Below are 112,899 nucleotides of genomic sequence, written 5' to 3' on the forward strand. Positions count from 1 at the left end.
TCCTGGAGACCCAGGATTGAATCCCATATCAGGCTCCCGGTGCATGGAGCCTGCTTCTCCCTCCGCCTGTGTCTCTGCCTCTCTCTCTCTCTCTGTGACTATCATAAATAAATAAAAATTAAAAAAAAAATCATATGCTGTTCAACGAATTAGAGAACCCAGATGACATGGACAAATTCTAGAGTAAGACAACCTACTAAAATTTACTCAAGAAGAAGTATAAAATCTGAACAGATCTATAACAAGAGATAGAATTAATACTTGTTTAAAAGTCTAGTATGGATGTGAGAATTTCAGAAGCACAGAGATGAACAGGGTACTCGGGCCACCTGAAAGCACACGGGTAGGATAATAGTAAGGCAGTCAGCTTTGCCCTGGGATCAATTAAATTCCTTTACCTACTCAAGGGTCTAGATCCAAGAAGTGATAACCTACCTGCCTGCTCCCTATTCATGCTCCTTGGAGCAAAGCCTGGGGAAGAACCGCCGCAGGCCCAGCATTCGGGAACGGGAGGAAGGGCCTGACCTGCCAATCCTGCCGGTCGGCCACAGGTGAATGTGACTGTCGGGAGGCACCAGCCAGGTGGGGCGGACCCTCCATCCGTCCCCCCGCAGACCGCCCAGGACACGGCCCCAGGGGCGACAGGACCTCGGCGGGAAACCTGAACGCGCGAACCCAGACCCCCGTGAGGGGCCGACCCCCAGGAACGCCCCGTGCCCCGCCCCGCCCGGACGCACCCCCTGCCCCTGCCCCCTTAGCCCACAGGGACTCCCTTTGGGCGCGACTTCCTCGGCTTCACTCCTTGCGGGGCCGCGGAACCTCCCGGAGAGCCCGTCCATTAGGGCGGGGGGTGGGGGTGACTGGGTGGCGGGCACTGGGGGGGACACTTGACGGGATGAGCACTGGGTGTTAATGTTGGCAAATTGAACACCAATAAAAAATAAATTTATTATTAAAAAAAAAAAAAGCCTGCCTCGACCGCTTTCGCCTGGCCTATTTCATTTCACTACCAACTGGATTAAACCTGACACCGACCACCCAGAAAGGGCCACCAGCCACTGTAGAAAATCAACGCACTACAGGTAACACGTGTAAGCGAGCACAGCACCACCTCAGGCAGACAGACAGACATATATGTGACAATTATGAGAGTTCCGGGGATGGAATGTCTGTACACCATTCACATTTTCAGTACCTGGATTCCTGTATTGTGTGAATAATGAAACAGAGGTAACAAATAGTGTAATTTACATGTATTTTCTGTAAAAACTGGTGGGTTTATATCCACAGGAGGTGAGTGTACCAGTTCAAATTGGTATTTCCTAAATAAATAAGGGGTCCCTCCATGAAACATCAGTATGAGCCCTCAGTGAGGAAGAAAAATGGACACATTTAGGCAATTAGTCCATTGATTATTAAGGTAAATACCAAATACTGCATCTAAAAGGGTGGGGGGAAAAATAAAATAAATAAAATAAAAGGGTGGGGGAGGGATAACTGTTAGAAATGGAGGAGGTGGGGAGAGGAGGGAGGGAAAGAAGAGGGGAAGAGGTGAAGGCAGGGAGGAGGAGAGGTGGAGAAGGGGAGATGGAGACAAAGGGCCGAACAGAGGGCCAGGAAGATGGCAGGGGAAGCTTAGGGGAGGGGGCAGTGAAGCAGAGTCTAATATTGAGCAAGTTCCATGAAGACATCCAGGCCCATCTGAAACATTAGACCACATTTGCATCCTAATAAAAAGCTGTCCCCTTCCCCCCAATAAAGGATGTTTTAGGAAATGTATACGATTCTAGGCTTCCTATGTCGCTGAACGCTCGATGTATTTAAGAGCTCTCCCGACAGAAAGCACCAGTCTGCCTGACTGACCAAGGGGCGGGTGACAGCAGTCCCAGGCCAGCCCCACTCCCCCCATGGATTCCGACCACGTGCACATTCCCAGGTCCCAGCTGATGAGCAAAAGGTCTTCAATGGCAGAGGGGAAGAAGCCAGAGGAAGGCCTCTACTTTCTCCCCTCAGAACTGGCCCTGGTCCCCACACTGTTCTCCTGAGCTCCCCTCCTTTGCTGGGACAAACACCCAGCAGTGTGCAGAGGCTGGTTCCTCCCAGGAAAGGCCAAATACCTTGCATTTCTTTGTACAGTTAAAGCCTGGAAACATCTCTGCCCCTTTGTCCATGTTTCAGGATCAAAGAGAAGGGGAGCAATGAGCAGAGAAAGGACATTTTACCTGTCTTTGTCCTGTGTAAAGGAAACCTTCTAATGTCATTTACCTTCAAGGCCCCCAAGCCAGGACTCCTGAAACTGGGCCCCTGGCTGCTTCTTGGTTACTGGGTCCCATCAGCCACAGGAGAAGCCACTTTCAGACTGGAGTGTCTGGGCCCCCAGTGTCCTCACTGCGTGGAACTCAGAATGCAGTGACTTCTAAATATATCATCACATAGAACAAAGCTTCTGGAACACTGAACACAGCTGACTCATGGGTCACCTGGAACCAACCATAGTGAACACCATTTAAGTTAAAATAGTCTAGGTTACAGATAGCTCGAAGGGTCTCAGTTTGCCGAAGTCCTTAATGTTTTCTACCGAATATCCTCATGTCATTTTTGGCAACTCAGTTGAACAGTTTTTGGGTTTTTTTGTTTGTTTGTTTTTAATTATTTCTTATTTATTCATGTGCAACAGAGAGACAGAGAGAGGTAGAGACACAGGCAGAGGGAGAAGCAGGCTCCATGCAGAGACCCCAATGTGGGACTCGATCCCGGGTCTCCAGGATCATGCCCTGGGCTGCAGGCAGTGCCAAACTGCTGCGCCACCGGGGCTGCCCAGTTGAACAGTTTTTGGAGAAAAAGCTTATCAAAGTATTGATCTCACTTGATCAGGGCAGCTTTTTATTCCTATTATAGTAGCACACTGTCAGGATTTCCTGTTCTCCATTAGTTATTTATCGTGTAGCACCCCTAAGTCCTCAAGAAAACGATTTCAAAAAACTTAAATATGGCACATTGTGTTGCACGTGTGTGCTATAAACATGTATTATTCTGGAAAGTGAATGAACATGTGAATAAGGAGAAGCACAGAAATGCAGAACGTAACTATTACCATATTAAAATTGTGCCGATCACTAAGGAAGCCAGGAATTCCAAGAGTCATTCCTCGGACATAAACAGATCCGAGGCTTAGCATAAATATTTTTGGAACATTAATAATGTTGTTAGTGTTTTCCTTTCTCCATTTCTAGTAAATCTGACACATAAAGATCTCCCTCTTCCAGCTGCCAAAACCCACTTAGGTGACACTTGGTGGCGTGTCTGTTCCACTGTGTCTATATTGGCCCAGACTCAGACTTCCCCTCTAGGGCTTGGAGAAGCCAGTGACTCCAAGGACACCAGAGAACTAAGTTCTAAGACAGTTAAGGAATGAAGACTTTCATTTCTCGTGTATCTGTCTTCTTTTCTTCTCCATAGCTTGTCCCTGGCTCTGTTTGATCAGGGTTGGGCATGCCCACATCCTGTACAGGTGCCACCTGGTATGTGCAGGAAGCTGTGCACCTGCCCTTTGGCCTGAGCGTGAGTCGCCGCTGGCTGAGCCTGGCACACAGGGAAGACCAGAGTGGAGCCCGAGAGTGGAGCCCATCCCCCTGACAAGTGGGAATAAACAAGTGACTCACTCTAAGCAGTCACCGTAGGGGTCACCTTCGCGAAGGCCACTCTGGCAGCTCTGATGGAAGAGCGTTGAGGAGCATAATGCCAGGGCTGGGGATCTGGAGGAGGGCAGTCTCATCAAACCTGCAAGAGATGACCTTGGCTAAGCCAGTGGTTGTAGGAGGAGGGAAGGAAGCCAAGAACAGTGTAGGAGAACCAATCTGCAAGGCTTGGTGACTGGATGTGCATGAGGGTAAGGGGAGCTGGGGTCAACGGCCAGGGAGGCCCCTGGGGGCCCTCGGGTGCTCCCAGCTGATACGGGGGTAAGCAACAGGGCAAGGCCTCAGAGCCAGAGCCTACTGTTACTGAACAGGCCCTCAGCTCTCCAAGGGATAGAAATTGAGAAGAGGGAACGTCTGGCTGGCTAGGTTGGAAGACAAGCAGCTCTTGATCTGTGGGTTGTGAGTTCTGGTCCCACCCTGGGCAGAGAGACTACTTCAAAATAAAACCTTAAAAAAAAAAAAGGGTGCCTGGGGGGCTCAGTGGAGCCCGGGACTCTTGATCTCAAGGTTGTGAGTTTGAGCCTGGTGTTGGGCATGAAGCCTACTTAAAAATTAAAAAACGAAGGGAGGGAGGGAGGGAGGGAGGAAGGAAGGAAGGAAGGAAGGAAGGAAAGAAGAAAGGGAAGAAGGGAGGGAGGGAGGGAAGGAGGAAGGAAGGAAGGAAGGAAGGAAGGAAGGAAGGAAGGAAGGGAAGAAGAAAGGGAGGAAGGGAAGGAGGAAGGGAGGGAGGGAGGGAGGGAGGGAGGGAGGAAGGAAGGAAGGAAGGAAGGAAGGAAGGAAGGAAGGAAAGAAGAAAGGGAGGAAGGGAGGGAGGAAGGAAGGGAGGGAGGGAGGGAGGGAGGAAGGGAAGAAGGGAGGGAGGGAGGGAGGGAGGGAGGGAGGGAGGGAGGGAAGGAAGGAAAGAAGAAAGGGAGGAAGGGAGGGAGGAAGGAAGGGAGGGAGGGAGGGAGGGAGGGAGGAAGGAAGGGAGGAAGGAAGGGAGGGAGGGAGGGAGGGAGGAAGGAAGGGAGGAAGGAAGGAAGGAAGGAAGGGAAGAAGAAAGGGAGGAAGGGAGGGAGGAAGGAAGGGAGGGAGGGAGGGAGGGAGGGAGGAAGGGAGGAAGGAAGGAAGGAAGGAAGGAAGGAAGGAAGGGAAGAAGAAAGGGAGGAAGGGAGGGAGGAAGGAAGGGAGGGAGGGAGGGAGGGAGGGAGGGAGGAAGGAAGGAAGGAAGGAAGGAAGGAAGGAAGGAAGGAAGGAAACAAACAGGAGTTTTAGGCTAGGCTTTATTGGAGTTTATGCTCCGGCTCCAGGGAGGCAGCATAGAGGAAAGACTGTGGAGGGCATGGAGAGTTTCTTAAAGAAACTTAGATGGGAAAAGTGTGAGGTTTAAGAATGTAGAGGTGGGGTTTTCTTGGCTCTTGTGTACTTAGAGATTAAGCTTTCCGAAAGTTGCCTGTCTCATTAGCATGTTAAATCTCCACCGCTGGGCATGACTTTTAGCATTTAAATAAAGGAAATGTAACTTCAGGGTACTCCTAGTGGTCACCTGCAAGGGAGGTCTACCCTGGTGCAGACTGGTTTGATCCACATCTCACTTGTTTTTTGCAGGGTCTCTCTCCTTTAAGTTGACCTCTTGTTTTGTACATTTCTGTAAGATATATTGCTCAAGAAACACAGATTCATGAATTTTCTCTTAGGGAGTGTTCACTTTACGGTATAGTCACATGCCTTTAAGGTTCGGGGAGGGGCCCTGAGTCCTGTCCCTATTTTGTCTCAACCCCAGGAACACAGCATAGCAAGGTGAGCCTTACTGTAAGGTGATTTCTCTCCAGAATTTACCAAGGGCTCTAAATAGTTTGGTTTAACTTAACTGCCAAAAAAAAAAAAAAAAAAAAAAACCCTGAAAATGTAGTTTTATGGGTTTCCCCAAAATAAGTGCATCCCACTGATTTAGATTCAGTACATACACTTGACCCAAGGGGGTGAAGTCAGGCGGCATGTCTGGAATTGTGCTTCTGTGGCAGCGCCCCTATGCCGTGCCTCTAAGCTTCCTCCCTGGCTGAGGTCACAGGCTTGCTTGCACAATGCAGTTGCCACCTGGGGAGGGTAAGGTGAAACAAAGCACTAACAAAACCATACAATTCCATGGTGCTGTTTGCTCCACTCTGTAGGGAGTGGAGAAACCTGGGGATGTGGGGTTGGACATGCTGCTTTCCAACCAGTCTTCCAAACAGCACAAGTGTGCCTTAATCCAAAAGCCACCGTGCCTACTGCACTCTGCAGCTAAATGTGAAGTCTTCGTGCTTTCTTACTGCAGAACTTTGGAGAATGACATTTAAGAAGCTTGGAAAGGGGCTTGAGGAAAGGGGCTTTTCTGAAAAGAAATTTCAGCTCACATTAGGCCTCAGAGAGAGGCTTTCCATCTTGTGGTACCCTTGACAAAGACTTATTAGAGAAGATGTGGGGATTTGAGGGAGGAGAGACATGGTCAAAGCCACGGGTGATACCAGAAGTCTGAAGGGGAAAAAGGGAGCCTGAACCTGGCTGCGAGTTTATTTTGGGCTTCCTTCTCCAGGAGAGCCTCCAGATCCACTGGGCAGAGGACAACATGCATGCCTTAAATTCTCTGTGTGCTACATTCACTGTCTCGCCACATGTCATGGCAAATCCAACTGAATGGGAGTCACACTTCACACTTTCTGTCCCCAAAGGGCAGGCACATACTAATTGTTCACCGAATACATTTTGATTGGATGAGTTCAATTTCCCCGTAAAGTTGCATCTTGATTTTAAGGAATTTAAGAAAGCAGAAGAAGCAGGTGAAATAAGATTCCTCCTTTAACAAAAGGCATTTCACAAAGTATGTTGAGTAAAACCAGAATATCATTTTTATAAGGAGATAGGTTTCAATATATTATTGAACAAAAATATTTGTGTAAAATAGTCTATGTGTAGAGTGACATTTAGAAAACTATCTCTGGGGGTGCCTGGGTGGCTGAGTCAGTGGCTCAGTCGGTTAAGCATTGGATTCTTGATTTCGTCTCAGGTCATGGTCTCAGGGTCCTAGGATTGAGCCCTGACAGCTGGCTCTGTCCTCAGCAGGGAGTCTGTTTAAGAATCTCCCTCTCCCTCTGCCCCTCTTCCCATCCCACCTCCAACTCAGGGCACTCTCCCTCAAATAAATAAATGCATCTTAAAAAAAAAAAACCTATCTCTGGATGGTGATATTTCAGCAATTCTTCTTTATTTAAGTTTTTCTGTGTTGTTTTAATTTTTTACAACAAGCACAATTGTGTAATGGTTTACACAATTATTTTGATAAAAGAAATAGTAAATTGCTTAGACTATCAACATTTGATAAGGCTTAAATATCTACCATAACTATAAATGTGGCCAAGAGGCAAAATATACTACATTCCTGTCTTAGAACAACACATAAACCCACAAAACCAAGACATTGTTTGGAATTTAAAATAGTTATTTCAAAAATTTTAAGCTAAAAAACAGACATTTTTAAGCTATAAAAGAGTCAATACCCAAATATTTCATAGTCTGCTGATACACATACTTTTATCTACAAACTTATAGCAAAACTACCAGATTAAAAAAAATAAGAAGAAGAAATGTGTTTTTCAAACTTACAGCCAAGACACTCCTGCCACAAAGCCAAACTATAGTTTGGCTAGAAAACTTTTTGCCCATACCAAAAAAGCCAAGCAATGTATTACATCGACAACTATTTTTGAGGACCCACCACGTGCCAGAAACTAGAATTAGGCACACGATGCAGCGCCCACACATGTTCAGTGTCCCAGGGAGATGGGCACACGGCCAGGCAAGTTTAACATGGCCTGGTCACTTTTGCCAGAGGAGAACCAGAGGCAGCTGTGGCAGGCAGTGGAGGAGCAGGAGCGGCAGCCACAGGTACGCAGGCCCAGAGCTGAGAAAGCATGCCCAGGTAATGTTTTCAGGCTCAGGTATATAGTCTCAGGAGCAGCAAGGAGAGGCTGGAGTGATGGCTGCAGCCGCTAATCCAGGAGTCACCTGCCAACTGGAGGAGTGCATTTGGATTTCTCACAAGGACAACTGTGGGCTACATGGAGAAAGGCAGGACACAAGGCAGAACCGGAGGAAGGAGGATCTGAGAGGCCCCAAAGGAGTGGATGGGGACCCATGCAATGTGCCGGGTCAGGAACCCGGAGCCCGGCATCCTAGTGTTGGGGGTGGAGTGACCCTGGGGGACAGCGATAGAGAGTCACACAAAAGTTTCTGAAAGCCCACTACACCCAAGCTAAAGGCTAGAAAAGAGAACAAGATGTAAAGAGTAAAATTGAGAAATTCACTGACTTGTACACTAACTCATTCCAAGGGGAAAGTGTATAGTGATGATCCATGCGTAGACGAGTAAGCTGTAGAACACAGTGACTCTCGAATGACACAATCCTGACCATTGCAGGACTTCTAGCCTGAGAAATAACCTGAGCAGTGCAAATCGTCCCCGCTGGATCCAAAGCAGATGGGGATTTCTGTGTGGCCTGAAGCCTGGATGCAAGCTGCTGGTCTCACCCACAGGGAGTGAACACCATCACTGATTGAGGGTATTTGCAACAGGAATTGTTACCTGGTGGGAAGCAGAAGGAATTCAGGGTCTCCAGACCAGAAGGCAGGAGGGGGGCCAAGTGGATACATGCCACCTGCAGCTCCTTCCCCACCACGACACTTGAGAGCAGCAGTAAGAACTGCTGCCTCCTGGCAGAATCTGCTTTCCACGTGAGGACTTTAGGTCTTCAGAATGAGCTCAACACACTGCCTCCTTCAGCAGGAAAGCTTTCCGCAGTGTCAGCAAGGTGAAACCATGTCCTTGTGACTTAGGGGTTCCCCATTCAGAATCATGATTTATCTTTTTGGCCCAGAATGAAGTTCATTTACAGAAAACATTGCACAGACCTTTGGAAGAGCATGGTGTAGTTTCTACTGCTGCATAGCCTACTACAATAACAGTCACTGCTTACAACAACCCACATTTACTATCTCAGAGTTTCCATGGGTCAGGAGCCTGGGCACAGCTTAGCGGAGACCTCTGCTCATGGTCTCACCAGGCTGAAGTCAAGATGTCACCTGCGGCTGTGATCTCATTTGCCGTTCAGGATTCTTTTCCAAGCTCACTGATTGTTGGCAGAATTCAGGTCCTGGCAGTGGTACAACTGAAGCTTCAGCTTCTAGAGGCTGCACACCAATCCTCTCACAACATGGTAGTTTGCTGCTTCAAGACCAACAGAAGAGAATCTCTGCTGTTTCAAATTTCTGACCTCTATGTGCTCTTTTAAAGGGTCCCCCTGATTAGGCCAGGCCCACCCAGAATGATCTCCCTTTTAAGGAACCTAAAGTTAACTGATTATGGACCTTAATTACATCACAGTCTTCCCACTTTTGCCACATGACATAATCTAATCATAGGACTGTCATCCCTTCATATTCACAGGCTGTCCTGTAAGGGGCTACATAAGAATGTGATTCACTGGCAGTTACCCTGAGAACTCTGCCTTCCACACCTGGTCAGTTTGAAGGAAAAGAAGGAACATAATCCTGAAATATCAAAGGAAAACCAAACAATAAATTCAAGCAGTGTGTTAGGGCTCTCCAGAGAGACAGAGCCAATAGTAGAGGGTGGAAGGGAGAGAAGTTTATTGTAAGAAATAGGCTCAAGACATTAAGAAAGCTGACAATCCTCATGACATGCCATCCGCAAGCTGCAGGTCCAGGAAAGCCAGTGACATAGTTCTAGTTTGAGTCCAAAGGTCTAAGAACCAGGAGCACCAACGCTGTAAGTCCCAGTCCAAGGGAAGGAGAAGACTAATGTCCTAGCTCCATAGTCAGGCAGACAGTGAATTCTCCCTTCCTCCATCTTTTTGTTCTATCTGGCCTACAAAAGATTGGGTGATGCCCACCACATTCGGGAGGACCATCTGCTTCACTCAGTGCACCAACTCAAATGTTAGTCTCATCCGGAAACACCCTCACAGACAGACCCAGAGGTAATATTTAATCAGCTATCTGGGCACTCTACAATCCAGTTGACCCATGAAATTAATCATCACGAGCAGCTTTCCCAAAGTCGGGTGTGGTGGCTAGGGGTGGGTGCAGAGGAAGCTGAGATGGGGAATATAGGAAACCATGTGTGAAGCTACCTTTCTCTGTGCACATTGATGGAGTCTTGGCCAATCTCAGATTCCGCCTGGCTCACTCTACCCCCATGTATGAAGTATGAAAGTGAGTGCCTGGGACAGACAGGGGCACATAGGGGATGGGGTGGGACTTGGAAGGAGAACCTGGGGTTGCTTGTCTTGGTGAGAAGTGGACTGTCCTGGGCTGGCAGTCTGAGATGGGAGAGCACCTGAGAGCTCAGTGGGCATCTGTGATTTTTTTTTTCTGATTACCACCTAAAGATAACACTGATTGTGGAAAGGTGGAAAGAGAAGAGGGGTTTCAGGTTAAGTTAAATTACATTTCTTTAACGTGAGGAACCAGATCCAGATGTATTTGTGGTATAAATGCTTAAAAATAGCTAATAAGTGTTGATATCTAACTCTTTTTTTAAAAAGATTTATTTATTTGAGAGAGAGAGCACAAGCGGGAGGGGCAGAGAGAAAGGGAGAGAGAACCTCAAGCAGACTCTATGCTGATGCAGAGCCCACCCTGGGGCTCAATCTCACAATCCTAAGATCACAACCCTGAGACAACCCAAGCTGCAACCAATGGTCAGACACTTAACCAACTGTGCCACCCAGGCACCCCAATATCTAACTATTAATACTTTGTTGATGCATACTTTTAATTTTTTAAAAAAAATTTTATTTATTAATTTGAGAGAAAGAGAGCATGCATAAGCAAGGGGGAGGGGTGGAGGGAGAGGGAGAAGCAGACTCCTCACTGAGCAGGAAGCCCTATGCAGAGCTCCATCCCAGAACCTTGGGATCATGACCTGAGCTGAAGGTAGACACTTAACTGACTGAGCCACCCACGTGCCCAATACATACTTTTTAAACATTTTCATATTTATCTACATCATAACCTTCTCCAGGTAGCCAGCTATGAAAAAGGAAAGTGTTTTCTGAAGCTTACTGATAACTACCATGGAACACTGCAAATCCTTATTTTCTAGACAATCTACTAATTGACTCATCAATTCATTCTATTTATTTACTCTCAGAAGCAGCCAACTTCCTAAATGGCCCCCTCCTGGTCCTTACCTCCTGGTTATTCAGGTCTTTGTGTGGTTGCCTCACACTGAATGGAGCTGACCACAGTAAAATGCAGTGAAACTGATGGTGGGTAATCCCAATCGTAGGTGATAAAACACAAGTGCCTTCTGCCATGTTCTCTCTTAGATTGCTCCCTTGAGGGGAAGGGGGCCACCATGTTGTGAGGCCACTCAGGCAGCCCATAGAGAGGCCCCCACCAGGAAGAACGGAGTCCTCCTCACAAAACCAGCAGCATGTGAACAAACCATCTGGAAGCAGATCCTCTGGGCCCAGTCAAGCTTTTGGATGACTGAGGCCCTGACCAGCTTCTTTAGGGCAAACTTCATGAAAGATCCCAAATCAGAACCACCCAGCTCAGCTGCTTCTGAATTCTTAAACCACAAAAACTGCCATGGTAAGGTTTTATTACTGTTAAGCGACTCAGTTTTGGAGTAATTAGTTATGCAGCAATAAAAACCTAATATACTTAAATGTTCACCAAGCAACTCTTCTTTGCTGGGTCCTGGGTCAAGAGAAAGAAATAGCAGATGGTGGGGCACCTGGATGGCTCAGTTAGTTAAGTGTCTGCCTTCAGCTCAGGTCATGATCTCAGGGTCCCACATCCCTGTTCAGCAGGGAGTCTGCTTCTCTTTCTCCCTCTGCCCTCCTCCTGCTCATGTGCACTCTCTCTCTCTCTCATAAATAAATAAAAAAATAAATAAATAAATAAATAAATAAATAAATAAATAAATAAATAAATAAAATCTTTAAAAAAGGAAAAAGAAATAGCAGATGGCAACTTTCCTGCAAGGGCAATGTCTCAGAAGTGGAGGGTCTGGGATAAGCTGTGGGCACCTGGTGGAAATGTCAGTGAGAGCAGGGAGTGGAGAGTCTAGACTTTTGAGTGAACAGGGCTGCTGAGGTAAGATGGTGGTATTAAACTAGTTTGGAGCAAGCCCTCTCTACACCCAATAAAATTATGAACGAGTAAGCAAAAACACAAAAACTACTCACACTATTCAAATTTTAGAGCAAGGAGTGCTCAGAGACAGAAGTTTCTAGAAGTTACATGTCTCATAACTCCGTGAGGCTAACATCTCAGCAGCCTAAGGGAGAGTGTGAAAGGCCAAATTCTAAAAATCTCTAATACTTCCCCAAATTTGAACAACCAAGGAACAGAGTATACTTGCCAAAGGAAAAGGCGTGAATGTCCCTCTAACAGCAATCTGTTCCTAACAACAACTTGGTCAGAAGAGAAAAGAATCAACCAGATTTCACCAGTTTCTTTTTCCATGCTTGGAGAAAGTACAAAAGGGAATTCCAGGAGGAACAAGAAAATATATGAAAAGCCGGGGATAAGAATGTGAGTCAAGCCTAATAGTGGATATTTTACAGAAAATTGTACTTGAGAACGTCCCTCTCTGTTGCAAAATCAGAGAGGGTTTGGGAACTACTCCCAAGGATCACCTCTTTCCCTTCTCTGTTTGATGGGGGAAAGGAAGTTTCTACTGAGCGATGTAGGACTAAGTAGAGGAGGGGGTTGGGGTAGAAAAGAATAAAGTATTTCGTGTTGAGAGTTTGGGTCAGAAGTAGGATTTCTGAGGTCCCAAATGCATTGGAAGGATTCTTAATCTAAAAATTGAGCCATTTACTACTACCCAGCTGGAAACGTGGGGACCTCAGATCAGGGGCCTGGAAACTGCCACTATATATAAATTACAATAAATAAGAAGAATTGAATTCAAATCTGCTAAGTTTTAGAACTCAAGGTGATTTGTGAATGAGCCGACCTCTGTCTATTTCCAGGCCCCCTCATTTAAAGTAACCCTCCCCACTCCCCTATCCTGGGAGGGGTCCTGGTGGTGGGTTAGGGGTCTGATAGTGAAGCAGACATGAATTTTAGGTCACTCTCATCCTTCTCAGAGGACATGTTTGGAGACCAGTGGGCCAGAATGGGGAGAAATAGGTTCAGCTATGCAGAAAGAACAACGAAGTTCTCTTCAACCCTCACTACTTTGGCATTTGCAGGGGGTGAGGCTCTTCCTACTGTGAGCAGCTCCACTTTCACAAATATTGAAATAATGGTGGCCAAACAAGAGGATATAAAAACAAAAAAGATGATGAAAATTTTATGACCCCAAAACCCATGGAAGTAGCTGAAAAAAATGTAGCCTTATACAGAAAGGAAACAAATGGTACATGTGTATATTACAAACTTTATTCAAGCAGGGGTAGGAAAAAGAACCAATAGTCAATGACATTGTAACAGAGGCTGTGATGGTCCTTTTTCATGTGTCAACCTGCCTAAGCTCCAGTCCTCAGTTATTCACACACTAAGCTAGGTGCTGCTGGGGTGGCATTTTGTATCGTGATTAAAGTTCTTAGCTGACTTGAAGGGAGAGCATTCTAGCAGGTCGGGGTGAGCCTGATTCAATCAGTTGAAAGCCCTAATGTAGAGAGAGTTCTGCAGTTGGGCAGCACCTTTGGCCAGCCATGCCTAACACCTTCCCTGAGATGTGGGGCTTCTCGAGCCAGCCTCAGAACCACCTATACTGTCCCTTGCAGTGGGTCTCTTGATACACATCTCCTACTAGTTCTGCTTCTCCCTCTGAGCCCTGACTGATACAGAGGCCTAAGATTTATGCCTCAAAATCAAGAGGCCCTGAGTTGTACTGAAAGCCTTCTACCAAATCTGCACAAAATATTTCATACCTGTTTTATAAAGCATTCCAAAAATACTTGGAAAAAAAACCATAGAAGTTTCTAACACCGTGAGTCTAGCATTTCTCTGGTTCCAAAACAAATATCAAAAATAAATAGAGGTCCATTTCATATAATAAAAAGGCATAATAACCCTAAGCAGATTGTAAGCAAATAAAATCTGGGAGTGGAATTCAGGAAGAATGTGTTATATTTATCCCAGCGATGAAGGCTTGATTCAAAAACAAACACTATCAATGTAACTCACTCGTGGGAAAAATTAATTTAATGGATACCAAAAATCATTACCATACAGTTTTCATTCCATTGGAATTCATAGTAAGTTAGGAATCGATGGAAACTATATTTGGCTACTAGAAAAGTTATATATGTGGCCGTCATCATATTTCTATTCAGTACTGCTGCTCTAGACTCTAGAAAATACTCTGATCCTAGAGAATATAATTCATTTCTCCCAAATCAATAAGAAAAATATAAGGTACTCAACTGGCCAGTATACACGTGGGAATTCATTCACCTGGATGGTCAGAGGGAATGGTATACTCCATACCACTGGAGCCTTGTGGGAATGTGAGACAAAGCCACAAAGTGAGGATGGCTCCTCCAAGAGTTGCCACTGAGCCTCAGGAGGAGTCTGCAGGGAATCTAGATGCAGACAAGTAGCTGTGGCCTGAGCCACCAACCACTGGATGCTCAACTGATTGTCACTCAGTGGGGGGCCCAGGCAGTGGCACAATCACCGGTCCTGAGCTGAGCCTGCGGGGGGTGGGGGGGGTGGGCTCTGAAGTCACTGAAGTCAGCTGCCCTCCCTGGCCCCCCAGTGCTGGTGGATGTGGGCAGCTCCCACCAGACCTCCTCCTTCTGGCAGCCAGGGTCAGGAAGCTGTGCTTCTCCAGGGTACACACATGGCCCTCAGGGCTGACTACCTGGAGTAGGGCATGCAGGCAGCAGACAGGGCAACAGATCCAGCCATTAGCAACGTCAGGATCTGCCTCAGAAAGCTGTCTGGCCTGGAGTCCCAGCTTTCCTGGGGCAGCTGTCTACCAGTGATTGAGCACAGGGGGATGCTGGGCAGTGCTCCCCTCCAGCACCCTGCCCTGGAGCTGGCTGTGGCTTCATGCGGGCTGCATCTGGGTTGACTTCTCCCGCTGTGCCACCCCCTTCTTCCTTCCACAAGGAAGGACCCCATAAACATGGGTCCTCTTCTATTGCCCATCCCCAGATGTCTCAGCCTGCTTCTGGAGAGCCCAGCCTGGGGACAAGCTCCATGATGAGGGACACTAGCTTCACCCGTGACCATATGGAGGGAGGAGGGAGATGGGGCCTACAGGTTCCACTTTGTCCTTGCTCATCCCACTCAGCACCCACCTTTTTTTCCACTATGGTCCTTCCAAGTTACAGCGGCTCCAGGCCCCCAACCAGCATCACTTACTTCTACAACTGCATGTAGTTGGTTCCTTTCATTACCCCTTACTTGTTATCACTATGGTAGTTCTGCTCCTGTTTCAAGCCCTGATACAGGGTCCTGAGAAGAAAAATAAAGCTTCAAAAAGGACAAGAAATAAGATGACTTTTGAAATCAGGAGGGCCTTGCCTAGAACACGTGTTTAACTTTACTTTTCCGCAAAACACGTTCTTCAGTGTTTATATAATGCTTTACATAACCCCATAGGATTTCATCGGAGAGTTCCTGGATTTGAACCTATGTTTTTGCCTCTTAAGTCATTTGTTCACTCCATAAATGAGGTGTGATTGAAACTCAAAGGTGGGCTTTAGTGAAAGGCAAGAGCCCTGGCAGGAGATGTCAGGTGTACACCTTGCCCTTGGGTACAAGGGCAGGACCCTTCCCCAGGCAGTGTGGAAACCCAAGGACAGTGGAGATGTGCTTCCTACACTCAGTGTCTGAAAGTTACCTGAGAGTTCCAAGAGGATAGTTTCTGGAACCTGTGGGTCCATGGGGCCTTCCCTGATCCCTGAGCTCTGGGCAAAGTGGTCTTGAACTCCATTCCTCCCTCTTGAGCGTCGATTCCAGAGCCTGCAGGGGGTGAGCCACAGCAGCATTGGGCTCTACTCCACCTCCCTAGTGTGATGGCTGCAGCTTCACTTCCATCTTTGAAATCTGGAACCTTGTATAGTCACTTCTGTAGCCAGCCCTAAATCAAACCATGAAGGCAGAGGAGTCTGGGGAAGGTCATTTTGTACTGGCTGAGCTGATGCAGTACAAACCACCCCTGACACCAAACCACCTGGTCCCATCCCATTTTTCTCAGGACACTGGTTACCTTGTAGCTGCCCCACAACACAGATGGCCAAGTATGACAGGGGACAGCCAGTGCCACACAACCCCACATGGGGGCCTCGCTTCCAGTGACTCTGCGCCTGTCCTCTCACAGACAGTCACCCACTCGGGGAAGGAAGGGCAGGTAGTGATGACAGCAGTCACTCAATGAAGCCTGTTATTTATTGTGCTGAATTCATCATTCTAAATTAATAAATATTCTATCAACATACTTTAACAGAATCTATTTAGGGACTCCACGATCACAACATTATCACCCGAGGACTGAAATAACACTCTGAAAAAAGAAGTCAAAATTACACATTCCTGCAGATGGCGAAATCAAAGCTTGTTTGTCAACCAAAGAACAAACCACAACAGTAGGAATATTGATGAACTCAACATCAGAGACAACATTTTTAAAATAAACTTAATCTTTAGGTACTAATTTGGAACCACCTACGAGATACATTAAGGAAAAGAACAAGATGCAACACATCGGATGAGTGTGTGGTTTGCTAGTACTTGTCTTAAAGAGGGTAAAGAATATATCCGTTATCTATGTTTGTATTTTATGTATACCCTATATGTACAGATGCATATATTATATACATGTGCTTATATAATCCTATACTATTTCTGGAAAGACACAGATGACACTGGTATCGTTGGTGCCTCTGAGGAGGGGATGTGGGTGGCTGTGGGACAAGGATGGCAGAGTTTTTACTACATAACATTTCATACTTTTTAGCTTTGAGCCATGTGCAATTATTGTCTACTGAAAAATTTATTTTTCAAAAATTTTTAAAGATTTACTTATTTATTTGAGAGAGAGAGAGTGCACACGCTCGCACGAGTGCAGGGAGAGAGGCAGAGGAGAGGGAGAATATTTTAAGTAGACTCTACACTGAGTGTGGAGCTTGACACAGGGCTCAATCTCCGGATCCTAAGATCACAACCTGACCCCAAACCAAGAGTCAGCAGCTTAACTGACTGTGCCACCCAGGCACCCCCTGAAAAATAAAAGAAAATTCTAAAATAAGCAGCAACAAACCCTTAAAAAAACAAATAAACATTAAATTCGTTACTATCCACAGTATACTGGGAAATGCATACATGGTGGCATACAGTGTCATATTGAAAAAATATATATATGAGTTCCTCTCAACCTTAATTATCAAACTGCAAATACACATCTCAGAAAGAAAGAAAGAACAGCCAGAACTGGATGGTTTCTTGCAATTAGGTCCTGTGCAGGCCCTTGGGTCTAAGAATAGTCCAGGCCGAGCTTAGCAGCAAAGAGCGAGGTGATGACATCATCTCCCATTTTCAAAGCCAGGTCATACGCCGTCTGGCCATTCGTGTTCTTCTTTTGGATGCTTGCATTGCATCTGCCAAGGTAACGGGCATGAATAGAAGACTCAGGCACTTGAACCTGATGGCCTGGTTCCTCCATGACACAGAGGCCATTCTGGGAGCCTCCTGGCCCCACCTTCCTAAACCTGTCCCCAAGAGACCTTCCCCCATGACCCCACTCTCACGGGTGGCTCTGCCCTGAGACCCTTAGAGGGGCTCTGTGATTTCAACACATTCAATTGCCAACATTGGCTTCCACTGCATCAAAGTCCTACAACCAAGTGTGTTGGTGGGAGGGCAACATTTTCATTGTGCTTTTAAAACCATTCAGTGCTGGGGACCTACGGTGGCATGGTGGCCTCCATTCACAGGGTTAGTTGTTCAGGAACTAGGGCCTTCTGTAATCATCACAGGTTGGCTAGGGGACCACTGTGGCCTCAGAAGTCTCCCCCAACCGTCAGGAACATACCTCAGTAAAGCAGTGACGCACTCCCTTCCTGCTAGGCCAAGCAGAGCTGCTTCATGAAGAGCTGTATTCTGGAGCCTGTTTGGGGAGGGGGGCGGAAATCATCCTGCTAAAGCTTTTGTAATATAGGATGCTATGGGCACACGGACAAAGTCACACCAGTGACATCAACCCTTCCTTGTCTTTTGTCTTTCCTTTCTCCCTGGTGGCACAACTGTTTGTCATTTCACTCCTCAAGTTCCTTGGGTCTCTATTAGGCATTTGCCATTGGAACGTATATGTATTCACGGGGTTACCACATCTCCTGAGTAGATGTATAGTCTTCCTTCATAACTTCCTCTAAACTGAGAGCAGAGCACACATTCTATTTATGAGGTGGGGAGAGGCTAGATTTTTCTGTGTAACCACAGTTCAGTTGGGGAAGTAACAAATTGTGACTGCCAACTCTAATTTTGTACGCTGCCCCTCAAACAACATGACTCTAACATGGCAAGGGCACTAGATGGGACACCCTCTTCTGCTTCGGAGCAGAGGTGATACCTATGAATCTGTTCTTCTGAGTAGCTTGGTATTCTATTACCAGACCTTCTAGAATGTGTTTTGCACAGCAGATACATTGTGGTGTTCTGCAAATTTGTATTTTAAAGAAATTCTACTATGAATGAACAAACTACTTAAATCTAAGTATCATGTTGGATGAAGGTACATCTGCTTTTTGTGAATCGTGGAGTACCTACTAGAATTAATCTCCACAGTTGAACCCTAAGAAGCAGACTGATAGTTACATTCACCCCTCCTGGCTACTGGGACAGAACTAAGAGAAAAAATGTTTGAAATTGCTAATGAAGGAGAGTAGCTGTTGTCCAAAAGCAAACGGCACTTCTCTTTGCCCTTCTCCTAGTAAGACTTTGAATCTATGTTTCTGAAATCTGTTGATAAGAGGAATCAGTTTTGGTGGAGGATGTGTACTTCTCCTTAGCCATCCCTTTGTGTTGAATATGAGTGTATTCTGGTAGGAAAGATGCAAACAGGGATCCCTGGGTGGCGCAGCGGTTTAGCGCCTGCCTCTGGCCCAGGGTGCGATCCTGGAGACCCGGGATCGAATCCCACATCAGGCTCCCGGTGCATGGAGCCTGCTTCTCCCTCTGCCTGTGTCTCTGCCTCTCTCTCTCTCTCTCTGTGACTATAATACATAAATAAATTAAAATTAAAAAAAAAAAAAAGAAAGATGCAAACAATGGAAACAGGAACACTAGGGTGGGGCTTTCTGCTACCTGCCAAGCTACTGGGAAGTTTCCTTCTATAGAGTTTCCTTGTGTAGAAGTTTTGTGTATAGAGACCACCTAGGCTGCTTCTCTCCACTAATCAAACAAGCTAGGGTGGGGGGACACTTTTTAAATCCTTATTTGCTAAGGATCAATTCACTGAACCTCTTTTGTAGGAAAGCCAGATCTCTGGATGGCTTGTGCCTCAACAGCTATAAGATGGATGGAGCCCTGAGGTCATATTCCTAGATCTATAGAGGTCCAGCCGGGGGTAGAGGCCAGGCTGACCAGGTCTAAACACTGTGAACTAACAAATATAAAGCAGATTTAGCAGAGTTGGCTCTTGGTGGAAAAATCTGCTTTCTTCTATTGGCATAAACTAAAATGGAAGAAGAGATCTCTATGCTCTATTTTGAGGGAGGGCTTCTGGTCTAGCTTTCCTCCCTCCCCCTCCATGTGAGCTAAATTTTGCTAACTATGCTAATGCAGTGGGAGTGACATCGGGCTATTACACACCATTCAGACAGATGGTACAACCACTGAATTAGACTTAGTAAAGATGGATTGAGATCACATGTGGATAAATGTCAATTTATAGAATGGTAAAGAAGAATGGAAACTGAGGAACACCAAGGAAAAACAGGTAATCTGTTCCATGTCCAGAGTAGTTTCGTCCTTTCAGCTGGACTTTTCATAAGGCTAGGACACAACATACATAAGATTTTGATGTGAGTCAAAATCTGCTCAAGAGATTTTGTATCAGCCACACACATTATACATAAAGTGCTTCAAGAAAAGCTTGTCTGAATCGTACAAATATAAAGTATACCTTAATGCAAAACAAGGTGGTGTTATCTTCATGAATAATGATAACCCAAGTGTAGGATAAATGGAGAAGCTCACAATGTGAACCCTAAGAAAAGGTGAGCAAGTAAATTCCAGCCACCAGATATGTACACCAAATGTACCAAACATTCTGCTATAAAATAAAACTAAAAAAGGGATTGTGACTACCTGATACGCTGTCCTGTTGGGCAGAAACATAAAAGTGCACATAGAAAAATTAACAGGGATATATTTTGGATAAAAACACTAGCAGACATTTTGAGACAGAGGAAAATAGAAGCAAAGCTCTTTAACTTTGGCCCCGTGTGCCAGCTTGACGTACTCAGCAGTGGGATCTCTAACAGGCCTCAATCTGGTCTCAGTAATAGGTCAGGGGTAGCAGTGTCAGATGGCCCTGCTGCAGCACCGCCAGAGAACTTCCAGTTTGGCAACTTGGTTGGCCCCATATAAGCGGTTAACAAGTGGAGCCTGTTCTCAAGGAACTCCCCACCCCACATTTCCAAAGTAATTTGCAAAAAAACAATAGAACTACAAAGCTGGGAGAGGTAGAGAGGCAGGACAGCCCCAACACTAGGGAAGTGACAGAAGCATGGAGGGGACCTGGATCTGTCCATCCTGCTTCACAGCTGGGGAAACCAAGGCACCAGATCGTGTAGGGAACTCAGATGTGCAGGGTCATCCCCAGTGTGTGAGCATCCAGAGACAATTGGTAAGGTTTTCTTTCTGCAGTAACTTTATGGGTACATTTCCACAGGGAATACACTGGGCCCACTCCTCTCTTAGTGATCTCAACAGTTCAGACCATGATGAAAATGTTACTTACCATCCCAAGGGCGAAGTAGGACCTGCCTGGCCCGCAACAGTGTAAACTCCTGAGTTAACAAAATGTATCATCATTTATAAGTGCTACAATAAACTTGGCAATTCAATAGTCCATTTAAAAGTTTGTTTAGGGCACCTGGGTAGCTCAGTGGTTGGGCATCTGCCTTCAGCTCAGGAAGTGATCCCGGGGTCCTGGGATCCAGTCTTACATCAGGCTCCCCACAGGGAGCCTGCTTCTCCCTCTGCCTATGTCTTTGCCGCTCTCTGTGTCTTGCCCAAATGGGGAAAGTAGAGGCAGTTAAGTCTCTTATTAAGGTCAAAATGGGTTAAAATGGCTCCTGAGTGGTTCAAATTGAGGGGGGCATGTGCGTGGATTGACTCTGCTCCAGCAGAGCCCCACAGTGGCCACTGGCTGCTGGCCGCTGGCCGTGACACCACACCTGGGTTCTCCTTCCACTGGATCTTACTTACAGGCCCCACTGCTGCTCGGTGTCTGCTCCTCTCTGCACGAGAACTGGAATCACTTCATGGTGCTTATTCACAACAGCCACGATTATAACGGGTCGCTCTTCGCCATCCCTGCAGTTAGGATCTGCTCCCTGCAGCATAAGAAGGACGAACTTGCCACGAAACCCTGCTCTCAGCAGCATCCAACTGCCATCCTACGATGCATAACAAACATGCCTGGCAGAACTAAAGTGCTTTCAGTCACAAGAGAAGAGAATCAGGACACCCAAGATCTAACCGGTAACAGACCGAGCCGCAAGCCACTCCTGCTCCCCTTATCAGGAGGGGTAGGCACCCAGAGCCTGACTACTTTAGGAAACAGGAAGGTCACACAGAGTCACACACCAGGGATTCTGTCCACCTTTATGCACATTATTTGGGCTCATATGACTTTTTCCTTTGCTATAAAAACTGGCAACCAATAACCATTAATGTCAAGTTCTTAACTGGCCATTAACTCCACTTCCAGGCAGTTTTAAATGAAATGGCACCGTGGTTATCACAATACGGAGCAAGACTCCCATCTGAAAGAGACAGAGGTGCACCAAGAGGCTGAAATCCTCAGAGAGACTTGTTTTTGGAGTTGCACTGACCTCATCCAGCAGCTGTTCAATCACAGAGACTCTCCCTTCCCCTGTGGGTCCGACTTCCTTCAGCAGGAGCCTGTTTTCAGGCTGCAGGATTATACAACAAGGTCAATTCCATCACCACAAAATATTACTGTGCCCCCTGCCTGGACTCAACACTCCAGGCAAATATTTCCTCTCCGAGGTTGAGTTCTGAGCCCCAGGGACAGGTAACTGTGAGCTTGTGCATGTGTGCATGTGCATGGTTTTCAAAAGCCATCAGCACTAATAAACCCAGCTAATGTAAATCTTGCTGGTCTCTCAAACCTTGTCTTGGGTAAGGATACTACACTGACATGGTTTATATTTATTAAGACAGGGATGCAATGAGAAACCTCACCACCCCAGAAACCCCACACTAGTTTTATTACTATTTATTACTATATATAGTCATAAATATATGTATATATTTATATATATGAATATATGCTTTTCCTAAAAGCAACCAGGTGAATCCTAAAATTTATTCTGCACACTTTATGAAGTGTTCAGAATCAGTCAAAGTATAACTGTTCAGAAAATGTGCTCACCTGAATGAAGCATGAGTAAATTGGTAGTCAACTTTTGTCTGGGGGAAAAAAGCTCTCACCTATCATCAGAAATCTGAATAATTTATTATATGCTCTATTTTCAAAATGTGATGAAATTCCCCTTTATATATAATCTTTCTTTATGCATAAAGGATTGTAAATTCTTGTTGCTGCAAGGCTGAAGAGGCCATCTGGAAGGCAGGAGACACTACTTTTAGTATGCTTCTGCCACTGGACCTGAGGGTGACTTGGGGTAATCCCAGGACTCCCATTTTCCTGTCTGCAAAGTAAAAATAATATATCTACCTCCTCCTGGCTCTCTGGAGAGCCATTAGGATGAGGACATAGGTCAAGGCCTGTGAGACTTCCAAAAAAAGATCCTGGATTCAGGCCATGTCCCTTCTGCCCCCTACTCTAGAGTGATTAGCTTGGAACAAGGTACTCTAATAGTGAATCCTCAGGGAGTCTTAGGGGGCACACTTGTTCTTAATTCCACTCCATATGGAGAACTATACCAGAAGGCACTTGAATGTCAACCTCAAGAGGTCTGAGATCTTTATAGCTTTTGTTCATGATTTATTTTCATTACCAAGAACTGTGCTTGGTATATGTGTGCTCCAAATAACCACTGAATGAGTGAACCACTGAATGAGTGAACCACTGAATGCTGTTATTATTCGTCTGATATTTATCCTTTAAATACAAATGAGAAAATAAAAGCACACAGCAATGGGAGATTTGAGTCACATACAGAATAAGTGGGTGGAGTCTCCAAAACTGTTAAAGTTTATGCAACTGTATACTTCTCTTATACTCATTGACAATACTTTGGAGAAGGCCAAGAGTACAAGGAATCATAAGCAATATAGGCTAATGTAATTCTAAGGTCTCCTTCCCAAAGTAATTGGTGTTTATGACATGCAAAGCATATGGTTGGGAAAAAAACAAGATGAGGTAATAAATGACCCATCTTTGGAGAAATCTTGATACAAACTGGGTGCCAGTGTGCGCACCTCCAGGGGTGCACTGCGGGTCTGGCTTTACTGAAGGTGGAGGAGAGAACCCACATGTACCCATCTCCACCTCAGAGGAGATCTAGGCTTTGGGCTTGTTGCTAAGAACATCTGTCCTTCCTACTGCAGCTGAAGAGAACCAACTGAAAGGCAAGGTGGGGGCTGAACAAGCATACCCACTGTCTCTTTCTCCAAAGGTCCAGTTAAAAATGTTCGTGGTCTATATTTTTGAAAAACAAAACTCTTAACAGCTGTGGGAAACTCTGGAAGGATGCCAGCAGTGAATCGGGAATTGTGAAGAATTCCAAAGACTGAAAGTAGCTGGAATCTGACTGAAAGGGAAAACAAAGCAAAGAAAAACCAGCCAAAGATGCCAGAGATAGAAGTATGTTCCCTCCAGGGAGCCCTGCAGCTCAGTTAATCCACATGGAAGGCTGGTGTTGGACACAGGCTGGATTCATGAGCATTCTATGAAAGGGCTTTGTTGTTAAGTGGTGTCCTCCTCTCCCTCCTGTGCTCTCTGCTTAAACCCTGATAACTCTTTTCCAGAGTTCATGATTTGCCTAACAAAGTCTTCTACTGGGGAGAACTGGGTGCAAGAAGGGCAGAGCCCAGACCTCTGTGACAGACACAGGGAAAGAGAGTAAGGAAGACAGCTCCATCCAGGAATGAAACACCCTAGAGCTCTTCACAGCACAATCACCACCTCCAGAGGAAAGGCAACTAAGAGAACCCCAAGGCTTTCTCCTGTCCTCTGCCCAAAAACCCTCCAAGGAGGTCTGCCACACAGATTCCCATCCACCCCCTCAGAAAGCTGAAGCCTGAACACCCATGGCAGGCACTGGTGCTACTCAAACTAGCCCTTCACTTGTCAACATGACCTGGCAACCAAGGATCATCACATACTTGAGACCAACCAAAAACATGACAGAAAAAGATGGACAGACAGAACTGACCTCAGAAGAAACAGAGGTGATTTGGGAAACTAACAAGAACTTTAAAATAATTCTAATTCATAATCTTGACATATTTTAAAGGATTCCATAAAATAAAAATATACTTATAAAAAAGGAACAGAAAATGAAAAAGTATTCTTCCATTTAAAAAATCTCAAAGTAGGGCCACCTGGCTGGCTCAGTCAGGAGAGCATGCAGCTCTTGATCTCAGGGTTGTGAGTTCAAGCACCATGTTGGGTGTGGAGCCTACTTTAAAAAAAGTAGAATAGAATAGAATAAAATAAAGTAAAATAAAATAAAAAATCTCAAAGTAAAACATTAAACAGACAAGCCTAAAAAGGACAAAGGAGTATACATACTGTGAGCTGCTCCTTTTCTTGAAATTTTTTGGTCTTGAAATTCTTTGTCCTCTTGACTTTTTCAATGGTATCTGAGGTGCTCTGGCTGTAGTCACTTACTGAAATGATAGAGTCAAGGACTAAGACGATGCCCCCCTACCACTCCCCACATATAAAGAACTATCTTACTAGCATGCCCCTCAAGAGGTCAGAAGAATAGAATGGCTTTAAAAGAAGTGTCTATGGGATCAAATCTCACAAGGACTCCCAGAGCCACTTATCTCAGTCCAGGCAGGGCCAGAGGATGAGTGGGAAGGCGGGGAATATAAGGGGACTATAGTTTTTAGGCCCAAAAGAACACTCCCCACAACTTCTCTTCCCAAGGTGTGTGAAAGAATTAAAAAATCTCACTCCTATCTTCAGAGATGCCAGAAGAGTAAAATGACTGGAACATTAAAGTAAGATGCGTGGTTGGGCTGGCAAATTTCAAGCAACTGCCTGCCATCCTTGCCAGGTCAGTGTGTTTCTGGTCTATCATCTTAAAATTACTGTGAGAGTATAACTCACCCAAGCTGGACCTGCTGCCAAATGGCCCATCACCATCCTCGGTGACACCGCTCAGAAAGTGGTTGCTGAAATCCACCGGCTTGCTGAGGTAAAGGTTCTGGGCAAAAAAAGTGTAAGCAGCATGAATGATGAAGCATCTGCGTCCCCACAGAAGAAATACTCTCTCTGATAACCTGTTCCTCTCTTCATTAAGGGCTGCTCTATTTACACAGTCAAGCCCAAACCCAGACATCCTTCCCGACACCTACCTCCCCTCACTGTGATGTTCTGTGTGTTATGCCTCTTAAGTGGCTCCTCGGTCTGGCTCCTCCTTTCTGTCATTATAGCCACAGCCCCCCTCCAGACACCAGACTGACTCCATTCCCAACCGGTTCCTGCCAGCCTACCTTCCAGTTGGCTGCTCCAGTCATCTTTCTACAATTTATAAGTAATAGCATTCTCCTCCTGCTTAAAACCCTCCATATCTTGGAATTAGGGTGGCAAGATGGAGAAGCTCAGGCTACTGAGTTTGAATCCTGGTTGTATCACTCATTAGCTTAGCGACCCTGGAAGAAGGTGGCTAAATTTCTCTGTACCTCAGTTTCTTCACCTGTAAAGTGGACATAGTAGACCTGAAAGGGATGTTGTGAAAGTGAAACGAGGTAAAATGGAGGCCTATACAATTAGGATAGGTGATCCACAGTCCAGACCTGGAATTCTTTATCCACCTGGACTGATCCCACAGTGTGACATCCTGCCGCCACCCTCACATGGCTGCCTCTCTTGCCGCAGGGAATCACCTACTGCTGCCTAACACTAGAACACACAGGCTGAGAAAAAATACAATAAACCTGGGGATTATTACTCTACTTCTATCTGATAGATAGCATGTTGGAGATGCTCTCAGTGCCCACCCCGTTCCCCTAACTGATTAGCAACACCTCCCAGCTTCTGGGTTGGCTGCTAACACCTCACAGCTGGCCAACTGCCTCCACAGATGGGTGCCATCTTGCTCTAGAGGTTACGTCCCTCCTTTTCTTGCCTCAACTGAGACAACCTGGTGGTGTGATGCACCTTCAGGGCTCCTCATGGATCAGGCTAAAGCTAGACCTTATGTACGACCACTCAGCCCCTCCCCCTGCCTTGTCTCATGTGCCTTACTCCCCTTCTCCTCAAGCACTTCCCTGACCCACATTCTGCCTAGCCACACAACCAAAAACATGGCCTTTAATGCTTTACCTGACTTCAAAACACTTTCACGTGTGTCAGTGTACCTCAGTTTCCCAGCCTCTGAGTTAGGCAGTGCTCGTGTGTCTGTCCTAATTTTAAAGACACTGCTAGCCCCCTGCTGGGCACACAGCTGGGGCCTGAAAAATGGTAGTCCCCATGCTTTTCCTTGCCTTCTGTACCCATCTTCTCAACCACTCATTCTTTTATATATTCTGCCTTCTTGTCCAATGAAACTAAAGCTACTGGTATGAATCAATTAATGTTGTCACACACTACAGGCACTGTAGCAAAGTTCCAGTCATCATAGAAGAGGGTAGATTGAGGGAGACAGAACCACAAAGTTTGGTTTATTTCTTATAGGCAAATAGGTGAAAATACACACAGGAAAGGATTTTTGTCAGTCTTTCACCTATACTCAGACTTCAGTGAGCATAAATAAGCCTGAGAACCAGTGGACCCACAGAGTAGGTAGTAGTTCCTGTTCTTATTACACCTTTATGTGCCTGAAACCTGGCTTCTCTGAGCTTTAGTGCAGTTATTCTTTTTCTGATATTGCTGGCCTTTAGTCAAGTTTTATAACATTTGGAATTTATGCCTTCTTGGGACTACACACAGAAGCACTTTGATATAGTATAAGCTACAATTTACTAGTTCAGTCAATTTTTAAATGAACAGCTGCTAAAGGTTTTACTCACCTTGTTTGATACTTGAATATAATTCAGCCGGATGCTAACTTCATAGCCATCTTCGTGGACAGTAGCAGAGATAAGCTTTTAAAAAAGTATTAGAGAGAATTCACAAACACGCACATGGGACTTAATGTCCTGAGCAACAGCCAAGAAATCTTGAGGTGTTAATCTTGAGGTGTTAAACTGCAAAATTAATCAAATATTTAATGAACTCAAAAGAAGGCAAGAAAAAAGAAACAAAGGAACAAAAACTAAGTGAAACAGAGTACGAACAGCAAAATAGTAGACACAAATTCAGCCAACTCTATAATTCCATTAATTGAAAATGAATTAAATTAACATTCCCATCAAAGAGTAGAGACTGCCAAACTGGGTAAGAAAGACCCAAATTAATACTCTAAAGAGACACACTTTGGGATCCCTGGGTGGCGCAGCGGTTTGGCGCCTGCCTTTGGCCCAGGGCGCGATCCTGGAGACCCGGGATCGAGTCCCGTGTCGGACTCCCTGCATGGAGCCTGCTTCTCCCTCTGCCTGTGTCTCTGCCTCTCTCTCTTTCTCTGTATGACTATCATAAAAAAAAAAAAAAAAAAAAAAAAAAGAGAGAGAGAGACACACTTTAAGTTTAATCAAGCCATCTGGCTGGATGTCATCACCCAGGTGTCCTGAGGGGCCAAAACAAGGCCAAGTATCACAGTTGAGCAGCTTTCTTTGTAAGTATCAAGAGGAAATTTCTATCAAACAGAGGTCAGCAAATACTTTAAGGATCAGATAGTAAATATCTTAGTTTTTTGGGATTTTTATGGTCATTGCCATTGTAGCACGAAAGCAGTTATGGACAAGAAGTAAATCTAATAAAACTTGATTTACAAAACTGGGTGGCAGGCCTGATTTGCCCCACATGCCATAGTTTGCAGATGCCTGGATTAGGGCAAAGAATGAATAAACCACCAAAATAGATTATCAAAGGAAACTGAGCAATACTTGACAATGAAATAGCTTCAGTGTTGGCCTATTTGGTGGCAGAGGATCAAACGGTGATTTTCAAAGTTTCCTTCTAGTGTCATGACATATGGAAGAGGTCCTCTCACAGAGCTCTTTATAATGACTTGTAATGCTAGAAAAAGAGCATGGAACCCAGGGGCTGACAGACCCGCTTCAAATTGTAAATCCCCCGAGACTCATCAGTGCAGTCCTGGGCAGGTCACCAAACTTCTCTGAGCCAGTTTCCCTGGGTGCCAAATAAGGCTTGTTCTGATTATCTACTGCAGCATAAAAAAACCACCCTAAACTTAGCAGCACTAAACAACAACCATTTTATCAAGTTCATGGTTTCCAACAGGGCATAGCAGGGATAAACTATCTTTGATCCACGTGTCTGACACCTTACCTGGGAAAACTCAAATGGCTACAGCTAGCTGCATGATTGGAAGCTGGAATGACCTGGACTTCCATTACTCATCTGCCTGGCTCCTGAGCCAGGATGACTCAAGGACTGGGTTCAGCTAATGGCTGCAGAGGGGTGCTCATACCTGGGCCATTCCATGGGGCTTAGGCTTCTCATGGCAGGGGGGCTGGGCTCCAAGAAGGAGCTTTGGAGGGGAGCCTGCCAAATAAGAGAGGAAGCAGTGCAGTCTCACAGGACCACACCTGGGGAGTCCCGTAGCCCAACTGCCTGCCACAAGCCCATTCACATTTGAGGTGAGAAGACAGTGACTCTACTCTTTGAAAGGGAAGACTACCAAAGAATTTGTGGCCATTAAAAAAACAAAAACAAAAACAAAAAAACGCTGCAAAGGTAATATTCCTACCTTGTAGGTTTGTTATGAGCACTTGAGATGGATGAACACAATGCATATAGTGAGGGCATCGTGAAATGGCAACTCTTATGATTACTATTGCTGCTAATATAGACTGGATTGACATTTGGCTAGGCTGAATTCTTCTGGTTTTTTTTTTTTTTTTTTTTTTTTTTTTTTAGCTCTGAGCACCAGAATCTCCATAGAATGGGGCCTCTAAAAGCATGTAATGTTCACAATTTACTATCTTAGGCCAGGTACCCAGAAGCAGACTCTGAGACAAGGTTCATGTGCAGGTGATTTGTTAAGGCTGCTTGCAGGGGAGGACAGTAAGCAAGGCGGAAAGCAGGACAGGAAAGGGAAAAGAGCCAAGTAAAGTGCAGTTTCAGATGAATTCAGTGGAGGGGAACTATAGCCTGATCTCATGGGACTCTCTGGTGTGGAAATTCCATCCAGAGCTCACCCACCTTTCCCATTCTGGGTTCTGCAATCAAGGCCCGGAATTCAGGGTTGTTCTGAGCATAAGACCTGAGGTGGGCAGAGATATGATCCAACTGTTTTCTCCAGTATCCTAAAGAAAAAGAGAAACCCATCCTCATGGATAAGTCTTCTGAAGCCAAGAGAGAAAAATGCCCATGTGCAACATGCATTCTCAGAGAGGTTATTTTCCTTTGCCAAACTTTGTGATAATTTTTACTTACTGAAACTCAACTATGTACCAGAATAAGTTCCATTTTGGTTCCCAGGGTTTTTTTTTCCCACACATAATTAACCAGAGAATATTACAGAATCTCAAAATAACATATTTTGATGGCCACACTTGGGGTCTTTTTCTTTTATTCTTTTAAAATTAACCATATTGAGAGGTGCCTGGGTGGCTCAGTCAATTAAATGTCTTCCTTCAGCCTAGGTCATGATCTCAGAGTCCTGGGATCAAGCCCTTAGGGCTCCCTGCTCAACAGGGAGTCTACTTCTCCCTCTCCCTCTGCTTCTCCTCCACCACTCATGCTATTGCCATCTCTTCCTCTCTCTCTCAGATAATAAATAAAATCTTTTAACAAATAAAATTAACCATATTGAGATATAACTTTTAAGTGTACAGATTGAGTTTCAGCAAGTGTATATACCCTGATTAATATGAAGGACACTTCTATCACTCCAGAAAACTCCCTTGTGCCCCTCCGCAGTCTGCACAGGGCTTGAAACACATTTGAATTCATTCATTGCTACCAGTTAACACTTGGGAGATTTTGCATAACTCTGGATTTCTGGTCTCTCATGTGCAAGAGATAAACATATAGGAAATGTCTAGAGCAGGCAAATCCATAAAAACAGAAAGTAGATTCGCAGTTGCCAGGCATCTGGGAGAGGAGATGTGGGGAGTGATTGCAAAAGGAATACTGGGTCTACTTTTGGGGTAATGGAAAATGTTCTGGATGTAGAGTCATGATGCTTCTGTACTGCTCCTAATATACTAAATATCACTGAATTGTACACTTTAAAATGGCTAAAATGGTGAATTTTGTTATGTGAATTTAGAATGGTAAACAACAACAAAAAAAAGATAATGGCAGATAGCTATAATGACACAGACTAACAACATTTCTACTGTAAGAGTAGCAATCCATACATGCTATTTGATGTACGGACTAGACAATGGAGCTATAAGTCAAAACATCAGAGTCCTGGGGCACCTGGGTGGCTCAGCTGGTTAAGCAGCCAACTCTTGCTTTCGGCTCAGGTCATGATCTCAGGGTCCTGGAACGGAGCCCCACGTCAGACTCTATGTTCAGTGGGGAGTCTCTCTTTCAAGTGGGGAGCTTGGAATTCTCCCTCTTTCTCTCTCTGCCCCTCCCCACTCTCTGAAATAAATAAAATCTTTAAAAATTTTTTATTTTTATTTTTAAAGATTTTATTTATTTATTCGTGAGAGACACCCAGAGAGAGGTGGAGAGATAGAGGGAGAAGCAGGCTCCCTGCGGGGAGCCCAATGTGAGACTTGATCCCAGGACCCTGGGATCATTCCCTGAGAGATGCTCAACCCCTGAGCCACCCAGGTGCCCCTAAAATTTTTTTAAAAATAAAAACATCAGAATAGTAAAAGTTTAAGAGCTATATAATACAAATGAAAAATTACCTAAAGAAAAACAGTGGAATTTACTTCTTCTGTATAGAAATAAATCTGAAGGAAGAAAAAATGCAATTTTCTTTCAAAGAAAGAGGGAGATACCCCCTGACAAGAATGTATACCTTTTCCCTCACCTCTTCCTGGGCTGACGGCTGTGAGGAGAGGTTTATGGTCACTCATTTTCTCCTGCCTCTGCTTCTGAGAAGCCATTTCCAGTTCCTTTTTGGCTAGCAGAGTGCCAGATGGGTAGAACAGTCCAGTAGTCTGTGTGCTCACATTCTTCCAAGTCCCAGCATTAGGTCTGGATAAAGGAACCCTTGGGGACTGCGAGGCAGATTGGGGCTATAAGCAAGGCAGAAAACATAAAATACTGGAATATAATTTAATTAATTCTTCATATTACTTATAGAAAGGAATTCTATCAGAAGTAAAAATATCCCCAAGAAACTGCACTTTGAATTAAAAAGAGGTTTTCAGCCCTTGCCTCACCTTCCTTGCTTCTGTCTCTCCCAGCAACTCCCAGTCTGATCCATAAAGCCAGCCTCATCTGCTCAGACATTTACTATCTCAAATTCAGCTAATCAACTGAACTGATATTCTCTGTCTTGCTGCCTGAGGCCTGAAAGATATCTAACCTCTCACTTCTACAATCCAACGGAGCATAGACTTTACTGTTCATCCACATGCAACCACTGGTCACCAATATTTTCTCTGAGATGCTTCTGCGCCTGGATGTGGGAACTTGAGAGGACCATCATGTAAGGTTACATAGGTTGTACACTGCACAACATCACTGCTTCTAAAGGAATACCATTCACATGGTGGGTATTACATATTTGCAAATTCATTAGGACAATTTTTCTGGTAGATGAAAGAAAATGTCTTTCTTACAAAATTAGTATATTATGATCAATTTCCAAAAATCTCAGTCAAGTGTCTTGAGGAAAGAACCCTCTGTCTCATTTGCACAAAGGTTCTACATGGGCTATTGCAGTCTCAGGATCCATAAATCTCAGTCTGGGTTAAGAAGGGCTATAAGCCCCCTAAAAATGAATGCACAGCTGCTGAGTACATGTGCATCCTCTTTAATAACTATCAATCTTCAGGATCCCTGGGTGGCACAGTGGTTTGGCGCCTGCCTTTGGCCCAGGGAGCGATCCTGGAGACCCGGAATCAAATCCCACATCGGGCTCCCGGTGCATGGAGCCTGCTTCTCCCTCTGCCTATGTCTCTGCCTCTCTCTCTCTTTCTCTGTGACTATCATTAAAAAAAAAAAAAAAAAATCAATCTTCAAATTCTTCTAATGAACAACTAAAAAAGAAACCTGAAAAGGTTTTATGTAGCTTAGAGAAATTTATAAAAGGTTAATACCAAGCTGGTTAGAGATTAAGTCCTTCTGAAAATAACCCTTTAAGATTTTCCTTAAACTGTGCGCTGTTCTTATAAATGGCAAAAACAATTTATTATGCCTGATACAAGTTTTCTAAAATATAAAAGATCAGGAGCAAAGTTCCTGGTAAGCCACATATGAAATTCACGAGAAGTATGTTTGTATCATGTATTTTAAATCCAATTCTCTGGCAGCCCTGGTGGCGCAGTGGTTTGGCGCCGCCTGCAGCCCAGGGTGTGATCCTGGGGACCCTGGATCAAGTCCCAAGTCAGGTTCTCTGTATGATGCCTGCTTCTCCCTCTGCCTGTGTCTCTGCCTCTCTCTCTGTCTCTCATGAATGAATAAATAAAATCTTTAAAAAATAAAAAATAAAAAAATAAATCCAATTCTCCCTCGTGACATTATATTGATTTACATTATTTATATTATTAGTCTTGCAAATGCAATTAGACCTCGGTCTACTACAGATCAATCTTTGGATTCTGAAGAAATCACTCAAGTGTTTAAAACCTAAATTGATCGAATTTATGTACACATCTCGTCGAGAATCCAAGTGAAAGGTCTATGTGTTTTGGCTCTTTCCCCAGGTTTGATCCACAAGGCAGAGTAAACAAATTCAGGGTTTTAAGGTCTTTCCCTGGCACCAGTGCTTACTACAGTGCAGGCCTCACCTCAGCAAAAGGGCCAAGTTCTCCAGCAGCTAGATCCAGGCTATTGTCCAGGCTAAGTCTTCCCAAGGACTTTACATAAATACCACAGGAACCACAGAATCGGGCAGATGGGTGATTGCTGGCCCCACATTTAGGGCAAACAGAATAGCAAGCAGAAATGCCCAGCTAGAGGACAGAAAATATTTTTACACTTTCATAAATATTAGAGTCCTAATTTTCCCACGTAAATTATTCTCATACCATACGATCACCAGCCACCAAAATAACATACGCCTATACCCCTGACTCTGCAAGTCTACCTTCTAGAACTTATTCTACATATGGACAAGTACACAAAGAGGTATATTTAAGACCATTCCCTGCAGGATTGTGGTCTTAGAGAAAATAACTGGAAACAACCTAAATGTCCAGCAATAGGGGATGGCCCAAATGTATCATAGTACATACAGACGGTGGTATATTATGGAGCACTAAGAATGAGGTTATTAACGAGGTACGGTTCTAGGTGAAAAGAACAGGATCAGCGTTTGTATGAAATTACTAGTTTACTTATTAACACACTGAATGGCTCAAAGAGCACTTACACGCTAGGTAACAGTAACTGCTTCTGGGGTAGGCTCTGTGAGCCTGGGATGAGAAGGGAGTTTAACACTTCACATGAAAACTGTTGTATTATTTACATGCAACGATCAAATAAATGACTTTCAGTGTTTCATTGAAAAGGTAAGGGGTGCCTGGGCAGCTCAGATGGTTAAGCATCTGGTTCTTTGTTTCAGCTCAGATCATAATCTTAGGGTCCTGGGATCGAACCCCATGTTGGGCTCCACGCTCAGTAGGGAGTCTGCTTGAGGATTCCCTCTCCCTCTGCCCCTCTCCCGACTCTCATGTTTTCTCTCTCTCTCTCACTAAAATAAATAAAACTTTTTTTAAAAAGCAAGTAGATGATCCATAAAAGAAGAACTGTCAAGAGTCAACAAGTGCTTGAAAAACTTTAACCTCAAAGAAATGCAAAGCAAAATAGCAATGAGCGCCTTCCTAATTTAAGAGAATTGTCTCTGTCTCCAGATTCTTAGGTAAATAGGTGCTAATATTCAAACCCCAAGAAGTGATTTCTGCAAGGTGGGGGAAGAGGAGGAGCCTGGCTCTCTCTAGGGTAGTGGTGAGACCTCAGTACCAAAAAGCTCAGATTTAAAATACCCACCGTGGCTCCACACGAGTCACAGAAGTAAGCCTCCCGGCGATTCCTATGACCATACTTGGAGCAGGAAATGGTCTCCCCTTTCTGAATGGGAGAAGAAGGGGCTTCATCTTCACTGTGCGTGGGCTGATGAACACAATGGCATTTATCAATAGGCAGATCAATACTATATTCTGCAATTCCCCTCTGAGTCCAGGGGGAAAAAGCCCCAAATCAATGCAAGCCCTGGAAATAAGGAATTTTTGCCCCCAAATAGTAGTAAAACTATGATGAGCTTCACCAACTAATAAATTAATATAAAGAAGAGACATTCAGCAAGTCGATGCCTCACACATCTTGATATTCCTCAGTATCTTTAATACCAAAGGTAGCAATCCTTTCATTGATTTACCACAACGATATTTATAAAAGAAAGAATGTAAGCAGACCTAAGTTCTACCTAAGGTGTCACAATTGAGGTTTATCTTCTTTCCTTTAGGGCTCTGGTTTCCACCTGGAAATGTGAATTTTTATTTTCCATCCCTGACATGTGAAAAGAATTTTATTTTGGGGAGAGAGAGAGAATTGTGTCATGAGAATTTCTGAAACTTTGTTAGGTAGGCCTGGATTAGAATCTGCTCCTGCTACTTACTGCCTAGGAAGAGACTTTCTCATCAGATAAAGGAAGATTAGAGTATTCATCACTGCTATGTGATCACCTATTATGTGTAGACACATAGTGCCGAGCACTGCTCCTCTAACCTCACATCAAACCAAAGGACAGATCTGTGAGATGGGCACCATCACCACCTGTGTTTTACAGAGGTTGGAAACTGAGGCATGGAGAAGGTGAGATCCAACATTTGACCTCAGGCCATCTGATTCTAAAGCCTGCCCTTTATCCATGCAACCTCTTCAATACAAGAGCCTATACAGGTCTGTAGGTGGGGTTCAGATGCTTCAGGGCAATTAAGTATGGAGGGATGCTTAGCATAGGGGCAGGCTCCATAGACCAGCTTCCCTTCTTTCTCTTACTTTCCACCAGATCCCGATTTCTTTAAGAGAAAGGACTATACTTCACATTTTCCCCCCATCAATATAGTACCTTGTACCTTTGCACATGGGAGTCACGCAAATAGTTACTGAATGAATTAATCAGTGAATAACTGATACAATTGATAACTGCCACATATTCCAGATACAAAACTAAGAATGTCACCAGGGAAGCTGTTTTTCTAAGGACCATTTTTCCTCCAAGACTGATATTTTGGTCAACTTTTTTTTGCCTAGCTATATCCTGTTTTACTCGAGGGACTGTTCTGTTATTCTAAAACATACATCTATCCAGAAAGATAGAATGAAGATCTCTGTTTGTATATACTTACCCTTATCCCATTTCTGTGCAATTAGCGAGAGACTCCTTAGGGGAAATCAAGAGATAAATGCTTTGCACACTTTTGCTTCAGACTTAAATTTCAAATGTATCCTCCTGCTACAACAGGGTTTTGATATAAAACTTGCTGACCTGGGTTTCTAAATATAAAGCCTTCAGATCTTTTATTTAAATGCATCTATTGTTCAGGGCACACGGGCAGTTCAGTCAGTTAAGCATCCAACTCTCCATTATAGCTGAGGTCATGATCACAGGGTTGTGAGATCAGGCCCTGCATCAGGCTCTATGCTTAGTGTAGAGTCTTCTTGAAACTCTTTCCCTCACCTTCTCCCTCCCCCTGCTCATGCCCAACCTCTCAAAGATAAATAAATCAATGAAATCTTAAAAAAAAAAAATGCACCTACTGTCCAAGTGGATTTTTTTAAACAGCATTGCTTTAAAGAAAGAAAAGTTATTTTATTCCATTCATATTAATGCTGCTAAATAAAGAATAGACATAGGTGTCAGACTGAATATGCATTGTTACTTCTACGGCACTTTAATTATATATACTCTCATTGTGACATCCAAACCCTGATACACCATTCAAAGACAAATCAAATCCTGAAAAATCAACTTTGTAATTGTTCCTGAAACCATTCTGCTGATAGGTGAGACCCAGAAACAACTACATCCCTGATGAGTAGTAAAATCAACTTAAGAACATATCCACTACTGTCTCAATTTCAAAAAACAACATGGCACAGTCAGTAAAGACATACTTGACCATGAATGAAATATGAGAGGGTCCACTTCTCCACCAGCTGTTACCAGCCTTCCATGCAAAGTTATTAAATGATATTGTAAGAAATTGCTTATTTTATAGAATCCCCCCTAGAGTTAAGACTTTGAAAACAATTTTGTGTTGGTGAATATATAAAGTCCTCTCCAGATTTAGAAATGTTGCTTTCTGTGTCTCTCTCCAACCTTTCACTTCTTTCCTCCTCTGCAAATTACATTTCTTCATTATTTGACACTGGACATTCAGCAGCCACCAAGTATAGGTCTGGTTCATGTGGTCTACCTACCTGCTGTGATGAAGGCAGGGCCCCCTCACAGGTGACACAGTATTTCAAGTGAGCTGGATTCCCTGTGCCACAGGTGTGGCAGACTACTTTCTCCTTGGAAACAAAGAATAAGAAACACATTTTTCTCTAAGCCAATAACTGTGCAAAGAAATCATCGAGCAGTCTTTTCAATCAGCCAGCTATGGACCCTATTTTAACACCCAGACCTTGATATTGGATTGGCTTAGGAATTATTACAACATAAAGAATGTCAGACAAAGGAAAATCTTTTTTTTTTTAAGATTTTATTTATTTATTCATGACACACACACACAGAGAGAGAGAGAGAGAGAGAGGCAGAGACACAGGCAGAGGGAGAAGCAGGCTTCATGCAGGGAGCCCGATGTGGGTCTCCAGGATCACACCCCAGGCTGAAGGTGGCGCTAAACCACTGGGCCACCAGGGCTGCCCAGAAAATCGTTTTAAAAGCAACAAAACCCAAATAGAACTGAAAATGGGTATTCATTTGGCCTCAGGAAGGCAAACAGAAAATTCTGCATCAATTTTGTGTGAGTTTTTTGTGTTTCCCCCTCCCCACAATGTGGGAAACATGATAGCATTCCCACTCTCCATCTCATGGCTCAAACAATCAACAGAAAAGCCCAAGACTAGCAAAAGCTTAACTATGTGTTTATGAGTAATCTTGTAAACAGCCCATGGGACTTCATGTTAATGAATTTAGGTTTGCTCTGTAGTTTCTCACCCAGAAATGCAAAGATGAAAAGACTGTCTTAGAAAAATGAATGGTTAAGTGCAGCTTTCCAAGTTAGGAAATTGAGGATAAGAGGAAGGAGGGAAGGAAGGAGGAAAAGAAGGAAAAAAGAAGAAGGGAAAAAAGATTAAAATAGTCTAACTAGAGTTCAGCTATTAGAGGTTTGCTAGTACCTGTCAAGTGGCTGGACTACTCTGCACTATCAGGATACTATCCCCTTAAACTATCAATGATCAGTGACACTCAAAGGTTCCTTTCTACTCCAGTGCCTATGTTTTCCAGGTGTTCTGACACTAACATCATGTGTTCTGAAGCTATACAGGCAAAGATGATGATCAAGAGAAAGTCCAGCTTGTAGGGTTTTAGTTCCAATGCCACTAAGTAGGCTATGAAGTCCCCAGACTTTTCAAGGTTGGTTAATTTCACTCTAGCAGAAGCCTCCAAGTTCTTGCAATTCCAAGATCTTCTAACGTGCAAATGGCCGACTAACTGCTATTCATAATGGCAGAGGACCAGAGACTTGATCTCAGTGGGTCCTGACAATCCCTGGTTCCAGCATTCTTCAAAGTTCCTTAAAGTCTCTGTAGCATAATCTGCAATTGCCAGAGCTTTTCTGTGAGATTTAGGGTTGTGGTCTTCCTAAAGACTCAGAAAAGATCTGGTGACACTCAGACACTCATTGAGAAGTGAATCAAATTCCCTGTCCCTGTGTTAAAAAAAAAATACTGATATCAAACAAAAATAATAAAGCTGGGGGATCCCTGGGTGGCTCAGCGGTTTAGTGCCTGCCTTCAGCTCGGGCGTGATCCTGGGGTCCCGGGATCAAGTCCCACATTGGGCTCCCTGCATGGAGCCTGCTTTTTCCTCTGTCATTCTCTCTCTCTGTCTCTCATGAATAAATAAATAAAATTTAAAAAAATAATAAAGACGTTGATGTAGGAAATATTCTGGAAAGACTGCAAACCAGTAATATTGCTTACTTATTAAGTCCAACAGCTTACCTCACGACGCTCACTCTGATAGGTCCCACAATCCAAAATTAGTATATCCCCACACGGTTAACATTTCTGTGTGTGTGTGTGTGTGTGTGTGTGTGTGTGTGTGTACAGTGAGAACATCTAAAATCTACTCCCTGCAAATTTCCAGTATACAAAGATGGATATATTAATTAGCTCGACTGTAGTAATCATTTCACTATGTACATGTATATTAAAACTTATTTATTTATTTATTTATTTATTTATTTATTTATTTATTTATTTATTTCGAGAGGGAGTGAGCAGGGGCAGGGGCAGAGGGAGAGAGAGAATCTTAAGCAGACTCCACACCCAGCCAGAGCCTGATGTGGGGCTGGATCTCACAACCCTGAGATCATGATCTGAGCCAAAATCAAGAGTCAGATGCTTAAACGACTGAGCCACCCAGTGGCTAAAATTTTTATTTAAATGAACTATTAACATTTTTATTTAAATAAACTATTTTTTAAATTAGCATGGCATAACTTTGCCTGATCCAAACTCTACCCTATCCCAATCCTGCCTTACAAATTCCCTTTAAAAGTTTTTTAACTAATAAACTTCATTTCTTAGAGCAATTTTAGGATTATATCGAAATTGAGCAGAAATTATAGGGATTTCTCATATACTTAGTTTCTGTTCCCACACATACACAACCTCCCCACTACTAACATCCCACACCAGGATGGTACATTCATTACAACCAGTGAACCCACAGGGACACATTGCCACCTTGTGGGGTTCACTCTTGTCAAACTCTCTTTTTAAAAAATCTGCTGCACCCAAGTGCAGCACTAAAATCTTGTAAACATCCTTCCCTGCCTTCTCTCTTCTAAGATACTATTAAGACAGTCAAAGTGGCAGACTACCTTATAGCTTCAGGTTCAATAAACATAGCCTTCTTGGCCAAGAGGTGTTTCTAATGGTTTTGTTGGTGACTTTTTCACACCATGTCATGGCTCACTTCCTTGAAGACCATGACCCACAGATAGAAATAATTTTATATCATAATCACTACACTCATAGATGATTTGGGATCTAGGTCCCTATCAGACTACCTTAAAGAGAATGCTAAACATCTGTGCCGAGGACCCCTTTTTAAGAATCAATACCCTCAGGCATCTGAGTGGCTCAGTCAATGGAGCATCTGCCTTTGGTTCAGGTTGTGATCCTGGGGTCCTGGAATCTGGCCCCATCAGGCTCCTTGCTCAGTGGAGAGTCTGCTTCTCCTTCTGCCCCCACCTCATCCACTCTCTAGAGAGCTCTCTCTAAAATAAGTAGATAATATCTTTCAAAATAAAAAAATAAAAAAAATAAGAGGGTCAATACCCTCATTTGCTACCTCATCAATTTGTAATGGGTCTAGTTGAATAGTTCTATGCAATTTAGTGGACCCAACTTAGTTATTAGTATATAATTTTTCCTTACAAAGTAGTTGGGAGATGAGAACAATTTTCTAATCTCCCAAATGATAAGCTTTGACGAAATTAAGTGAGGTAGAATGTCATAGGTCATTGCAAACTTCATCTCAAAGTGGATTTTGTAAGTTACCAAGCTAACTTTCTGCTTGATGCAGAGCTGTGGGTATAATGGCTTTAGCACCATATCATTGTTGTGAGAGGTGGGAGATCTTATAAGGAGGTAAATGCCCCAGCCATGTGAATTATCAGATCTTTTTCAGGAATGACTTCAAGAGGATTCCAGCTCTAAGGCTCTCAGATTCTAGGAACCCAGTATGACTAGAGATCTGGAGATATACTATATGTGCTAGTTAGAGCCCAAAGGAAATTGATGATCTCTTGGTAAAGGAGAGCCCATGTGTTCTGGTGAAATGAGAGATGCTCAAATTAATTTTCAACTTTAAAAATGGCCAGTGGGATACATTTGTTTAACAAACAAAACAAAACAAAACTTGAGGCATCTGGGTGGCTCAGTCTGTTGAGCATCTGACTCTTTGTTTCAGCTTGGGTCATGATCTCGGGGACATGAGATCAAGCCCTGCCTCAGGGTCCACCCTCTACAGGTCATCTACTTAAGATTCTCTCTCTCCCTCTCCCTCTGCTCCTCCCTTCCACTTATGTGCACATGCACCTGCACTCTCTCTCTTAAATAAATCTTAAAAAAATAAAGAAAACAAAACAAAATCAAATCTAAATGTGTGAATACATATGGATATTTCTGTGCATGCAGAAAAACACATAGAAGGATATTCACTATCATCAGTTATTTCAGGAGAATAGAAATAGAGCTGGGTGGGGAAATGATGCACTTCTTTGTATATCTTTAGACTATTTCACTTGTTAACAAAAATCAGAGAATATTTTAAAGTACAAAATCCTCTCTTCTGAAATACAGGCACCTGTACTAGTGAGTAAATGGAGAAACTTCTGCTACTATAGTTTCTAATCCTGGCAGCAAAAAAGAGATATATCTGATATATATTCCCCAGTGTTGACAAGGCCTTTAAATCAACAGAAGAGGGATGCCTGGGTGGCTCAGTGACTGAGCGTCTGTCTTTGGCTCAGGGCATGATCCCGGGGTTCTGGGATCAAGTACCACATCAGGCTCCCTATGAGAAGCCTGCTTCTTCCTCTGCCTATGTCTTTGCCTCTGTCCGTCTCTCATGAATAAATAAACTCTTAAAATAAATAAAATAAATCAACAGAGGATAAGTCTGCACCAGTGGACTGTTGGTAGGAAGAGGATGGATGGTGCTCCGTGTGTACTCCATGGAGTGAGATGAAGACCAACACAGAAACAGCTAGGAAAGTCTTCAGTAGGCCCTGCTGGTACATTGCGGAAGGTAAGCCTGTTGGCTTCTGTGGACAACAGGTATTTCCACTGACTTCATTGGTGGTTCTCTGAGTGAGAATGTTATCTAAAAATCTTTGCCCTTGTAAGACCTGGAAAAGCCACTAGGATAAAGATTCTCAGCCCAGCGTTTCCACACAGTTGTCCTTCTGTGAATAGAAGCAGCAATACTGATTGTCTGGCTATAAAGAAAAATGAGGCATTCCCCTTTAAGATCAGATGTTATAGTGATAAAAGTCTCTATAAAAAAATCAGGTCTGATTAAATCCTGTCCCTGTTTTCAACCCTTCAGAGTGTAATGGGAGAAATCGGAGCTGTTAAGTACGGTAGAGAAGGAGCCATCTTGCACAACTTCCAGCACCTCCAGCATTTCTGCTGCTCAGCAAAACCAAAGTCCTTCAAAGTTTTGAAGCACAACCTCAGTTTCTAGACTCTGTAGATCTTCCTGGAACACTCTCTCGCTTCCTGGAACACTCTCTCGCCCGCACGTCCCACATATACACATGAGAAACTTATCTTTGTCCCATCCCTTCCCCATCTGGCAAGTCCTTGTGCCTCCCACAATATCCACCAGGTGACACTTCATCTTCAAAGCTATCCCTGGCCCCAGGGATAAGAGTTAGTAAATTCTTCCTCTGTGCCCCACCCACCCACCATGAGTGCTACCTCCACCACTGCAAGTGTAGGCAGGCACAGGGCAGTGGGTCCAGGGATCAGAGTCCAGCAGATGTAGGGTACAGAGGCCTAGAGAGTGGTCCAGGAAGCAGCATGTTGGGGAAAAGTCACAATCAAAGGTATCTTTGAAAAATCCCGTTAGCACCTGAGGGTTCACACTGCAGGTGTAAGGCAGAATCCAGATAAATAGCGGGAAGCAGAAGGAAGAAGGTTCATGGCTGTGCCATAGTGAGGGATGCCAGCGGCCTCGGACTAGGCCCAAGTGTCTGAGAGTCCTGGAGGCCTGGCCTAGCTACCACTCCTTCCTCAGACCCCTTCCCTCGATCTTCCCTGTTCAAGGGACCCTAAAATTGGATATCCAGAGATTATTCCTCAGGCTCATGCCACTCCCTATTCTACCCACCTAACAAAAAGATTAGTAAATTTTCATCTACCTGACCTTGACCCAGCCAGTTCTTCAAAATCTCATTTCTGAAGGCCAACATTGCTTGGAATACTTAAAAAAAAAAAAAACCTTTCAGATTGAAGGGAAGCTTGGAGGTGGAAGAAAAAGAGGACTTCTCCTTTCTCTCATAAACTTCAACACCTTTTCCTGTATGGGAATCCACAAAGTCATTTTAGGAGTGTTACAGTTCCAGTTGTACATTAAATCTATGCATTCCCCTTATTACTAAAAACTCTTGCTTTTTAATGCTTCAAATTCTCCTTATTTAATCTATTTTATCCTATCGTGACATTTGCTTGAGATTAAAGGGGAAGTGACTGGGACTATAAATTGAAAAATCAAGAAAAGATACAGTTGTACATTTAATGATTCTACCAAAAATATTTTTGTGGTATGACATTGTCTAGCAAAGTTTTTTGAATGTATATGATGATGATACTTAACTTTTTCTTTTTCTTCCTCTTTTTGGATACTTAAATATTTAATCCACGGGACTAGCTATAATCATTCTTTTCTACATAACAGATTCCCACAATCAAAGGCAAATAACAGCATAAAGCAACTTTAAGGACAAGATTAAAAGTTCTTAACTGCAATACTAATTGCAATGTTCAAGTTTAAATATATAAGGTAAAAAAAAAAATCTAAGTTAGCTGTATGCATTTTGCCCTCCAAATCCATTCAGGAAACACGTGTCTGTGTATCTCTCTTAACAATTATAGATCCTTTGGCAGTAAAACTCTTGGGCAGCATACCTTTCCAAAAATTAGAGTGGATTTTAGTATTCACTGATACTAGCTTATAAATTGTTCACCAACTCCACCAGCTTCAGTAGCATTTAACTGCTTACATATCAGTTTCTATATATTTTATTCATATTTTTCCAGAATCACATTTCATTACCTTCAAGCGGAGGCTGGCCTGTGGCTGCAGCTGCAAGGTAAGGGAGGCCTCACACACCACACAGATGGGAGTGTTCGTGGGCACCATGCTTCCACACTCTGCACATAAGCCCATCTGCACAAAGAAAGATGTTTGTCTTCAGAGGCAAAAACTGAGGTATAAGTAGATCTTTGATTTAATTTGCTTTTGTAAAAAATGTCTCAAAGTAATTATCTTTATTATTTTTTTCTATTGTGAGTAAAAACGTGTTAATTGTGGAAAATAGAGGTATAAGAAAAAAAGAAAAAATACACAGTACAAGGGAGTCAGGAAGCCCACAAATCCTCTCTCCACAAAGCAATTATAAAGTTGGATAAAACTGTCATTTCAGATTCAACAACTATTCCAGATTCTGAAAGTCACCAAAGGTGCACAACAAACTGAAAAGTGGTGAATTTCATACAAGAACACTACAAGTTGGGTGCCTGGGTGGCTCAGGTTAAGTGTCTGCCTTTGGCTCAGTGGGACTCATGATGGGAGGTCCTGGGACTGAGCCCCACATAGGGCTCCTTGCTTCTCCCTCTGCCCCTCACCCTACTGCGCTCTCTCACACAGTCTCTCTCTTTCTTAAATAAATAAAATCTAAAAGAAGAAGAAGAAGAAGACGATGACGATGACGACAATGACTACAACTCTATATGGTTCCTGCTTGTGGCTGTTCCCATCCTCTAGCTCTGTCAGTGTGGTAGCTTCTCTGGGGCAGGACAAACTGTGAAACCAGCAGCTTCATAGCTGCTGCGGGGCAGGGCTCACTTGATTGGAGCACTGTTAAGATGACAATCTCAATGGCAAGCAAACAGGGAGGGCCAGTGACTCCGGTAGCCTGAAATCCTCATCCTGTTGGAGGCAACCAGCCAAGGATTTAACAGGGAGTTCCAGGAGGTAAGTCAAATATAGGGGGCTTGATAAGCTTCCCACACACCTTTAGTTGACTGGAGGATATGCATATGTATAGTATAAACCAGAGGCGGCACTAACCACACATTTCTGGCTGGTGCAAGGAGTTCAGCATAAAGTAAACACTGAGGCAGATTTGAAAACAGTCTAAAGCTTGAATGTTCAACCCTCCTCCTGCTCCCTCTGCCCCTCCTTCTGTTCTCTCTCTAAAATAAATATGTATATTTTTAAAAATATGTTTTATTTATTTATTTGATAGAGAAAGGGCACGAGCAGGGGGAGTAGAAGAGGGAGAAGCAGGCTCCCCAGAGGGAGCCCAGTGTGGGATTTGACCCCAAGACCTGGGATCATGACTCGAGCCAAAGGTAGATACCCAACTGATTGAGCCACCCAGGTGCCCAAATAAGTAAATCTTTAAAGACAACTGTCAAGCAAGAAATCTACCTCTAGTAAAACTGTCCTTCAAAATAGAATGCAAAATAAATATTCTCAGGTAAACAAAGACAGAGAGAAATGCCTACAGATGTGCCTTTAGTAATGAAGTCTGCCAGGCTGAAAATAAGATATAGATATAGGTTATAGATATAACCTGAGTTCATGGGAAAGAAATGAAGAAATGAGAGCCCAGATGTGATAAATATGTGAGTAAATATAAATGGGTACATAACCATTTTTTCTCATCTTTAAATGACATATAACATTGCATTTTCAGTTTATAACATATACAGATGAGATATATATAACAGAAAAGATAAATGTGAGGAAATGGGAATATGGCTAGTGCCCATTGGATGACAGAGAAATTCAACTGGGGTGACACAGACCCAAAGTGGCAAACAAAAAGCAAAAAACTGGGGATCCCTGGGTGGCGCAGTGGTTTAGCGCCTGCCTTTGGCCCAGGGCGCGATCCTGGAGACCCGGGATCGAATCCCACATCGGGCTCCCTGCATGGAGCCTGCTTCTCCCTCTGCCTATGTCTCTGCCTCTCTCTCTCTGTCTCTCTCTGTGACTATCATAAATAAATAAAATTAAAAAAAAAAAAAAAAAGCAAAAAACTGGGGCAGCCCAGGTGGCTCAGCGGTTTAGCACCACCTTCAGCCCAGGGTGTGATCCTGGAGTCCCACGTCTGGCTCCCTGCATGGAGCCTGCTTCTCCCTCTGCCTGTGTCTCTGCCTGTGTGTGTGTGTGTGTGCGTGTGTGTGTGATAAATAAATAAATAAAATCTTAAAGAAAAAAAGCAAAAAACTGGGTACAATAAAACCTGTTTGGAAAAAAAAAAAAAAACAAACCTGTTTGGAAATCTCTCTCCAGGGAGCTGACAGAATACACTAGAAGCCACGTGCAGGTATGCTGCTGAAATTTGCTGGCCAACCGCCCACTGGGATGCCTGAGGACCATCTGGAAGCTGGCTGAGGTGCCAGTGAAATACACCAGGAAGCTGTTCATGGGATGCCACCAAAATGCAATGGGGCTCAGCACAACTGGTTCTTGCAGGTTAGCTGAGCACCCTCAGAGCAAAAAGAGAGGAAAGCACACCAGAACCAGAAAGAAAAGCCAAGCCTGCAGTGTCCCTGCAGCAGCAATGTTCCTCTATGAACAAAAATTAACACCTAGCTAGCTGGCACAGGAGAAATGTTTGATGGGTCCAGCTCCAGTACCTGTTGCCCAGTACCGAAGGCAAGGCAATCAAGGGTGGATTTGATGAAGGGTGGATTTGGATCTGTAAGGTGCACCTCTGCATCTGTCTAATGAGACTCTGAGTGTCTTGGATCTAGGAGCCTAGGAGTAGGCTCCACCCCTTTGAATCCCAGAAACCCAGTTGAGAGCAGGACACAATAAGCAGCCAATAAAGAGTCTAAATTACAAAGCTGTTTATATATTTTAGCATATTAAATTTATTTGGGGGGCAATATAGATGTTTTAAAATTTGTCATTTGAAATATTTATAAGCTCTGATAACTTTCTTCCTGAAGAAACAAAGAAAGTTCTGAAAATCTGTTTTTGGAGGTGCTGGGTGGCACAGTTGGTTGAGCATCCAACTCTTGGTTTTGACTCAGGGGTACAGGATCGAGTTCTGCATTGGGCTCTGTGCTTAGCACAGAGTTGGCTTGGAATTCTCTATCTCCCTCTCCCTACTCCAAGCTCATGCTCTCTATCTCTCTCTAAAATAATAAATAAATAAAAACTTTGAAAATCTGTTTTCAGGCAAGTAAAAAATAAATTTGCCCAAATTGATGCTTCATATTTTATTTTCTGTAGCATCTTCTTCATGAAGTTCAAACTGTGATATAGTAAATTAACTTCAACAGTCTTGAGCAATAAAATGGAACAAATTATTTTAAAAATATCCATTTAGAGGAGGGGCAAGATGGTGGAAGAGTAGGGTCCCCAAATCACCTGTCCCCAACAAATTACCTAGATAACCTTCAAATCATCCTGAAAATCTACGAATTCGGCCTGAGATTTAAAGAGAGACCAGCTGGAATGCTACAGTGAGAAGAGTTCGTGCTTCTATCAAGGTAGGAAGACGGGGAAAAAGAAATAAAGAAACAAAAGGCCTCCAAGGGGGAGGGGCCCTGCGAGGAGCCGGGCTGAGGCCGGGTCGAGTGTCCCCAGGACAGGAGAGCCCCGTCCCGGAGGAGCAGGAGCTGCACCAACCTTCCCGGGCGGAAAGGGGCCCGCAGGGAGTTGGAGCAGGACCCAGGAGGGCGGGGATGCCCTCGGGCTCCCGGGGACACTAACAGGCACCTGCGCCCCGGGAGAGTGCGCCGAGCTCCCTAAGGGCTGCAGCGCGCACAGCGGACCCGGAGCAGCTGGGGGGGGGGGGGGGGGGGGGGGAGGGCGGCGGCTCCGCGGAGGGGGCTGCGGGGCAGGAGCGCGGATCCAACAGCGCAGGCCCCGGAGCACAGGGCGCCGGGACACAGCCCAGGATCCGGCCTCCCCCGGGACAGGCAGAGGCCGGGAGGGCCCAGGACAGCAAGGACGCTCCTGCCCCGAGCTGAGCGGATCAGCGGCCCCGCCCGGGAGCCCCCAGGCCTGCAGACGGAGAGCCCCGGAGCTACTGCGGGGGCTGAAACCAGGTTCCCAGAGCTGCCGCCCCACTGTGGCCGTTCCTCCTGGGGCCTCACGGGGTAAACAACCCCCACTGAGCCCTGCACCAGGCAGGGGCAGAGCAGCTCCCCAAGTGCTGACACCTGAAAATCAGCACAGCAGGCCCCTCCCCCAGAAGACCAGCTAGAAGGACCAGTTCCAGGGGAAGTCAAGGGACTTAAAGTATACAGAATCGGAAGATACTCCCCCGTGTTTTTTGTTTTGTTTTATGTTTTTTTTTTCTTTCTTTTTGATTTCTGATTGCTTCCCCACCCCCCCTTTTTTTCTCCTTTCTTTCTTCTTCTTTCTCTTTTTCTTCTCTTTTTTCCCTTTTTTTCTTCTTTCTCTTTTTTCTTTTTCTCTTTTCTTTCCTTCTCTCTCTTTTTCTCCTTTTCCCAATACAACTTGTTTTTGGCCACTCTGCACTGAGAAAAATGACTAGAAGGAAAACCTCACCTCAAAAGAAAGAATCAGAAACACTCCTCTCTCCCATAGAGTTACAAAATCTGGATTACAATTCAATGTCAGAAAGACAATTCAGAAGCACTATTATACAGCTACTGGTGGCTCTAGAAAAAACCATAAAGGACTCAAGAGACTTCATGACTGCAGAATTTAGATCCAATCAGGCAGAAATTAAAAATCAATTAAATGAGATGCAATCCAAGCTAGAAGTCCTAACGACGAGGCTTAACGAGGTGGAAGAACGAGTGACATAGAAGACAAGTTGATGGCAAAGAGGGAAACTGAGGAAAAAAGAGACAGACAGTTAAAAGACCATGAAGACAGATTAAGGGAAATAAACGACAGCTTGAGGAAGAAAAACCTACGTTTAATTGGGGTTCCCCAGGGCGCTGAAAGGGACAGAGGGCCAGAATATGTATTTGAACAAATCCTAGCTGAAAACTTTCCGAATCTGGGAAGGGAAACAGGCATTCAGATCCAGGAAATAGAGAGATTCCCCCCCTAAAATCAATAAAAACCGTTCAACACCTCAACATTTAATAGTGAAGCTTGCAAATTCCAAAGATAAGGAGAAGATCCTTAAAGCAGCAAGAGAAAAAAAGTCCCTGACTTTTATGGGGAGGAATATTAGGGTAACAGCAGACCTCTCCACAGAGACCTGGCAGGCCAGAAAGGGCTGGCAGGATATATTCAGGGTCCTAAATGAGAAGAACATGCAACCAAGAATACTTTATCCAGCAAGGCTCTCATTCAAAATGGAAGGAGAGATAAAGAGCTTCCAAGACAGGCAGGAACTGAAAGAATATGTGACCTCCAAACCAGCTCTGTAAGAAATTTTAAGGGGGACTCTTAAAATTCCCCTTTAAGAAGAAGTTCAGTGGAACAATCCACAAAAACAAGGACTGAATAGATATCATGATGACACCAAACTCATATCTGTCAATAGTAACTCTGAACGTGAACGGGCTTAATGACCCCATCAAAAGGCGCAGGGTTTCAGACTGGATAAAAAAGCAGGACCCAACTATTTGCTGTCTACAAGAGACTCATTATAGACAGAAGGAACCTACAGCCTGAAAATAAAAGGTTGGAGAACCATTTACCATTCAAATGGTCCTCAAAAGAAAGCAGGGGTTGCCATCCTCATATCAGATAAATTAAAATTTACCCGGAAGACTATAGTGAGAGATGAAGAGGGACACTATCTCATACTCAAAGGATCTATCCAACAAGAGGACTTAACAATCCTCAATATATATGCCCCGAATGTGGGAGCTGCCAAATATTTAAACCAATTAATAACCAAACTGAAGAAATACTTTGATAATAATACACTTATACTTGGTGACTTCAGTCTAGCTCTTTCTACCCTCAATAGGTCTTCCAAGCACAACATCTCCAAAGAAACGAGAGCTTTAAATGATACACTGGACCAGATGGATCTCACAGATATCTACAGAACTTTACATCCAAACTCAACTGAATACACATTCTTCTCAAGTGCACATGGAACTTTCTCCAGAATAGACCACATACTGGGTCACAAATCGGGTCTGAACCGATACCAAAAGATCGGGATAGTCCCCTATATATTCTCAGACCATAGTGCCTTGAAATTAGAACTTAATCACAACAAGAAGTTTGGAAGGACCACAAACACGTGGAGGTTAAGGACCATCCTGCTAAAAGATGAAAAGGTCAACCAGGAAATTAAGGAAGAATTGAAAAGATTCATGGAAACTAATGAGAATGAAGATACAACCATTCAAAATCTTTGGGATGCAGCAAAAGCAGTCCTGAGGGGGAAATACATCGCAATACAAGCATCCATTCAAAAACTGGAAAGAACTCAAATACAAAAGTTCACCTTACACATAAAGGAGCTAGAGAAAAAGCAGCAAATAGACCCCACCCCCAGCAAAAGAAGAGAGTTAATTAAAATTCGAGCAGAACTGAATGAAATCGAGACCAAAAGAACTGTGGAACAGATCAACAGAACCAGGGGTTGGTTCTTTGAAAGAATTAATAAGATAGATAAACCATTAGCCAACCTTATTAAAAAGAAGAGAGAGAAGACTCAAATTAATAAAATCATGGGGGAACCCTGGTGGCTCAGCGGCTTAGTGCCGCCTTCAGCCAGGGTGTGATCCTGGAGACCTGGGATCGAGTCCCACATCGGGCTCACTGCATGGATGGAGCCTGCTTCTCCCTCTGCCTGTGTCTCTGCCTCTTCTCCTTCTGTGTCTCTCATGAATAAATAAATAAAATCTTTAAAAAAAAATAAAAAAATAAAATACAATCATGAAGGAGAAAGGAGAGATCACTACCAACACCAAGGAAATACAAACGATTTTAAAAACATATTATGAACAGCTATACGCCAATAAATTAGGCAATCTAGAAGAAATGGACGCATTCCTGGAAAGCCACAAACTACCAAAACTGGAGCAGAAAGAAATAGAAAACCTGAACAGGCCAATAACCAGGGAGGAAATTGAAGCAGTCATCAAAAACCTCCCAAGACACAAGAGTCCAGGGCCAGATGGCTTCCCAGGGGAATTCTATCAAACGTTTAAAGAAGAAATCATACCTATTCTACTAAAGCTGTTTGGAAAGATAGAAAGAGATGGAGTACTTCCAAATTCGTTCTATGAGGCCAGCATCACCTTAATTCCAAAACCAGACAAAGACCCCACCAAAAAGGAGAATTACAGACCAATATCCCTGATGAACATGGATGCAAAAATTCTCAACAAGATACTAGCCAACAGGATCCAACAACACATTAAGAAAATTATTCACCATGACCAAGTAGGATTTATCCCCGGGACACAAGGCTGGTTCAACACTCGTAAAACAATCAATGTGATTCATCATATCAGCAAGAGAAAAACCAAGAACCATATGATCCTCTCATTAGATGCAGAGAAAGCATTTGACAAAATACAGCATCCATTCCTGATCAAAACACTTCAGAGTGTTGGGATAGAGGGAACTTTCCTCGACATCTTAAAAGCCATATACGAAAAGCCCACAGCAAATATCATTCTCAATGGGGAAGCACTGGGAGCCTTTCCCCTAAGATCAGGAACAAGACAGGGATGCCCACTCTCACCACTGCTATTCAACATAGTACTGGAAGTCCTCGCCTCAGCAATCAGACAACAAAAAGACATTAAAGGCATTCAAATTGGCAAAGAAGAAGTCAAACTCTCCCTCTTCGCCGATGACATGATACTCTACATAGAAAACCCAAAAGCTTCCACCCCAAGATTGCTAGAACTCATACAGCAATTTGGTAGCGTGGCAGGATACAAAATCAATGCCCAGAAATCAGTGGCATTTCTATACACTAACAATGAGACTGAAAAAAAGAGAAATTAAGGAGTCAATCCCATTTACAATTGCACCCAAAAGCATAAGATACCTAGGAATAAACCTAACCAAAGAGGTAAAGGATCTATACCCTAAGAACTATAGAACACTTCTGAAAGAAATCGAGGAAGACACAAAGAGATGGAAAAATATTCCATGCTCCTGGATTGGCAAAATTAATATTGTAAAAATGTCAATGTTACCCAGGGCAATTTACACATTTAATGCAATCCCTATCAAAATACCATGGACTTTCTTCAGAGAGTTAGAACAAATTATTTTAAGATTTGTGTGGAATCAGAAAAGACCCCGAATAGCCAGGGGAATTTTAAAAAAGAAAACCATAGCTGGGGGCATCACAATGCCAGATTTCAGGTTGTACTACAAAGCTGTGGTCAGCAAGACAGTGTGGTACTGGCACAAAAACAGACACATAGATCAATGGAACAGAATAGAGAATCCAGAAGTGGACCCTGAACTGTATGGTCAACTAATATTCGATAAAGGAGGAAAGACTATCCACTGGAAGAAAGACAGTCTCTTCAATAAATGGTGCTGGGAAAATTGGACATCCACATGCAGAAGAATGAAACTAGACCACTCTCTTGCACCATACACAAAGATAAACTCAAAATGGATGAGAGATCTAAATGAGAGACAAGATTCCATCAAAATCCTAGAGGAGAACACAGGCAACACCCTTTTTGAACTCGGCCACAGTAACTTCTTGCAAGATACATCCACAAAGGCAAAAGAAACAAAAGCAAAAATGGAACTATTGGGACTTCATCAAGATAAGAAGCTTTTGCACAGCAAAGGATACAGTCAACAAAACTAAAAGACAACCTCCAGAATGGGAGAAGATATTTGCAAATGACATATCAGATAAAGGGCTAGTTTCCAAAATCTATAAAGAACTTATTAAACTCAACACCAAAGAAACAAACAATCCAATCAGGAAATGGGCAAAAGACATGAAGAGAAATCTCACAGAGGAAGACATGGACATGGCCAACATGCACATGAGAAAATACTCTGCATCACTTGCCATCAGGGAAATACAAATCAAAACCACAATGAGATACCACCTCACACCAGTGACAATGGGGAAAATTAACAAGGCAGGAAACCACAAATGTTGGAGAGGATGTGGAGAAAAGGGAACCCTCTTGCACTGTTGGTGGGAATGTGAACTGGTGCAGCCACTCTGGAAAACTGTGTGGAGGTTCCTCAAAGAGTTAAAAATAGACCTGCCCTACGACCCAGCAATTGCACTGCTGGGGATTTACCCCAAAGATTCAGATGCAATGAAACGCCGGGACACCTGCACCCCGATGTTTCTAGCAGCAATGTCCACAATAGCCAAACTGTGGAAGGAGCCTCGGTGTCCATCGAAAGATGAATGGATAAAGAAGATGTGGTTTATGTATACAATGGAATATTCCTCAGCCATTAGAAACGACAAATACCCACCATTTGCTTCAACGTGGATGGAACTGGAGGGTATTATGCTGAATGTAGTAAGTCAATCGGAGAAGGACAAACAGTGTATGTTCTCATTCATTTGGGGAATATAAATAATAGTGAAAGGGAATATAAGGGAAGGGAGAAGAAATGTGTGGGAAATATCAGGAAGGGAGACAGAACATGAAGACTCCTAACTCTGGGAAACGAACTAGGGGTGGTGGAAGGGGAGGAGGGAGGGGGGTGGGGGGGAATGGGTGACGGGCACTGAGGGCGACACTTGACGGGATGAGCACTGGGTGTTATTCTGTATGTTGGTAAATTGAACACCAATAAAAATTAATTTTTTAAAAAAATAAAAATAAAATAAAAATAAAAATATCCATTTAGATTCTGACCCTTTACTTGAAGATTTAACTCGATTCTAGAGCCCTAGACTTAAATTCACCAAAATTAGTGGCTTTTTCTTAATAACTATCTTTTTATTTTTTATTTTTTTAAAGATTTTATTTATTTATTCATGAGAGACACAGAGAGAGAGAGGCAGAGACACAGGCAGAGGGAGAAGTAGGCTTCCATGCAGGGAGCCCGAGGTGGGACTCAATATCAGGTCTCCAGGATCATGCCCTGGGCCGAAGGTGGCGCTAAACCACTGAGCCACCCCAGCTGCTCATCACAGATCCTTTTATTTCATTTTGTAAATCCTAATCCAAAAAACCCCACAAATTTCAAGTGCATAAAAGATAACACATTTTGGTGAAGGTTTTAATTTTTAGCTGAGTATCTTTTCTAACTATAAACTCACTGGTAGGATAATACCAATTATTATCTACACTAAACAGCCAAAAATTTTTAACTGATCAATCTATAGGTTATACAAACAGCATCTTTGGACAAAATTATATATCTTATGTATATACAGACTTATTATTAGTACTTCTATTTATTTCTGGAATAGAAATGTTACCATACCCAGGTTATAAACTAAATATCATGTAAGAAATATATATTTATCCATGCACACATCAGTGAAACAAAAGGTTTTAGTATCCTTCTCAGCCTATGTTTCTGCAAGGCCACCAAAAGAAATAGCATTGCAAACAAGGCTTTCCATTCCTAAATGGAAACTAAGGCAACTTTTAGGGTTTTCATTTCTTAAGTAAGACACTGGACAGTAAGAAATTAATCTGCCAGTAATTTTTTCAACAGGTATTTATGATTATGGATCATGTGTGCCAGGCACTATGCTACTGCTCCTACTGAAGATTAGGTAAACCAATGAAAGAAGTTTTTATGGATTTTGTTGCTCACCTGAGCTCCTTCTGGGGGTGGGAGACGACAGCCAAATATGGGTGGGACAGGAGAGCCACATTCTTGACAGAAGCGAGCAAAGGGGTCAGATGGACGAGGGGCCAGGCACTGGGCACACCTACAACAAAATAGATTCCTGATTGGCCATGTTCTGATGGGTTCACATTAAGAAGTCAGGTGAAAATCTAAGAAGTTTATCAGCAGCCTTGATCCCACTTCTGACTCATCCTATCACATTGGATTTGGCATGTGTGAGGATGAGCCTCCCAAATTCCAGTGAAGCTTACATTAACCGCAATTTTCTGACTTCCTTCCTGACCTGTGAGCTCAGTCTAAGCAACAAATCTTGCCTGACATGCTGGAAGACTACTCCTTGACCAAAGAAGATATACAAATGGCCAAGAAACACATGAAAAAAATGTTCAACATCACTTGTCATTAGGAAAATACAAATCAAAACCACGATGAAATTCCACTTTATATCTATTAGGATAGCTATGAGAAAAACAGAAAATAACAAGTATTGTTGGAAAAATTGACACCCTGTGCACTTCTGGGGGGAAGTAAAATGATGCAGCTCCTTGGGAAACAGTTTGGTAGTTCCTCAAAAAGTTGGGACACAGAATTACTACAAAATTGGAATTCCAGTCCCAGGTAAATACCCAAAAGAATTGAAATCAGGGACTCAGATACTTGTACACTGATGTTCATAGCAGCATTAATCACAATAGTAAAAGGTGGTAACAACTCAAGGAAACAAGATGAGTGGACAAATTGCGGTATATACATAATGGAATATTTTTTACCTTTAATATGGAATGAAATTCTGGCACATACTACAACATGATGAACTTTGAAAATATTATCCTAAGTGAAGTAAGTCTGACACAAAAGGATAAATATTGTCTGATTCTACTTATGTAAGGTAACTAGAAAAGGCAAATTCATCGAAACAGAAAGGAGGACAGAGGTTACCAGGGGCTGGAAGGACTGGGTAAAGGAGTTATTTATTGCTTAAGGGGAACTCAAATGACTTTTGTCATTTGTTTGGAATGACAAAAAAGTTCTGAAAATAGATGGTGGTGATGGTTGCACAACACTGTGAATGCCAATGAATTGTATACTTAAAAAAGCATTAAAATTTTAAGTTTTATTCATGTATATTTTATCACAATAAAAGGGCCTCAAAAGTAATTGATTATATCAAATAAAAGTAAATAATGAATAATGTATATGTATAATAAATATAAAAGTAATAATGTATTGTGGGGTTCATAGTATTTGTAGAAGTAAAATGAGTGACCACAATAGCAAAAAGGCTACTGTTACTCGGTGCCTGGAAATATACTATCATACGGTTCTTATGCAATATACAATGTGGCATACCCTACTTGAGGATAGGCTGTGGTGAGTTAAAAATATGTATTAGAGGGATCCCTGAGTGGCGCAGCGGTTTGGCGCCTGCCTTTGGCCCAGGGCGCGATCCTGGAGACCCGGGATCGAGTCCCACGTCGGGCTCCCGGTGCATGGAGCCTGCTTCTCCCTCTGCCTGTGTCTCTGCCTCTCTCTCTCTCTCTGTGACTATCATAAATAAATAAAAATTAAAAAAAATATATGTATTAGAAACCCTAAAGCAGCCACTAAAAACAAAGCTATAGCTAACAAGCTAACAGAATATAAAATAAAACGGAATCACGAAACATACCCAATTAATCCAAAAGATGGCAGAAAAAAAGAAAAGGCAATGAAGAACAGATAAGATGAAGAGAAAACAAATAGCATGGTGGTTGATTTAAATTCAAACATATCAATAATCAGAATAAATATACTCTTAACACCTCAATTAAAATGCAGAAATTGTCAAGTTTTTTAAAAAATGAAGCCCAACTAGCTGTTGCTTAAAAAAAAAAAACTGAAAAACAAATAGATTAAAAGTAAAAGGATGAAAAAAGCTAGACCATGCAAACACTAATCAAAAGAAAGCAGGGTGGCTATGTTAATAACAGACAAAATAGACCCTGAGCAAAGAGGATCACCAGGGTTAAACAAGGTTATTGCATAATGATAAAGAGGTCAACTCAGCAAGAGGACATAAGAATTCAAAAGGTTTATACATAATAATAGAGCTTAAAAGTACATGAAGCAAAATCCGATAGAAAGTAACGATAAGTTGACAAATTCATTATTATAGTCATAGATTTCTCAATGACTGATTAAGCAATAGACTGAAAAATCAATAAAGATAAACAGTACCATCAACCAACTTAACCTAATTGACATTTACAGAATACTCACTCTAGCAAAATGCACATTCTTTTCAAGTGTACATGGAACATTCACCAATCAAATCATACAATACATACGTACTCTGATCAAAAAAGGAATTAAATTTGAAATAAATGTCAAAGGATATAATGAAAATCCCCAAATGTGTGGAAATTTAATAAAATACTTTCAAATAACCCAAGGATCAAAAAAGAAACAAGGATAGTTAGAGTTTACTCTGAATTAAAATGAAAAAAAAAAAAAACAGGGGCACCTGGCTGGCTCAGTCAGTAGAGCATTCAGCTCTTGATCTCAGGGTCATGAGTTCAAGCCCCACATTGGGCATGGAGTCAACTTAAAAAAATAAATAAATAAAACTGAAATGAAATGAAAACACAACATGGCAAAGATAGGGGCTAATGCAGTACTTAGGGGGAAATGCAGAGTTCTAAATGTCTATATTACAAAGAAGAAAAACTTCAAATGAATGACTTTATCTTCCACATTAAAGAAATTAGAAAAAGAAGAGCAGGGGTGCATTGGTTTCAGTTCAGGTCCTGATCTCAGGGTCATGAGGTTGAGCCCAGTGTCCAGCTCCGCCCTCAGTGAGGAGTCTGCTTCAGATTCTCTCTCCCTCTGCCCCTGGCTCCTGCTCTCTTACTCTCTCTCTCAAATAAATAAGTCTTAAAAAAAAAAAGAAAAAGAAAAAGAAGAGCAAATGAGACTAAATGTTCACTAAAAAAGAAATAGATAAAGCTAAACAGACTTTTATCTATTAAACAAATTTAATATGTAGTTTATTTTTATTTTTTAAGATTTTATTTATTTGTTCATGAGAGACAGAGACAGGCAGAGGGAGAAGCAGGCTCCACGCAGGGAGCCCGATGTGGGATTCGGCCCTGGGTCTCCAGGATCAGGCCCTGGCCTGAAGGTGGCGCTAAACTGCTGAGCCACCCAGGCTGCCCCAATATGTAGTTTAAAATCTTCCTTAAAAGAAAACTCTGGACCCCAGTACCTTCAGTGGTGTACCCTACCAAACACCTAAGGAAAAAATAATACAAATTCTAGACAAACACAGAAAATTAAAGGAGAGAGAATACTTGCCATCTCATTTTGTGAACCCAAAATTACCCTCATACTAAAATCAGACGAAGACATTATAAGGTGTGAAAACTACAAACCAATATCCCTCATGCATATATATGCAAAAAGTTCTTTATAATTTAGCAAATCAAATTAAACATCATGTAAAATAGATAATACTTCAGGTGAGATTTGTCTCAGGAATGCATGGTTGATTTAAAACTTGAAAATCAGGGATCCCTGGGTGGCGCAGCGGTTTGGCCGCCTGCCTTTGGCCCAGGGCGCGATCCTGGAGACCCAGGATCGAATCCCACATCGGGCTCCCGGTGTATGGAGCCTGCTTCTCCCTCTGCCTGTGTCTCTGCCTCTCTCTCTCTCTCTGTGACTATCATAAATAAATAAAAATTAAAAAAAAAAAAACTTGAAAATCAGAGGTGCCTGGGTGGCTCAGTCAGTTAAATGTCTAACTTCAGCTCAGGTCATGATCTCAGGGTCCTGGAATTGAGCCCTGCATCTGGCTCCATGCTCAGCAGGGAGCCTGCTTGTCCCTCTCCCTCTCCCTCTCCCTCTCCCTTTGCCCCTCACCCAGCTCATGCTCTCTCTGTCCCTCTCTCTCAAATAAATAAAATATTTAAAATAAAATAAAATTTGAAAATCAACCTTTGTAATTTACCACATGAACAAAAAAAGAAAAACCATATGATCACTTTAATAGGCAAAGAAAATACTATAGACAAAATCCAACATCTAGTCCTGATTTAAAAAAAAAAACAAAACAACAACAACAACAACAACAACAAAAAACCTATCAGCAAGTTCGGAATAGGAGAAAATTTCCTTAATCTGAAAGGTCAACAAAAAATCTAGAGCCAGAGCAGCCCAGGTGGCTCAGAGATTTAGCACCACCTTCCACCCAGAGTGTGATCCTGGAGACCTGGGATCGAGTCCCACGTCAGGCTCCCTGCAAGAAGCCTGCTTCTGCCTCTGCCTGTGTCTCTGCCTCTCTCTCTCTGTGTGTGTCGCTCATGAATAAATAAATAAAATCTTTTAAAAAATCTACAGCCAACATCATATTTAATGTTGAGAAATGGAATGTTTTCTCCCTAGGTTCATGAAAAAGGCAAGAAAGTCCATTGTCATCACTTCTATTCTAAATTTACTGGATGTTCTGGCCAAGGCAGTAAGTCAAGAAAAAAGAAAAAAGAAAAGAGATCTGTATATATGTTCTAGATGCAGAGAAGGAAGAATATATGGCTTGCACAGCACCTTAGGGGAGGGAAGAATATATGAATAGGTAATGTTTCCATCCAGTTGGCTTTAGGGTCCTGAGGAGTAGAGAAGAATGACATTGGGGAGGTCTGGATGGATCTAAGTTGTGTAGGAGTTCCCTGTAGATAAATTACTGATCCCCCACCTACTAGTCCCCAGTATGTAATAACTAAGGCATCTAAAGCTTTAGAACTAGTCAGGTGCACTTTCCACCCAATACCATTTCTTACCCTCTAATCTTACCTGATCTTTAACAAAGCATTAGTAATTCTAAGGAAAATCTCTATCTTATTGTGCTTTTTCGTAACTTTTAAATAAATCAGTTTATACAGGAAGGAAGGGGAGAAGGAAGGAAGAAAAGAAGGAAGGTAGGTCCATATAGAAAATAAAGAAGTAAAATAATTGCCTTTATTTACAGGAGAGGGGTGCAGGGCTAGCTCAGTTGAAAGAGCATTCAACTTTTGATCTCAGGGTTGTGAGTGTAAGCCCCATGTTGGTATAGGGGTTAAATAAATAAACTTAAAAAATATATATTTGTAGGTGACCTAACCACCTATATATATAATTCTACAGACTACCAAAAAAGCTAAAAGAATGAGTGAGCCTAGTAAAGTTCCAGGATGTAAGAACGCTACACAAAAATCCATTATATATTCCAGCAATAAATAATCAGAAATTTACACTTTAAAAGCAATGCCATTTACAACGGCATGAAAAAAATATGAAATACTTTGAAATCAATTTGACAAAGGTGTATAAAACCTGAGCACCGAAAACCACACAACACTGCTGGAAAAATTAAGGAAGATCTATACAAACGAGGAGATACCCCATTTTTCTGGACTATAAAGACTCAAAATTGTTACTAACATCAATTTTTCTTAAATTAATCTATAAATTAAATGCAATCCAAATCAACACTCTAGCAGACATTTTGCAGCTGTTGAGAAGCTGATTTTGAAACTTAAATTGAGGGACACCTGGGTGGTTCAGCGGTTGAGCATCTGTCTTCAGCTCAGGGGTGATCCTGGGATCCGGGATCGAGTTCTACATCGGGGTCTCAGCAGAGAGTCTGCTTCTCCCTCTGCTTGTGTCTCTGCCTCTCTTTCTATGTCTCTCGTGAATAAATAAAGAAATCTTTAAAATAAAATAAAATAAACTTAATTTGAAAATGCAAAGTACCAAGAATAGCCAAGATATTTTTGTAAAAAAAAGAAAAAAGTTGGAGATTTGATATTACCTAGTTTCAAGACTTATTATAAAGCTATGGTAATCAAGGCAGTGTGGTAGTAAATAAACATAGACATGTCAGTGGATCAGAATACAGAGTCAAGAAACAGATCCATAAAATCCCAAAAGTAGTCAATCAGGAAAGGACAATCTTTTCAAAAAGTGGTGCTGGAATAACCTCACACCATAATTAAATATGGATCATAAACCTAAATATAAAAGATAAAACTTCCAGAAGAAAACACAGAAGATAATCTTGTGAGTGGGATATGTCTTGGGTTTGGGAAAGACTTCTTAAATACGTCAAAAAAAAAAAAAAAAAAACCCCACTAAGTATAAAAGATACTCAAAACTTTAAATTGGATTTCATCAAAATTTATTTTTATTTATTTATTTATTTATTTATTTATTTAATCAAAATTTAAAAACTTTACCTCTTCAAAAAAATAATAAACTTTCTAAACAAATAACAAGCCAAGTCTGGGAAAAAATATTTGCAAAATATATATTAAAAAAGAACATGTTCAACTCTGTATTTAGGAGATACTGCACTCAATTTTTAAAAAGGGCAAAATGTTTGATCAGGCACTTTTCTGAAGAAGGTATAGGGATGGCAAAAAAGCACTTTTAAAGATGCTCAAAATCATTAGTCCCTAGGGAAATGCAAATGAAATCTACAAGCATCATCTCACAAGAATGGACAAGCATAAAAATTAAAGCATTGGTGAAGATGTAGAGAAAGTGGGATTCTCATACACTGCTGCTGGGAATATAAAATGGTGCACCATCTTTGGAAAACAGTTTAGCAATTTCTTAAAAAGTTAAACATACACCTATCATATGACCTAGGCATTTCACTTCAGGTACGTACTTAAGGAAAATGAAACTATATGTGCATATTATGACTTATATACAAACGTTCCTAGCTTTATCTGTAATGGCCCAAAACTGGAAACAACCTAGATGTCCATCAAAAGATGACTAAATAAACAGATTGTGATGTATCATACAACAAGATACTACTCAGCAATAAAAAGAAATAAATATTTGATACATACAGCAACATGGATGAATCTCAAAATAATCAGGAAAATGAAAGAAGCCTGGCAAAAAAGAGCACATACTGAATTATTCCACTTATGTGTGGAATCAAATGCAAACTAAGCTATAGTGACAAGAAGCAGATCAATAGTCGCATTGGGATAGGGAGGAGCACAAGAGAGGGATTTCAAAAGGGTACAATGCAGGAAACTTTTGGAGGTGATGGATTTGTTCATTTTCTTGGTTATGGTGATAGTTTCAAGGTTACATGCATAGGTCAATTGTACTTTTCTGCAAAATGAAGAATTTATTTTTTTAAGATTTTATTTATTTATTCATAGACAGAGAGAGAGAGAGAGGCAGAGACACAGACAGAGGGAGAAGCAGGCTCCACGCAGGGAGCCCGATGTGGGACTCGATCCCAGTCTCCAGGATCACACCCCAGGCTGCAGGCGGTGCCAAACCGTTGCACCAGCAGGGCTGCCCCAAAATGAAGAAATTAAATAAATGTTTTTACTTGACACACAATGTTAGATTAGTTTCAGTTGTACAACATAGTGTTTCGACTTCCTTATATGTTATGCTATGCTCACTACAAGTATCTCTATCATCTGTTAACATACAATGTTGTTACTACTGACTGGATTCCCTATGCTTTCATTCCTTGGCTTATTCATTCCATAACTGGAAACCTGTATCTCCCACTCCTCTTCCTGCAATCCCCCCGCCTCCAACCCCCTCTCCGCTGGCAACCATCAGTTTGTTCACTGTATCCACAAGTCTGCTCCTTCTGTTTGTTTATTCATTTGTTTTGTTTTTTAGATTCCACATATCAGTGAAATCATATGGTATTTGTCTTTCAGTCTGATTTATTTCACTTAGCATAATAACCTCTGGGTTTATCCCTGTTGTCACAAATGGCATGGCCTCATCCTTTTCATGGCTGTGTATAACGTTCTATTGTACAAATATACCACACCTTCCCTATCCATTCGTCTATCAATGGACACTTAGGTTGCCACCATGTCTTGGCTATTATACATAATGCTGTGATATACATAGGGGTTGACTGTATTTTTTTAAATAAGTGGTTTTATTGTATGTCAATATACCTTAAAAATTTGTAAAAAATGTAATGAAAACCAGTTGGATGAGCAAACACCTTTCTTATGTCTCATCCTTAAATTGTTTTGACAATGTCTCAGTAGGATTTAAGAAACAGTAAAGAAAATGTGATACTTACTTGAGAAAGTCTGTCTTTCTTTGAATTCTCATGATCTCTGTGCTTGTCAAACTCTTCTGGCCAGTTATGTGTGCAAAACTAGGGAACTACAATTAAGGATACATATAAAATGATGGTAAAAGCTATGGTATAGTAAAATTTCATTAAAAATTCATTTTAACATGTTGTCTTATCATATCCAGCACTCATCTTTTAAAAACCATGATGACAGAGTCATAAGTAATGTTTCCTCTAATACCCAACCTTAAAAAAATTAAAGTGCTGTCACAATTAGATATGTATATTTCATTAAAAACAAGAGTTTACAAGAAAAGATATTTGAATTTACCATCAGACAAACTGGAGTTTAGAATTTAAAAACCTAAGTTGCCCTCCATTTTTCTCAAATATTATACCCCTAAGAAACTCAAAGATTTACCTAAAAAAACACATGCAGCAACTGTCTGTTGTTATCCAAAAACATTTAACTCATTTTGATATATTTTTATTTGAGCATTCACTTTCTACCAGGCACTGTGTTTGACACAGGGAGGAGGGCAAAGATAAATATTACACAGTTCCTAGCCTTTAGGAGTTGATGAGTGCTGAAACACTGTGGGTTCAGTATAATAATGCATTTGTGTTGAGTCCCATGGGCCCCAAGAGGAAGAAATAATCACATTCATTTGCTCCAGGGGAGAAAGTTTCCCAGGGTGCTAACATCTGAGCTGGGCCTCAGAGAGTAAAGAAAGGGTTGTCAAATGGACACAAGACAATGGCAATCCCAAGCAGAGGAAACCCATTTGCAAAGGCATGGTGGTAGGGCAGTGCTTGGCCTATGCTGGGGCTCAGAGGTGTGATATGGTTTAGAGGTCTGAGTAGATGGAAAAGGAACATGGAGGGGAGGGGCTATCACTGGGGGAGGGTCTGACACTGCTAAAATGGCATGATGTAGGCATTATCTGCTTGACATTTCACAATGACCTCATGAGGTAGGTAATATCCTCATTTACAAAATTTTTTGTAATAGTTTCTTTTGATATAATTTTGAACTTACAGAAAGTCGTAGGGAGAGTACAAATAACTTCAGCATACCCAGCTTGACCAGTTCTTCATGTTAACATTGTGCCCGATGCACTTTGCTTTTCTCTCTCCGAATCATGTGAGAATGAGCAGCAGTTACAATGCCCTTCTGCCCCTATATACTTCAGTAGGCATGTCCTAAGAACAATCATGTCCTCTTAGACAATGATGCAATTATCGAAACCAGAAAAGTTAACGGCGACACAATACTATGATCTAATCCCAGGATCTTTATTCAAGTGTGATTGTTCATGCCAATGATGTTCTTCACACTATATATATTTTTCCTGGTCTAGGATCCAGTCCAATGTCACACACGGCCTTTTGTTGTCAAGTCTCTTTTCTTGTCTCCTTTAATCTGGAATTGTTCCTCAGTCTGTCTATATCTTTCATGATTTTGACATGTTTGAAGAGTAGCGGGTCATTTAATTTGTAGAATCTCCTTCAATTTGGTTTTATCTGATGTTTCTTCATGACTGGATTCAGTCATGCATTTTGGCACAAGTACCAGAGAAATGATACTGTGTCCATTTCAGTGCCTCATACCAAGAGGCACATATAATCTCCATTTATATGCTACGGGTGCTAGCATATGCTAACTCATTGAAGAAGCTAAGGCTCAGAAAGCTGGAGTCACTTGCTTGAGGTCACATCAACAGTATGTGAACTGTGTCACGCACCCAAGCCTATCTTACCCCAGTAGGGTCCTTGTCCACCACAATACCTGTGGGCTGAGCTTAGGACTTCAGAATTTATGCTGCAGGCAACGGGAACAGTCAGAGGTTTTGAGTTGCTTTTGTGTCAGATCTAACATGGCACAGACCAGATGTCACAAAGTGGTGGTCTACTGGCCAAATCTTGCCAGATATCGAGTTTCATTTGGCCTATATATATTAGTCCACACAGTGTATCAAAATTTGATTTAATTGTTAACATTTAAAATTAGGTTATAACACATAAAGATGCAGTTTTCTGGCTTTTCTTGCAAAATCATGAGATATGGCAACACTGTGCCTGTAGCCTTCTTGTCAATAGTTGGCTGGAGCTGAGGCAAGATAACCTATTCAGCTGACGGACATTCCACATTGCCACAGAACCCCCAACTCTTATGCCCTGAAACTAAAGCCCGGTATCAGCTGTAATTTATCTTCCACCCAGGCTATACCATGCATTTACTCTGCTGCCTCACCTCTGATGGTACCCCCAGGTCAGATGCTTAGTTCAGAGACGTCTTGTATTGCTGGTGGTTATTGACATGCTGTAATACCCACCAGTATCATTAAGTCTGATGCTTGCTGAAGTTAAAGTTAAAGCTGATGCTTCAGATGGGATTGAGCAGGAATATTGACAAGAATATCTTACCAAAAGGAATAAAAAGAGTGGAAGATCAATGTTTTGTGGTCCTTTTCTGGCGCCCTTGGTCCTCTGCATTCTAATAAAATTCCCCCAATGTGTCCGCATGTTCCTAGGATCCCTTTGGGGGATTCTAAATCTTAGAATCTTTACATATTGTCTTACTCTATCTTTCCTTTTGAAACAACTCTTAAATAACTAGGTGGCTAAGGTAATCCAAATAATAAAATCACTCTTTTTGGACATGTTACAGATTATTATGGTCACATGAGACTGTTTTCTGAAAATAGTTAGGATTGCAATTTGGTATATACTATTCATTCCTTGAAACGATGTTTTTTTATCTCAAAATCAATACTCTTATATACTACCCTGGCTACACTGGTGAACACTGCTCATAGTTGAATGATCATTAGTCCATTTGGTAACCAGGGAATTATTCTTCCAGAAGACTGCGAAGGGCAATCTTCTATTGCAGGGTGGTTGTCTTTTTGTTTACTGAGGTTTCCAGGAAGGCCTTACTAGGTCTGGTCCTCTGGCCTGGGCTTTGTGACCCTCCAGGAAATACAGTCAGTAGGAAGACAGAAGTACCCAGGAGGTCACACTGAGTTACACTACAGCAGTAGAGGCTGGAAATGAAGAAAAAGATTTGACCTTGGGATGAGGATGGTTGGTCTCTAGGCCAGGGATGCTTAGACTGAGCTGATCACCAAAATCTTGCATGAACTCCATCCCAGGCTTTTGGGATCAGGTTATCTAAAATGATTCCAGGAAGGTTTAGCTAGGAGGGTATATATATATATATATATATATATATAAAGTTCCTCTAGATGATTCTGATGTGCAACCAGGTTTGGGAGTCATGCTTTTTTATAATTGATAATAAGTGTGAGCAGCTTTGGGATCACGGGTACAACAAGAAGCAGTTATGGTTGGATAGAAAATGGGATTCCAGGTACCCTCTACTTAGGGCTCAGAATCAGAGCAAGGGCTCCTGGGTTGCCCTTAGATGCCAAAAGTCTAAACTGAATTTTATAAACACTGAAAAATCAGAGTGCTAGAATAATTGTAGTAGGCAACCAGTGTAAGAGAATCTTTGTGCTATATAGTAATTATGTATTGACATGGTTTTTATTTAGATTATAAATCACCTTCATCTTGTCAAATCCAATGGGCAAGTTGCTGTCCTTGTCTAATTTGAATCCTTAGTAACATTTGACATAGATGTCTACTTCTCCTTGAAACTCTTTCTTCTTTTGCCTTCTATGGCACCATTTCTTCCCCTTTGTTTTTCTTCCTACTTCTCAGGCTCTTCCTCATCTGTTCAACCTCTAAGTCAAGGATTTTGTCTTGCGCCATCTATTCTTCATGTGTACACTGTCAACAAGTAATCTCATTTAGACCCAAGCTTTAAATACCTTCTATATGGGATCCCTGGGTGGCGCAGCAGATTGGCGCCTGCCTTTGGCCCGGGGCGCGATCCTGGAGACCCAGGATTGAATCCCACGTCAGGCTCCCGGTGCATGGAGCCTCCCTCTGCCTGTGTCTCTGCCTCTCTCTCTCTCTCTCTCTCTGTGACTATCATAAATAAATAAAAAAATAAAAAATAAATAAATACCTTCTATATATTGAATATTTCTAAATATATATATCTATGGTCCTGACCTCTTCCTTGAGTTTGAACTTGCACAGAACAGTACTTAAGGCCTCCATCTGGAGGTCTAATGAGTCCTTTCATACCTGCTCCTCCCTAATCTTCCCCATCTCAATTAATAGCACCATCATTTCCAGATGCTCAGGCCAGAACCAGAGTCATCTTTAGCTCCTCCCTGTCCTTTATCCCATCCATCTGATCCTTTGCCCAAACCTGGTGGTTCTTCCTCCAAAACATACCTGGATTCCCACTACCTCCTACCATCACCACTGTTACAATCTTACTACAAGCCACCATCATCTCTCCCAGACCAAAAACCTTCTAAATGATATTCCCCTTTTATTCCTCTACTGCTTAAACTCCATACTGTGGCCAAAGAGAAAAGTTTTAAGTGCAAATGATATCAAGTTTTACCTTCCAAATAGATTCCCTTTACAATTAGAAGAAAAATCCAAACTCTGTGCAAAAGGCCTCAGGATCCTAGCATCTGTGATTCTCGAAATCATGCCTGACCATTAAAATCGCTTGGGGGTTAATTTTACTTATTTATTTATTTTAAAGATTTATTTATTTATTTGAGAGAGAAAGAGAGAGAAAAAGAGGAAATGGGCCAGGGGGAGAATTAGAGGGAAAGGGAAAAGTAGGCTTCCTGCTAAACAGGGAGTTCAACACAGGGCTTGAACCCAGGACTCTGAGCAAATACTTAAACAACTGAGCAACCTAGGCACCTACTATTTTAAAATGTTTGAGCGATGACTTACATGTTTCTTATCTGCCTGCCCTCACCCCAATAAAATGTAAGTTCCTGAACACCAGTGACTTTCTTGTCCAACACAGTATTCCCAGAACTGCAACAGTGCCTGACACATGGTGAAAAGGCTAGGGAACACTGCCTTGAAAGTATTTCATGGTTAGATTAAGAATATAGGAAGTATTCAATACTGTAAAGATTTTCTTTAGAAGTTACCTGAGAAAAAAAAAAGAGAAAAAAAAAAAAAAAAAAAAGAAGTTACCTGAGACTGCCAGGTGGGTGGTCTAGAACCTGATTCTTCATGGTAAGGTGGGATTTCCAGTGGACTCTCTGAGAAGCGAAGATCTTTCCACGTTTTAGAGTCAGTTCTTTCACCTACCTCAAAGTCTACAATTATTAAAAAAAAATCATTCTGTGAACATCTGTAATTATACATGTAATTATGCAAATGTATTCAGAGTTTGAAACCTTTTCAGGGACCACTGTCATCACATCTTTAATTAGACGTAGCAACTATATGAAGAAGCCCCCATTCAGTGAACTAGCACTGGGAAAGAAAAAATTAGCACAGACTGAGAAAATAAAAATCTGTCCTGCTACATTCTACAACACTCCACATCAGGTTGAGAAAATAGTTAAATCCAATTACAAGGTGAGCAGGAAACATGATTTCTCCCAAGGACACATTATAGCCGTAAAATGTCATAACAGCCCCACTTGAGTGGCTATTGTTTCTTACTTGCTAAGAAACCTGTTCTCTAAAACCAGGTTATCAGAAACTTTGCTGATTGAAATCATATCAGCAAGAATGAAACATCCAACTCTTGCCTGGAGGACATAAGTCACTTTGACACAGAGGAGCAGTTTCAATTTCTAACCCTGGTGCACAGCATCAGAAAATGGTCTCTGAACATAACATTCCACTTTTATTTTTGTAGTTTCCAAGATAAACAAAACCCTAGATCCCTTTACACTCCGTACTAGATGGTGCCATTTCACACGCAGGCCTGCTTTGCTTCGAGTTGGTCAAAACTGTCTTTCATTTAAATTTCACCCAAACTCCACCTGTCCCCCAAATCCTATAACCTTGTCTTTTCCTTTGTTTGGTGTGATGCCCAGTTCCTCTGCAGTGTGGTCTCCCTCACTGCAATGACTCAACAAATCTCACTTTGTTTGACTCCTTGATTATCCCTCTTGATCTTAAGCTGTTAGCAAGGACAGCACCAAGACTCAAATTATAACTTACTCTTCTATTCCAGTGTTTTTTATTCCAGCCCTTCTGCAGACAAGAACATGAGCAGTAAACCCATTTGGTGGTTCAGAATACTAAACCTTATCTTCATCCTGCGATGTCATACCTGTAGACTTTCTAAGGTTAACATTCCAATCCTGTTTATTTTCAGCATTCTTATATTTCTTCCATAGTTTTGATCCAACAAATCCATTTTTTATTTCCTAGGAATGAAAAGATTGCATGTCAATCACTTGATTACACCCATTGGCAATGTTAAAATGAAAAGTTGCAAGGTAGAGACAATGTCAAAGGGTACACATCTTACTTGAAAGGGTTAACAGTGGTTTTTACAAAATGACCTCTGTTGCATCTTACTCTGGAAACACACAACTTTGTACCTGGGCTGCTTGGGTGACAACATGTCTGGTTGGAAGGCTCCACCAGTCAAGTAGCCAAGACCAGCAGCAGGTAGCAGGACATGAAGGCAGAACGTTACAATAATGGGAGTCTAGGGAATAACAAAGGGAGCAGCAGATCCAGGAGGCAAATAAAGGGTGGGATCAGACCAAGATATGACTTAAGTACACTGCCTGCACATACATAGTCCTTATACTCTTTTCCAGGGACTCTCTCCCCCCATAGACTCAGGCCCTTTATGCCTAATTCAAGCCTGAGCACCTGCTGATGCATGTAGGCTTAGCCTCTGTTGTATGCCCCTGCCCATGGCAGATCCCTACCCTGATCACACTTGAGCCCCACACCATGCCTGCACCCCACTGCTCTGATATCACAGCCACCTCTCTGGGCTCTGGTCCATCCTTGGGCTGAAAGGATCCCCTCATAAACTGCTGATTATCCCCATCAAGACCTCCATGACTGCCACTTTTTTGGTTGATTGCCTTACCATGAAGCTATCCTGTTCTCTAGCCCTTGGATCTATTTCACTGATGGCCACAGCCCAGGGACTGAAGTTTCAAACATCCTTGTAGAAAAGTCCAGTTCACCCTCCGGAGAGGCAAGGCTTTGAGCTTTTCAGGGATAAATATTTCAGCATAATAGATGGCTATGGTCACAGAGGGTTTCTACTAGTCACTGCTCTTCCCATCCCACCTCTATGCAAGGCAGTAAGTATGGCAGACATGCTCTCTGCCACCTTGGAAATTACACTGCATGGGGAAGATAGATGATGAGCAAAGTAATCACATAGTGAAAACACTATATAAAAGTGGAAGTCCTGGATGCTAGGGGAGTAGTGATAGAACACAGCATACATAGTAGTTTGGCTGGAGTAGTATACAGGGGAGTCAGAGCAAGAAAGGATGACTGAGACAGAAACTGATTACTTGGGATGTCAGGCGAATGGTTTCCACTTCTTCAATAGGTAAACATGAGTCACTGAAGACACTGGAGCATGGGCCATGATTCTGGGCAGGAATTTCTAATGGGCAGGATGGAACCTGTGTAGGATGGACTGACCAACAGATGGGAAATCACTTTGCAATAGTTGCTACTGACCTCAATTATAAGGACCTGTGAGTACAGGTTCTCTTTCTCCCAAGAGAAAATGGGATCACTAAGAAAGAAGGAACCAAGAATGTGGTGACTATCTGAAAGTGTTACAGTTTCATTACGTACCTGCTTTGAAGAATCTTTGAGACCATTTTCAACATGGTTGTCTGAAGAGACTCTATTTGGTGCTTCGCAGACCACCTGAAACACCTTCGTTACAATGCCACTCTGTCTGCAGTCCCTGAAAATTATTCAAAATGGAAAAAGTCTCTGTGTTACATAAAGCTTCAAAGAAAAGATAGCTAGCAATTCAGATAGCTCTATAAAGTTCCTTGGTCTTGCTACTAAGGTTATTGTAATTTAAATTGGAGAAATCAAAATAGAACTTCTAAAGTCTTTCCTTACCTTATTCTCGTTTAGATTATATATTGCCAAAAAAGCACTCTGAACCATACTGGCTTCAAAAACAAATCTGTGGGTTAACCACGCTCAGCTGGGCAGCTCTTATTTGCCATCTCTCACATGGTCAAATGTCAGCTGGACTGGAGTCAGCTGAAACATTAACTCACCTGCATGTCTAAAATGTTTGCTTCCCTCATATTTAGAACCTGGGCTGGGATGACTGGAACAGCTGGAGGCTCGCAACTCATCTTTCTCAGTCTGTTTGTCCATCTGTCTGTGTTTCTTTCTCCCTCCCTCTTCCTGTGTTGAGCCTGGGCTTCCTCACAGAATGGAAGGCTCGGGGAAATCAGACTTCCTACATGAGGGCTGGTTTCCCCCAGGTTTGTGTTCCAAGAGATGAGAGCAGAGACTACAATACTTCTTTTGATCTAGCCTTAGTATCATTCCTGAAGCATTTTATTGGTCAAAAGGAAGTCATAGGGCCAGTCCAGGTTCAAGCAGAGGGGCTGCACTAGTAGGCATGGTTTACTGCAGAACCATTTTTGGAGATTAAATGTCCCACTCACAAGATTTCATACTTTAAATCTCAAACTACTCTAAAACAAAAAAATACCTATATACCATCCCATGTGAGTCAAGAGAATTTTCATTACCCCAGCTAAAGGTAGCATCTGTTCTGGCAGATTTTAACTACGTTTAAAAAATTTTTTATTTATTTATTCAGAGAGAGAGAGAGAGAGAATGAGGCAGAGACAAAGGCAGAGGGAGAAGCAGGCACTACGCAGAGAGCCTGACACAGACTCGATCCAGGGTCTCCAAGATCATGCCCTAGGCTGCAGGCGGCGCTAAACTGCTGCGCCACCGGGGCTGCCCAGATTTTAACTATTATTCCTTACATACTAACATTTTTTCAATTTATCCATAACATTTCACAATTCATCTTGTTCCTCTCTGATACAAGAGAAGTTCCGTGAGAAAGCAATGAAGAAGTACCCATCGCTAAAAACCGGTGGTTATTGCATTTCAGTACCAGCAGCTTACCTATATTCTCAATTTTTCAATACAGCTTTATTGAGGTATAATTTACATAAGATTCACCTATTTTAAGTATATAGTTTGAGGATAGTCAGTAAATTTATACAATAGTGTGACTATCACCACTATCTAGTTTTAGAACATTTCCATCACCCCAAAAAATTCCCTGGTGCCTGTTTGATGTCACTCCTTGCTACCAACTCCTACTCTAGGCAGCCACTGATCTGCTTCCTGTCTCTATAGTTTTACCTTTTCTAGACATTTAAAATAAATTTAACCATACAAATATAACCTAACAGGTCTGGCTTCTTTTACTTATTTTTTTCTGACGTTCATCTATGTACTTGTGATTGTATCAGTGATTTATTTTTATTAGTGAGTGGTATTCCATTTTATGAATGCATCACAGTTTGTATATCCAGCCTAGTTGATGGTCATTCGGATTTTTTCCAGTTGGGGGTTGTTACGAATAATGCCGCTATGAACATTCACATGTAAGTCTCTTTAGTGTCAGTCCTGATAGTTGGGTTTTCTCTTTTTTGTAATACAAGTGCCTGACTTAAGCTCTGATTGCCAAGGTATCCACTTCAAAGAGGGATCCACTTCAAAGACCGCTGTCTTGAATAACTGCACTGTCAGCCACACCACTAGATAAAGAATCAGGCTATTACCACTCCCAACCCCCAACCCCCATCCTGAGGCTCCACTTACACAGGTATAGAGTTTTTAAAATACAAGCATGCCCTTTGTGTTGGGTCACACAACAGCAACCTGTTAGCCCCTTTGTTAAGAATTTGAATGACAGGGATCCCTGGGTGGCGCAGCGGTTTGGCGCCTGCCTTTGGCCCAGGGCGCGATCCTGGACGACCCGGGATTGAATCCCACGTCAGGCTCCCGGTGCATGGAGCCTGCTTCTCCCTCTGCCTGTGTCTCTGCCTCTCTCTCTCTGACTATCATGAATAAATAAATAAAATCTTTAAAAAAAAAAAAAAAAAAAAAGAATTTGAATGACAACAAACATAACAGCTACTACCTCTGATCTTCACAATGACTGTCAACTAAGTTTTATTAATCTCATTTAATGAATGAGGAAACTGAGAATCAGAATTTATTCAAATTAATAAGTTCCTTTTATTCAAAGAGGAGTAAGAGAACTGGGATTAAAGTCCAGATCTGAAGGCCAATGAACTCCATCCTCTGTCCCACACTCGAAACTACCCCTCTCAAAGCAGTGCTCTTCTTGCTTCTGTTGATGCTTATGGAGGTGACATCTGGATCTGAATCTCTTCTCCACACACTACATACTGCTTGGGGCTGCAGATGGATGCCCACGAGATGCCCTGGTAACCTGCCAATCAATTTACTGCATTAACCATTATTGTAAAACTGTAAAAAGTCCCTCACTGAAGAAAAATGATTGTTCTCAGGGGACTCTGACTCCCCCAACTACCTACCTTCAATTTGAGACAACTTTTACCTCAGCCCAGCTCAATCTATCTTGACACATAAAGTAATTGACAAATAAGGGAGAACCACACAAGTTCATTATCAAAACACTATGATATCAAAGATAGGAAGTTCCTGACCATGAAGGTGGCTTTTAAAGAAGCAAGACAGGGATCTCTGGGTGGTGCAGTGGTTTGGCGCCTGCCTTTGGCCCAAGGCGCTATCCTGGCGACCGGGGATGGAGTCCCACATCAGGCTCCCGGTGCATGGAGCCTGCTTCTCCCTCTGCCTGTGTCTCTGCCTCCTCTCTCTCTCTCTGTGACTATCATAAATTAAAAAAAAAAAAAAAAAAAATTAAAAAAAAATAAAGAAGCAAGACAGATGTCAGAAAGTTTACAGACCCTGGACTAGACCATCAATATGGACCATCAAAACCCAACACCTGGGGTGGCTGAGGGGCTCAGTTGGTTAAGCATTCAATTTCTTTTTTAAAGATTTTATTGATTTATTCATGAGAGACAGAGAGAGAGAGAGGCAGAGACACAGGCAGAGGGAGAAGCAGTCTCCATGCGGGGAGCTCGACGCGGGACTTGATCATAGGATCACGCCCTGGGCCAAAAGCGGTGCTAAACCGCTGAGCCACCCAGGCTGCCCAAGTATCCAATTCTTAATCTCATTTTAGGTCTTGACCTCAGGGTTGTGAGTTCAAGCCCCGCACTAAGCTAAAACAAAACAATCCTGACACCCATCCTGACTTGCTGAAATGTTCCCGAGATCCCAGCCCCTCCCGTTAATCCATGTTCTCTACTGACCATGCTCTGATGTGAAAATTCATGTACATACATTTGGACACATGAAAGTACACATACGACAGTGTCCTTTCTTTCATTACAGAATATCATATTTTAATAAAAATAAATTTCAAAAAAGTGGCAATGGTCAAATCTCTTTAAATGGACACATCTTTTTTTTTTTTTTTTTTTCCCCATTAATGTGTCAGCTGCCACCCTTGCTTGCATACTGGAATCATCAGGAAACTTTAAAAATACTGATGCCTGGGTCTCATCCCAAGAGATTGTTATTTAGTTGGTCTGGAATGTGTGACCTGAGCATGGAGATTCTACAAAGCTCCCTGGGTGAATCTGATAGGAACCCGTGGTAGATTGGTACAATAGTAGTCTCTGGTGCCCCTGTGCCCCTGCTGAATCCCCTCACATATTGACTTGGGTGTTGCCCAGTGACTTGCTTTGGCCAGTGAAACATTAACAAATATGATACAAGCAGAGACTGGAAGTTTTTCCAGTCCAGTTTTTCTGTGCATTCGAGCTTGCCCTTTCTCTTACAGCTTTTGGAACTGAATGAAAAAACTTCAGTTACCCAGCTGGAGTCCCAAGGTTCAGCCAACTGCCAGCACCAATCACCAGAAATGTGATTCAAGCTTTCTTAGTCTCAAAGTGAGCCAAAACATGACTGCAGTCAGGTCAGGGACCCGGGAAAGATCAGCAGAACAAGAACCTGGCTGAATACATACAAAATGCTGATCCACAGAATAACGAGCAAATAAATGTTCTTTTTAAGACACCGTCAGGGTGGTTTGTTATATAGCAATAGCCAACTGATTCAGCAGCCAACGTTGAAAAGCACTGGTTACATGATAATTTTGGAGATTCTTTATTATTTATGTTTATTTATCAAAAGGGCAAAGCTCACTGCTAAGTTCTGGAAGCTACAAAAATTATTAACATAAACACTACTACAAACCATGATTGAATCACCAGGGGCAATGAATGCTAAAATTGGGTTTGTTTTCAAATGACTTAATCGTGAGACCCAAACCAGATAGAAAGCTTATAGTAGAGAAGAATTACATATCAGTACCTTTTGGAAACTGAGCTGGGAGAGAAAGAGACTGGGGCTGCCCCCCAACCTGACTTCTTCATAACAAAGACATCCATAGGGTCCCTGGCAGAGGGCTCAGGGAAGGACGAGCCAGCTTGCTCCATGCAGTGAGCACTTCTTGCCCACCACTCACTCCTTCCTGGCCAGCTCTGGTCATTACTCTTCTCCAGGTCCGTCCTGACACATTTTTAAACAGTATCAAAATACTACAGCGTAGGGATACTGGGTGGCTCAGTGATTGAGCATCTGCCTTTGGCTCAGGTTGTGATCCTGGAGTCCTGGGATCGAGTCCTGCATGGGGCTCCCCACAGGGAGCCTGCCTCTCCCTCTGCCTATGTTTCTGGCTCTTTCTCTGTGTCTCTCATGAATAAATAAAATTTAAAAACAAAAAACAAAAAACCCAAAATACTATAGTGCACTCATATATTCTAATTTGTTTCCACTTATAGCATAAATATTTTCCTGTATCCCTCAAAACTTCACAAACATAATCTTTCCTCTTAACCTGTTAGTGGCCTTTAATTGTTAACACTCTCATTTCAAATCCTTTTCCTCTCCTTAAGAAATTAGTTGCCTTAAATGCCTAGAAAGAGGTCTGAATGCAGCAGTATAATTTCCATAAAGAAAGTTTATTGCATTTAAATACGTTTTTTTAAAGATTTTATTTAATCATGAGAGACACAGAGAGAGAGAGGCAGAGGAAGAAGCACCCTCCCCACAGGGAGCCCGATGTAGGACTCAATCCTGGACCTCCGGGATCATGCCCTGAGCCAAAGGCAGATGCTCAACCACTGAGCCACCCAGACATCCCTAAATACATTTATCACAAATGTATACAACCACAAATATTTCTGTCTTGAAGACTCAAATACATTTTTGTATAAATACTTTCCCTAAGCTGAGTACACTTGAAATACTAACAGTGTTTTCAGAACAGACACTAAGTGGTCACAGAGCAAGATAGTGAGAGGCATAAAGAATGACCTTATTTAAAAAAAAAAAAAAAAAGAATGACCTTATTTTAGAGTCTTATGCAAGCTAAATTATATCCTCTGAATTACACAGTAATTATTGCTTCATCTTACTACTTCCTGCAACTTATAAAAGGGCCTACCTTACAGCATTAGGCACCAGAGTATTTTGCTGGTTAATTTTTAATAATTTAGGTGACTTTATTTTGACAGAAATGGTTTGTCAAGTGAAAAAAAAAGGCATTTTTCAAATCTGTAATAAGGGATAGTAATGTGAATGAGGGGTTTGTTTTGTTTCATTTCGTTATTATCTTATTCTTTTTAAAAATTTTCAAATGCCAAAGCAGGCATCTGTGCAGGGAATTTGTTCTCCTCAAAAGCCATGCAGTAGCTCAACCACCAGGGGGAGCCTAGAGAGTTTTTTTTTTTTTTTTTCTTTCTTTCTTTCTTTTTTTTTTTTTTAAATATCTGCCCAAAGCAAAGTATTGGTTTGGGGCTTAAAAGTGTTCCCAAAAATGTGAGTAAACCTGTCCTGCTGTGCAGAATAATTCCTCTATCACAGATACATAGACTTGCAAAGCTTTTTTTTTCTCTCTACAATACACAGTTGGCCAAATTAACTGTTGTTTCTATATTTGAAAATTGGAAAAAATCATTGAGTAGGAAAGAAAGAACCAAAAAAATGAATAAAGGAGCTAATGTCCAACAAAATAAAATGACAGTAGCCCTGAAGGCCAATTAAGTCAATACAAAATAAAATAGATAATGAAGGTGGTGGTTGTAGGCCATGTCTTGTGGAATAAAAGAACCATCCACTAAAAACAGGATTTTCTTCATAGCTAGGTGAATCACTTTAAAGGTCAAACCCTGAAAAGGCTCCCCCTTCCCAAAATCCCAATGTAGAATTCAAAAGAAAAACAGTGTTAACATACAGAACACCTCATCAAGCTATACTCTCGTGATTTGTGCACTTTATGGTACACCCCAGTAAAAGACAAAACACAAAAGTTATAGGTATATATTGAAATTAAAATAACTTTTCCTTCACTGCCCTTCTAATACAGCACTTGTTCTCACGTGAATAAATAAATAAAATTAAAATGTAATGTCATTATATTACCAATTATTTTCATCACCATGCTCTTAACTTACTTAGAGACTGCGACAGCTTTAATTTGTATTTTTCCATCAGGCAGAGTAATAGGCTTCGTATACTTAAATGTATTATTTTCACCATAACCAATCTTCTTTAGAAATTCAGGTTTGCTGCCATCCAGGGTATAATATATCTTGACATCTGGGGTGTCTGAAAAACCCAAAATAAGATAACTGTAATTAACAGTAAAGTAGCAAAGTCTTTGAATAATGCCTGTGGGTCAGTTAATTAATGAGATTTGTTAAATATTATAGGAATGAGTAACAATAACTAGCAATAAGTGAGTTATTTCTCTGTGCCAGGCACTATACCTTATATGAATTAGCTCATGGCATGTGTACAACCCTATGTGACAGGTTCCATTTTAGAACTCTTCATAGACGAGGAAGCTGAGTCCCCAAGAGATTAAGGTTTGTTCAATAACAGCAGAGTTGTGGTTTCACTTTGGCTATGGCCTATGCTCCATTCACTTTGGCTATGGCCTGCTTCTCCCTCTGCCTGTGTCTCTGTCTTTCTTTGTGTCTCTCATGAATAAATAAATAAAATCTTTAAAAATATACATTTATATCCATTCAAGCATGCATATATTCTTATTCTCCCCTCTCTTTTATTTTATTTTTTAAAAATATTTTATGTGGGGCAGGCTCCATGCAGGGAGCCCAATGTGGGACTCAATCCCAGGACTCCAGGATGGATCATGCCCTGGGCAGAAGGCAGGCGCCCAACCACTGAGCCACCCAGGGATCCCCTTCCCCCTCTTTTAATACAAATGGTGACATACCACACCCTGTTCCACACACTTCTTTTTTCATTGAACAGTATCACCTTGGATAGTGTCCTATACTGGTATACAGGGTGTCCTCGCTCTTTGTTATGACTGTATTCTGTCCTTATAGAGATGAACCAATATTTAACCAATCCCCTACAGATGCATAGTTAGGTTCTTTTTCTTTTTCTTTCTTTTTTCTTTTGCCATCACAAGTACTGCAATGAATATCTTTGCATAAAGTTCTTTTAATATCTGTAAAGTATGTGGAACTAGTATTACTCAGTGAAAAGATATGTACATTTGTAATTTTAGCTAATAAGGTCTAACTTCCTTCTCTTTATGGACACTGAAACAATTTACATGGTTACCAGCAATGCATGAAAGTAGCTGTTTATCCACACGCACCCCTAGAGTGTGTTATTAATTTTTCTTTTATTTTTGCCATCTCCTAGATATAAAAAAAAAGCAAAAAACCTGATACTCACATGTCTTACATTTTTTAGTAAGATTCATTCATTCATTCAACAAATATTTATCAAGTACCGATTATGTGCCAGACACTGTTCTAGGAACTCGGAATAGACCAGGAACCAAAGTCCCTGTTCTCAGGGAGCCTCTATTTTAGGAAGGACATACAAACAGTAAACAAAACAAACAAACAACAAATAAATATATACATGGTGTCAGGTGGTGACTAAATACCATGGAGTAAATAAAGCAGGGGTAAGGTCTGCTCAGCAAGTAGGTAAAGAGATGGGTAGATGTATATTCCCCTATCTTTAAAAGACATTTATACACTTTCTTTCCTATAAAATGTCCTTTCACATCCTTTGCCCACTTTTCTATTGGGCTACTACTCTTTTGTTATTACGTTGTAGAACTTATTTATTTATTCAAAAGATTTTATTTGAGTACATGTATGCAACTGGGGAGAGGGGCAGAGGAAGAGGGAGAAGCAGACTCCCCACTGCGTGCAAAGCCCTATACACTGGGCTCTATCCCAGCACCCTGAGATCATGACCTGAGCCAAAATCAGAAGTTCAACTGACTGAGCCACCCAGGATTCCCAAACCTCTTTACTTATTAAACATTTTAAATATTGGGACGCCTGGGTAGCTCAGTGGTTGAGCGTCTGCCTTCAGCTCAGGGCATGATCCCAGGGTCTTGGGATGGAGTCTCACACCCGGCTCCCCAGGGGAGCTTGCTTCTTTCTCTGCTTATGTCCCTGCCTCTCTCTCTCTGTGTCTCTCATGAATAAATAAGTAAAATCTTAAAAGAATTTTAAATATTAGGGAATTCAGATCTCTATCATTCATATCGTCATTTGTCAATGATGATCTACCTTCTCCCAAGAGTTATGGGCAAATTTATTGAGATTTGTTTTTCGTTTGAGATTTTATTTATTTATTCATGAGAGACACAGAAAGAGAGAGGCAGAGACATAGGCAGAAGGAGAAGTATCCTGCCTGCAGGAGCCCAATGTGGGGCTCGATCCCAGGATCATGCCCTGAGTCAAAGGCAGAAGCTCAACCACTAAGCCACCCAGGCACCCCATGGCTTGAGAATTTTTAAAAATAATACTAGTTTTTAAGATAAAGTGTGATATAAAGTATTCTTAGTTGGAATTTGTCTAGGAAGCACAGGGGTTACCAGAAATATAAAGAAACATACTTTACTTATTAATTATCAAAACATAAATTAGAATTTCAAAGTCTTTTTAAACATGTATTTGTTCATATGTTTTATCTATAAAACTTTCCTGGGGCACCTAGCTTCTTTTCAAGCCCCACACTGGACACAGAAATTAAAAAAAAAAGTTTTCCCTTCTCCTTTGTTTACTTTATATATACCTATGTATATACGTAGATATATATGTATATATAAGTATGATATGTGTATATATGCAGTTTTATCATTACCAGGAAATGTATTCACTACTTTCTTCCTGTAATAGTAGTTAAGATTTATTTTGGCATTACCATGCACCAGACCCTGTGCACCTCACAAGTCATTTAATCCTCACAGTAGCTCTAAATGGTAGATACTATTCTCACTAACAATGAGAAAACTGAGACTCAGACAAAGTCATGTATCACTAGAAGTTATCAAAAGCAGAATTTAATCTCCAACATGACTGACTGGAAATTCTGTGTTAGTGGGTCAAATTTTTTATCCCAGCAAAATAACAAGAATCCAGGGAAAGGCTGGGGAAGAACTTGGACATCTTACTTTGGTTAATGTGAGTCAAGGCATTGCCGCAACTGTGTACTGATACATATGAAAGGTTGGTGAAAGCCAACCGCTTTAATATAAATGTATACCACTTTATAAACCACCAAGTACAAATTTTGGAACTTTTCAAATTTTGGTACTTTTATGAAATTCCCAAGGTCCTAATTGTAGAAAGCATGCAATGTGATAAATCAATGACCAGATGAACATACGGTATAGCAATGTTGTGTCACATGCTTTCAAATATATTTGATTCTTACCGGATTTCATTTCCAAAAGTGTGTTGTTATCAATTTCATGGTTGGCTTTTCCAGGCAGAGGCACTCGCAATGGTATGATCTGAGGGACACACACTGAGCCAGCAGTCATTTTCTCTCCTTACGTTAAAAAAAAAAAAAAAAAAAAAAGGATGAAAATCAATTCCAATGGGCACCTTTTTGAACACAAAAACTGAAGAGAAGCACTTTGTATAAACACAGCAAAACTAGTAAAAACTAAAGAGAATGCCACCTAGAGCACCTGGGTGATTCAGTTAAGCATCTGCCTTTGGCTCAGGTCATGATCTTGGGGTCCTGGGATCTAGCCCTGCATCAGGCTCCCTGCTCAGGGGGAGCCTGCTTCTTCCTCTCCTCCCCGCTTGTGCTCTCTGTCCCTATATCTGTCTCTCTCCATCTCAAATAAATAAATAAAATCTTAAAGAAAAATAAAGAGAATGCCACCTAAAAATATTATTTAATTTTTAATTCAAATAATTATTGTTTCAGCTACATTTTTGCTGTTGAGGTCTTGTGTAGGATTTTGATTATCTATATACTTACTTCATTTCTAGAAAAAGAGCATGAATGAACGAGATGAGGAAACAAAATTATTTTTAAAAGGATTTTATTTCATTCATTAATTTATTATTTATTTATTTGAGAGAGAGACTGAGCGAGTGAGAGAGCCCAATGCAGGGCTCTATCCCACCCCAGGACCTGAGCCAAAGGCAGATGCTTAACCGACTGAGCCACTGAGGCACCTCTGAAATTATTTTAAATGAACAAATTAGATGAATACAACAGTCCCTCCTTTCCACAGGGGAAATGTTCAAGATCCCAAATGGATGCCTGAAACCATGGATATTGCCAAACCCTATAAATATTGCTTATATATACTGTATATTCCTATACATACCTACCTATGATAAATTTAATTTAGAAATCATGTAAGAGATTAACAAGAAGAATAATAAAATAGAACAATTACAACAACATACTGTAATATAAGGAATGCAAATGTGGTCTCTCTCAAAATATCTTATTGTACTGTACTTACCCTTCTTCTTGTGATGACGTGAGATGAGAAAATGCCTACATGATGAGATGAAGCGAGGTGAATGACCTAGGCGCTGTAATGTAGCATTAAGCTACTACTGACCTTTTGACATCAGGAAGAGGATCATCTGCTTCTGGGTCCCAGGTGACTGCAGGTAAGAGAAACCATGGAAAGCAAAACTGCAGGTAAGAGGAGACTAGTGTACATTAGAACAGAGGCCATCACTAGTGATCTGATCTGAGCTCCCCCTAAAGCGTTATCAGCCTCTCCTGCCCCTTGTCAATGCGTCACCTCTCTTGGCTTCAGGGCAGGACATCACACAAGAGGAACAGAAGTAACTCTATATGTGACATGAAATGTTAATTTAGAGCCAACTCCCTTGGGAAAGCACGAGGCTCAAGGCCCCCTGTTGTCACCAAGTGGTCCTTACGTTTTAAAGCTGCAAAGAAATTTTAGAAGGATGGCAGAGTATCATGTCTCAGCTGAAAGTTGGCACAGATAAAAAGAGTGAGCAACAAAAAGTCTCCCACCCCATATACTGTATTTATAAATAACTGAATATAAGTATGGAGGCCTTACTGATCTTTTTAAGTGGGATGGAGTATAAGTCTTAAAGCATAGAGAATATGGGGGGAAAGCAAACCTCACCTTAATACAACAACCATTTACATCTATGTGTGGCCTTTTCAAATTTTAATGATTATGGATACATAAACTCACTCAGTTATAACCTATGTGTTCGGTCAATTTTTAGAGTGTACTTTTGCACCTACTCTCTTATTCACAATCTTCCACATACTTACATAATCTTATTTATCATTTTGTTTGTGGTTGGGCATTTGGGCTATCACTAGTTTCTTTTTAATTTCGGTTGGTGCAATTCTAAATAATACTGCTCTGAATAATTTGTGGTTTGAATTTTGTCACAGATTACATTCCCTAAAGCTGGAAACTAAATTTAGCAAGTGGATTCAATGCCTGATTTAGATAATTCCAGGGCAGAGATTAAGAATTTAAATTGCAGAGGGATCCCTGGGTGGCGCAGCGGTTTGGCGCCTGCCTTTGGCCCAGGGCGCGATCCTGGAGACCCGGGATCGAATCCCACGTCGGGCTCCCGGTGCATGGAGCCTGCTTCTCCCTCTGCCTGTGTCTCTGCCTCTCTCTCTCTCTCTCTCTCTCTCTATCATAAAAAAAAAAAAAAAAAAAAAAAAATTTAAATTGCAGATACCGATATTTAGAGCAATAGCGTCTACGGAAGGATGGCTGGACTCAGGGAAGAGAGAGGCAGGGGAGAAGAAGGCGCTGTTTGTTCCTCATTTTTTTCCTTTAAGAGGCAGTTAAAATTAAAGTAGTTGAAAAATCAGTCCAAAATAAAAATTTTAAAAATACAGGGGAAGAATACGCGTCGCAATTAGGCGCTACCCTTGGGAGGGGCGGCCACTGGGCCTGTAGCGAAGAGGATCAAGAAGCAGACCGACGTGCTAGGCCCAGAGGGCAGTGAGGGGTCAGTGCACCGCTAACCCCTCACCCTCTGCCGTCGGTACTGCCCCTCGCCGCCCGGTTCCGGAACCCCTGGGTCCCTGTCCCGGCCCATCGGGGGCAAATAGGGACGCCCGCTTCCTGTCGGTTGGAGTGACGGAGGTCCCTGGAGGTCCTTCTCCCCCCCCTTCCTCCCTACCCCCCGGCCGCCGCGACCCCGAGGTACCGCCCGGCGCCCGGGCAGGGAGCCCACCTTTCACCGCCTCTCGCCCTCGCGTCGGCCGCCGCCCGGGTTTCCACAGACGCCGCGAGCGGGGCCCCGCCCACGAGAGCCAGGCAGGTGATTGGCGGAAGCCGACTTCCTAGCAACCAGCTCCGCCCCTGCCGCCAGGCCCGCGGGCACCGGCCTCGAGCGCCTCCCGAGGCTTCCCTGCCGGCCTCCGAGAATACGCCTTCACGGGACCGGGAAGTGCTCGGGGGTGGCGTCCCGACACCAGAGGGAGGGAGCCAGGCTCGTCTGTCCGACAGGCACGGACAGTCAACGAACGGGGATAAAGCGTAAGGGCGCGGGCGGAGGAGGCGATCAGGCGCGGCTTGGCCGCCTCAAGCCGACGCCGACGCCGACGGAGCGAGTAAGGGCCGGCGCCACGTGACAGCGAAGGCCCCTGCGCGAGCCGGCGCCGCGCCCTCAGCTTCCCGGCGGGCTGTCCCGGGCTGCCGACCCCGGGCGTGTCTTCTCGCAGGGCCCGGAAGGAGGCAGTCATGGCCGAGGTGAAAGTGAAAGTGCAGCCGCCCGACGCGGATCCGGTCGAAGTAGAAAACAGGTAAATCAGCGAGCGAGGCTCGCCTCCCTGCTCCCGAGCCCCGCGGGCGGCCCGTCGTTGGGGCGGCCGGACCCTGCTCCGAGGACCCTCGGCAGATCCCGGCGCGCGCACCAAGGGCGTGGCGGGGCTTGGAACCCGCCTCCCAGCCCCGGAACGCGGACCTCGGGAGGAGTTCCCAGCGAGTTGGACAGTTTGTGACTCTCTGTATCTCCTTGCCCGGCGCCGTCGGGGGCTGTGAGGATGTGCTTCCCTCCGCAGGGGGGTGACTCGGCCCAGACCACCGGCATATTCCCCGTAGTATCTGTAGCTGCATATTCTGACTCAGGATCGAGAACTCCCACGGCAGAACACGTGGGCCAAGTGAGGGGGCGCTTTGTGATTCTTGAAGAAACATCAAAACGTTTCCGTGCAATACTTAAGTCAAGACTCTAGGTCGCCCAAAGCCTCTCCTAATTTTATATTCGCTATCCGTGCACTGATATTTTTAGGTTATCACATAGTTTCGAAAGACCGTAACTTTCTCAGACTTTTGGAAACACGTGTAATGATCCTATGACAAGGGCTTATTTTTGTTTGGTAGAGATAATTCTAAAAGCAAGCTCCAATTATGGTGAGTTGTCGTAACGAATGTTGCCTTCTTACCAGACGTGTCTGATTTGCCTCCTCTTTGCAGACTTACGGCTGCCCAATGCACTGAATATTAATTTTGTCATACTTGTTCCATCTGAGAACATTGAACCCTCAACTTTAATATTTTTTCCGTATTTTCATTTGACTTTTGTTCTAATTTAAGGTTCATAATAGCAGAGAAAAGAAATGCTCCTCTTAAGGGCACCTGGTGGCTCATTGGTTGAGCATCTGTCTTCAGCTCAGGTCCTGATCCTGCCATCCTGGAGTCGAGTCCCTCACCGGGCTTCCAGCAGGGAGCCTGCTTCCCCCTCTGCCCACGTCTGCCTCTCTCTGTCTCTCGTGAATAATAAATAAAATATTTTTAAGAAGTGCTCCTCTGAAATAATAGTTATAGTGTAAACATATACTTTGTCTTGCACAGTTTCTAACATGCTTTCATTCACAACCATCACAGAAACCCAGATTATTTTATTTTAGCATGGGGTACGTGGGTAGCTCAGTAGGATAAGCATGTGACTCTTGGTTTCAGCTCAGGTCATGATCTCAGTGTTGTGAGATTGAGCCCTGCATTGGGCTCTGCACTGGGCATGGAGCCTGCTTAGGATTCTCTCTTCCTCTGCCCTTCCCTTTTTACCTCCCCTTAAAAAAAAAAAAAAAAAAAAAATTATCTTCCCAATGTGAAAAAAGGCACAATTTCAAACTGTTCTGCTTGTATTTTTCCCCCACTGTCTCTTGAAATAGGTAAAAACATGAATAATACCATTTTACCTTTGTTCCTAGGATTATAGAATTATGTCATCAGTTCCCTCATGGAATTACAGACCAAGTAATTCAGAATGAAATGCCTCATATAGAAGCCCAGCAGCGGGCAGTTGCCATCAATAGACTGCTATCCATGGTAAGGCAAATTCAGCTAGTTCATATATTTATGTGCTATAATTGTCATTACTTCCGATTATGTAGTTGTGAAACCATTCAGAATTGTCTTAGGTTAAGACTTCAAGCCAGGAAACAGCTCAGACTGCCTGAACTGAGGAAAAAAATAATTACACACATCATTTTTACAAGATGAATGAGGGGCACCTGGGTGGTGCAGTCGGTTAAGCATCTGACTCTTGGTTTCCACTCAGGTCATGATCTCTGGGTTGTGGGATTGAGACCCCTGTGGCTTTGTGCTCAGCGGAGAGTCGGCCTGTGATTTTCTTTGTCCCTCTCCTTCTGCACTCTCCCCACGTCTGCGCTTTCTCTCTCTCTCTCTCTCTCAAATCCCAAAAATAAATAAATGATGAATAAAATAAATGTATTTTAATTATTGTATTTGTTAACCTAATTGTCATCATGTACACAGGGCACATGGGGCTAATCTGCTCTCACGTTCTGTTTGCTTCCTGCTGCCAGTGCTGGACCTTTCCCTATGAAATGTGCCCTCTGCCAGCTATCACAATTTATTAGGGTTTCACTCGCCACAATTTCACTCTGAGCATTTCAGGAGGCAGGAGTAAGTGCCGTAACACTACAGTGGGGTTTTTCAGTGAAGTCCTTCTACCTCCTGTTACCTCTTCTCTTCTCCTGGGGCCCTAACATCATTCTCCTCCACGGTGCAAAAATACCTCACCTTGTGGCACCCCATCCTCTAAATCTACTTGTTTCTTCTTCCATTTCCCCTACATCAAAGTTCCCATGTCTTGAAAGCATTTCTTCTTCCATTTCCCCTACATCAAAGTTCCCATGTCTTGAAAGCATTTCAGTTTGGTTGTAGTAGAAACTGGGTAAAAGATTTCTATACTAAGGACTCGTGGAAATTTGAGGACAGGTGAACTACTCCCTTAAATCTTCTAGCTCAGTGACTCAAAAAGTTATCTTTTTTCTTTTCTTTTTTTTTTTTTTTTTTTTTTTTAAGATTTTAACTATTCATGAGAGACACACAGAGAGAGAGAGACACAGAGACACAGGCAGAGGGAGAAGCAGGCTCCATGCAAGGAGCCCGACGTGGGACTCGATCCCAGGTCTCCAGGATCACGCTCTGGGCTGAAGGCGGCGCTAAACTGCTGAGCCAGCCGGGCTGCCCTTTGAAAATAAAGTGCCAGATAGTATGCATTTTAGGCTTTGCAGGTCTTGTAGTTTCTGTTGCAGGTACCCAACTCTGCAGGAAAGTAGCCATGGACCATACATTAAGAAATGAGCATTGTTGCATTCCAGTAAAACTTTATAAAAACAAGGACAGCCCGGGTGGCTCAGCAGTTTAGCGCTGCCTTCAGCCCAGGGCCTGATCCTGGAGAACCAGGATCGAGTCCCGCATCGGGCTCCCTGCATGGAGCCTGCTTCTCTCTGCCTGTGTCTCTGCTTCTCTCTCTCTCTCTCTCTCTCTCTGTGTGTCTCTCATGAATAAATTTTAAAAATCTAAAAAAAATTTACTTCTTTAAAAAAAAAAAAAAACTTTATAAAAACAAGCAATGGGCCAGATTGCTAACCTCTGTTTTAGTACTGTTGATGAATTCTAATCATTTCACCTTGGTGAAGGACTTGGTTCCAGGAAGGATAGTGGAATGGATGCTGGAGGTTGTGGCAGTGGAAACTGTTTTTGTCCTCTGACTGCCCTTTCAGCCCTTTGCTTTCTGTCTGAAAACATCCTCTCTTTTTCCACCTCTACAGCCCCTTCTACTGCCAGTCCTGTTGTCTATAGGATATAAGCAGTGATGGAGGTATAATGAATTTTAAGGGAATAAGTATCCATGAATCACAAAGTGGTGCTGATTTTAGTTCTTAAACAGCTCTCAAATTTTCCTCTTCATTTCCATTCCTACTATCCCTGTGTGTGTTCAAGATAGTTGAAATTACATGTGTGATTCTCTTTTAGAATTCATGTTCGTCTCCCCCCCAGTCATATATCACACAGTACGGATGTTCGGTAAACGTTCATAGGCTGAATTAAACAACCTACAAATGGAACTTTGTGGTTTGATTTTGCTACTTAGTGGGGTCCAGGGACAATTGCTGTTCATTCATATGTAAACCTGTTTCCAAGTCCTGTGTCAGCCCAGTCTTAACTGATGAGAATGGGGGCTCCTTTAGCCATGAGTTCCCCAAAGAGCCAGAAGTCTGGTGGTACAGCCACCTGAGTGCTCCCAAGTTCAGACCCAAGGGATTTCAAAAGCATGTCAGACATGATTTCTTTACTTTTGCTATATAAAACCAAATCTACTGCATCTTTTATTCATTGCTTGACATTCCTGCCTAATTGTCATGTAATATAATAGAAATAACACAAATCAGTAAATGTTACTATTAACTTGGCAAATTTTACTGTATCATGTTATAAAATATTTATGCATGTTATTCTTCATTTGAAATCTTTATATAAATTATATTTTCATTTTTAAGTTTATATTATATAGTTGTTGAATTTATTTGAATTCAAATATAGATTTTTATTTATTATTCTAAAGCTGTTCAGAATTCTTTATGCATTGATCATATAACTAAGCTAGGGTATAGCATATAAGAAATTGTTAAGTATTTATATTTTGGAAAATGACAATCTAAAGAGCTATGGTTTCAAAAATATATTACATGTGATATGTAGGTAAAAACTTAAGTCTCGAGTGAGGAACTAACAAATAATTTTGTGGGGTAGGATATTTTGGTTTGTGTAAAATTTTAAAGAATACGTGAACATTTGTGGTTGATTTGAAGTATCTCCAAGATAATTCATTGTTATTTTCTATTAAAAAAAAACAAACTTTAGGGTCAGTTGGATCTCTTAAGGAGCAATACAGGCCTTCTGTATAGAATAAAGGATTCTCAGAATGCTGGGTAAGCACCTAATTTTTTTATTGTAAGAAACTTTAATTATTACAAATGTAACCTATGTTTTTTTGGGAAAAAGTCAACATAGAATTGCATAATGTAAACCTGTCCTGCATACCATCCCCACCTCTTATCATGAGTTCCATTTCTCAGAGATAACTGCTCTTAATAATTTGGTATATGTCCTTTCTTCTAGGTATATATATAAATATATAGAAATGATTATATATTTATATACTATATATAATCTCTTTTCTTTTTTTTTCTTTTTTTTTTTTTTTTTTAACAAAAATGGGATCATGCTATCCATACTGTTTTGCAACTTGTTTTTTTCACTTACTATATCTTGGACATCTTTTCATTCTGGTACATACAGCCCTGTCTCATTCTTTTTAAGGTAAGCCCTTCTTTTGGTAAATAAGTCAATGTGATGACTTTGTCTGCTAATTCATTAAAGTAATTATGTAGATTATTAGATTATCCTGTATCTCTTTGTCTTTTTAATTCTACTTTATTCCCCTGCAGTAAAATGAAAGGATCAGATAACCAAGAAAAACTAGTATATCAAATCATAGAGGATGCAGGAAATAAAGGTAAGCAGGTAAAGGAAGAAGTAGAAAAAGTCATCATCTTTAAGACCAGAAATAGGAACTGAGTTCTGGCTTCCCAGGATACAGATCCATATGTAGAGGATGCTTCCATGTATGTTAAAAGAAAGGGAAGTAGAAATATATAATCTACGTATGCTTGCAGGACACCCAGGTGTGATGCCGTTACTGTTGCCTCAACGCAGGCAGGGGCTAGATGGCTGGGGGCCAGGATGGAAAGAAACTTCTGAATTCTGAACTGTGGAAATGTATTATCTATTCAAAATAAATCAGCTAAAACTTAAGGGTTTTTTTTTGTTGTTGTTTTTTTTTTTTCAATCCTCACTTTCTTTGGTGGCCTTCATTTCTTTAACTTCATCTTATCTGTAAATTGTGGATAATCCATCTCTCTAGTTTTTGCAAAAACCAGAGGGATGTCCAGTGCAGTGTGGCAGTGTCTGACAGAGGTCCCTCAGCAACTGTTCAGTTTTTCTCTATCCCCTTACGGAACTATATCTAAATTGCTGTTAATCCTAGAGTTTAGGATCTGAGTCCAATGATAATTTCAACAATGTATCAACAATGATATAATTTGAAATCATATCATTCTTGTATTTTTAGGTGTTTAATATTTTTAAAATAGACATGACAAAAGCCATTCTCTATTTTAAAAAAATATATCTTCCTATCACATTATGCCTCTGTGCTGGGAAGAAAATAAGGTAACACATTTTCTTTTTCTTTTTTATTTATTTATTTATTTATTTATTTTAAAAAATTTTTTTTTAAGGTAACACATTTTCTATAAAATTCCACATACAACCCTTCCTTGAAATCCCACCTTCTTGTAAAGGGCTTTTAGTGGCTGTGAGAATTGCAATCTTCCTTTTTTCATCTCCTAAATATAGTGTATAAATAATGGGTATATATGCACACACATGTTCACATGCAGTTTTTTGCACTCTGTTGGCGGTGATAGCTGACCTTGGCCCAAACTTAAGTTATAATCTAAATACAATCTGAAGTATAAATAATAGGAAACAGAATTTGGGGTATAGGAGGGGGTGGAAGAGACAATAAGTTAATTCAGTAACATTCAAGATTTTTCTCCATTAAAAAGTATCTTTTTCATATGTTTTTAAAAAGGTGCCACACTAGGATTCCAAGAAATTTCTGGTTAGAAGACATAGCGCATAACTTCTTTATCATTTTGCATACTTTTATTGTTATCTGAGATTCTTACCTCTAAGTCACTGTTTTTCCTATAACTATGCCCTAGGAATAGTATACATAATTTGCTAGTTTTGGCACGTGGACTGCAAACACAAATCCTATGGCGTTGAACTCATTTTACTTTACTTTCTTACAGGAATATGGAGCAGAGATATCCGATACAAAAGTAACTTGCCATTAACAGAAATTAACAAAATTCTAAAGAATTTGGAAAGTAAAAAGCTTATCAAAGCTGTTAAGTCTGTGGCAGTGAGTATTTTTCTCTTTCCTTCCCCCGAGTGTTCACTGTATGTGTATTGCTCCAAGTATGTTTCAAGATCTTACTGTTCTTTAGGCTATGTCATGATTTAAAACTACTAGTCAAAAAGATTTTTAAAAATTTAGTTTATATTGAATGTTACTTACATTTATCACTGCCTGGTTAATTCTTTGTGTCTTACCCCCTTGAAAAGGTAAAACTACTGTATTCTTCAGTAAAGAATTTTTGGAATCATGAACATTTTTCATGGATTTTCAGCGTGTAAGTTAGTTTACTTCATTCTAGCATATTAGATTACTCATTCAACAAATATCTATTGTGTGTTTGCTCTGTGCCAGGCACTGTTTGGGTGTTTGGGATACATTAGTGAACAAGTCAGGGAAAGATCTCTGCCCTGATAGAGTGTCTCTTCTAGTACATAGTATTTCTCCTCCTCATCCTATCCCACCCCTATTACCTCCTTCAGGGATTTCCATTGAGAGCTGGATCCATCAGGGACACCAGCTGCTGACCCCATTAACCTAGGTGGCAGAGGAGCTGAGATTCCCCTAAACTAAAGTTTGTTTTTTTTTTTATTTTTATTTAAATTTTTTTTTTTTTTAAATTTATGATAGTCACACACAGAGAGAGAGAGAGGCAGAGACACAGGCAGAGGGAGAAGCAGGCTCCATGCACCGGGAGCCCGACATGGGATTCGATCCCGGGTCTCCAGGATCGCGCCCTGGGCCAAAGGCAGGCGCTAAACCGCTGTGCCACCCAGAGATCCCAAAACTAGTTTGTTTGAATGCGGATTTCAGCAAATAAGATTTTGATATTCATTTATCAAATGATATTTTTGCCTTAACACTCCTTTATTTATTTATTTTAAAGATTTATTAAGGGGTACCTGGGTGGCTCATGGTTGAACATCTGCCTTTGACTCAGTTTGTGATCCTGGGGTCTTGGGATCAAGTCCCACATCAGGCTTCCCAGAGGGAGCCTGCTTCTCCCTCTGCCTATGTCTCTGCCTCTCTCTGTGTGTCTCTCATCAATAAATAAATAAAATCCTTAAAAATAAATAAAGGTTTTATTTATATTTAGAGAGAGAGAGAGAGAGCACAAGCACAGGGAGGGGCAGAGGGAGAGAATCTCAAGCCGACTCCATTCTGGACATGGACCCCAATGCAAGGCTCAGTCTCACAACTCTTAGATCATTACCTGAGCCAAAATCAATAGCTGATGCTTCCAGCTGCACCACCCAGGCATCCCCCCTCCCTATTAGAATATTATCTACCCTCTGCATTTTTAATGGATAATTTCAAATATATACAAAAATAGAAAAAATAATGAATCCCCACACACTGAACACCTAGCTTCACTTTGCCAATCTTTCATCTCCATCTTTATTTTTAATAACAGCTTTATTGAGATAACTGACATACCATAAAATTCATCTGTTTCAATCGTATAGTTTGGCAGTTTTTAGTATACTGACAGAGACATGCAACCATCACACTATTCTAATTCTAGGACATTTTCATCACCTCTGAAATGTGACCCCACTAGGAGTCACTCCCCAGCCTTCTGCCCGTAGGCCCTGATGTAGTTTCTGTCTCTATAGATCTACGTATTCTGGACATTCCATATAAACTGTCATACAATATATGGTCTTTTATATTAGGCTTTTTTTATTCACATGATGTTTTCGAGTTTTCTTTTTTTTTTTTTATTTATTTATGATAGTCACTCACAGAGAGAGAGAGAGAGAGGCAGAGACATAGGCAGAGGGAGAAGCAGGCTTCATGCACCGGGAGCCCGACGTGGGATTCGATCCCGGGTCTCCAGGATCGCGCCCTGGGCCAAAGGCAGGCGCCAAACCGCTGCGCCATCCAGGGATCCCTGTTTTCAAGTTTTCAAACTAAAGTAGTATTAGATTATAGCCCAGTATAAAATAAATACTCATGAGTCCATATGGAAATGTTTAAATAAATAAATGATTCCAAAAATTCCTTAGTAAAGAGTATAGTAGTTTTAGCTTTTCAGTGGGTGAGACACAAAGAGTTAGCTGGGGTGGCTTAGTCAGGCCAATTTCCACTCAGGGTCATGAGATTGAGCCCTGCATCATACTCCACACTCAGTGAGGAGTCTACTTGCTCTTGTTCCTCCCTTTGCTTGCTCTCTCTTTCTCTCTCTGTCAAAAGTAAATTTAAAAGATCTTTTAAAAAATAAATAAATGACATCTTCCCACGAGTAGATTGAGGCAAAATAGACAAACTTCCTGTGCAGAAGAACTCTAGGTAATTTAGGTGGATGGACACTCTACCCTCAAAGAAGTGGAATATAACTCCCACTCCTTAAGTGTGGGCTGAGCATGGTGATGTCCTTCCACATATGGAAAGACTAGGGAAAAAATGTCAGTTTATGATAGAGAAAACGGAGAAGCACTACTTCAAGCCATCTGATCAAGGTTAACCTCAATACTGAGAAGTCTTATTTATCAATGGTGATCAGTTATCACTTGGTGATGATCGAATGCCCTTGACAGGATGTGATGAGAAGGACACTTCTCCGTGGTCTTTCTCCTAGAGTAGTCATGAGAAAAACGTCAGGCAGGTCCCAGACAAGAGATATCCAATAGAATACCTGACCAGTCATCCTCAGTACTGGCAAGTTATCAAAAGCAAGGAGAGTCTGCCAATGGAACAGGACAAGTAAGTGTAATATGGTATCCTGAATAGGTTCTTGAACCAGAAAAAGGATATTAGGGATAAACTAAAGAAACGTCAATGAAGTGTAGACTTTAGTTAATAATGATATATCAAAAAAAAAAAAAAATGATATATCAATATTAGTTCATTAACTGTAATAAATGCAACCTACTAATGTAACATGTTAAGAGGGGAAACTAAGCACAAGGTAAATGTACCATCTTTACAGTAATTGTGTAAATCTAAAACTGCTCTAAAATAAAAGGTTTGAGGGGTGCCTGGGTGGCTCAGTCACATAAGCATATGAGTCTTGATCTCAGCTCAGGTCATGATGTCAGAGTTGTGAGATAGAGCCCAGAGTCAGGTTCCATGCTGGGTGTGGCACTGGTTAAGAGTCTCTTCCTCCCCATCTCCTTGCCCCTCACCCACCCCAGCTCAAAAGAAAGTAAAAAATATATATATATATATAAAGTTTTGAGGGTTTCTTTAAATCTTAGTTTTGAAAGACTTGGTTACCTTTTTTTTTCTTTAAGGTTTTTAAATTTATTTTTACAGAAAGAGTGTGCATGTGCGCCAGGGGTAGGGGAGGGGCAGAGGGAGAGAAGGAGACTCTTAGCAGGCTCCACACCCAGCAAGGAGCTAGACGCAGGGCTTGAACTCACAACCCTGAGACCAAGAGTCGAACATTTAACTGACTGAGCCACCCAGGTGCCTCTGCAAGACATGTTTATCTTATAACCACATCTGCTGTTAATGTTTTTTCCTAGGCCTCAAAAAAGAAAGTATATATGCTTTATAACCTGCAGCCGGACCGGTCTGTGACTGGTGGAGCCTGGTACAGTGACCAGGATTTTGAATCAGAATTTGTAGAGGTGCTTAACCAACAGTGTTTTAAATTCCTACAAACCAAGGTGAGGCATAATTAAGGAAACATCACTGCAAAATTTTTTTTTTAAGTTACTTCATAAAGAATGTTTAATCTTGTATATCATATTTCATAGGACATGAAAATACTCAAACCAGTAATTTTCACTAAACAATATATTCTGCTGTTGATTTCACACTATATAAACTGTGTTCAGAAAATGCTAGTGTTCTTATTGAGATATATTTCTACCCTAAAAGGCAGAAACAGCTCGAGAAAGCAAACAGAATCCAATGATACAAAGAAATAGTTCATTTGCCTCATCACATGAAGTGTGGAAGTACATTTGTGAATTGGGGATCAGTAAGGTAAGAGCTCAATTTTTAATTTTCATCTTATTTTTTAAAAGTTACTCTTTATCATAGGGATATAGTTTACAATGTATTCTAAATATATTTGACCCAGACCCCTTTTCCAGGTGATACCTATGAACCTTCTGCAGAACCCATTTAGACAGGTGACTGTCATGCCGTCAGGCACTGTGTGATCTGTGTGAACTTAAGCTTGGAGGATAGAGCAGCAGAGCAGAGGCCTGGCATGCATGGCACTACCAAGATTCAAAAGTCTGTTCTGACAAGGTCTTGACTTTCTCAGAGACATTTCAACATAGGTGCCAAACATCAGTCATCACATCAGTTGTCATTTATTGGTATTGTGTCCCTTTGTAAGATGAGAGTGCTATTGTCAGCATATGTTTTTGAAGACCTATACATAAAGACACCGTGCTGGATGCTCTTCATTATCAGAGAAAAAACAATACTTAGACAAGTCATCTTCATTTCCTGTCCCCCAAGTCTCTCATTTATAAAAAAGTAGGAATTTGGACGATTTGATATCTAAAATAATTCTTTCTGCTCATTTTATGAATCCCCATAAAATTCTTGCCCCCAAAAATGTTACTTTATAAGACTTCTAGATTTCACTTAGAAAGTGGAAAAATAGAAAGTGTTGGGATGCCTGGGTGATTCTGCCTTTGGCTCAGGGCGTGATCCCGGGGTCCCGGGATTGAGTCCCACATCAGGCTCCCTGCATGGAGCCTGCTTCTCCCTCTGCCTGTGTCTCTGCCTCTCATTAATAAACAAAACCTTAAAAAAAAAAAAGTGTCAAATTCAGCATGAGGTTAGAGTTCTGTCTCTAGCATTTCTGTGATTTGTGCTAACTTGGGCTGCTGTTCAACCCCTCACTTCTGATTACTCACCGGCATGATGTTTCGTCATTTCACTGAGGAACTGTGAACCCTTTACTCTTTACACACTCTACAAAAGGATGTTTTCTTGTGCTTTCTGTGTCCTTTCTAATGCATCTCCTTTTCAGGTAGAGTTATCCATGGAGGACATTGAAACTATCTTAAATACACTCATTTATGATGGGAAAGTGGAGATGACTATCATTGCTGCAAAAGAAGGCACGGTTGGCAGTGTAGATGGACACATGAAACTGTACAGAGCAGTCAATCCAATCATCCCGCCCACAGGTTTGGTCCGGGCCCCATGTGGACTCTGCCCGGTGAGTTAAAGTGGCTCCACTTCATACCTGACTGTGCAAATGCCACCTAACTTAACAGCAAGCACACCCCCATTTTCTGACTTTCAGAGTTGACCAAGAGCAGCTCAAACCTCCATGTAACCTTGATGATGGGCCCTTGATGAACAAGTCCTTGCTTTACATTTTTATTTACAATAACCACGCTAGGGAAATTTGTGATTTTTTCCTGTAGGCCCTGAAATAGACCATGTTTAATGAGGGCTGATCATTTAACCTAAGTAAGGAGGGAAATAAGATTTGTGGAGAACCTACCACAGGCCAGGCATGTTCTTGAAGATTTATATGGTCTCATTTAATCCTCCTCCTGTCCCTTGGAGCTAGTGATGTTATTTCTGCATAAGCATGAGGCTAAGCAAGGTGTAGAAGCTACAGCTTAGAAGTAACAATCAGGATGCAAACCCAGAGATGTTTTTTCCCCTGTATCATACCCCCAGCACTCTTCATTCATCTGTTCCCACATAGTTCACACATGCCAGCTGCATGCTGCAGGCACTGCATATTCTTGGGCTTCTGGTGTATGTTTTATTTCATTGTACCAGCCCTTGTCTATATGGCTAAGCTTTCTGTATGCTGGTTTCAACTTCTAGAAAAACCAGGAAGCATATTGGGAATTCTATTTAGCACCATTTACAAAAAGAAATGTAGCTAACGTGAAACATTTGATTAGTGAAACATATATCTAGATCTGCTCTCCTGTATTCCTGTTACCTGCTGATAGCCTTTATTTAGCCCAGTGGGCAGATGAACAGGTCACCTTAGTGCTACAGTGAAAGTTCTCTTATTAACTCACGTTATAATCACATAGCAAGTCCTATGATAGCATGCTCTTAAATACAGCCCTAGTCTTTCGCTTTGAAAATTTTACTTTAAATATTGCTTTAAAAAATGGTTGGTCTTGGACACTTTAACAGAAATTTTAGTTGTAGGTGACATTTAAGACTTTACTGATAATTTAATAATTTTAAAAGTCTCGTTTGATTGTAATTTTTTTTTCTTTTTTAAAGGTTTTTGACGACTGCCATGAAGGTGGTGAGATTTCACCATCTAACTGTATTTATATGACAGAGTGGCTCGAATTTTAACGGAGAACTAGGAACTTTACTGACATTTTGCAGATGAAGTCACTTTGGGACCAAAAAATTTAACTCATCATGGAATATCAAATTTCCTTGAAAGCAAACTTCACAATAATGGATAGACTTGCTGCTATGAAAAAATTTTTTTTATCTATGAAGACTAAATTTATATTGGTAAGGTAGCCAACAGAATTTGAAGCAGGTAAGGTTAATAGTGAAATCCATTCTTCAATAAATAAAATACTCTGAACTTCCAGAAGGCCACCATCTGAAGCTTTCAAGACTTTTGGTGATTCACGGAAAAAGCAGCCAACCAAATCCGTATTTGCCAAACACTACAATAATGACTAGAGTTTAAAATGCCCATTTTAAAGCTATTAAGGTCTTCATTGGGAAACTTTATATCTGGTTCATTATTGCCATTTGTTTTCTTTTCTCAGTGGTTTCATTGAGAATCAAAAGCAGTAAGGCAGGAATAGCACTTAGAGGCACGAGTGGCGGAAAGAGTGGAACACCCCTTTCCATACACTATCATTCCTTTTTATGTCAGAAATATTCTTTCAGAGGATTATGCCGTTGTACCTCCCTCAAATGCAAATGATGACTATTGTCAAAAATGTTTTCAGCGCATAAATCTGATTATTCTCATCCTCAAGAGAATGTTTTCATTGATCCTTCTTTGTCAAAGTCTTCCAAGTTTCATTCTGTGGTTCAACTGCATTACTTGCTAGAATTGCCCCATGATCCATTGCCCTTCATTCACCCTTTATTGTCAACAGGGTACCACTCCTCTTTTATCTTATCTTAGATTTATTTCCTTACTCTCTTCAAAATCATCATGTAATTGGTCTAATCAGAAAGCCATTATAATTGTTCTCAGTTCTAATAGTACTTTCAATTCTAGGTTATTGGATGTATTCTTGCACAGAAGTTAGCTTTTTAGGATTTCAGTTGTATTTTCATTCTGTAGCTCCACTTAATGATTTCTGTGTCCAGGCCAAAAGCATGGGGCTAAGGGAAGGAAATTCAATGCCAGCTACTCCTGAGGCCTGAGTTCAAACACCAGTTTGGAGATACTCCCAAGTTGGCAACCATCAGAAGGGTTATTTAGAGCTAAATGGGGATCAGTAAAATAAAACTCAGCTCATTAACCAACTAAGAACCAGATGTAGTCTGTGCCTAGCTCTGTAGAAACACCATTCAAGGGATGCCTGGGTTGATCAGTGGTTGATCATCTGCCTTTGGTTCAGGGCATGATCCTTGGTCTGGGGATCGAGTCCTGCATTGGGCTCCCCATGGGGAGCCTGCTTCTCCCTCGGCCTGTGTCTCTCATGAAAAAATAAAATCCTAAAAAAAAAGAGAAAGAAACAGCGTTTGATGACACTAGCACTTTGAAACAAAGATCATTTCAAGTACTGGATATATAGGAGATAGAAAAGAATCTGGGAGCCTGCAACTACTCAGGGTTTCTCTTCCACCCCTAGTGAGGGCTGGAATAGTAAGAACATTATCTGTCCTTCTTGGGACCTGGCCCGTCACAGAGGCACTAGTTTTATTTAATGACAAAACTGAACTTGGGTTGGGGAGGAGGTAGATGGGAAGAAGGAATCAGTTCATGTATTAAATACAGACTTTGCATTGTCTCGATAGCCAAAGATTGATGCTTAAAGCGTACAAACCAAAGGCTACAACGAAAGTTCCCTGACTCACCAGAAGAGAGACCCTTTAAATGCTTTTCCCACAGCATGTCTTTCATTCTGAATATTAACAACTGAAGGAGAAAAGAGAGCAATTAAAAAATACAGCACCGTTGGTATATAGTTAAATGGTATTTACCCACCAGAAGTAAACTTTGACCAAAACAAGTTATGAGGCCATTGACTCATGACACCAAAAAATCAAATTGTGTGTGAAGTCTTAATCCTTACAGTTGATTTCCATTTAGTATAACGTATTTTGATTACCTGAGAATATTCCCTAGAGCCTGTCAGGGCCCCTCTTCTGCTTAACAATGATCTAGAAGGGGCGCCTGGGTGGCTTAGTCGGTTAAACATCTGCCTTTGGCTCAAGTCTGATCCCAAGGTCCTGGGATGGAGCCCTACTTTGGACTCCCTGCTCAGCAGGGAGTCTGCTTCTCCTTCTGCCCTCCCCTGCTGCCACTCATGATCTTTCTCTCTCAAATAAACAAAATCTTTTAAAAAATAATAATGGTCCATAGGGAGTCCAATAATCACGAGAGACCATGATTCATAGGTTTAAATGGATAGTTTATGTAGGATTCTTCCATAAAACTCCTGAGTTTAGTGAGGAGTAAATTTTATGGTGCCATGATTTTTATGGTGATCAGCTGAGTAAATGAGTCCTGTAATTTCAAGTCAAGTGACTTTTACTTTGAACCATTATTACATGGTGGGTAAGGGAAGAATAAAAAATACATGTCCTAGACTACTGCTGTCCCATGAACTTTTTATAATGATGACAGTATTCTGTATCTGCTGTTCAATAGGTAGTCACTTGTAGCTGTTAAGACTTGAAATGTGGCTAGTGTGTGAATGAACTAAATTTTTAATTTTATAGCTGCCTGTGGTTACTGGCTACCATATTGGAGAGTACAACTCAACAATCATACAGGTCTACATTAATTATAGGAATGAAGAATATCAAAATTATTTCTCAATCGTATATATTCATTGCTTTTCTGTGGCAGAAGAAGACAACAAAATATTAACTGTTACTTGTATAACTGTGTAATTTTTTGAGAAAGGAATTAGGAAAACAAGGCCAAGATTAAGTACAGCAATGGCTAATTCCAAATAATTCAAATAGAATCAAACTTTGGTTACAGGCTTGGTCAAATCACTGCTAAACCACCTCTTTAAGAAAATTATTATTCAGTTGATTTTTCTAATTTGCTTTTCACTAACATGTCAACTCTTAATTTTTTTAATTATAAAAGTAATACATGTTTACTATAACAAATTGAAATAATACCCAGGTGTACAAAATAAAAACACACATATCTAAAATCCCACCACACCATATCTAAAATTGCCATTCCCTAAAGATAATTGCTATTAAAAGTTGAGAGTCTTTAACTTTTTTCTTTGAGCATATTTGGAAACCAAGACTTTTCAGGTTAAAATTATGGTTTTGAATCTCCTTTAGACATAAACAGGGAATTCACATCTTTGCAGCAAACATCAGGTTCTGCAACATCAAGTATGAAGTCACTGCAAAGTTGTTTGAGGCAATACTTAGGGATCATAATAGCCAAAAAATGTTGGGAAATAAAGCTTTGTGGGTTTTGTTTTTTTTTTCTTGAGGGACTATGATCCGAAGAAAAATTGTAAAATGAGGCTTAAAAGAGAACTGTGGAAGTTAAAGGTAGAACTCTTTATAGAACAAAATCTGAGATACGGAAAGACTTTTTAAAAATTCTTAAGATTTTGTAACAACATCTACATTGTTCCTGTGATTGCATCCTCTGACATTATGTTCATTTCTCAGGCTTCACGGAGAATCTTTTAAGTACCTGGCTAATAAGTTAATCCTAATGGCAGAAGTCACAAATGGTTTGGATTTTGTGTCTTGCACTGTTTGTGAATTTTTTATTTACACTGTTGTTGCCAACTTATATCATCCATATGTACATGTACTGGACATAACTCCTATACATAGGAACTGGGTATACAAACATATGTATAGTCCTTAAATATAAAAACCACCACATAAAGTTTTTTCCTCAAAAAATCATAAAATTGGCAACACCTGCCCCCTTCCCACATGGCAACAATTTAGACAGGGCAAGAGTTCCCCATGTTGCCCTAATCCCCACCACTGTGGTCCAGCACCCATCTGGTTGGCCTTATGCTCAAGTATATGTACAGGCTGGGCTTATGGTCCCTTGTCTGACCTAGTAGACCCCTGCCTCAGATCTGTATGGATCATTCTCCCTCAACATGAAGGACTGGGGCAGGGTGTCAAAGATGGAGGCCCTAGTCTGGGTTTAATGTCCTGGGCCAGCTCAAAATAGCTAATGGTTTGAGCTCTAAACCAACACTTAGACCTTAATCACATTTTCTTTCCCCCTCAAAATAGGAAAAGGTGTCTTTCAAAGAAGAGTACCACTCCTACAACATACACGAAACTATTCCGTTTTAGTCTGGACTGGGAATCAGGAAACCTGGAGTCCGTTTGTTTATTCACTTTGGACAAAGGTAGTTAAGCCGTCCTTATGTCCCAAATCAAACAGGAAAAATACTGCTTTTGTTCATAGCAGTTTGTGAGATAATAGATCCTATGGAAAATGGAAATGCTGTTTGTAACTTAATTTGAACATTGAGCTAAGTTTTTCAAAACTTAATTTGATCTGTTTTTATGTGTCCACTAATCTGATAACAGATTGTTTTTATCTGTTAATAACCTGGTAATTGCCCTACCCCTATACTGGAATGCAAAATAGCAGAAATCATCCTCTCTATGCTGGTACTTTCAGCATAGACTTTATCACACTAATCAGTTCATGAAACTCCATGTTCTGAAAGTGGCCACGGTCAGTGAATTTGTACAATTTGGCTTCCAGCCTATCAGCCACTTCTTGTTGTTCCTTCCAGGGAAGGAAAGGATCATCCGTGGAGCCAAACTGCACAATGTGAGGGCAGTTGGCTTTGATCCTCTCCCACTGCCAGGGACGGTTGAAGTATCCTATGGGAAAAAAAAAAAAATATATATATATATGACCTGTTACTGCCCATGGATCATTTCCATTCTAGCCATTGTAAAATATCTAGCAAGGACCATAGCAGAAGACACAAAGAATCAAAGCCTAAGTGTGAGAAGTCCTTTAGTTTGCAAATCTGTAGAGCTTTATACCATAGCTACTTGTGAACGGGAGTACATGGCTCAGATCAAATCAGGCCTCTAAAGTTCATTAGGAAGTGGTATATCACCTCTCAAAGGACCTAATTTTTATCTAAAGGGCAGTAAATGTTTCTCATATGCTACTAAGAGGTGTTTGTTTTTGGCCTATCCAAAAGCCAGTGCTCTTTAATCTGAACAGGCAGCCCTGTGACTAGAGGAAAGGCTTTTCTGTATTGGTTTCTGCCTTCAAACTTACCACTGGCCCGCTCATTTTCATCCCCCAAGTCGGAGGTGTATGCAGACACTAGCACAATAGCATAAACTCGGTGTGTTTCTGCATACCTGGAGAAAGAGAAATGATGTCAGCTAACACAATGTTAAATCTGTCAGAAAATACCTGATTTATCTTACAAAAGGCAGGTGCTATCAGCTGTTAAGTTTTTTTAGATTTGTTTGGTATTTTTAAATTTATTTATGATAGACATAAAGAGAGAGAGGCAGAGACACAGGCAGAGGGAGAAGCAGGCTCCATGCCAGGAGCCCAACGCGGGACTTGATCCCAAGACTCCAGGACTGCGCCCTGGACCAAAGGCAGGCGCCAAACCACTGAGCCACCCAGCGGTGGATCCCCCAGCTGTTTAGTTTAATATGAACAATAGTAAGGAAACTGTAGAACTATAAGCCAATGGTTAATGGCTTACCCTTGGCTACTTGATGAGCTACTACTCATTTTTCAAGGTGGTCCAAACCTCTTTGGTGACCTTTTCCAAAAATACATAAGTGTAATCATTTTCTTTGATGTGCCTATTAACCTACCTTCAGTATCCATCAGCATCGCTTGGTTGGTTAACCTGTAGATTCAGTCCCAGAGAGCATCTGATTCAGAGGGTTGGTAGGAAGCCCAAGAATCTGCATTTTAAGGCATGACCTCGCCCCCTTCCAACCCATATGACAAATGCAAGTGATCTGTTAATCATATTTTAAGAACTACTGTACCAGGGTGGAAATGTACCTCTTTTGCCACACACTCCACATTGTACTGTAGTACTCATTTGTGTCATATTATACCTATCTTCCCCAATAAACCCTCAGCTCCTTCAAGGCAGTTGTGAACCTTCTTGATCCTTGTGACCCTGGTCACAAAGTGCGCAGTACAGAGCTTGGCAAGCAGACACTCAGCTACCTTTTTGTAGAAAGTACCCTCTAGGGGAACTTTGTTCTAGGGAACAAAGACGAGGCTAGGGAAAAGATGTGAAGTGGTAATAGTTTCAAGAAGCCTTTGTGCCAGGAAAGATTTAGGGTTGGTATTTTGTTTTTGGCCTTAACTTTTACCCAACTACTTGTTTTGAAAAATTTCAAACCTACAGAAACCTTAGGGGAACAAGAAGCACCTAGATTCATTCACTTTATATCTACACAAATGTATCCCCTAAGAACAAAGTAGTCTCAAATATCCACAGTGCCATTATTAGAGCTAGTACATTCAACATGCAGACAGTAATACTATCTGTATTCATTTTAGCCCCGTTGTACCAAGAATGTTCTTTAAAACTGCTTTTCAATCCTAGATTGAAGATCATGTACTGCATTTGGTTCTCAGGACTCTCTAGTTACTTTTAAATTTTTTGTTTTAAATGACATTGACATTTTTTAAGAGTTTAAGCCAGTTGTCTTATACATCATCCCTAAACAGAATTTGTTTCCTTGTGATCAGAGGTTAAACATTTTGGGCAAGAATACCACATAGGCAATGTGTCCTTCCCACTCCATCATATCAGAGATGCACAATGCCAGTGTCCCTTTATTGGTGAGATTGTGCTTACTTAAAAGTGATAGCTATCAGATATCCATTGTAAAGATGCAATTGTCCCCTTTTGATTAGTAAATTATCTGGGGGGTGGTTCTCTGTGACTATCAATATCCTGTTCCCTGACAATCTTATACGTCATAGTTTTGGCATCTATTTTCTCCTTGCCTACCTTACCTTTAGAAGTTAATTTTTAGAAGGCTATGGATGATCCTGTGCTAAGTTCCAGGGATCTTTACAAAAAAGCCACATCTTTGGTAGCCAGTGGCCTGAGAAAAACTCATCTGCCCTTGAGTTGGTACAAATTTCAGTAAAATGGGATTTCTCCATTTTCCAGACAACCCCTAGCAGCTTATAAACACTAAGACTGTACTGAGAAATTCTGTAGCTCCACATTGGAAAGCATTATCTCATAGCTTAGAATGGTGTGGCAGAAAGGTTATGGAATCTGGCAAGGTTCTCTGACATGCAATTCATAGGACACCATGAGTGACTGATTGGGACAAGAGGCTACAAAAAACTACATTCCTGGGCAGCCCCGATGGCCCAGCAGTTTAGCACCGCCTTCAGCCTGGGGTGTGATCCTGGTGACCAGGGATCGAGTCCCACGTCGAGTCCCACGTCGGGCTCCCTGCATGGAGCCTGCTTCTCCCTCTGCCTGTGTCTCTGCCTCTCTCTCTCTCTCTGTCATGAATAAATAAAATCTTAAAAAAAAAAAAAAAAAAAAACTTCCTTTGTCATCCAGCCTAGCAAATACTTAAGAAACCCAAACCTAATATGCTTATTCAGCCACTTAAGTCATCCTCTAGGCCTTACAGGTCTATAGGGAGAGACATGAAGTTCTAACCAAGAACATCAGGAACCTGCCATGAATCCTAAGGATGGGGGGGGGGGGGGGGGAGCGGGTAGGGTAAACACTCTTCTAGGCACTGAGGTTTCAGTGTCATTGAAAAAGTCCCAATGGAGGGAAGTTGCGGCTTCAGTGGAAATGATTAGAGTAGGCCTCAGTGGAAAGAGACATTCGAGTAGAGACTTAAAGACAAGAAAGCAATACAAGTATCTAGGACAGAGTATCCCAAGCTGAACGGCGGCAAACACAGGCCTAAGGCACGTGAACTTGGCATGTTCAAGGAACTGCAATGAGGTCTGGAACCACTTGGAGCCCACACAGGGGGTGGGGAAGGGGGATCAGCGAGGATCGCACCTCATGGCTGCAATGGCCCCAGAACTGTGGCCTATGATGACAGTCTTCTCATCACAGTGCAGCTCCATCTCCATGAAGGGCAGCCAGAGGCTCTCTCGAGCTGTAACTAAGATTTGGGGTAAAGAGACAGTATCATTTGACAGGGACAGTCCTACTGTCTAATGCTGTCCCCCCACCCCCCTTCTAACTGATGACTATACAGTACTTCTCAGGTTAGGAACTGCAGGACCAAATGGGAGATGGAGCTGTTTTAACAGAGCCAACGATTCATGTGTTGCTGTTTGAAAGACTCAAATCTACAGTTTGGTGTTTCTCTCTCTTTCTACCTACCTATCTGGTTTTGCTTTTATTTCTCACCATGTTCTTGTAAGAAAATACTGAAGTAATAATAAAAACATAATTCTGAAGCTTTAATGTAAACTTTCAAACTCAAGAAAAAAACTCTAGACAACATTCTCAAATTCACATGCCTATATATTCTTTCTTTCCAAAGAGAAAATTCCCGACACAAACCATGGGCATAGTCAGAACAAAAGTGGCAGTGTTACATTTTGAAATATTCCAATCTCATATAGGTGCTATAAAGTTTCATCATATCTCTGTCTCACATGAGACATTCATAAATTTTGCTTGAAAATATCTGTTGACTTAGGGAAAGTCAAGTTGCTTGCAAAGTTGAAAATTCAATTTTACCAAGCCTAGATGCTTTTCTTGATCCTTACTAGAATTTTCTACAATTTTTTTGAGTTTATACTCTTTCCCTCAAACTACTTGCCATCATTCATTCTTAGGTATATATTCCCCTTGGCCTCTTTACCTTGATAATCCTGTTCTCTATCAGGAAACCGGTGAAATCAAAACCCAACAAGATAAGGCTATTTAAAAACACATTTAAAACTTACTTGGGGCCTCGGGCGGGGCCGTCGGGGGGAGGCGGGGAGGCGGGAGGGGAGGAGTGGAGATGGCTGAGGCGGCGGCTCAGGGGGGCGGGGGCGGGGAGCCCCGGGGAGCCGATGGGGTCGGCCCGGGGGTCTCGAGGGAGGTGGAGGTGGTGAAGGGGCAGCCGTTCGACGTGGGCCCGCGCTACACGGAGCTGCACTACATCAGCGAGGGCGCATACGGCAAGGTCAGCCCAGCTTATGACCACGTGCGCAAGGTTCGCGTGGCCATCAAGAAAATCAGCCCCTTTGAGCATCAGACCTACTGCCAGCGCACACTGAGGGAGATCCAGATCTTGCTGCGCTTCCGCCATGAGAACGTCATTGGCATTCGGGACATTCTGCGGGCACCCACCCTGGACGCCATGAGGGATGTCTACATCGTGCAGGACCTGATGGAGACAGACCTATACAAGTTGCTCAAAAGCCAGCAGCTGAGCAACGACCATGTTTGCTACTTCCTCTACCAGATCCTGCGAGGCCTCAAGTATATCCACAGGGCCAATGTGCTCCACCGGGATTTAAAGCCCTCTAACCTGCTCATCAACACCACTTGCGACCTTAAGATCTGCGATTTTGGCCTGGCCCGGATTGCCGATCCTGAGCATGACCACACTGGCTTCCTGACAGAATATGTGGCCCCGCGCTGGTACCGGGTGCCAGAAATCATGCTTAACTCTAAGGGCTACACCAAGTCCATTGACATCTGGTCTGTGGGCTGCATTCTGGCTGAGATGCTCTCCAACCGGCCCATCTTCCCTGGCAAGCACTACCTGGACCAGCTCAACCACATTCTAGGTATCCTAGGCTCCCCATCCCAGGAGGACTTGAACTGTATCATCAATATGAAGGCCCGAAACTACCTACAGTCTCTGCCCTCCAAGACCAAGGTGGCATGGGCCAAGCTTTTTCCCAAGTCAGACTCCAAAGCCCTTGACCTGCTAGACCGGATGTTGACCTTTAACCCCAACAAACGGAGTGGAAGAAGCACTGGCTCATCCCTACTTGGAGCAGTACTACGACCCAACAGATGAGCCAGTGGCTGAGGAGCCTTTCACTTTCGACATGGAGCTGGATGATCTACCCAAGGAGCGTCTGAAGGAGCTCATCTTCCAGGAGACAGCCCGCTTCCAGCCTGGGGTGCTGGAAGCCCCCTAGTCTGGACAGACACCTCTCTTCCTTCGGGCCTGGCTCTGCCTCCTGCCTGCCCCTCCCCTGCCGGACTGTTAGGAAATGGACACTGTGCCCCACCCAGACCCCTGGTGGCCCAGGTCGGGGCAGAGGGTGCACCTGGCCACCTTCCACGGCTTTGCTCTGGCCTCCTGCTCCAGGCAGGCCAAGGCTCCCTCTGCCCCGCCTCCCCTCCCAGGACCTGAGGGGCTTAGGTGGCCCCAAAGTAAATTGCCCTCTGCTGCTTGCCTTGTCTACCCCAGCTATCCCAGTCTCTGGTAGTTCTGGAATGGAAGGGCTCTGGCTGCCCGGGGACTGACTGAAGGGTGGTGGGGGGATGGGGGACACTGACCCATTAAAACCCCACCCCGTTTTCCCTGAAGGAATATTCCTAAGGCTCCAGGGCTAGTCCCCCTGAGGAGCAGGGCCCAGGCCTAAACCCCCTCCCTCAAAGCTGCCACATCTAACACCCCCTGCTGCCTCTGTGTGTGGGTGAACAGAAGTGGAGCTGGGGGCACGAGGAGAGCCTGGTGCCCCTGCCCACCCCTGTGCCTGTATCTAATATATAAATATAGAGATGTGTATATGAAAAAAAATAAAAATAAAAAAAATAAAACTTACTTGGGTCAGGCATGTTTTTAGCCAAACACTGGAAACCAGGTATCTATAATATGGGGGGGAGGGAAAAGCTATAATAAAGAGCTTAATTACAATTAATACTTTGCTAATAAAAAATGAGACACCTGATACAATCTTTATCAATTCAGTAAGTATTTGCTTATACCATGAAATGAAGTGTTGGTTAAGTGTCATAGGATTACATATGAATAGACAATCCCTCCCAATAAACTCCTTCTGTCTGTAGTTCTCTAGCCAGCTCTGTCGGTCTCTGTATTCAGAGACCTATATCTGCATTTGTACATCTGTTTGAGGCTGTAGGCACATATCTATAGAGGCATCAGAATGCAGAATAAATGCATTCTAGACAAACTGACCTGGTGTCAGACTGTGCACTAGGAAGAGGTAAAACATGGTACAGAAACGTGGTACAGAAAGTTGGAGATCCTACCCTCTTGGACAGCTTCAGCCCTGATCTTTCTGGTTTGTAGCTCTGGCCTTGGTTTTCAGGCCTAACCCTGGAATTTTATTCTAGAAATGTACTCTAGAGCTCTAGAGCATGGCAACCCAGAAAGCAGTCCTATTGCCTGGTTATGGAAAAGGTTAAAAAACAAGACAACTACAGTTGGACATTACTTTTATAAAGCTCACAAAGAAGCCAAATTATACTGTTTGAAGTACACACACATAGTTGCAAAAGTGTGTTCATTTTTAAAAGGCGAGCAAATGAAAAAAAAGTTCAGGATGGTAGGGAAATGGGATGAAGGGCATACATGTGGCTTCGAAGGTATTGTTTTTTTTTTTTTTTTTTTTTTAATTTTATTTATTTATGATAGGCACACAGTGAGAGAGAGAGAAGCAGAGACATAGGCAGAGAGAGAAGCAGGCTCCATGCACCGGGAACCCGACGTGGGATTCGATCCCGAGTCTCCAGGATCGCGCCCTGGGCCAAAGGCAGGCGCCAAACCGCTGCGCCACCCAGGGATCCCTCGAAGGTATTGTTAATGTTACAGATTTTAGTTTGGTGATGGTGCCTCAGGTACTCCTATTATACTTCATAATTTACATATGTTACATCGTTTTTGTATATTAAATATTACATATTGACCCTTTTTTTTTTTTCGATCTGAGGCAGGGAGCAGAGCAGCAAGATGTACAATCATCTAGCACGTGGCAAATCTGAACCAGCAGCAGATGCAGGGAGACGGAGGGGGCTCTAGGCGGTGGTGCTTTGTACCCTCACGACTGAGCTCTCAGAGAAGTCTTCCAGGCTGTTTCATCCACCAAAATTCCGACCACTAGCTCTCGAGTTTGGGACAGGGCCCAGGAAGAGGAATGAAAACACAGAGGGCTTTGCTGCAGGGAGTGTGTTGCGGGGTGGGGGCTGGTGGACACACGTGCAAACTTCAGTCCTCCGTCCCTTCCGGCTCCAGACCTCCCAGCGCAGCCAGGCGCGTCTCTTACCTGCTCCAGCCCCTTCTTCACCCAGCCGTACCAGCCGTGAGTGGCCACATCCCCGCCTCCGTTCCCGGGAACAATAACTGCCTTGCTTGGGAGAGCCATGAGCGCAGAGGATCCAGAGTCGCCCAGCAGCCGAGTCTCTCGTCCGGGAGCCCCAGACGGCACACGCTGCGGAGCCGCACCGAGGCATTCTGGGAATTGTAGTTCCGGGGCGCCGGTGGGCCGGCTCCTTGACCCGCCGTCCTTAGCTTACCAGGCAGCTAAAGCAAACTTAACTATTTCCAGCAAAAAGATGTGAATCGCTCTTCACTTGCCTCTTACTAGCGTTCTCGTCCCTTCCCCACCTTATTTAGGATAGGCTGTGACACGCCTAGAATATGTTCTCTCTATACTATAATTGTGATATATTTCTATAGGACAGTGTGTTTTTAGTTCCAAAAATACAGAAATAACCTATTTATGAGTCGAGGACTCTCGGAATTCTTATTACTTTTCCTTTTAATTTCAAAACAGTTATTAGGGATCCCTGAGTGGCGCAGCGGTTTGGCGCCTGCCTTTGCCCCAGGGCGTGATCCTGGAGACCCGGGATCGAATCCCACGTCAGGCTCCCGGTGCATGGAGCCTGCTTCTCCCTCTGCCTATGTCTCTGCCTTTCTCTCTCTCTCTGTATGACTATCATAAATAAATTTGAAAAAAAAAAAAACAGGGGATCCCTGGGTGGCGCAGCGGTTTGGCGCCTGCCTTTGGCCCAGGGCGCGATCCTGGAGACCCGGGATCGAATCCCACGTCAGGCTCCCGGTGCATGGAGCCTGCTTCTCTCCCTGCCTGTGTCTCTGCCTCTCTCTCTCTCTCTATCATGAATAAATAAATAAAATCTTAAAAAAGAAAAAAAAAACAGTTATTAGTACATACTTACCGTCAGCCCTGGTTATTGTTTTTCATTGCTCTAAATGCTGTCCTTTTAAAAGGTATCACCAGTGGTGTAGGGCACATGGATAATATTCATTATCTTAATCGATTTAGAGACGATGGAAACTGAGGTAGCAATGAAGCAGTTTACCTATTATAATATTGTAGTCCTGAAATTTTAGGAACCTGTCATACCTCATAGATATATCCAATTTAGGGATCCCTGGGTGGCGCAGTGGTTTAGCGCCTGCCTTTGACCCAGGGCGCGATCCTGGAGACCCGGGATTGAGTCCCACATCGGGCTCCCGGTGCATGGAGCCTGCTTCTCCCTCTGCCTGTGTCTCTGCCTCTCTCTCTCTCTCTGTGACTATCATAAATAAATAAAAATTAAAAAAAAATTAAAAAAAAAGATATATCCAATTTATTTTTTTAAGACTTTATTCATGAGAGACAGAGAATGAGGCAGAGACCTAGGCAGAGAGAGAAGCAGGCTTCCTGCAGAGAGGCCGATGTGGGACTCCATCCAAAGACCCCAGGATCACTACCTGAGCTAAAGGCAGATGCTCAACCACTGAGCCACTCAGGTGCCCCCTTTTATTTATTTATTTTTTTTAAGATTTTTTTTTTTTTCTCTATTTGAGAGAGAGAGCAAGCACAAGTAGGGGGAGAGGCAGAGGGAGAAGGAGGAACAGACTCTCCGCTGAGCAGGGAGCCCCACATGAGGCTCCACCTGAAGACTGCAGGTTCATGACCTAAGCTGAAGTCAGCCCCTTAACTGACTGAGCCACCCAAGCATTCCTATCCTGGGCAATTTATTTTTTGAACAGACACAAGCAGATGATCAAAGATACACTACCGCACAACCACATTCTTTAGGAAGAGCCAGACATACTCTTTCTTCTTGGGCCTTAAACTCTGAATTTTCTCTAAAAGTTCAGTATTATTGAATTTTAAATGTAACCTTATTCACTTCAGAAGGAATGAATAACTAAGACACACAACACCATAGATCAATCTTAAAATAATTATGTTGAGTGAAATATGCCAGACAAAAAAAAAGAGTACATACCATATCAATTCCACTTATTTAAAATGTGGAAAATACCAGAAACACAAGGAAACCTTAACCAGGTTCATTATCCTGATTTTGGTGATAGACGCCAAAACTTACATATTGTATACTGTAAATATGTGCAGCTTACTGTGTGTCAGTTATACCTCAATGAAGCTGTTTAAAATTTAAATATAAATTAAAACAAGCAGAGGCATTCTGTAGCCTAGAGATTGCTTGTTTAGTGCTTTTTAGTTCAATAAACAATGACACTCCTTTAATAGGAACCATGGGGTGAAAAAGGATCTATCCTTCCTCAAGATTTGTTTTAAGATTTGTATTTCTTCACACTCACAAGGTAGTTGACTCTTCCTTTGAGGAGAAAAAAAAAGGTAATGGCCTCAACTTTCATCTTTCTTAGATTATTTTTGTCACTAATGATTGCAGATTATGTACTTACACATAAATCCAACTTGTTTTCTTTTCTACTTTCTATCTCTTGGGCAAGCATTTTCTGAGCTTGTTGTCATCAAAGAAGAAATAGCTTGATTTCAAAACTATTATGATTTAAAAAAATGAAAATGTACATTTATGTCTGGTACATCGTTTGCTAATATTGAAAGAGCCATTCTTAAGAACTTGACAAGGCTGCTTTCATTTTTCTTTTTTTTTTTTTTTTAAGATTTTGAGTAATCTCTACACCCAACATGGGGCTTGAACTCATGACCCCAAGATCAAGAGTCGAATGCTCTACCAACTGAGGCAGCCAGGCACCTGCCCACCCTCCTCCCCCTTTTTCATTTTTCTGAGAGACTCAGCCATCAGCCTCTTTGGCTCTCTTTCTGAATCGCCTTACTTTTTGTTTTGTTTATTTTTTAAGGTTTTTAAAAAAGATTTTATTTATTTATTTATTTATTTGACAGTGAGAGTGAGTACAAGCAGGGGGAGTGGCAGGCAGAGGGAGAGGGAGAAGCAGGCTCCATGCCAATACAGGGCTCAATCCCAGGACCCTGGGATGATGACCTGAGCCAAAGGCAGATGCTTAACTGACTGAGCTATCCAGACTCCCCTGAATCACCTTCCTTTGCCTGAACTTTTTTTTTTTTAGGTCATAATCTCTTCTTTAGGCAGTTTGTCTCTGATTCTCCAAACTCACTGTCAAGGCATTCTACCTTCTTCTGTGGTCCATTTTCTATTTCCTTCACATAGCATTCTTGTTTTTACCAATAAGAAGAAAGGAAAATATAAGGAGAGCTTCTTTGGAGTCTTGAAGGACACATGGGAGCTAAGTGGGAAAAGAAAGGAGGTGACCGTTGATGTGAAATTGTTGGGGTTCAGACCAAAGAGTCAAGAAAGAATTCTTGAAATGTCTTCAGTGCAAACAAGTAGTTTTATTAAAGCACAGTGACAGAACCTGTGGACAGAAAGAGCTGCCCTGGGATTGTAAGGAGCAAGTGATTTTATACTTTCAAGTTGGGAGGAGGTTAGGGATAACTTAAATTCCAAGAAATTTTGGAAGCAAGTGATTTTATACTTTCAAGTTGGGAGGAGGTTAGGGATAACTTAAATTCCAAGGAATTTTGGAAGCAAGTTTTCCAAGACCCTGAAGGGGCTAGGAGCTATTGTTAGTAAAAAGTCATTTATTAGGGTCTACTAAAACCCTAGTCATAAGGCCCTTCAGATGTATATCAGTGGGCCATAGGCTTGGAGGATGATTGCTAACATAGATCTTGGGGGTAGAGATAAAGGGAGTTTCCAGAGGAATCTTTATATGTTAAAGGATCCTGGAAATTGGGGTAATGTTAAACTAAGATTGCCTTTTGCCTTTAGTAAAGTATTAACATCAAGGCAGCTGAGCTCCTAGAGGAGGTCATTCTCTCTGTTTCAGGGACTTGACAATGGGCTGAAAGTAGTAAGGAAATTTAATTTTTTCCTTTTGCCTTTGTTCCTCACAAAAACCAGATGGTTCTTAGCAATGAGGAGGGTGTGCACAAGGGCACAGAGATGAGACACAGCACACATAGGCTGGGAGAGACAATTGGTTCAGTGCTGTAGGATTGAGGTAAGTATATCATGGAGGCCCTTGTACAGCAAGATGGGACATCTACTTTATTCCGTGAGTGGGGAAAATCCAGAGTTTTAAACAAGGGAAGGTCTGGGTCAGATGTGTAACTCTGAAAAATCTATCTGGCAACCAAAGTGAGATTGGGGTTTGACAAAATCTGGACAGGGAGATCATTTGGGAGGCCGTTGTAGTAATTCAGTGAAGGAGAATGAGGGCTTGAACAAAATAGGTAGATGGAATTGAGAAATATTTAGAATAAAAAAATCAACAAGACCAAGTGATTCATTATCAGTTTCAGGACTGGGGTGTCAGAAACACAAGGGAAAAAAAATATCTTTCCTTCTACCCTTCTAGGTTCTTGGCTGGGGCTCTGAAACAAAAGACAGATGAACAAAAGAAAAGCATACAAATTAGTTTTTAAGTATGTTTTACATGACATGAAAGCCTTCATAAGGAAATGAAAACCCAACAAAGCAGTTTAACCAGATTGTTTTTGTGAAGAGTGATAGGCTGTGAGGCAAATGCAAAGGACAAAAGGATATGAGCTAAGGATAGTAAACTGGAAGAAATTTAGCAAAGGCTGTTCTTCTGATTCCTCTCTGCATCTAAGGGTGGTATATGCAAAACTATCTCCAAAGGCTGAAGAGCCCCAAGACCAAAGAAAAAACCTGATAAGTCCAGCTTGACAACAAATAATTTACCAAAGGGACTTTCGTGTCTTGGGCAGCGGCAAGATGAGTGGATCTCTGTGATCCCACCTCTCATGAGACTCACTTTTTTAGCCCTACGGGTAAGGGAATATGTCTTGGGAGACCACCCACAGAAGAAATATTTGAGAATAGTTGTGTCAAAATCATATCTCCAGAGCAAGTCAA

General features: G+C 42.0%; 3 protein-coding genes and 1 pseudogene across 24 annotated transcripts; 2 read left to right on the forward strand and 2 right to left on the reverse strand.

Moving 5' to 3' along the window:
- Window positions 1–16,081: 16,081 nt before the first annotated feature.
- On the reverse strand, window positions 16,082–82,777 carry DZANK1 (double zinc ribbon and ankyrin repeat domains 1). Of its 21 annotated transcripts, none has more exons than XM_072736478.1 (22): window positions 82,622–82,777; window positions 80,992–81,037; window positions 79,836–79,952; window positions 76,571–76,724; window positions 69,792–69,906; window positions 68,281–68,377; window positions 67,185–67,309; window positions 62,103–62,188; window positions 53,972–54,089; window positions 43,331–43,444; window positions 36,730–36,819; window positions 34,294–34,416; window positions 33,093–33,257; window positions 31,166–31,373; window positions 29,371–29,474; window positions 27,114–27,188; window positions 25,210–25,306; window positions 24,664–24,761; window positions 21,773–21,853; window positions 21,144–21,271; window positions 17,743–17,817; window positions 16,082–17,308 (listed from the first exon to the last, which is right to left on the reverse strand). In XM_072736478.1, the coding sequence occupies exons 2-22, from the start codon at window positions 81,014–81,016 to the stop codon at window positions 17,185–17,187; spliced, it is 2,319 nt and encodes a 772-aa protein (XP_072592579.1). In that variant the 5' UTR covers window positions 81,017–81,037; window positions 82,622–82,777; the 3' UTR covers window positions 16,082–17,184. The 21 variants fall into 21 exon arrangements, with proteins under 21 accessions (XP_072592579.1, XP_072592577.1, XP_072592578.1 ...); XM_072736476.1 differs by having other exon boundaries at window positions 31,154–31,373; XM_072736477.1 differs by having other exon boundaries at window positions 36,730–36,822.
- A 293-nt stretch (window positions 82,778–83,070) lies between these two features.
- Window positions 83,071–96,596, forward strand: POLR3F (RNA polymerase III subunit F). Of its 2 annotated transcripts, XM_026002353.2 has the most exons (10): window positions 83,071–83,192; window positions 84,603–84,720; window positions 87,568–87,635; window positions 88,006–88,026; window positions 88,155–88,222; window positions 89,586–89,698; window positions 93,163–93,306; window positions 93,521–93,628; window positions 94,635–94,826; window positions 95,870–96,596. In XM_026002353.2, the coding sequence occupies exons 1-10, from the start codon at window positions 83,131–83,133 to the stop codon at window positions 95,945–95,947; spliced, it is 972 nt and encodes a 323-aa protein (XP_025858138.1). In that variant the 5' UTR covers window positions 83,071–83,130; the 3' UTR covers window positions 95,948–96,596. The 2 variants fall into 2 exon arrangements, with proteins under 2 accessions (XP_025858138.1, XP_025858139.1); XM_026002354.2 differs by lacking the exon at window positions 88,006–88,026.
- On the reverse strand, window positions 93,340–108,193 carry RBBP9 (RB binding protein 9, serine hydrolase). Its single transcript, XM_026002355.2, has 6 exons — window positions 108,003–108,193; window positions 106,542–106,584; window positions 103,813–103,918; window positions 101,058–101,143; window positions 97,652–100,645; window positions 93,340–97,288 (listed from the first exon to the last, which is right to left on the reverse strand). Exons 1-5 carry the CDS (start codon window positions 108,099–108,101, stop codon window positions 100,419–100,421), a joined length of 561 nt encoding a protein of 186 aa, XP_025858140.1. The 5' UTR covers window positions 108,102–108,193; the 3' UTR covers window positions 93,340–97,288; window positions 97,652–100,418.
- On the forward strand, window positions 104,774–106,052 carry LOC112922657 (mitogen-activated protein kinase 3 pseudogene; annotated as a pseudogene).
- Window positions 108,194–112,899: the final 4,706 nt, after the last annotated feature.

Source organism: Vulpes vulpes, chromosome 14, assembly GCF_048418805.1.
Source record: "Vulpes vulpes isolate BD-2025 chromosome 14, VulVul3, whole genome shotgun sequence".
Lineage (NCBI taxonomy): Eukaryota > Metazoa > Chordata > Mammalia > Carnivora > Canidae > Vulpes > Vulpes vulpes.

Coding starts and splice junctions, on each gene's coding strand:
- DZANK1 (XM_026002347.2), bottom strand. CDS start 81,016: ATGATCCTCTTCCTGATGTCAAAAG. Junction 68,378..69,791: donor TCAAAGATTCTTCAAAGCAG/GTACGTAATGAA, acceptor TTTCATTCCTAG/GAAATAAAAAATGGATTTGT. Junction 33,258..34,293: donor GTGACTCGTGTGGAGCCACG/GTGGGTATTTTA, acceptor TCTGTCCTCTAG/CTGGGCATTTCTGCTTGCTA.
- POLR3F (XM_026002353.2), top strand. CDS start 83,131: ATGGCCGAGGTGAAAGTGAAAGTGCAGCCGCCCGACGCGGATCCGGTC. Junction 83,193..84,602: donor CCGGTCGAAGTAGAAAACAG/GTAAATCAGCGA, acceptor CTTTGTTCCTAG/GATTATAGAATTATGTCATC. Junction 93,307..93,520: donor TTAAATTCCTACAAACCAAG/GTGAGGCATAAT, acceptor CTACCCTAAAAG/GCAGAAACAGCTCGAGAAAG.
- RBBP9 (XM_026002355.2), bottom strand. CDS start 108,101: ATGGCTCTCCCAAGCAAGGCAGTTATTGTTCCCGGGAACGGAGGCGGG. Junction 101,144..103,812: donor GGGGCCATTGCAGCCATGAG/GTGCGATCCTCG, acceptor CTCTTTCTCCAG/GTATGCAGAAACACACCGAG. Junction 100,646..101,057: donor TGAAAATGAGCGGGCCAGTG/GTAAGTTTGAAG, acceptor TTTTTCCCATAG/GATACTTCAACCGTCCCTGG.